At 37.6% G+C, this 144,179-nt stretch overlaps 1 gene segment (V, D, J or C); it reads right to left on the reverse strand.

Annotated features, from left to right (window-relative positions):
* Positions 1-32,049: 32,049 nt before the first annotated feature.
* On the reverse strand, positions 32,050-32,590 carry LOC103158635. The segment is given in 3 exon segments: positions 32,050-32,179; positions 32,225-32,417; positions 32,542-32,590. Coding segments are annotated over 3 exon segments (372 nt in total).
* Between the last annotated feature and the right edge of the window lie 111,589 nt (positions 32,591-144,179).

The raw sequence follows: 144,179 nt of genomic DNA on the forward strand, positions 1-144,179 counted from the left end.
TAACAAGAAAAGGAAAGATTAGTAAGAGCCTAATTAAGCATAGCTGCAAAACTTTGCAAAGTGTATGAATTCCTAAGGATACAATGTGTCCCCATTCATAATATTACATTTTCCAGTGAGTATGCACAAAGTAGAATCATGTAGCTCAGAAATATGAGGCAGACCAATGTAATTATTATGGCTTCATTCTTGCCATGAATATGTTACTCCTAAAAGAAAGCATTTACCACAACACCCAGAAATACCATTCTTGGGCATATACCTAAAGGATCCACACTCATACCACAAGGACATTTGCTCAGCTATGTTCATAACAGGATTATTTGTAAAAACCAGAACCTGAAAACAACCTGGATGCCCCTCCACTGAATAGTGGATGAAGAAAATGTGGTACGTTTACACAATAGAGTACACTCAGAGGTAGAATAATTACATCTTTAAATTCTCAGGCAAATGGATAGAACTAGAAGGAAAAAACCATCCTGAGTAAGGCAACCCAGAAACAGAAAGACAAACACATGGTATATACTCAGTAATAAGTGGAAATTAGAAATAAAACATGGAATAACCAGCCTAGAGTCTACAAACCCCAGAGAAGCCAGGAAACAAGGAGGATCCTAAGAAAAACATACATGGATCCCCCTAGGAAGGTGAAATAGACAACATCTCCCGAGTAAATTGGGAGCATGGGGTAGGGTAGTAAGGGAGTAGGGAAATGAGAAGGGAGGGGAAAGGAAAATATGTGTATTGCAGTAGGTCGAGTTGGCAAAATGACAGAGAGGGTGAGAGCAATCAGAGAGATACCTTTATAGAGGGAACCATTATGAGTTTAGTGAGAAACCTGATATTAGGGAAATTCCCTGGAATCTGCAAGGATGTCCCCAGATAAAAATCTGAGCAATAGTGGAGAGAGTACCACTACTGTCCTTACCCTGTAATCAGATTGATGACTACCTTCATTGGCATTATAGAACTTTCATTCAGTAAGTGATGGAAACAGATGAAAAGATCCATAGATAAGCACTGGGTGGAACTCCTGGAGTCCAGTTGAGGAGAGGGAGGAGTGGTAATATGAGCACAGGTGTCAAGACTATGTTGGGGAAACCCACAGATACAGCTGACCCAAGCAAATGGGAGCTCACTGATTCCGTACTAAAAGCTGGGGAACCTGCATAAGACTGAACTAGGCCCTCTGAACGTGGGTGAGAGTTATGTGGCATGGGCTGCTGATAGACCAACTAACAGTAGAACAAGTATTTATACCTAGTGTATGAACTGGCTTTTTGGAATCCATCCCCTAGACAGGGCTACTTTTCTCAGTTTAGATACATAGGTGGAGGGTGTAATCCCACATACAGTATGCATAATAAGAATATGATTGGTATTTAATTGTAGGAGATTACTTACACTGAAAACCCAGTTTAGTTTCGGCAATTTTTCAAGTCCCTACCGGAACCCTGAAAAGAGGGGGAGAGCCTCTTTCCCAGTTCTTTTACCCCATCACTTCTGTGTACCTGTAACCATGTCCAAACAGGCCTGATTGGCACTACATGTAATTGTCTTGCGTCCAGTGAAGTGACAAACTATGTTGTTTCCCAATGGGAAGACTTACCCTCTCTGAGGAATGGATGGGTATGGGGTGGGGAGATCATGGGGGAAGCAGGAGAATGGAGGGAGAAGGAACTAGGATTTCTCTGTAAAATAAGTGATGGGGAATATACGGTGTATGTTTATCTTATTGAATTGTTAAAGTTCTGTTTGGCTGATGGCAGCAAGTTAAACAGGACTAGGAGTCAAAGAGGATTCTGGGAAATGTAGTAGATAAGTGGTGATCCAGGTAGGAAGTGATGTAGCAAGGAAACTCATATCTAAGCGAGGAAACAGGAAGTGTCCCTTTCCACCTCGCCTGCTCCAGTGGCTGGATATGAGCCACTGGCAAGGAGGGACACCAATAAGGTGGCCGATAAGATAAGTCTTATAAAATATATAGATTTATGATAATTAAGACTGACCTAACAGATGAGAATCCTAGTCACTGGCCAAGCAGTATTGTACCTAATACAAGTTTCTGTGTATTCATTTGGGCCCTAACTCAGGTGGGCTGCTGGCATAAAGCACACATGTGGCAGTGATGCTCTGCGGCTTTTGGTGGAAAGATTTATCATAAGAAAAAAGATTCCTTTAAATTTTTTTTAAAAGAATCACATGCTTGGCAGTGTGACACACATCATTAATCCCAGAACTCTGGAGGCAGAAACACATTGATCTCAGTGAGTTTGAGGCCAGCCTGGTCTACAGTGCCAGTTCCATGGCAGCTAGGGCTGTTACACAGAGAAATATTGTTTTGAAAAACAAAACAAACAAACAAAAAAGAAAGCATTTCACAGCCTATCCTCTCATTGTGTAGCTCTTAAATTTTTATGAATCATTTTCTTTCCCATATCTTAGAGTGGGTGACATGGTCTTTTGCTTATGGTTGAATACTCTATTTTCACTTGTTCTAAGTACCATGAGCAAGTCTCTGTATTAATCATATTTCATTATAAAGAAACTTTTGCTAGCTATTGAATTTGTGTGAAGGTGCTTATTGAATATAACAAGAAATATACAGCCAAAATAATAGTCATCTTTACAGTTTGTCAGTTTAATTTCATTTTTTAACCCTCACCATATGGCATGGTACCATCATGCTTCTCTACATCTCTCAAAGATAGAGTCACCATCACTTCTAGGGAAAATCAGAGTATTAATAAGAGATTAAGTTTGCAGAAAATTCCTAAACTTCTGTTGACCTGGCATAATTATATAATAACAATTTGGAATTCAAAAAAGGATCCATTGTAGTCACCTTGGGATAGATTTCACTCACCATCAGCATCTAGAAGTTTAAAGGTGTTGCAAATTACTATAACTCTTAATATAAATCACTCAGGTGAACAGATATTGGGACTGAATTGCCTCATATGATTCTCCAAGATCTCTACCATCTAATAGTATTTTATGGTACAGACAGAATTTGAAGGTCACATGGAAGCTTTGATGGGAAACTTTAGTTGGGGTCCTTTATCTGGAATTGTCTTTATTTTCTCTTAGTCCTAGCAGCACAGATATGACAAGAATGCTCATGCGTTTCTTCATCTTAGTGTTTGTCATAGCTGATTTATCTGAGTTTCAGTACCAGGTGGGGTTAGAATGTATACTGTCACTTTAAGCCTCAAGTGAGTCTTAAGAAGCCTGATGCTCATCTTGAAGTAATCCTGAACTATATCACATTCTATTGAATATAGTTAACAGTCCATGTTGTACTTTGGTTTTATAATTACAAGTGAATTTATAATGAAACCTGAACTGTCAGTGGTCTTCACCACAAATTCCATCTTAGACTAGATCATAGACCTCTAACATCCTGTCAATGACTCAGAGAGCATAAAACTCTGATTTCACCTTTGGACCCTTTATATGAAGTCTCCTCTTTTTAGACATGATCTCATATTCCACCCTTCTTATAAAGTTTTTCTTTATTATTCTTACTCTTCTTTTAAGCTACCCCATCACAATTTTTCCTCTCTAGATCATTTCATTTGTTTTTAACAAATCAACTTTTTAAACTATGTAATTTATTACTTTTGAAATTGCAGCCCAGATGCAGCAAGGGGAACCTAGGCCCTCCCCCAAATGATATGACAGACTTTGAAGGTCCCCATGGAGGGACTCACTAGCCCTGGGGAGGAGTTGGGGGATGGTGGGGAACATGGGAGGATGGGACAGTGAGGGAATTGGAGGATGAATATGTAAATATGAGTAGTAATTAAAGAATTTAAATTAAAAGATTATTTCTAAATTAAATGAGTAAACTTTGTTTTAGCAATTGAAAATTTCACCTTTCCCTAATACACAGATATCTTCCCATTCACAATTTTCACTAGTGCAGATGGCATTCTCTGAAGCTTCTTGGTACACAGCTGCTACTGGTGACTTCTGGACTAGTGTTAAACAAAAGGCCTTAATCTTGCATTATTTCCTGATAACATTACTCAATTGGGGACACAGCCATGAAATTTAGGGTTTAGAATAGGAAAATGTAAAAAGAATGTAATATTGGGAAATTACAGAGAGACAAATGAAAATTAGTAAAGACTGAAGATTATTCATTACTCTGTTGCAGGCACATATGAATATTGGAATCTTGCAATTCATAGGCAAATGAATGGAACTAGAAGAAACCATTCTGAGTGCGGTAACCCAGTAACAAAAAGACAAACATCGTATATACTCACACATATATGAATTTTAGACATAGACAAGGATTACCAGCCTACAATCCTCATCATCAAAGGAACTAGGAAACAAGAAGGACTCTAAGAGAAGAATGCATGGTCCCTGGAAAAGGGAAAGGGGCAGGATTTCCTGAGCTAATTGGGAGCATGTGGAGCCCTCATAGAGTACCTAATGGAAACAGAGGCAGACAGGCACAGCTAAACCCTGCGCTGAATTCAGGAACCCAGTTGCAGAGAGGGAGGAGTGAAGAGCAAAGAGTTCGGGACCAGGTTGGTGAAACCCACAGAAATAGTTGAACTGAACAAGAGGTGAGTCCATGGGCCCCAGACTGAAGTCTGGGAGGCCAGCATTGGTCTGATCCAAACACCTGAACATGGATGTCAATGAGGGCCCTTGGCACTCTTTGGGGCCCCTGGTAGTAGATCAGTATTTATCCCTGGCATAAGAAGGGACTTTGGGAGCCCATCCTACTTGGAGGGATGCTCTCTCACCCTGGACACATTCAGGAGTGACTAGGCCCTGTCCATGATGATATGACAGACTTTGGGGAACCTCCATGGAGGGCCTTACCCTTCCTGGGGAGCAGATGTTGGGTGAGGTTGAGGGCTGGTGGGAGGTTTGGGGGAGGGGTGGGAAACTGAGAAGGGATTGACATGTGAGGCAACCTTGTTTCTAATTTAAACTAATTAGTGTAGATTCTAAATTGTTACACCCTTTTTAACTTTCATTTTCTCCTATAATAACCCAAATGATGATGCAAATCAGAGGGCTCGGGTGTTAAAACCTCTGACCTTAATTAAACAATATTGGAATGATTTAAAATTTTTTTACTACTTATAGAAAAAAAATTCACAAGCAATGAAATCTCATGGTTGCTTCTGTTAAAATCTGAAAATATCCTTGAATTTGAAAAAAAATTGCTATCAACAGTTATGCGGATACAGAGCAATGAATGGATACCTCAAGTAGAAACTTTTGCTTCCTTTGTGAGGTTTTCTTTTGGTTGTATCATTGTGGGCAGAAGCTGATAGTACTCATGACTGTTACAGGTTCCAAAATCTCCAGGCTCCAGACTGCTGATCATAAGAGAGAAATCTTTCTCACACCTACTACCACTGAACTTCTATATGACTCCATTTGACAAGTGGGTTGCACAATAGATCAGGTACAAAGGAGAATTTCCTGGTTCCTATTGGTACTACCTTATATTGTTACTAATCCCCATGTTGGCCAGACAGTTGATGGGGACTCTGTTGCCAAGAGATGGACATGGAGGTGATAGGGACTGATTCAGCTAGATTGTTCCTTCTACACCAGAGGTGGGAAAATAAAATCAATATAATCTATAAATTATACTACAGGAGAAATTATATGAAGAATCTGCAGGCAGGGTTAGGACATGGTGGGCTACATGAAACAATAATTTCTTACCTGGGACATTCTTCCTTACCTGGGACAACAGGAGCCTCAAAATGAGCCCTGGGATATAAGCAGTACCATTCATGCCCTAATTTTGTCCCTAGTTACACTAAAGTATGCACTGATTTTGAACAGCATATTAAGAAATATTCAGAACAACAGTTTATGCTCCAGAACATGCAAATCATCAGGCATTGGTTAAACTGAACACAACTTCTAGGATCATTATTCTCAGTAATCAACAAGGACTTGTATCACCAAATGTCCTATGGCAGATACAAAATGTTGTGATTGTTTACAGAGAATATCCTGTGCCAAATGTACAATATCAATGTTATCCTTTAAAAACAAGCTATTATAATGTGATTCATATCAGGTGCAATGCATGCTTTCTATGCTACTGTTTCAAGTAGGACAAGGATTTTAATTCCAGAAGTTAAATAACACAAAGCAAAACAAAACAACACAACATTCTCAAAGATTCCTTTTGTGTATGTATGTACTTCTTATGAGAAAAGTATCTTTTGTTACATTTGAATGATGTACTTGGTGAGAAGAAGCACTATGATAACCAGAACCATCACAAACAGAGCTTCCATTCAAAATAACTATCAGAAATTCCATCACTAATCCATACTCAGCTTCCAAGTCAACTTCCTTTCTCTGTTTAGCATTTCTCTACTCAAAACCTTTCATCATAAACAGCAAGAGATATGATTTCCTCTCTTTCATTTTGAGAAAATTGGGTTTCCTTTTAGCACCTGCTTAAAACACCATGCATCTCTGTCTACTATTCCTAGGTGATACAGTGTCCCGCGCAATCGCCTCGCCAGCAAGAATGACACAGGACATTCGGATCCTTCTGCAGTAAAGCTTTTAATGCGTCTTGAGAGGAGAGCATAAGCTTACCAGAACGGAGACCCCGAGCCAAGAATCCCGTCCCCTAATAAAGGCTGGCAGCTGCCGCCTGGGACGTGTCACCCTATGATGGGCTGTAGCTCATCAAGCCATATGACACCACGGAATAGGCAGAGATCAAGGAATGGAAAATTACCCAGCGCCTGCGCAATAATTTACATTCAGTGCCTGCAGGTGCCATCATTGTAATGGAGAATGCAGGGACGGCTCCCTACAATACAGATTATTTTTCCTGTTTTCCATGCAGAGTTAAAGAAAGCAATTGTTTTCCGATGTGGAAGCCCTATCTTTAACATGTGTTCTTTTGTAACTTTGAATCTACTATGCTATTTAAACATACATATTGGCTCCTTTTTAGAGAGGCTTCCTGAGTCATTATTAGTTGTAAAAACCACCAGACGGCTCTTTTAAGAGATGCTGCTAATAAACAATTAAGTGGTGGTTGCAAGCAGCCAACAGCATGTTTCTTGGTGTGGCATGAAACTGGAAACTCTGCAGAGATGTAGCAATAACCATGGCTTCCATCAGTACACTCCCATGAAGCTACTATTAGCAATCCATGAAATAGGGCAGAGCCAGATGTTACCTTAATCTTAGCCATGCTGCTTAGCAGTTAAAAGACTCATTTTAAGAAAAAATAGATATACAGCAAAGACAGATTGGGGGCTCTAACTGGTTTAAGGTGTGTTTAAGAATAAAATTAGGCTTGGGGAGTAAAGAAAAAGGATTAAAAGAAACAGATTGGCTAGACAAGGTGGTACAGAGGCAAGCAGACCTCTGTGATTTCAAGGCCAGCCTGCTGTGCAGAGTGAATTTTACAACAGCCAAATATGCACAGAGCAACCATATCTAAAAAAAAGGTAAAGAATCACATTAAAAAAATCCACATAAGGATGGAAAATATACAGAGAGACTGGATACTCTGTGTTATTGTATTGTCTTTGAATTGTTTGATTGCTAATCAAGGAGCAACAGCTACTAAGAGACATTTGATTGCAAGTGTTGTTGGATTAATGCAACCCATATATTTGGAAAAAGCCTTGACTTCAAATTTAAGTCTAAGGACATGTTACTTTGGAAAAGAAGTTCTGATTTTGTTTTCACAGAATAGAGAAAAAGTTGTGGATTCCTTTCAGACTAATACAGTTTGATCAAGCAAGACTCACTAAAACAGTGGCCCAGGTGATCTATCATCCAAAACAACTGGGAAGATGCAGCCTTGAAGACCACTATAGCCAAGATTTTTGCTGGGTATCTGGGTTGTCTCAGGATGTCCATGATATTGATAGTGCCCTAAAACAGCAGGAAGCTGTTTGTAGGTAATGAAACGCTAATTGTGAATTATTTTTTCAGTTACACATGGTTGGATATAAATGGTTCATGATCACATTCATTCTCCTTCTAAAGAAAAAAATGAGAATACAATATAGAAATGAATAAATTGTGTTAGTATGGATTTTTATTTATTGATACAAATTTAAGGTCAATTTTCTTAAACATATATTTCTTTTTTGTAGAACTTTTTAAAAATAAAATTAGAAACAAGCTTATTTTACATGTTAAACCCAGTTTCCTCACCCATACCTCCCCCCACTGAGCCACTATCCCATCCCCTTTCTGCTACACAAAGAGGGTGAGGCCTTCCATGGGGACCTTAAAATTTGCCATATCATTTGGAGTAGGATCTAGACACTCCCCCCATGTTTCTAGGAAGAGAATATCCCCCTATGTGGAGTGAGCTCCCAAAGTCCATTCATGTACTAGGCAGAAATACTGATCCACTACCAGAGGCACCATAGATTGCCCAGATATCCAAACTAACATCCACATTCTGGGTGTATGGATCAGTCCTATGCTGGTTTCCCAGCTATAAATCTTGGGTCCCTGACTGAAATTACTGACAAACTGCTACTACAGGCAAACAGTTTCAAATTCCCTGCTTCACTGAGAAGTCTACACTATGGCCTATGGTCTGAAGATGAAATCTCCAAATTTCGTAAAGAGGAAATTTAGGTGGCTGTCAAGATAGCAAGATATTCCTGTCAATTCTGAAGTTTATATATTATCTTCCTGTTGCCTTTGGTGGAACTGAAGACAGATAATTATGGTTTTCCCTAGTTATCATAAAAGGTACATTACATAAAAAACTTTAGACTCACAAAGATATCATAGATGATAGAGTAGTTCATTTAAATTTTGTTAAATGTTAATGAACTGAATATTGTAAATATAACTCTTGCTTGATAATTTTAGTTACATATAGTATTTCTATGCTAAAGTAAAACCCTACTTTTTATTTAGAGAGAAAATGGGAGATGATGTGGGATGTTCTTCTATATAAATGTTTCTCTTATTAGTTGATGAATAAAATACTGAATGGGCAGTAGCCATGCAGGAGGAAAAGGCAGAGCTACCAAATGAGGAGAACAATGGGTAGAGGCAAGAGAGAGAAGTCATGGAGAAGTCATGTAGCTGGTGAAGAATTATCATTCCAGATTACAGATAAGCCACACCCTCATGGCAAATGGGTTAATAATTAAGAGATAGCTAGACAGTAAGTAGTCTAAGACATTGGCCAATAATTCCTAATTAATACAAGTCTCAGTGTGTTTAATTGGTGCTAAAGTTCCTGTGGACCAAGATGCAAATTAATATTGTTTTAGTAGTCTAGAAAACATAATTCTCAATGGTTCTGGAAAGGCCAGTGGAACTTAATGGGAATGAAAAGACAAACATGATAAAATGAGGGTGGATTCTTTTCACAGGGTGTTGCTGTCACAGGGGAGTTCAGCATTATTACTTCCATAGAAAGTAGTGCTATCATTATTTGTAATATCCAGAACCTGGAAGCAACCTGGATGCCTGTCAAATGAGGAAGAATGGATATAGAAAATGTGGCACATTTACACAATGGAGTACTACTCAGAAGAAGAAAACAACGGAATATTGAAATTTCCAGGCAAATTGATGGAACTAGAAGAAACCATCCTGAGTGAGGTAATCCAGTCACAGAAAGACAAGCTTGGTATGAATTCACTTATATATGGATATTAAACATATAATAAAGGATTACCAGCCTAGAATCCACACCACCAGAGAAGCTAGGCATCTAAGCAATAGTGGAGAGACTACCTTAAATTCCCTCCTTTCCCTATAATGAGAAGATTGACTACCTTTAATGCAATCCAAGAGAGTTCACCCAGTAACTGATGGAAGTAGAAGCAGATATCCCCATATAAGCACTGAACCAAACTCCTAGAATCCAGTTTCATAGAGGGAGGAGTGATGAACAAAGTGGTCAAGACCATGCTGGGGAAAACCACAGTAACAATTGACTTGAGGAAGTCATAACTCATGGACACCAGTCTGACACCTGGGGAACCAACATAGGTCCTCTGAACATGGTGTCAGCTAGAAGCACTAGGCAGTCTATAGGGACTCTGGCAGGAGGAACCAGGATGTATCTCTGTGTACAAATGGACGTCGGGAGCCCATTTCCCATGAATGGATACTCTTTCAGCCTAGATATACAGGGGAAGGGTTAGGTCCTGCCCCAAATGACTTGACACATTTTCATGATCCTTCATTGAAGGCCCCACACTTTGTGGGGAGTGGATGTGGGATCACATGCGGGTCTTTTTGGGTACAGGAGGATCGGACAGAGATGGAACTGTGATTGATATGTTTATAAGATTGTTGTTAATTTAAATAATATTTATAAATAAAATAATGTAGTGCTATTAGTATGGGTTCAGAATATCAAACCAAGTGATGTGAGACAAGGAGACTATTAATATAGTCAGTTTCCTTCTGTATTTTATTCACTCTAAAAGTGATTTAGGAATGTCACAAAAGGAGCAGCAGAGTTTAAGGGTTGTATGTGTAGATGTGAAGATGTTTCCAAAGAGGTGTACAAGATGAAAAAAAAATAGGAAAGGATTTAAACGTAAGATTAATCAAACGAATAAATAAATTAAAGAGAATAAGAGCTATAGTATTTAATGCAAATAAAGGTAGTTTAAAGAAGGTAACCTTAAAAACTATGAATTTTTGAAACAACAGAAATATTTAAATATAAAATCACATTGTTTGAGCTAAGAATATGAATACATGTCATTGTACGGATTTCTGTTCATAGTGTTGCCTAAATAATTTCCCTGAATGTGAATGATTGACTTGTTAGTCACCCAAAGCATACAAAACTTCAAAATTCCACATATTAAAAAAAAATCACTCTTCTTTGGGGGAAATTATCAATTTCTGAATCTAGAATTTCCAACTAAGAAATTTTGTAATCATGGCAGCATCAGATTACCAAATTTAAATGCAATTTCAAGAGAAATCAATCAGTCAGCTTGAAAGACTTTCAGCAACAAATAATTAATATGGTAAACTTATTGGAGGAAATAGAAATCTTTGAATTAGTCTAATATTTTAAATAGAAATGTGATAATGTATAAGAAACTTTATATTAATTCAAATTTGTACAAACACAAATAGTAACTTTGCAGCAGAGAAATTTGTCAGACAATATCTTAACAAGGGGCTAAAGTAAAAAACCTCCAATGAAGTTGATCACCTGAAATCTCTACCGTCTTTTAAGAGTAAATAAATCAGTAACTCAGAATGTGAATGTGTTTGGATAGAGGGTATTTAAAGAGATTATTCTGTTCAGTTACATTTTGTGATTCCTAACCAATATTACAGGTATCTTAACAGAAAAATGGAAAGAAGAGGTATAATAGTAATGAACATTAAAAATATAGGAAGATGTTGTATAAGCCAAGTTGAGAGGTTCCAGAAGAGAACAATGTGACTAATAGCTTGATTGCTCTGTTGTCCTTCACCAATACTGAGACCCTTTTGACACTGTCTTTAAATAATTGTCTCATCATTATTCACACTCTTTAAGTAATATCTTTAAACCCTGTGTCCAAACACACTCACATTCTTAGGTACTGATGTGTTTACCCTCAACACTTAAAATAATAATCCATGACAGTTCTTTAAAGACACTTCCTGCAGAGTTTTGCTGAAAGGATGCACAGAAATATCTATTTTCTAAGATAGGAATAAACAGAACAAGGAAGCAACAGTATCCATATCTGGGTAGGTGTGTTAATGGATTTAAGTGAATTGCTTACCCTTGCAGTGGTTCTCCACCTTCCTAACTCTGTGACACTTTAACAGAATTCATCATGTTTTCATGACCTTAAAACAAAAAAAATTATGCTTACTGACACCTCAAAAGTATAATTTTGCTACTTTTATGAATTGTAATGTAAAAATCTGATATGCAGTACCATCTTATGTGAACCCTATGACTCAAGACCACTGAGAATGAAGGCAAAATCACTCAAAGACCTAACACCAGTTACTAAGGTTGATGTATCATAGCTCAGAATAAGAGCCTTCCTGGTTTTTGACAGATGTCATATTAAACAATAGGTAATGACCATGTTTGTGCAATAATTGATGTTGATATTGTCCTATAATTGCTGACATTAATAATTATGACCTAATCTTTTGAATATCACCTTGGGCATCTGAGATTGTTAATGTACCAAAATTAATTTATGGTAATCATGTTGGCAGATAAATTATCTGAAGAATATGACTGTTACCTTTGGCTAAGCAATTTTACGTTGCTGTGCTCCCTTACTTGGTACAAGAGAAGCATGTACACTAATAGCTAGGGACCATCAGCCTTATGCACTCTCCTTCTTGGAATTGAATCCTGCAAAAATATGCCAAGCCTATTGTGAAGTCTTCACGTTGCTGAACTGTGCTGTGGAGACTAGGGACTGGGCACAACAGCAATACTGATTTATCTCAATAACCCATAGTCACAGTCTTATTAAGTAAGATGAAATACTTGAATGTATATAACAATAGAGTCTTAACCTGCAAATTCCTCTACATTGAAGAACATGTACAGATTTAAAAAAAATATGAACTGTGAAAACTATAGCAAAAAACAGGTATATGTTTATTTACTGCATTCATATGGATTTTAAAATATTACATCAAAACAAACCTTTTTTCTTCAGACAATAAGGAGCCAAATTGTGTCACAAAATCTTCAAAATGGTCCAAATTAAGAAGGTGTATTTAGCCATAAATGGATGCTACATTGATCAAAGTGCATTACATGAAACTCCCAAATAATCAGAAAAAATGTTGCTAGAAAAGAAAGGATATATCTTCAAATTGAGCATCCCACAGCAGAAAGCTAAGTGAAACACATAGCTCTCTCATTTACCTTTTTAAATGTGCTATACATTTTTCCATTGTGAATAAAAACAGGTTGTTAAATTTGAGTTGTTGACTTCATTATTCAAAGGAAAGAATAAAGAAGTACGGATATAGGGGAGAAGAAAATAAACTAGATTAAAACTTCTATATTTGTGAAGCAATCTGTACAAATTCTTAAAAGTACATCTACACCATGTGGATACTGAATAGATATTTCAGAAAAATTAATTTAGGAGTAAAAAATATATCTTGGAAAGAATTAAGAATATTTAACAGGTTGATACTAAAGAAACAAATAGATCTTTTCTCACAAATTCATATTTTATATATTAACAAAAAATTTAATAAAAACAATTATTGAAATAGGATATGGATTAGTGAAGTGGGAAGTAAACAAAGACCTACAGTTTTCATTTTAACTTAAATATTTCACATATACCACAAGCAAAAGAGAAAAGCCAGCAATTTCTATCCACTCAAAACAGTAACAGAACTAAAACACTCAGATTGCTATAAAGCATCCTGAATGAAAAATTATGCATTACTCCAAATTATATATGATAAAATAGTGGACTGTCAGATACACATATAATATATTTTTGTAAAACCGTAATTATATTCTCAATTAAAATATACCCTCAATTTAAAACAACCTAGAATAAGAAATTCTGTTGCTCTTTATTGCAGGTGAAAAGATAAGATGAAACAAAATAAAACAAAAACTTTCAGTTACTTTAAGAATAATCAGAGGAATTTTTTTTTTGTAATTTGAAGGAAAGAAAATAGGGTGGTTGGGCTCACATAGAGTAGTTTTTTCTAAACATAGGCTCCAATAAATAGACAACAACAAACTTTATCACTCATCCCATTCATATCATGAATAGGCTCCTTGATGGTCACATCCATCCAGAGGTCATGAGGCAAGATAGACCATTTATGTATTTTATATCAAATATCCTCTCTGAATGTTTTAGGGGAGACAAATTCAATCCAATATGGGACATTGAAGATTCAGTGCTGGTGACTATTTCCAGAGAGTGTTCAAGTTAATTTTCAAGATTAAAAGATCAGTGCAGTTGAATAGAAGTTCCATCTGCAATTGTGTCACTCTTGTAAGTCACCAGTGGCATTCATGTGTGATGTCCAAAAGGTATTAACTCAAAGGATCTTCATATAAAATGGGCTTGGAGGATAGAATACATAATGCTAAGTTATTAAGGCAAATATTTTATAGAAATGTACTGAATGAAGAATTAATTGTAGTTGTGGATAGGGAGGAGGGATGAGCAAAGGAGCCAAGACAGGGCTGGAGAATCCTGCAGAAACAGTGGACCTGACCTACTGATAGCATGGAGACACTATTCATAAAGCTGTGGAAACAGCATTGGACCAAATCAAGCCCTCTGAATGTGGGTGCCAGCTAGGAGGCCAAGACAGTCTATGAGACATCTAACAGTGGAGCTGTTTTTTATACATAGAGTACAAATGGACTTTGGGAGCCCATTCCCTATGGAGAGATACTATAGCAATCCAGATACCCCAAGTAGTACATAGGCCTTCTCCCAAATGATATGACAAACTTTGAAGTTCCCCCATGGAGGGACTCACTATCCCTGGGGAGGAGTTGGTGGATGGCTTGTTGGGGTTGGTGAGGAACATGGGAGGATGGGAGGAGGAGGAAATTGGGGGATGGATATGTAAATATGAGTAGTAATTGAAGAATAAAAACAAACAGACAAACAAACAAAAAGATTGCTCAAGGTAAAATGAAGATGGAATTGAAAGAGATGATATTCAAGAGAGAAAACTAAATGGAAAATTTTACAAGTAGAGTTAATGAAGCAGAAAACAGAGTACTAGTTCTTAAATTAACAGAGAAGAGTTGAATCAAAGAAACAAAGAACATGATAAAAATTTAAAAGCATAGAAAACAAGGCATATTGGAAATGTGAGACACAATGAAAGCAGTAAGTCTTTGAAATATGAATAGGTACATGAGAAGCATCTATAGTCAATGGCAACAAACACATCTCCAAGAAGATTATAGAAGAAACCAGGCCAAAACTTGGGGAAAGCACACCCATACGAGCACCAGAAGACAGATTACCAAATAAACAAGAGGTGAAAAGAAAATTATCCATGGCATATAATAGTTAAAATATTATGTATACAAATCGATGACAGAAAATTGAAAGACAAAAGAGGAAAAGAACAAATTATATATTACAGAAAACACAACCGAATAATGATTTCTCAATGCAAACATAAAGACTAAAGAGTTTGGAGAAATGTATGTACACCACTAAAAGACTATGTTAGCAAACATATAATAATGTGCCAGCTAAACTACCTACCATGATTGAAAGAGAAAGAAAAAAATCTGCATCATAAACAGCTTAATTTTTTTTTGTATTCAAAAACCCCAACCTAAGGAAAAAAAGAGGAGCATGATTTGAAGCCAAGGAGAAGAATGAGCATTTCAGGGAGTTTGTAGAAAGAAATACAAAGCCATGATTATTAAAACAAAAATACCACTGAAAACACAAATAATAAACCAAAACACAAGAATGAAAACCAATATATACATTATATATTAACTTTAAATATTAATGGCTTCAGGTTTCAACCAAAATCACAGACTGACTAAAAAGAGCAACAATTAATACACATCTAACTTCTGCCTATAGTAAACCTAACTCAGCTTTAAAGGTGGACAGTGCTTTAAAATACGCAAATGGAGAAAACTAGGGTCACTGGAAGCAACAGGCATGACTAACCTAATATTTGATGAAATATTATAATATTAAACTAGTCAGAAGAGATAAAGGGGGATTTTTTTTTCTAATAAAGTGAAAGGTTAACCAAGAAGACAGTACTATCCTAAAGGTATGTACAACAAACACCGGGCCTCCAAATATCATGTCACACCTATTACTGAAAATAAAGACATAGAGTAACATCAATCAATAAATATTGGTACCATGTGTTAGATTCTTCTTTGTTTGAAGATTCTTAATAGAAAGTTTTCATTTCCCTGAGACAGGATTTCTCTATGGCTTTGGAGGCTATCCCAGAACTAACTCTTATAGACCAGACTCACAGAGATCTGTCTGCCTCTGCCTCTGCCTCCAAAGTGCTGGTATTAAAGTTGTGCACCACCTCCACCTGGGAACATCTGATTTCTTTTGGCCTCTTAGAGATAGGTGTTTTCTGTTTTCCTGTAAAGACAAGATCAGAAAACTCCCCTGACCTTTGAGAGGTCTCCATACAAATTGTGGGAAGAAACACATGTCATATTCATCACAGGAGAAATACATCAGGATGAAGTCTCAATTCTGAAAATTTATTGCCAAAATCAAAGGGCACCCATATTTGTAAAAGAAACATAAATAAAGCTTATATCAAAAATCAAAATCCACTCGTTCCAGGGAGACTGCTGTTAAGTAATCATTATGTGCACTTTGTGAATACATGGCACTATGATTGGTTTAATAGAATAGCTGACATGCCAATAGCTGAACTGAATACACTGAGGCAGGACAGCCAATCTGACACTGCTTAGAGAAAGAAGGGCAGAGTAGGAGTTGCCATCCAACTACTGAGGAAGCAGGTCATGTAAAAACTTGTACAGCCACTTTGGTAATCAGTATGGTGACTCCTCAAATAAAATGGGAATCAGTCTACCACAAGACCCAGCAATTTCACTCTTAGGAATATACCCCAAAGAAGCACATTCATACAACAAGGACATATGTTCAACAATGTTCATACCAGCACTGTTTGTAATAGCCAGAAGCTGGAAGCAGCCTAGATACCCCCAACTGAAGAATGGATAGAGAAAATGTGGTACATTTACACAATGCACAACAACTACTCAGTGGAAAAAAACAATGGAATCTTGAAATTTGCAGGAAAATGGATGGATCTAGAAGAAACCATTCTGAGAGAGGTAACCCAATCACAAAAAGACAAACATGGTATGTACTCACTCATATGCAGATTTTAGACATACAGTAAGGATTACCAGCCTACAATCCACACTGCCAAAGAAGCTAATAAACATGGAGGTCCCTAAGAGAGACATACATGGTCCCCTAGAGAAGGGGAGAGGTTCAAGTTCTGCTGAGCAAATTGGGAGCACGGGAAGGGGGGAGGGATCTAGGAGAATGAGAAGGGGAGAGGAAGAGGGATGCCAAGGACATGAGGGAGAAGAAAATATGAGTCAGGGGAAGAATACACGATCTCAAGATTGGAGATACTATAATAGGGGGAGACATTTTTGATTTACAGAGAAATCAGGCACTAGGGAAATGTCTGGAGATCTACAAAGATGACACCAGCTAACTATCTCAGCAATGGAGGAGAGGCTACCTTAAAAGCTCTCCCCTAATTATGAGATTGATGACTGATTTATATGCCTTCATCCAGCAGCTGGTGGAAGTAGAAGTAGACAACCATAACTAGTCACTGATCTGAACTGGAACCCAGATGAAGAGAAGGACCAGTGAAGAGCACAGAGGTCCAGACCACACTGTGAAACACACAAAAACAGCTGACCTGAACATCTGGGAACTCTTGCTCCCCACTCTGATAGCTGGAAAACCAGCATGGGATTGATCCAGACCCCAGGAACAAGGGTTTCTCTGAGCAAACCTCAGAAATCTATTGGACCTCCTTTAGAAGCCCAGTATTTATCCCTAGCATAGGTGTGTACTTTGGGAGCCCAGTCCATATAGAGGAATATTCCCTGAGACAAGACATACAGGGGTGGGCCTAAGCCCTACCCCAAAGGAAAGGAAAGACTCTGATCACCCCCCATGGAAGGCCTCACCATCCTGGGGGAGCAGAAAAGATATGGGACAGATAAAGTTTTAGTTTGGGGGGTGGGTAAGAGAGGACGGGTGGGAGAAGGGAAATGGGATTGTCATGTAAAATAATCCTGTTTCTAATTCAAATAAAAAAGTTGGAAAAAAATTAGTCAGCCAAGAGTCATATAGCAGCGCATAGATAAGAAATATCGGTTAATTTAAAGGTAGGACATAGGTAGTAACAAGCATGAACTATCAGCTGAGAATTCATAGTTCATATTAAGTTTCCAAGTCAGTTATTTGAGAAGTGACTGCAAAGCACTTTATTTGAAAGCAGGGAGTTGGTGCAGGGATACTTCTGCCAACAGGACACTTCAATACACTCTTTCACTAATGGAAAGGTCCACCATACAACAAATTATCACAGAAGTGTGGGACCCAAAGGAGGTTGTATTTCACACAAACACAAAATAATATACCTCTTCTCAGCACCTCATGGAACTTCTCTAAAATTTGCAACATACTCAGTCACAAAGAAAATCTCAACAGATAAAAATGATATATTAAGACCTTGTACATTATCAGATCACCATTGGTTAAAGTTGGAATTCAACAATACCACAGTCTACAGAAAGTCTTCAAACTCATAGAAACTGAATAAATCTCTCAACTGAATTACCAGTGTGTCGAGGAAGAAATGAAGGAAAAATAAAAAATTTCCTAGAATTCAAGGAAATTGAATGCACAACATACCCAAACTCATGGGACACTATGAAAGCAGTGTTATGAGGAAAGTTCATATCATTAAATGTTTAAATAAATGATATGGAGAAATCTCACAATAGTGAATCAATAGCATAACTGAAAGCTCTAGAATAAAAAGAAACTAACTCATCCAAGTGGAGAGTGAAGGGAATATACAAAATCAGGGCTGAAATCAGTAACACAGAATCAAAGAGAACCATACAAAGAATAAATTAAAAAGAGAATTTGATCTTTTTAAAGATCAACCATCGATGGTCATTAATATCCCTCGACATCAATGGTCTTAACTCAATGCCTAAAAAATTTGGTAAAAAGACAGAATCCATTTTTTCTGCTGCATACAAGAAACACACCTCAACTTCAAAGACAGACATTACCTCAGCTTAAAGGGTTGAGAAAATATTTTCCAATTAAATGGACCTAAGGAACAAATGGAGTAGCTACTTAATATATAACAAATTATATTTCAAACTAAAATTAATCAAATGTGATTGTGAAAGTCATTTTATGTTTGTCACAGGAAAAAATTATCAAGGTGAAGTCTCATTTCTGAACATCTATGACACAAGTAAAAAGGCACCCAAAATTCATAAAAGAAACATTATTAAAACTCAAATCACACATAAACCTCCACACACTTCTTTCTATTGGGAGACTTCCATACCCCATACTCACCACTGGACAGGACTACCAGGCAGAACCTTAACAATGACATACAGGAACTAACAGAAGTTAACACCCAATTGAGTTTATCAAACATTTATAAAACATTTCATCCAAACACAAAAGAATATACCTTCTTCTCAGTGCCACATGGAACCTTCTCTAAAATGACCACATACTCAGCAACAAAGCAAACTGAAACAGTTACAAAAAAATGAATTAAAACCTATATTTTATGGGATCTCCATGGATTAAATATAAAATTCAACAACACAAATTGGAGAAAGCCTACAAACCATGGAAATTGAACAATGCTCAATTGCATCACTCCTCGATAAAGGAAGATATAAGGAAATTAAAGACTTCCTAGAATTCAATGAAAATGAAGGCAAAACATTCCCAAACTTATGAGACACGATCAAATCAGTGTAATAGGAAAGTTTACAGCACTAAGTGCTCACATGAAGTAACTGGAGAACTGGAGAATAGATACACAAGGGAATTAACAGCATACCTGAAATTTCTAAAGAAAAAAAGCAAACTCACCCAGGAAGAGTAGAAGCCAGAAAATAATCAAATTGAGGACTGAATTCAATAATGTAGAAAGAAAATAATGAAAAATAATAAATGAAACAGAGAGTTCGTTGAGAAAATCAACAAGGTAGACAAATTATTATTCAAACTAACTAAAAGGCTGATAGAGAACATGCAAAGTAACAAAACCAGAAATGAAAGGGGTGTATAAAAATATATAATGAGGAAATCCAGAAAAATCATACTTGAATACCTGTACTGCAAAAAGTTGGATAATTGAAAAAGAATTGGACAATTTGCTCGTTTGGTATCACTTACGAAAAATAAATCAACAAAGGATAACAATATAAATACACATATAACCCCCAATGAAACAGAAGCAGTCATCAAATGTCTCCCCCCCCCAAAAAAAAAAACAGCACAGACACAGATGGTTTCAGTGCAGGATTCTAACAGAAATTCAAAAAAGAGCTAATGCCAATCCTCCTAAAATTGTTCCACAAAATAGAAACAGAAAGGTCATTGCCAAACTCTTTGTATGAGGCTACAATTACCTTGGTAACCAAGCCACACAAATACACGACTAAAAAGAGAATTACAGACCAATCTCCATGGTGAATATTAATATAACAATATTCAATAAATTATTGGCAAATTGGGAGTATGAGTGTAGAGGGAGCTAGAATAATGAGAAGGGGAGATGGGGAGGAGTGTGGGGTACATAAAATAGCAGGAAGGTTGTGTAGGGTAAAGAATAGAGGAGAGCAAACTAGGGATACCATCAGAGAGGGAGCCAGTATAGGTTAAAAGAGAAATCAGGCACTAGGGAAATGTCCAGAGATCTACAAGGACGACACCATTTAACCAACTAAGCAACAGTGGAGAAGCTACCTTAAATGCCCACACCTGACACCTGGGGGAGGGCCTAGGCCCTATCCCAAAGGATATGACAGACTCTGAAGACCCACCATGGAAGACCTCACTCTCCCTGGGGAGCAAAAATGGTATGGGATATGTAGGGTGTTAGTGGATGGAAGAGGAGGGAACTGGGATTGACATGTAAAATAATCTTGTTTCTAATTTAAATAAAAATGGAGGAAAAAAAGAAAAAAATCGTTGGCAAATCTAATCCAAGAACACATTAGAAAAGTAATCCGCCATGATCAAATAGCCTTAATCCAACAGAGGCAGGGATGGTTCAATATAAAAAAAATCTCTCAATTTAATCCACTGTTTAAACAAACTGAAATAAGGGCAAGATCATCTAATGGGATGCCAACAAAATCATTTGACAAACATAACACCACTTCATGATAAAGGTATTGGAGATACAAAGGATAACAGGAACATACCTAAACATAGTAAAGACAATATACAGCAGGCCAACACCCAACATCAAACTAAATGGAGAGAAATTCAATGCAATCCCTCTGAAATCAGGAAAATGATAATGTTGTCATATCTCTTCAATATATTACGTGGAGTTCTAGGTGAAGATATATACAACAAAAATACATCAAGAGAAGCAATACCCTGCACAATAGCTACAAGCAACATAATATCTTGGAGTAACTCTAACCAAACAAGTGAATGACCTGTATGTCAAGAACTTTGAGTCTTGAAAGGATGAAATTGAAAATATTAGAAAATGGAAATATATCCCCAGCTCTTCTATAGGTAGGATCAATATACTAAAAATGGCAATCTTACCAATAGCAATTTGCAGATTGAGTACAATTCCCTTCAAAAGCTCAGCACAATTCTGCACATAACATGAAAGAGCAATACTCAACTTTATATGGAAAAAATGAAAAGCTGAATAGCCAAAATACCTTGCACAATAAAGAAAATTCTGGAAGCATCAACATCTCTAATGTCATGGTGTACTGTAAAGTTATATTAATGAAAAAACTTGGTTTGCCACAAAAATACACATAGAGATCAATGGAATTGAATTGAAAATCCTGATATTAATCCACACCCCTATGAATACTTGATTTTTGAAATGAAAGCTAAAATTATACAATGAAAAAAAAGACATCTTCAAAAATGGTGCTGACATGTAGGAGATTGCTGATAGTAGCATATTTATTATCATGCAGAAAAGTTAAGACCAAATGGATCAAAAACCTCAACATAAATTCAACCACACTGAACCTCTTTGAAGAGAAAGTGGGAAGTACCCTTGCACATTGTCACAGGAGACTACTTCCTGAACATAGCACAATTAGCAAAGACACTGAAATTGACAATAAATAAATGGGACCTCCAGAAACTGAGAAGCTTCTGTAAGGCAAAGGACACCTTCAATAAGACAACATGTCAGCCAAAAAAGTGGGAAAAAACATCACCAACCTCCCATCTGATAGAGGGCTGATCTCCAAAATATATAAAGAACCCAAGAAGCTATTAACCAAAATACCATATAATCCAATTAAAATTGGGGTAAAGAACTAAACAGAGTATTCTCAATAGAGAAATCTGAAATGGCTGAAATTGCTTAACCATCACTGACATGCAAAACAAAATGTTTATGAAATACAATTTTAAACCTGTCAGTGTGGCTAAAATCAAAACTCCAATGGTAGTTTTTGCTGGAGAGTATGTGGATAAATGGGAACACTCCTCCATTGTTGATGTTGATGCAAACTTGTAGAGACACATTGTAAATCAATATGGTTCTTTTCAGAAAAATGGAAACCAGTCTACTTCATGATCCAGCAATTCCACTTTTAAGTATATACCCAGACACACAAAGAAAATCATGATGTGCAGTCATTCATAAATGGATATAAGTTATAGAGAAAAGTATAACCATTCTTAACAACCCCCAAGAAGCTAGGAAACAAAGAAGACCCCAAGAGAGACATGCATGGACCCCCAGAGATGTGGAAAGGGACAAGATCTGGTGAGCAAATTAGTAGCACAGGGTGGGGACAGTGGGGAGGGATTTATGAGAAAGAGGAGGGGAGGAGAGGAGGGGGAGAATGACATGAGGGAACAGGATGGTCAAGTTGGGGGAAGAACAGAGAAGGAGAGCAAGAAAACAGATACTTTAATAGAGAGAGCCTTTATGCATTTAAAAAGAAATCAGGCCCTATGGAAATATCCAGGGATACACAAGGATGACTCCACCTAAGAATTTAGCCAATAGTGGTGAGGCTACCTTAAATTCCCTTCCCCTATAATGAGATTGATGACAACCTTAAATGCTATGCTAGAGCCTTCTCCCCATATCTGATGGAAGCAGAAACAGAGATCCACAACTAAACACTGAACCAAACTCCTGGAATACAGTTGTGGACAGGGAGGAGTGATGAGTAAAAGGATCAAGACCATGCTGAGGAAACCCACAGAAACAGCTGATCTGAGCAGTGGGAACTCACAGAGCACAGTCTTACATCTAGGGAACCAGCATAAGAGAGACCAGGCCCACTGAACATGTGTGTCAGTTTCAGGGCCTGGGAAGTCTATGGGGACTCTGTCAGGGGAACCAGTATTTATATCTAGTTCACAAATGGGCCTTGAGAGCCCATTCCCTATGGAGTGATCCTCTCTCAAACACAGGGGAGTCTGGAGAGCTTACTTCCTGTCGCAAATGAAGTGAGAGACTTTGATGACCTCCCATGGGAGGCTTCAAACACCTTGGGGAGTGTATGAGGGGTTGGTAGCAAAAATGGGAGGTTAGGAGGAAGGGAGACCTTGGATTTGTGTGTAAATTCAATAAATAAAAATTAATTTAAAAAGAACAAATCTGTAAAAACTGAATTATTCAAAGAGAACTTATTATTCACTCAGATTATCAGATGCCTTAGAGGATAATATATGCAAGATATTACTTGGCATATTTATTCTCATTTTGTGTTGGCTAAATTGATTTTGTTTCAGGTAGATGCAGAGCTCTGCTCATATGCATCTTACTCCATCAAGGAATTTTACTTAAAACATCATAATTCACAGGGATTCAACTTACAATTCCCTCACTTGCCTTTTCCATTTGATGGCTGATGAGAGAACATAAACAGTGTATAAGACTGTACACAGTTATGTTACTCTGAGAGTCTTTGGCTGTTACTCTAATTTTAGGGACCATAAGCCATGCAAGAAGTTCACCTCACAGTGAGGAAGTGCCTGTGCCTTCATGGGAACTGAAGCCAAACCTATAACCAAGCATCTCCTTGGAACCAAAATGCAAGTGATGAGAAGAATACTTTGAACAGAGTCTCTTGGTGAACAGGAACTAAGATAACCAGAAGCCACACTTGCATAAAAATTTTCAATTGTACACATATCTCAATTCTTTGTCAGTTTAACCACAAAATTCATGTGCATTCAAAGAGCTTTTTCTTCATCTCTGCTGTACTTATCAACCATCCAGAATATCAGTAGTCCCAAGAAGAAGGCAGAATGCCCCAATTTTGGTATTTGAACTCAAGAAACATTAGTAGACTACAATTGAACTTGATGAAACTTGCATCAATGAATCTCCTTAGAGAAAAATGTTACAATGTACCAACATGTGCAGCTGTTTTAAGAAATGTCAAGTATTTGCTCTTCCCAGAGATATACAAGCATCCCTCTTAGGGTCCTCCTTGTTACCTAACTTCTTTGAGGCTGAGGATTATAGACTGGTTATCTTTTGCTAATGTCCACTTATGAGTGCTTAAATACCTTGTTCACCTACAGGGATCTGGGTTGTCTCACTCAGGATGTTTTTATTCTAGTTCCATCCATTTCCCTGGCGATTTCATGATATCCTTGTTTTTTCCCCTGAGTAATACTCTGTTGTGTAGGGGTACTACATTTTCTTTATCTGTTCTTCAGCTGAGGGGCATCTAGGTTCTTTCCAAAATCTGGTTATCAAAATAATAATGATGTGAATAGAGTTGAGCAAGTGGCCTTGTTGTATGATTGAGCATCCTTGGGGTATATACCCAAGAGTGATATTACTAGATATTGTGGTATATTGAATCCCAGTTTTCTGAGAAAATATCCTGATTTTCACAGCAACTGTATGAGTTAACACTTCAACCTGGAGTGGAGCAACGTTCCCCTTACTCCACATCTTCTTCAACATTGACTGTCCTTAGTATTTTTGATCTTAACAATTTTGAAAGAAGTAAGATGGAATCTCAGAGTTGCTTTGATTTTCATTTCCCCGATAGCTAAGGATGTAGAACAATTCTTTAACTGTATCTCTGCCATGAAGATTCTTCTGTTGATAATTATCTATTAAATTATCAATACAATTTTTTAAATGGATCATTTTGTATTTTGATGTCTAGTTTCTTGACTATTAAACATATTTTGGATATCAGTACTGTGCCAAATGTGTGATTGTTGAAGATGTTTTCTCATTAATAAATAGATGAGATGTCCTGGGTAAATTGGGTGCAGTGGGTAGAAAAAAGGTCAGCTGTTTCTGTTTCTGTGGGTTTCACCAGCCTTGTCTTGACCCCTTGACCCCTTTGCTCATCACTCTTCCCACTCTGTCGCTGGGTTCCAGTTTAACTGAACTAGTAAACACTTCTTTATCATGATACAAGAAAGAAAAAACTTCTTCCTTAATTCTCCAATTATTTAATAAGCTCACCTTAGACTAAATCTCTCATTTTCTTTCCTTGAAGGCTAAGAGTAACCACAGCACACACCAAGTCTCTTGTTATAGATAAGACAACCATGACTGGGATGAAAGATCCTGAAGTAGACCTTTATTTCTTATGACTTTATTCTTGAAAGAGTAAGGATAGTTTTAAATTCTGTGACCTTAAGTCAAAAAGAACTGAAGCAATTTTTATGGATCCAACAGAAACCTACAGTCAAACTTTAGGTGAAGTCCATGATCATCCCACTAGATGCTGAAAAAACCTTTGACAAAATGGAACACCCATTCATGGTAAAGGTCTTGGAGAGATCAGGGATAACAGGAACATACCTCAACATAAGAAAAACAGGATACAGTAAGCCAACAGCCAACATCAAAATTAATGGAGAGAAACTTAATGTTATTCCTCTAAAATCAGGAACAAGACAAGGCTGTCTACTCTCTCCACATATCTACAATATTGTCCTTGAAGTTCTAGTTAGAGCAATAAGACAACAACATAGATCAAGGGGATACAAACTGGAAAGGAAGAAGTCAAGCTTTCACCATTTGCAGATGATATGATAGTCTACATAAATGATCTGAAAAATTCTGCCAGGGAACTCCTACAATGGATAAACACCTTAAGCAAGTGGCAGAATACAAGATTAACTCAAAAAAATAAGTAGCACTACTATATATGGATGATAAATATGCTGAGAAATAAATCAGAGAAAAATCACCCTTTAAATTGCCACAAACATCATAAAATACCATGGGATAACACTAAACAAAAAAAGTGAGAGACCTGTAACATAAGAATTTTGAGTATTTAAAGAAAGAAATTACAGAAGATATCAGAATATGGAAGCATCTCCCTTGTCCTTGGATACATAAGTAAAACATATTATAAATGGAAATCTTGCCAAGTCAATCTACAGATTCAATGCAATCCCCATCCAACTCCCAGCACAATTCTTCACAGAATTTGAAAAAACAATTCTCAACTTTATATGGAAAAACAAAAGACTCAGAATAGCCAAAACAACCCTGTAAAATAAAAGAATTTCCGGCGGCATTACCATCCCTGATTTCAAGCTCTATTATAGAGCTCTAGTCCTAAAAACAGCATGGAATTGGCACAAAACTAGACAGGTAGACCAATGGAATCTAGTTGAAAACTCTGATATTTACCCACACACCTATGAACACCTGATTTTTCACAAACCAGATAAATGGAATAAAGAAAGCATATTCAACAAATGGTGCTGTCATAACTGGATGCTGGCATGTAGAAGACTACAGATAGATCAATGTCTATTGCCATGCACAAAACTTAAGTCCAGATGGAAAAAAGTCCTCAACATGATCCAGCCACACTGAAATTATTAGAAGATTGGAAAAACCTTTGAAGTGATTGGTACAGGAGACTGCTTCCTGAACATTGCACCAGTATCACAGACACTGGGATCAACATTAATAAATGGGACCTCCTGAAACTGAGAAGCTTCTGTAAGGCAAAGGACACAATCAACAAGACAAAATGACACTCCACAGATTGGGAAAATGTATTCATCAATCCCACATCTGATAGAAAGCTGATCACTAAAAATTACAATAAACTCAAGAAGCTAGTCTTCACACCACCAAATATTCCAATTAAAATGTGGGGTACAGTACTAAATAGACAATTCTCAATGGAGTAATCTAAAATGGCAGAAAGACACATAAGAACATGTTCAGCCTCCTTAGCCATCAGGGAAATGCAAATCAAAAGAACTCTGAGATACTATCTTACGCCTGTCAGAATGGCTAAAATCAAAAACATCAATGACATTTTATGCTGGAGAGGATTGAAAAATGTGAAATACTCATCCACTTTTGGTGGGAGTGCCAACTCATACAGCCATCCTCAGGAAATGGGAATCAGTTTACCATAAGATCCAGCAATTTCACTCTTAGGCATGTATCCAAAGGAGCACATTCATACAACAAGGACATCTGTTCAACGATGTTCATCACAGCATTATTTATAATAGCCAGAACATGTAAACAATCTAGATGTCCCTCAATGGAAGAGTGGATAGACAAAATGTGGTAGATTTACACAATGTTGTACTAATCTGAGGAAAAATAAAACAATGGAATCTTGAAATTCCCAGGCAAATGGATGGAACTAGAAGAAAGCATTCTGAGGGAGGTAATCCAGTTACAAAATCAAACATGTTATGTAGTCACTCGTAGTTGGATTTTAGATATAGATCATTGTATTGCCAGCCTGAAATCCACACTGCCAGAAAGGTTGGGAAACAGGGAGTACCCTAAGAGTATTCATGATACTCAAGAGAAGGGGAAGGGAACATGATCTCCTGAGTGGATTGGTATCATGGTAGGAGGGGAGAGGGGGTTAGCAGAAAGAGAATGGGAGAAGAGGACAGGAGAGGAGAACATGAGAGAGCAGGGAGATCAAGTCATGCAAAGGATAGAGTGGATCAAGAAAAGAGATACCACAATAGAGGGAGCCATTATATGTTCAAGACAAAATCTCATACTAGGGAAATGTCCAGAGGTCTACAACATTGACCCCAACTATCTGAGCAATTGATAGTCAAGAGGCTATCTGAATTTTCCTTCTTCTGTAATGAGATTACTACCTTATATGCCATCCTAGAGCCTTCATCCAGTACTTGATAAAAGCAGAAGCAGACACCCACAGCTAAACACTGTGTTGACCTCTGGAATCTAGTTGCAGAGAGTGTTGAGTGATGAGCAAATGGCTCAAGACAAGGCTGAAGAATTCCAAAGAAACAACTGACCTGAAAATGGGGGAGCTTCTGTACTCCAGACTAATAGCTGTGAAACCAGGATAGGACTGTTCCAGAACCCCTCAATGAGGATGTCAGTTTGGAAGACTGGTTAGTCTATTAGGCCTCGGGTAGTTGATCAGTATTTATCCATAGTACATGAATGTACTTTGGTAGCCGACTACACATAGAGGGATACTCTCTCAGCCAAGACACATGGTAGAGGGTCTATGTCCTGCTTCAAATGCTATCATAGACTTTGAGGATCCCCCATGGAAGGCCTCAACCTCCCTGGGGCGCAGAATGGGTTGTGATAGGGTAATGATATTTAATGATCATGGGAGGAAGCGAAGGAGGGAGAGGGAACTGGGATTAACATGAAAAACAAGCCTGTTTCTAATGTAAATTTAAAAAGGAAAAATAAAAAAACAATAATTAAAACAGAATATATAACTTAACATATACATTGTTATGTAAATTGTTAAAACTACTTGTTTTTTAAGGGAAGGTGGAATTCTAGCCCCAAAACAAAACAAGACACAAAAAAAATACACCTCATGAGAATGCAAATGTTTCAAAAAGTTAATGGTCATTCAGTTATAAAACCACAGTTAAAGATATACTTAACATTTTAAAGTAGCTGAGACCTTCATTTTTATGACCTACTGTCAGTTGACGGTAAGTGATTATATACTGGAAACAAGCTCTGTACTGTGGTTGTATTAAAAGTTCAGTGAAATTTTCAATAGTGGCTTACTCTGGATTATGGATCCAATATTTGATGTCATTGTAAGACAATGAAACTGTGACTCTTCTATGATCCCAACAATAGAAAGCACAGATTGAACTCAGTGTACCTCAGTATACTATTCCCTCTGTCTACTGCTATTTCCTTTCTGTGCCCATGACTTGCAGAAAGAGGTTTAAGCTTTTAGCCATTGCTCCAACACTATGAATACCTGCCTGATACCATGCTTCCTACCTCAATATTGGTCCTCAATAATCCTTTGGAAGTACAACCACCAAATTATGCCGTTTCTTTTAAAAATTACATTGGTAGTGGTGTCTAAGAACAGGAATAGAAAAGTAAGCCATTAGATAAATTATAATCATTCTATAACCTGTATCCTCATATAGGTCAGACATAGAGGGAATTACTGGGGAACACTTGGGAGGGGGAAATGAAAAAGATTTTATGGATGGGCAAGACCTGTGTGGTAAAGAATGAGAGGATCAGATCGGAAGGGGAATTCTCTTGCAGTGGAAATGTTGTATTATATACAATGGTGACCCTAATGAATTCTCCAAATATTGAGGGACACATAGCTCCTACTGGCTATCACTTGTCATAAAATGAAGCTCATTTCTGGGATTGGGGTGGTCATATAACTGACTGATTGGCTAAATGTCTTTCATGAGTATCCCCAAACAATCCAGGCTGCTGACAAGTCTATTTTGTTCTTCCCACACTAACACTAAGACCCCATTGATGAAGACAATGGCTACCAAGTGAAAACCAACCCAAGCATAAAACATTTGATCTGTAATCTGTACTGCTTGACAAATATGGTAGGAAAATGGTGGCACCAACTTTGTGAGAGCAGCCACCTGATTTCTGATTTGAATTAAAAGCCAAATCCAGGCATGGAATGACACCAGACACTCTTTAGTAACCAAGAACTAGAGTCTACAGAGCCCTAAGATAAAACCAAATTCTACTGCTCTGGTCATGGATTGGTGCCTTATTCAGCCATCATCAGAGAGGCCTCCTCCTGCATCAGGTGAGACCAACAACAAGACTTTATTCAGAGAGGGATAGAGCCCTTAGAACACAGATCGTTAAGGGATGTCTTTATCAAATTGCTCCCTCCTCCATGGGAGCTTATGGAAGAAGAGGCAGAATTGTGTAGGGGAAACTGAAGAGAGACAGACAGTAGAACTCTATAGCAAATGAGAAAAGTTAATTTGAACTGACAGAGACTGAAGCAGCATGCATAGGACCTACAATTGTCTGTACCAGATTCTCTGTAATATACTGCAGTTTTCAGTTTAATTCTTCTCTGTGAATACTGAATGTGCAAAGAAGTGGGGATCTGATTCTTGTTGGTTCTCTTGAAGGTCTTTTGTTTACCTGTTGGATTTTCTTGTCCATCTTCAATATGCCAGTTTTCATTTTATTTTATTATTTTTTGTTATCTCCTAAATCAATATTCTTTTCTAAGGAGAGATTGTAAGGAAGTAGATCTTTTGGGAACAGGAAGTAGAGTGGAACTGAAAGGAATAGAAGGAAGGGGAACTTTACTCAAATAAAGAAATACAAAAAAGAAAGCTAACTGAGCAAGCCATGATAAATAAGCCTGTGAACATTACCTTTCCATGGTCACTACATCAGTTCTTGCCTTCAGCTTCTAGCCCTGCTTGAATTTCTGATCTGACTTCCTTCAAGTGATGCACTATGATGTAGAAGTATAAGCCAAGAAAACTCCCTGCCAAAGAAAGAACAAAAGTAAGAAAGAGATAAAACAGAAAAGACAGATAAGAAAGAAAGAAAAAACAGATTAACTAAGACACTTGTCATTCTAGCAAAGAGAGAAATGAACAGTTAATGGAGGAAACTTCTTCCTCTCTATGCATATGATACAGGAAATGACACCTTATCTGATGATCATCTGGTCACGATGTGTTAGTAAGATTGTGAGAATAATCTCTTTCTTGTATCAGTTTGTCTAGGTACTAATCCCTTAGGATTTTTCAAATATTTAATTCTAGTTTAATTTTATTTTATGTGTACTGGTGTCTTGACTGCATATTTATAGGTACACCATATGAGAGCAATGGATCAGAGACTAGAAAAAAGGAAGGTCTAAAATATCCTTGGACTGGAGTTATGAAACATTGCTGTGTGTGTTGGGAATCAAAGCTACATCCTGAAGAATTGCTAGTTTTCTTTTTTCCAATTTGTGTTTATTTTTTAATTTTGTTTTAAATTCCAATGGTAGCTCTCCCTCCCACCCCTCCTCCTTCCCCCATTTCTCCTCCCCCCTCCTCATGTACCCCAGTCCACTCCTCTTCATGGGAAAGTGTCCCTAGGAGGAGTCAGCATAATCTCAAACAATAGGTTGGGGCAGGGCCAGGACCCTCTCCTATGCTTTGAGGCTGAGCATGGCATCCCACCATGGGGAGTGGGCTCTAAAAAGCTAGCTTATATAGTAGGTTTGTATCATGGTGCTTCTCCCAGGGGTCCTTCATCTGGTCCAAGATTCATAACTGACTCCCACATAAGGTGGGCTTATTTTGGTTTCTCCCATGCTCTTTGATAGGTAGGATCAACATAATAAAAATGTCAATTCTACCAAAGGCAATCTACACATTCAATTCATCCCCATCAAAATCCCAGGATAATTCTTCACAGACCCTGAAAGAACAATACTCACCTTCGTATGAAAAAAAAAAAAAGAACAGCTAAAGCAATACATTACAATAAAGAAACTTCTGGAGGCATAACCATCCCTGATGTCAAACTCTACTATAGAGCTGTAGTAATAAAAACAGTTTGGTATTGGCATAAAAACAGATAGGTGGATCATTGGACTCAAATCAAAGACCCTGATATCAATCCATAGAGACTTTTTTTTTTTTGCAAAGAACTGTTCTTAATCACTGAGCTATCTTGCCAATCTGCTTCCTCAGGATTTTAATGCTATAATCAGATAAAAAGTTACTTTCCAAGGTAACTCCAACTTGGTGTGTATATGTGGGCAGGTGCTGACAACCTTGTTGTATGAATGTTGCCACAACTCTATTACTCTTGAATAGTTATTTTTACGTAAATCATCACAGGTATTTCCTTGTTTGTAATGGGGAAGAGGACAGCGATTTAGGACAGAATAGTTTCTCTGATCCCTCTCTAAAACATCACATTGGCCTTTACCTCCAGGCAGAGAGAAACAATCAGCAGCTGGAGAAAGGAGAACAAGCAATCAGGACAGTCTGTGCTCTTGCTTCTGCTTCCCTGGATGGTTTATGTTGTGGCTTGAATTACTGTGGGTGGGGTACTAACAGCCTGTTGACAGTAATAAGTTGCAATGTCTTCAGGCTGCAGGCCACTGATCTTGAGAGAATACTGTGTGCCAGATCCACTGCTACTGAACCTCGAATCGATCCCATCTACCAAGCTGGATCCACTGCCACTGAACCTCGATGGGATCCCATCTACCAAGCTGTATGCATAACAGATCAGGAGCTTAGGAGGGTTCTGTGTTTTTTGCTGGCACCAGGCTAAAATATTGTCAATGTTCTGACTTGACTGGCATGTAATGGTGACACTTTCTCCCACAGATGCAGATAGCAAGGCTGGAGACTGGGTCATCTGGATATCTCCTCTGGCACCTAAGATTGGAAAAATAAGAAAAAAATTTCCACACAATTAATTCTGTTAAATGAAGACTTTCCGAGAAACCAGGCAGATTTCATCACAGTAAGATGAATACATTTCCAGTGCTATCATCCTTACCTATAAGGCAGAGCAACAGCAGGCCCAGGATCTGAGTGGGGGTCCGCATGGCTGTGCTGGGACCTCTGTGAGGCTGACTCTAGCACAGGGTATGATCTGACTATGAACAAGTCCTCAGGGCAGTGGGTTGGGCTCTAGGCACATGCAAATCAGCAATGACTCATTGGTTTATCACTGATTTAAAGATTCACTGATTCAGTAAGGCCTATGTTTCACTTATGTGTCAGGTCACAAGCAGTACAGCATTATTTGGAGAGAATATGCTCCTCTATGGAAAACTAAGGATATAATCGGCCTGTAAATGATACTTTATTTTGATTTCTGTCATACTCAATGTATAAGTTCCTTTACATGGAATGTCATATATGGTACATTCTAGAGAGTACATAAATGTTTGTAGGTCTTTTCATAGGCAGCTGTTGATGTTATGGATTTCATGAAGCTTATTCTTTTATTATCTGTGTATTTGTGACTGAATTTCAATTAAAACATTTTACACTTCCATTTCCAATCTCCAAATCCTCCCATATATCCCTCACACTCTCTTCCCAGTTCATAGTCCCTTCTTTTACTATTATTTTGTTCATACATATATTTGTATATACATATATATTCTTAAATATACAATTCTGAGAACATATAATGTTACCTGTATGTATGTTTTCAGTAGTGACAATTTGGACATGGACAACCAATTGTGTGCCCTTCCATGGGAGGGACATATCTCCTACACCCAATTTTATTCAGTTTTCTGAAGTATTGAAGCCTAGTGGGCTTTCCCTCATATAATTTGACATGTTTGTTGGTGTCTTGCTTCTTTAACTCACATATTGTCTGTAAAGTTGCAGAGACTTTACAGGCATAGCTTCTGATATCAGGAGGAGACACAATCTAACAGCAAATGCCTTAATCCTATGGAGCTTATGATCTTTCCGCCCAACTTTTTCAAAATGTTCCCTGAGTGTGGGGGTATGGGAGTGTTTTGTATTTGATTTCCATGTGATTGAGCTCCACAACTTACAATGGATCTCAGAAGGAATCATTCTTCCTAACAATGATTCTTAAAATAGTAACAGAAAAACACTGGAAAATATGTTTGTAAAGAACTCCAGGATCTCATGTAAGTAACCAAACTTTTCATGTGAAAAATCTTGTTTTTCTGTGTTTGTGATAGCTCATCTACCTACGAATTACTTCCATCAAGACCAAACAATGTTATGATATTTTTTCTTCTTCCATCTGTGCATATAATCTTTCTTCCTAGATTTGCCTGTGATTAACTCTATAACCAATGTTCCTGTGAGGTTTCAAATTACTGCTTCTGACTTTCATTTCCTCTTAATAAAGTTACTTTCTTTAAGAAATATGATTTTTCTTTCAGAAATAGTATCCATGTCTTGAATGTACAATGTTTCTAAACTTTTCATATACTATAAGAACTATAACTCTTCCGGATTCTAAGAAGACCTGTCTATTAATATTTAGTTTAGATTTAGGACAGAGTGACATAAGCTTTTTGGTGAGAGAAGCATGTAAGAATGTGGAGGTAGAAGCTACACATTGAGAATTATAGTAAGAGTGGAATCCAACTTGTTTCTTCATTGGGAGTAAGGGTATGATGGAGTTAGTGTGAGCTTCCATGAAGGTTTGAAAGGGAAGAGTTTTTCATGTGCAGGAAACTTTTGCAGTAGATAGAAATGAGGCAGGACGAGAATGACACCCACTTTAGGAATGAAAATGGTGATACATAGGAGAGACATCAGAAAGATGTTCTTGAGAGATGGTTGTATCTGAAGGCCTCACTCTCCGTGGGGAGCAGAAAGGGTATGGGAGAGTGTTAGTTGGGGGGGGAAGCAAAAGAGGAGAGGAGGCAGACTGACCAGGGATTGACATGTAAAATAATCTTCTTTCTAATTAAAATGAAAATATAGTAAAATAAAATAATAGAAAAAAGAAATATGTTCTTGGGTTAATATTTTACACAGCCACTTCAATGAAACTGTTTGCCAGCTACAGGGGTTCCATGTTAGAATTTTATGGTCACTTACAAATACTCTCTTATCATCATATAATCTGTAAATTATGATGCTTTGACTTCTGTTCCAATTTGTATACCCTTGATATCCTTCAGCTGTTGTTCTCGGTAAAATTTCAAGTCCTAGTTGAATAGACTTAGAGAGAGTAGACAACCTTGTCTTTTTCCTCATTATACTGGGATTATTCTGAGTTTATCTCCATTTCATATGATGTTGGCTATAGTTTGCTGAAAACTGGCTTTATTACTTTTAGGTATGTTTTTTATACCACTAATCTCTCCAGGACTTTTATTATAAAGAGCTGTTGAACGTTAACCTTACTCTCTGCATAATTTGGTTGTCAATGTCCAAATTGTCACTACTGAAAACATACATGCCGGTAACAATATATGTTCTCACAATTTTATGTTTAAGGATATATATGTGTATACAAATACATATAAGCACAAAATCACAGTAAAAGAAGTGACTATGTACTCGAAAGAGAGTGTGAGAGATATATGGGAAGATTTGGAGATTGGAAATGCAAGTGTAAAATATTCAGCTACCTCTTAGATACTCTTGTGGCTTATGTCATTGCAGTTAGTAGAGTTAAGGAAATTAACTGTTTCTTTATATTCTACTAGATTTTCCAAGGCAAACAGTATTTCCTAAACTTTAATCCCTGTTTAAAAAAATCAAATCTCAAACATGATGCATTCTCTGTTTAGAGAATTTGGGCATCCTGGCCATCCTTGTAACTCAACTTAACAAAGAACATACACCAATATCAAAAATAAGTGTTACTCTTTTCTTACGAGAAAATTAGAATTCCCCATTCCTCAGCTGCATAACCAAGACATACCATTACCTTTTCTTATGAAACTAAGACAAGTGTTTATTATACCTAAATAAATGGATTTATGATAACACTTATTTTTATACATATAATGATATCCAATTATTTTTGGGAGGAATTTTATAAATTGTTAATACTAGAATCTTAACTCTTGATGTCCAAAGGATTGGGCAACTTATGCAGATAAATTCATCAAGGTTTGGTGTATTCTCTGGTATTTTTCTAGGTGCCAGAACTTATCTGATACTGATGTTGGGCTGTCTAAATCATTGTCACCACATATCCTCAGGAGTCCCAGGTAGGGTGTTTATGTTCTTAGGTGTATGCAGTATCTCCATGAGTGCTTTTCTAGTCTTTCTCTATGTTCATGTCTGCCTACAGGTGTCAGTGAACATCTATTCCTCCTTTTCTAACTTCATATCTCATTGGAGGGTTGTCCATTCACAATGTCTATAGGAAACCATAGAAAGAAAAGAGACTCTGACAAGGGAAATTCTAGAAGACCTGACAATGAATGGAGAACTAGGGAATTGACTTACTGCATCACTCTTGACCCAAGCCTCAGAGTTTCCCCAGTTAGCCCACAGCATCAGCAAACACTTACACAGGTTTCCAAAATAGATGTATAGGTTTTTTGGTTCTATACTATTTCTGTGAAGAGACAACATGATTATGGCAATTCTTATAAATAAAATGAACTAGATGGGTTTTGCTTACACTTTAGTTCATTGTCCTCATTTTGGTTAGCATGGATGCACACAGGCAGACATGATAGTTGAAAGTTCTATATATGGATGAGCAAGATGCAAGAAGATAAATACACTGGGTCTGACCTGGGCTTTGGAAAACTCAAGGCACACCCACCAATGCACACTTCCTCCAACAAGGTCACACTTCCTAATTCGTTCAAGTCGTGCCAATCCATAAGAATTCAAATATATGAGCCTATAAGTAACATTCTTTTCAAGTCACCACACTAACCAGAAAAAAAACCCAAAACACTAATTACTATGTATTTTTGCAGTAACACATAAATGTAAAAATCATTTTCTTTATTTCACGTGTGTGAAGATTTTGTTTGAGGTGGTGTATTCCCTGTGCAGTAAGTGTTGTGTTTAATGCTACAATCCTTCTTACACAGCCTCTCATTTGCTGAAGCTTAGTATCACGTCACTAATCTAGTTTCTAAATAAATCTTTCTTAACATAGAAAAATATGAATAAATAAAAATTAAATGAAATATAAATTTAAGAATTATTACCAGAATAAGTAAATATTTTTCAATTCAAAATTATTCAGTTACTAGGGCAATCTGTGTATCAATGAGAACATGCTGTTGCAAATGGAAAGATTTAGACATACTGAATGAATACCTCCATTTGCAAAAGATACCTTGGACTCAAGGATCTTGTTATCGTGTATTCTTCCCCTGACTCATATTTTCTGCTCCCTAATGTCCTCGGCATCCCTCTTCATCTCCCCTTCTCATTCACCTAGCTCCCTCCCCCATCTAACACTGTCTGTTGTTTGTGGCAATTGTAAAGGGTAATATTTCTCTGATTTCTTTCTCCACCAATGTGTCATCGGTATATAGTAGGGCTATGGATTTTTTTGAGTTAATCTTGTATCCTGCCACTTTGCTGCAGGTGTTTATCAGCTGTAGGAGTTACCTGGTAGAGTTTTTTGGGTCACTAATATAGACTATCATATCGGCTGCATATAGTGAGATTTTGATGTCTTTTCCGATTTGTACTCCCTTGATCTCCTTTTGATGTCTTATTGATCTAGCTAGGACTTCAAGGATAATATTGAAGAGGTATGGAGACAGTGGACAGTCTTATCTTGTCCCTGATTTTAGAGGAATTAGATTGAGCTTCTCTCAATTTAATTTGATGCTGGCTGTTGCCTTGTTGTATATTGCTTTTATTATGATGAGGTCCGTTCCTGTTATCCCTAATTTCTCCAACACCTTTATCATGAAGGGGTGTTGGATTTTGTCAAAGGCTTTTTCAGCATCTAGTGAGGAGATCATGTGGTTTTTTCTTCTCTCTGTCTGTTTATATGGTGGATTACATTGATGGATTTTCGTATGCTGAACCATCCTTGCAACGCTGGGATGAAACCTACTGGATCATGATGGAGGATTTCTCCAAATATGCTCTTGTACTCGATTTGCCAGGATATTTTTTAAAATTTATTTGTTAGTTCCAGTTAGGGAACAAGCTTGTTTCACATGTAGGTCCCTTCTACCTCTCCCTCCCTTCACCCCATCCCTCCTCCCCCATCACCAGGCTACCCCCCACCCCATCCACCCACCACTCCCCAGGCAGTGAAGGGCCCTCAACGGGGGCTCTGCAATGTCCACCAAATCTTCCTGTGCTGGTCCTGGGCCCTTTCCCATGTGTTCAGGGACAGAGTGTAACCCTTCACCAGGGATTGGCTCTCAGAGTCCCTTCTTGCACCAGGGAAAATACTAATCCACCACCAGAGGCTCCCTGGAGTGCAGAGCACTCCTTATTTACATCCATGTTCAGGGATCTGGATCAGCCTTGTACTGGCCTCCCCGACAGCATCTGGGGTCAATGTGCTCTCCCGTGTTCAGGCCAATTGTTCCTGTGGGTTTCTCCAAGCTGGTACAGACCCCTTTGCTCTTCATTCCTCCCTCTCTTCAACTAAATTCCCAATTTCAGCTCAGTGTATATCTGTGGATGTCTGTCTCTGCTTCCATCAGCCACTGGATGAGGACTCTCTGATGGTATAAAGAGAAGTAATCAATCTCATTTTAGGGGAAGGGCTTTTAGGTTATCCTCTCCATCATTTCCTGGATTGTCAGATTGTGTCATCCTTGTAGATCTCTGGAGACATCTCTGGTTCCAGATCTCTTCTCGGACCTATAGTGTCTTCCTCTCATATGGTATCTCTTATTCTGCTCTCTCTCCTCTATTCTTCCCCCAACTCAGTATTACTGCCCCTACATTTCCTCTCCTCTACTCTTCTTCTCTTGCTCTTATTGTAGCAGCTACTTCCCCCTATCCTCATGCTCCCAATTACTTCAGGAGTTCATGCCACTCTCATTCCTGGGGACCATTTATCCCTTAGTGTCTTTCATGTTTCCTAATTTCTTTGGTGAAGAGGATTATAGGTTGGTAGTCTTTTGCTCTATGTCTAAAATTCATATATGAGTGAGTACATACCATGTTTGTCTTTTTGTGACTGGATTACCTCACTCAGGATGGTTTCTTCTAGTTCCATCCATTTGACTGTGATTTTCAAGATTCCATTGCATTTTTCTGATGAGTAGTACTCCATTGTATAAATGTACAACATTTTCTCAATCCATTCTTCAGTTGAGGTGCATCTAGGTTGCTTCAAGGTTCTGGCTATTACAAACAATGCTGCTATGAACATGGTTGAACATATGCATTATTTGGGCATATACCCAAGAGAGGAATGGCTGGATCTTGAGGTAGAATGAGTCCCATTTTTCTGAGCAACCACCATACTGATTTCTAGAGTGGTCTTACAAGTTTGCACACCCACCAGCAATGGAGGAGTGTTCCTTTTTCTCCAAATCCTCTCTAGCATAGATTGTATTTGGTAATTTGATTTTAGCCATTCTGACAGGTGTGAGGTGGTGTCTCAGAGTTGTTTTGAGTTGCATTTCTCTGATGCAATGATTTTGAGCACTTTCTTAAGTGTCTTTCAGCCATTTCAGATTCCTGTGTTGAGAATTCTCTATTTAGTTCTGCACCCCACTTTTTAATTTCATTGTTTGGTGTTTTGGTGCCTAGCTTCTTCAGCTCCTTATACATTTTGGAAATCAGCCCTTTGTCATATGTGGGATCTGTGAAGATCTTTTCCCATTATGTGCGTGGTCGTTTTGTCCTACTAACTGTTTCCTTTGCCTTGCAGAAGCTTCTCAGTTTCAGGAGGTCCCATTTATTAATTGCAGACCTCAATGTGTGTGCTACTGGCATAATGTTCAGGAAGCGGTCTCCTGTGACAATTTGTTAAAGGATAATTCCCACTTTCTCTTCTAGAAGATTCAGTGTGGCTGGATTTATGCTGAGGTCTTTGATCCATTTGCACTTAAGTTTTGTGCATGGTGACAGGTATGGATCTATCTGCAATTTTCTGCATATCCGAATCCAATTGTACCAGCACCATTTGTTGAAGATGCTATCTCTTTTCCATTGTATAGATTTAGCACCTTTATCAAAAATAAGGTATTTTTAGGTGCGTGGGTCAATACCGGGGTTTTCAATTCGATTCCATTGGTCTATCTGTCTATTTTTTTGCCAATACCAACCTGTTTTTAGAACTATGGCTCTATAGTAGCGCTTGAAGTCAGGGATGGTGATGCCTCCAGAAAATCCTTTATTGTAAAGAGTTGTTTTGGCTGTCCTGGGTTTTTTATTTTCCCACAAAAAGATGAGTATTGTTCTTTCAATGTCTGTGAAAAACTGTTTTAGGATTTTGACCGGGATTGCATTGAATCTGTAGATTGCTTTTAGCAGGATTGCAATTTTTATTATGTTAATTCTACCTATCCAAGAGCATGGGAGATCTCTCCATTTTCTGGTATCTTCTTTAAAGACTCAAATTTCTTATTGCACAAGTCTTTCACTTTTTTGGTTAGTGTTACCCCAAGATATTTTATGTTGCTTGTGGATATTGTGAAAGATGATGTTTCCCTGATTTCTTTCTCATTGGATTTATCATCTGTATATAGTAGGGCTACTGAATTTTTTGATCTAATTTTGTATCCTGCTACCTTGCTGAAGGTGTTTATCAGCTGTAGGAGTTCCCTGGTAGAGTTTTTCAGGTGACTAATGTAGACTATCTTGTCGTCTGCAAATAGTGAAAGTTTGACTTCATCCTTTCCAATTTGAATCCCTTTGATCCCCTTTTCTTGTCTTATTGCTCTAGCCAGAACTTCAAGTACAATATTGAAGAGATATGGAGAGAGTGGAAAGCCTTGTCTTGTTCCTGATTTTAGAGATAATGTTTTGGGTTTCTCTCCTTTTAGTTTGATGTTGGCTATTGGTTTGGTGTATATTGCATTTATCATGTTTAGATATGTTCCTGTTATTCCTCTTCTCTCCAAGATCTTTATCATGAAGGTATGTTGGATTTTTGTCAAAGGCTTTTTCAGAGTCTAGTGACATGATCATGTGTTTTTTCTTTTTCACTTTGTTTATATGGTGGATTACATTGATGGATTTTTGTATGTTGAACCATCCTTGCATCCCTGGGATGAATCCTACTTGATCATGGTTGATGATTTTTCTGATATGTTCTTGAATTCGCTTTTCCAATATTTTATTGATTATCTTAGCATCGATGTTCATGAGGGATATCTGTCTGTAGTTCTCTTTCTTAGTCATATCTTTGTGTGGCTTGGGTATCAAAGTGATTGTAGCCTCGTAGAAAGAGTTTGGCAGTATCCCATCTGCTTCTATTGTGCGGAACAGATTGAGGAGTACTGGAATTAGCTCTTGTTTGAATTTCTGGTAGAATTTTGCAGTGAAGACATCTGGCCCTGGGCTTTTTTTGGTTGGGAAGCTTTTGATGACTGCTTCTATTTCTTTAGGGGTTATAGGTCGATTTAAACTGTTTATCTGATCTTGATATAATTTTGGTAAAAATGCTATCCGTTTCCTTTATATTTTCCAATTTTGTCGAGTACAGGTTTCAAAGTATGACCTGAAGATTCTCTGGATTTCCTCAGTGTCTGTTGTTATATCCCCCTTTTCATTTCTGATTTTGTTAATTAGCAAGCACTCTCTCTCCTTTTGGTTACTTTGGCTAGAGGTTTGTCTATCTTATTGATCTTCTCAAAGAACCAACTCTTTGTTTAATTGATTCTTTGTACTGTTTTCCTAGTTTCTACTTTGTTGATTTAGGCTCTCAGGTTGATTATTTCCTGGCGTCTACTCCTGCTTGGTGTGTTTGCTTCTTTATGCTCTAAAGCTTTCAGTTGTTCTGTCAATTCTCTAATGTGACTTTCCTCCAGTTTCTTCATGTGGGCACTTAGTGCTATGAACTTCCCTCTTAGCACTGCTTTCAGAGTGTCCCATAAGTTTGGGTATGTTGTGTCTACATTCTCATTAAATTCTAGGAAGTCTTTAATTTCTTTTTTTATTTCTTCCTCAACCCAGGAATGATGCAATTGGGTGTTATTCATTTTCCACACGAATGTAGGTTTTCTGCAATTTGTATTGCTGTTGAATTCTAGCTCTAATGCATGGTGGTCTGATAAGATACAGGGGGTTATTTCAATTCTTTTGTAACTGTGGAGGTTTGCTTTGCTGCTAACTATGTGGTCAATTTTTGAGAAGGTTCATGTGGCGCAGAGAAGAAGGTATATTCTTTTGTGCTTGGATGGAATGTTCTATAGATATCTGTTAAACCCAATTGGGTCATAACTTCTGTCAGATCCTTTGAGTCTTTGTTTAGTTTCTGTCTGGTTGTCCTTTCTAGTGGTATAAGGGGGATGTTGAAGTCTCCTCCTATAAGTGTGTGTGGTTTGAACTTTAGTAATGTTTCTTTTACAAATGTGGAAGCTTTTGAATTTTGGGCATAGATGTTCAGGATTGAGATTTTTATCTTGATTGACTTTTGCTGTGATGAGTATGAAATGCCCTTCTTCATCTCCTTTGATTGCTTTTAGTTTAAAGTCTCATTTGTTAGATATTAGGATTGCTGCACCAGCTTGTTTCTTGAGCCCATTTGATTGGAAAAATTTTTCCCATCTTTTTACTCTGAGGTATCACCTGTCTTTGAAATTGAGGTGTGTTTCTTGTAAGCAGCAGAAGGATGGATTCTGTCTTCATATCCATTCTGTTAGCCCCTATATCTTTTTATGAGTAAGTCAAGACCATTGACATTTAGGGATATTAATGTCCATTGTTCATTGGTTCTTCTTTGTTTAGGATTTATTGTTCGTGGTGTCATTGTGTGTCTATTTCACCCTCCTGTTTCTTTTTGTGTTTGGTAAAATTAGATTATCTATTGCCAGTGTTTTGTGAGTATAGTTATGTTCGTTGGGTTGTAGTGCCCTATTTGTGGATATGCATTATATAAATCTGTTGTCATGGAATATCTTGTTTTCTCCATCTATAGTGATTGAAAGTTTTGCTGGGTACAGTAGTGTGGGTTGACATCCATGCTCCCATAGTGCTTGTATCCAAGACCTTCTAGGTTTCAGATTTTCCATTGAGAAGTCAGGTGTGATTCTGTTTTGTTTGCCTTTATATGTTACTTGGCCTTTTTCCTTTGCTGCTCTTAATATTTTCTCCTTATTCTGTATATTTGATGTTTTGATTATTATGTGTCAGGGGACTTCTTTTTGTGGTCCAGTCTGTTTGGTGTCCTGTAAGCTTCTTGTACTTTCATAGGCATATCCTTCTCTAGGTTGGGGAAGTTTTCTTCTATGATTTTGTTGAATATGTTTTCTGTACCTTTGAGCAGTGTTTCTTCACCTTCTTCTACACCTATTATTCTTAGATTTGGTCTTTTTACGGTGTCCCATATTTCCTGGATATTTTGTGTTAGGGATTTGTTGGACTTGAGGTTTTCTTTAGTTGATGAATGTATATCCTCTAATGAGTCTTCACTTGCTGAGATTCTCTCTTCCATCTCTTGAATTCTACTGTTTTGCTCACATCTTTAGTTCCTGATCGTTTATCCAGCCTTTCTGTTTCCAGCATCGCCTCATTCTGTGTTTTCTTTATTATGTCTATTTCAGCTTTCATGCTTTGAACTGTTTCAAGAACTTCCTTCACTTGTTTGGATGTTTTTTCTTGCATTTCTTATATTCTTTAAAAGATTTGTTTATTTCTTGAATTTTTTGGTTTGTCTTTTCCTCCATTTCGTGTAATTTTTTGTTTGCTTATTCTTATATTTCTTTAAAGGATTTTCTTGTTTCCTCTTTAAAGGTCTCTATCATCTTGCTGAGATAATTTTTGAGGTCCATCTCATCTTCATGCTCTGTGTTGGGCTTTTCAGATCTTGCTGGAGTGGAGTCCCTAGATTCTGGTGGTGTCACATTGGTCTTTCTGTTGTTGAGTGAAATCTTATTTTGTCTTTTTCCCATATCTTCTTTTAGTGGGTGCAGGTGGGGTCTCTCTATCTCCTCTTGTGACCCAGTGGTATGTGGGGGCCAGGAATTCAATATCCACAATTCTTGATGGTTTTGCCTCTCCTGGTAGTCTCCTCACTCTTTGTGGATTGGTTCACGGAAAGAGATGGAAGACTGGGTTGATTCCAGATTCAGGGAGCTCCTCTTTGTCTGTGCGTGTCTACCCCAAGCAGGCGGGTGCAGGCCCGGGGTGGTCGGGGTGAGTGATGTTTTGGGTGGGAGTTGGGTAAGGGCAGAGGCTCACTCACCTCGTTCCTGGGTCGGTTGGCAGAAAGGGCTGGAAGAGGGGGTGCTACCAGATTCAGGGAGCAGGGAGCTCCTCCCTGCCTGGGCATGTCTACCCCAAGAAGGCATGTGCAGGTGGGGCAGTGGGGGCAGTTGGGGAAAGTGATGTTTTGGGTGGGAGTTGAGTAAGGGCAGAGACTCACTCACCTAGTTCCTGGGTCGGTAGGTGGAAAGGGCGATTTGCCAGGATTTTATTGAGAATTTTTGCATCAATGTTCTTGAGGGATGTCGGTCTGTAGTTCTCTTTCTTAGTTGTATCTTTCTGTGGCTTGGGTATCAAAGTTATTGTAGCCTTGTAAAAAGAGTTTGGCAATGTCCCTTCTGCTTCTATTTTGTGGAACAATTTGAGGAGTACTGGTATTAGCACTTCTTTGAATTTCTGGTAGAATTCTGCAGTGAATCCATGTGGCCCTGGGGTCTTTTTGGTTGGGAGATTTTGATGACTGTTTCTATTTCCTTAGAGGTTATAGGTCTGTTTAACTTGCTTATCTGTTCTTGATTCAATTTTGCTAAGTGATGACTGTCCAGAAAATTGTCCATTTCCTTTAAATTTTCAAATTTTGTGGAGTACAGGTTTTGAAAGTATGACCTGAATTTTCTCTGGATTTCCTCAATGTCCATTGTTATGTTCCCCCTTTTCATTTCTGATTTTGTTAATTTGTATGATCTCTCTCTGCCTTTTGGTTAGTTTGGATAGTGTTTTGTCTATCTTGTTCATTTTCTCGAAGAACCAACTCTTTGTTATATTGATTCTTTGAATTGTTTTATTTGTTTCGACTTTATTGATTTCTGCCCTCAGTTTGATTATTTCCTGGCTTCTGCTCCTCCTAGGTGAATTTGCTTCTATTTTTTTCTGGAGCTTTCAGCTGTGATGTCAAATCTCTGATATGGCTCTTCTCCAGTTTCTTCATGTGAGCTCTTAGAGCTATGAACTTTCCTCTTAGTAATGCTTTCAAATTGTCCCATAAGTTTGGGTATGTCATGTCAACATTTCATTGAATTCTAGGAACTCTTTAATTTTTTCTTTATTTCTTCCTTGACCCAGGAATGTTGCAATTGTGTGTTGTTCAATTCCCACTAGTTAGTAGGTTTTTTGCACTTTGATTTGTTTTTGATTTCTAACTTTAAAGCATGGTGGTCTGATAAGACACAGGGGATTATTCCAATATTTTTATACCTGTTGAGGTTTACTATGTTGCTGAGAATGTGGTCACTTTTTGAGAAGGTTCCATGTGATGCTGAAAAGAAGGTATATTCTTTTGTGTTTGGATAGAACGTTCTATAATTGTCTGTTAATCCCAATTGTGTCATAACTTCTGTTAATGCCTTTGTATTTTGTTAAGTTTCTGTCTGGTGGTCCTGTCCAGTGGGGAGAGTGTGGTATTGAAATCTCCCACTATTAACTATGTGAGGCCTTATTTGTTATTTGAATTTTAATAATGTTTCTTTTACGAATGTTTGTGCCTTTGTATTTGGGGCATAGATGTTTAGAATTGAGACTTCTTACTGATGGATTATTCCTGTGATGAATATGAAATGACTTTCTTCATGTATTTTGGTTGATTTTAGTTTGAGTCTATCTTGTTAGATACTAGGATATCTACCCCAGCTCCTTTGTTGGGTCCATTTGATTGGAGTATCTTATCCCAACCCTTTACTCTGAGGTAATGTCTGTCTTTGAATTTGAGTGTGTTTCTTGTATGCAGCAGAAGGATGGATTCAGTTTTCCTATCCAATCTGTTAGCCTGTGTCTTTTTATAGGTGAGTTAAGACCATTAATATTGAGGGAAATTAAGATCCATTGAGTGTCTATTCTTGTTTGGTTTTGGTTTGTTGTTGGTACTGTTATTGTATGTGGATTTACCCTGCCTTTTATTTTGTGTTTTTGTAGAGTGGGGTTATCAATTGCCTATGTTTATATTAGTGTAGATAATTTTCTTACATTGGAGTTTTCCTTCTAGTACTTTATGTAGGGCTGGTTTAGTGGTTACATATTGTTTAAATCTGGTTTTGTCATGGAATAACTTGTTTTCTCCATTTATAGTGATTGAAAACTTTGCTTGGTATAGTAGTCTGGGCTGGCATCCATGTTCTCTCAGAGTTGGTAGAATATCTATCCAGGACCTTCTAGCTTTCAGAGTTTCCATGGAGAATTCTGATAGGTTTGCCTTTATATGTTACTTGGTCTTTTTCCCTTGCTGCTCTTAATACTTTTTCTTTATTCTCTACATTTGGTGTTTTAATTATTATGTGATCAGAGGACTTTCTTTTGTGGTCCACTCTATTTGGCGTTCTTGTACTTTCATTGGCATGTCTTTCTTTAGGTTGGGAAAGTTTTCTTCTATGATTTTGTTGAATATGCTTTCTGGACCTTTGAGTTGGGTTTCTTCACCTTCTTCGACACCTATTATCCTTAGGTTTGGTCTTTTCACTTTGTCCCATATTTTGTGTCATGGATTTGTTAGACTATAGATTTTCTTTGCTAGACGAGTTTATTTCCTCTAGTTTGTCTTCAGAGTCTGAGATTCTGTCTTCCATTGCTTGTATTCTATTGGTTATGCTTGCATCTGTGGTTCCTGATTTTTACTCAGCTTTTCCACTTCCAGCATTCCCTCAGTTTGTGTTTTCTTTATTGTCTCTAATTCAGTTTTCAGGTCCTCAACTGTTTCCTTAAGCTGTTTAATTGTATTTTCTGGCTTTCCTTGATTTCTTGGATCTTTTGGTTTGTCTTTTCTTCCATTTCTCGGAAGGATTTTCTGATTTCCTCTCTTACATTCTCTATCATTTCCATGAAGTTGTTTTGAAGGTTCCTCTCTTCTGCTTCTTCTGTGTTGGGATGTTCATATCATGCTGGTGTTGCGTCCCTAGACTCTGGTGGTATCATATTGGTTTTTGTGTTGTTGGATGTGTTCTTATATTGAAGTCTTCCCGTCTCTTGTTCCAGTGGGTACAGTTGGTGTCACTGCCTTTTCCGGTGTGTAAGGGTCCGGTGGTGTTCTCTTCAGGTGTGTGCAATTGACTTTGATAATCTGATGGGTTTCAATTTGGGTACAGGCAGGTCTGAGGCAACCACTCTCCAGGTGGTTGAGAGCAGCACTGGTGCAGAGATGTCAGCAGACTCTGGGTTGCTTGGTCCTCAGGGGTGGAGTCATCCTGTTGAAGATCCTTGGGCAGCATTTGTCAGGGTGGGCAGATGGAAGGTGGGCCCAAGGAAGGGCCTGAAGCAGCTCCCTTCTGCACTCTCTGTGCTCTTTGTGGGCCTGAATAGCCTAGCAATCTCAGCAGAGTCAGGATCCCAGGACACTCAGGGACTGATTCAGTCTGCCTGCTTATCCTGGGGTGGGATTTGCTAAGTTGGGCAGGTGGAAGTTGGGCCCAAGCAGGGGCTGAAGCAGCTCACCTCTGCACTCTCTGCACTCTGTGGAGGCTGGAATGGCCCAGTGATCTTAGCAGAGTCAGGATCCCAGTGTCCTCAGGGACTGATTCAGTCTGCCTGCAGATCCCAGGGCAGCAGCATTTACTTCTTTAGAAGGTGGACTCCAGATGGCAAGGAGCTTATGAAGACATGTTCAATGTAATACTTTAATCAGACCTCAGGTATTCAGGACTTTAGAAGCTATAGCTACATAATAAATTTAATACAATAGTTATGTGTGGGTGAGAGAGAGTTGTCAATCCTGTTTTTTAAATCTTAGTTCTTATTGAGTTCTTTTTAAATTTTGGAGATAAGCCCTCTGCCAGATATGGGGTTGGTGAATATCTTTTCCTAATCTGTGGGCTGCTGTTTTGTATTGATGACTATGTCCTTTGCCTTGCAGATGCTTCTCAGTGTCAGGAAGTCACATTCATTAATCTCAGTGGATCTCAGTGTCTGTGCTACAGGTGTAATGTGCAGGAAGCTGTCTCCTGTACCAATTAGTTCAAGGGTACTTCCCAATTTCTCCTCAAAGAGGTTCAGTACGGGTGGATTTATGTTGAGGTCTTTCATCCATTTGGACTTAAGTTTTGTGCATGGTGATAGACGTGGATCTATCTGCAGTCTTCTACATGCCAACATCCAGTTATGCCAGCACCATTTTTTGAAGATGCTTTCTTTACTCCACTGTATAGCTTTAGCTTCTTTGCCAAAATTCAGGTGTTAGTAGGTAGGTGGTTTAGTTTCAGGGTTTTCAATTTGACTCCATTGGTCTACCTGTCTATTTTTGTTCCAAAACCAAGCTGTTTTCCAGACATTAGCTTTATAACAGAGCTTAAAGTCAGGGATGGTGATGCCTCCAGATGTTTCTTTATGGTACAGGGTTGTTTTGACTATCCTGGGTCTTTTGTTTCTCCATGTAAAGTTGAGTATTGTTTTTTCAAGGTCTGTGAAGAACTGTACCAGTATTTTGATGGGAATTGCATTGAAAGTTGTGTAGGGAGAAGAATAGAGGAGAGAAAAAAAACAGAGAGAGATATCATTAAAGAGGGATATGTTTAAGGGCAAATCAGGCACTAGGGAATTGGCCAGAGATCTACAAGGATGACACCAACTAACTATCTAAGCAAGAGTGGAGAGGCTACCTTAATGCTCTCCCCTGATAACAAGTGTGATGACTAACTGATACACCATCCTAGAGCCTTGATCCAGCAGCTGATGGAAGTAGAAGCAGATACACATTGCTAAAAACTGAACTGAACTGGAATCCAATTGCAGAGAAGGGGGCATAATGAACAAATGGGTCAAGGCTATGCTTGTGAAACCCATTGAAAAAGCTGACCCGAACAAGAGGGTGCTCATGGCCCCCAGACTGATCAGTGGGAAACCTGCATAGAACTTATTGAGATCCCATAATTGTGGGTGTCAGTGAGGAGGCCTTGGAAATCTATGGGGCCTCTTGTTGTAGATCAATACTTATCACTAGCATAGGAATGGATTTTGGAATCTCATTTAACATAGAGGGATACTCCCTCAGCCTGGACACACTGGTAGGGCCTAGGCACAATCCCAAAGGATATGACAGACTATGAAGACCCCCCCCATGGAAGGCTTCACTCCCCCTGGGGAGCAGAAATGGTATTGGATAGGCAATGGGAGCATGGGAGGAAGGGAGTTAGAGGGAATGGGATTGACATGTAAAACAATCTTTTTTCTAATTTAAATAAAAAAGACAAAAAATAAACAAATCTTAGTTCTTATCTTATCTCTTATGTTACTATGGAAAAGTTATCTTTTATGTAATTCATAAGAAGTATTCCCTTGTTTTAAATGCTAGGCCTGGGGAAAGGGCAGAGGTTTAAGACATACAACATTTTCTCTGATGTCTATATAGAAAACATCACATTGTCTTTTAACTACTGGCAAAGAGAAACACACTAAATAGATGGAAACACCAGAATGAGCAACCAGGGAGCCTGGATTATCAATTCTGCTTCTCTGAAGGGTTTTGTCAATATGTGAATCACTGTGGGAGGAAAACTCCGACCCTGCAGACAGAAATAATTTCCAACATCTTCAGGTTGCAGGCTGCTGATCTTGAGAGAATACTGGGTGCCACAGAACCTCGGTGGAAACCCATCTTTTAAGATTGTTGCACCATAGATTATGAGTTTTGGAGGATTGCCTGTTTTCTGCTGATACAATGCAAAGCACTGTAAATGTCTTCACTTTCCTAGCATGTGATGGTGATACTTTCTTCCAGAGATGCAGAGAGAGTGTCTGGAGACTGGGTCATCTGGATGTCACATCTGGCACCTTATTGGCTAATTAAAAAATAATTCCCACACAATCACATTAGGTGAGGACTTTCCCAGACACCAGGCAGATCTGACCACACTTACATGAATAAATTTCCAATGCTGTCATCCTTACCTGTATTCCAGAGCAGCAGCAAAATCAGGAGCTGAGTGGGTATACTCATATCTATGCTGTAAACTTTGTGAGGCTGACTCCAGCACAGGGTGTGTCCTGACTACAAAAAGGTCTTTAGGGCAGTGGACTGTGCACTGAGCACATCTAAATCAACAATGACTCATTGATTTCATGAGTCAGTGACTTGTTAAAGGCCTGTGTTTCACTTTTATGTCAGTTCGTGGTCACTTTTTCATTGTTATTTCATGCATATATGTATTTCTATACACATATATATTTCTAATATAATCTGTTGAGAATATATAATGTTACTTATGTTTATGTTAACAGGACTAAAAATTTCACAATAGACAATCAGTTGTGTGCTCTTCCCACATCCTTCACACACCAATGGCAGTAGGCTTTAAAAATATGAAGTCCAACCTCCTATTATCTCACCATCAGTTTTTCCATGACATCAAACACAGTTTTGATGTGATCTAGTGCCTCACTAGTAAGAAGCTGTGGACAGTCTCTCAAAGAGGAAACACACACACACACACACACACACACACACACACACACACACATACACACAGAGAGAGAGAGAGAGAGAGAGAGAGAGAGAGAGAGAGAGAGAGAGAGAAAGATATTAAGGGCTCATTTTCTTTCATTCATAACATTATCAATATTCATCATCAAAAAGTACAGAAAAGAGAATTCATAACAGCCAAGGAAATGTGAAAACTTACCAGTCTTTTCACATTCTATAACTAACCAAACTGTAGATTTTGATATAAACTTCATTAGGTAAAAGATTTCTCTCAGACTTACTGACATAATTTTTCCTTTGGCATTTATTTTCTCAATAATGGAAATACTTTAGGATGCTAAGCTGCAATTTCCATTCAGGTTATGAGTTTATTCATTCCAGCAGTTTCATCAACTAAATACTGTAGTACTGTTAGTGACAATGGAAAAGGAAACAGATGTGTCAGTGATCACCCTATCCAAGAAGATCATTGTTTAGTCACACAGCCCTAACAAAGGCTTTTCTCTGTCTGTAGCACAAGAAATTGTCAGGATGTTGTATTCTGCACTGAATAACTATGGTCAAGAAATGTGCCCAAACCACATTCATGACATTGGATGGGAATATTAAAAAATGCTGGAAAACAACTTTATGAGAAAATAGAAACAGTTCCCAGTTTGGAAAGATTGGTTTAAATCTTGATTAGGTAGACATGTGTTTTTGTCTCCTCCTTCTGTAGTTATTTTTCAAATGAGGATAAAGTTATTTGTTTGTCCAAGTGGAGCCAAACATAGCATGGTAAATTGTAACTTGTTCATCAAAATTAATTATACAAATTTGGGATTATTTCTTCTTTTTAATTATTATCAGCATCAGGAAGAATTCTACATAGGATATTATACATACATATGTACAGAACACATAAAAGTGAAATACAAGTCTGACTCCTAGTCAGTACGAAATAAAAGAAGCACATTCATACAACAAGGACATATGTTCAACCATGTTCATAGCAGCATTATTTATAATAGCCAGAAACTGGAAGCAGCCTAGATGCCCCTAAACCAAAGAATGGATAGAGAAAATGTGGTACATTTACACAATGGAGTACTACTCAGCAGAAAAAACAATGGAATTTTGAAATTTGCAGGAAAATGGATGGAACTCGAAGAAACCATTATGAGCGAGGTAACCCAATCACAAAAAGACAAACATGATATGTACTCACTCATATGTGGTCCTGATTTATGATACATAGTAGTGACCGTGCTTTATCAGAGCAGTTTTTAATGATGTTGCTCAGAATGGTTTCCTCCCAGATGATGACTGAGAAGGTAATTAAAAAAAATGGTGCCAAGTACCACAAGAGTAACAGAACTGCACTGATTTCTGGGATTTTGATTTTACTTTTTTTGTTTTTTGTTTGTTTTTTGTTTTTGTTCTTTTTTGTTTTTTGCTTTTTAAATGGAGTGTGCTGGATGTCTCTACAATTTTGTTCAAATGACTGCAAAACCTGGAAAAGCTGTTGCTGCTATTGATGCATAACATATTGCCATTATTTCTCTCTCTCTCTCTCTCTCTCTCTCTCTCTCTCTCTCTCTATATATATATATATATATATATATATATATATATATATATGCTAATTGAAACTCAAATATGTGATGAATCCAAGGTGTTTCAGAGAGTGCTCACCTGTTCATGCAAATTTGATTTCATCTTTAGTAAGTAATAAAGTTATATGCTTGCCAAAAAAAATAAGTGACACACTGGAAGACAAATGTCACACAATTTCAATTGTATGTGTAACCTAAAAATGATGAACTTATGGGAACAGAGAGCAGAATTGTCACTATTAGGCTTCAATGTGGGTTTTTAACAACGGGGAAATGATTGGTTTAAGGATATAAAACTGTAGTTGGACAAAAGGCATCGACTCTGTGAAGTCTTGAGGTCTACTGAAAGCATGAAAAATATGGTTGATAACAATATGCTATATTTTAAAAGTTGTGAGATAGTATATGTTAAGTGTTCTCAAAACAAAAATGATGAATATGTGTGATATAACATGTTAATTGGTTTAATTTAGCCATGCCATTGTGAACATACTGTAATGTGTATCATAATTGTGCATGACTTTATTTATGAGCTAAATAAATGAATGAAAAAAATATAGTTCAGAATGAAAAAAAAATTCATCTGGGAAACTACTCAATCATTGACTTGTTGCCACTCTGAAAAGCAATACATGGGGTAGAGCCACAGCATTGAATGTGCAGTGTGGGACCCCTTTTGTCCCAGTAGGAACAAAAGTTCCTGGGAGTAGGAAGCCAGGATTCCACCAAGATTGACATGAGATGCAGATTTTATCATGAAAAAAATCTAATTTTGAAACACTTAGGAAGTATTGATGCATAAAACAATTCTGTGTTTGATTGGAGACCCTGTTTTTTTCTCATGCGGGACTAAGTAAGTAGCAAGAAGTTGACTGTTTGCACCAGCAAACCTGTCTTGTTTTCTGATCTTAGTCTCTTGTTACAAATTTTCCTTTTTAAGTTAATTCTCTTAAAAGCAAGTCTGTCACCTGTCAATAGTAAATATACACATTTTGGGGTAAAGGCTAGGATGTTCTTGGCTCATAAGCATGAATCATTTCACTTAATTGCAGTATTTAATTTAGTAAAGTCCCAAATCTCTTCTTTTCCTTCCTCTACATTTTTGCATGCTCTTGGCCAAGAGTATCCCTAGCATGTTTCTCATAGGTAGGCTTAGTTTAACCTACTTGAATGACAGACTCTACTGTGTAGTGTATATTATTTATTTATTTATTTATTTATTTATTTATTTATGATGATGAACCTCAGCTAAGGATGACTGCAATGCACTTTGGAAAACCTGAAGCTCCAGTTATTCCTCATCCAGATCAACCAGATTATCTAAGGCTTTGATCATCCTTCCCAGTTGAACTCAATGGCCCTGAGTTGAAAAGTGTGTGGGAAAACCAGTGAAGACATCAGTTTGTGATCTGGAACCCAGGTATTTTCAGAGACAATTTCATAGAAGCCACAAATCTGATAAATACTCTATGAACCAGAAAGAAACAAATAATAATTTTGTAGCATCTATCATGAATCTAATATTCTGCCCAATGCTGATTTTGAAAGGAAATTTGTGTTTTATTCTCCATAGCCAAGGCTGTTGTTACAAACAGGAATGAGCTTCTTGGAGAAGCTTTATGGAGACCTCAACTTGCAGTAGCTGTGTCAGTAAAAAGTGCTGAGTCCAGTCTCAAAGAAGTGGTCAGAGGGCTGAAGAAATTTCTAGTTGCTAAGTGGGTAAGAGCCTGGGAAGTTCTTTCTCTAATTTGTATTTTTGCAGTGCCTTTCAGCACCAAGGCTGGTGTCCTTGTCTAGGTAAACATGTTAGTATTGACGTCTGCTGGAGACATGGGTACTATTATCATGGGTACAATGAAAAGGTGGAGACTATAAGAAAGGCTGAGGCTGATAATCATGCAAATCTTGGTGTTCTAGGGGAAAAAACATCCAAAGACAAAGGCTGGAGTGTTCCCCACTCTTCTTGGTCAGAGAAAAACACTGTGCAAATACAGTCAGATACTTATGTGTCACCACAAACATGCACCCCATATCTTGCAATCAAGGAATAAGGAAATTTTGACAAGAAGGCATTAAACATAGACTCAAAAATCCGGAAAATGTGTTAATTCCTATGAATACGTTCTGTTCATACCCACAAATATTATGAGTTAGAATCGGGATACCCAAATAAGATATATCAAAATTATGGGTCAAAAGTTCACTTGACACACACATATTACCAAAAAGCCTAGGCTGTGTTATGCTCAGGAACTTATATTGCAATATGGTGGAAAGGGTCATCCACCATAAAGCCTCTTAGTAATACTCTGTTGAATATCCCATGCATTTGACTATATACAGTACACTGTAATGTATACCAGATTTGAGTTATGGATTGCTGCTACTGCTCAACAACAAGGATGGTCATTTACAGTTTGAAGTAAGGTTTCATGCAGGCTTTATGGAAACTATAATTAAAAGTTCAGTTTAAGTAACCTCTTCACTATTGCTCAGATTCCTAGTTGGGATCATCCTTGTGGAATCCAGAGAGTTTCCCTACTGCCAGATTTCTCTTTAAACCCATAGCAGATCTCTATGTCAAGGCAACTCTACCCTTGCTCTCTTTCTCTGTCCTTCCTCCAACTAGATCTTCCTGACCACTCTTGTTCTCCTCCCCACTACCCTTCTCCCCTCCTTTTTTCTCCTCAGCATCCCCCAATACTCACAATTTACTCACATCTTGTCCATTTCCCCTACTGCCCTTCCCTTATAATGATATTGATGACTACCTTAAATGTCATCATAAAGCCTTCATCAAGTAGCTGATGGAAGCAGAAGAAATTCACAGGTAAGAACTGACGTGAAATCCTGGAATCCATTTGTAGAGAGGGGAGAGTGATGAGAAAGGGGGTCAAAATCATGTTGGGGAAATCTAGAGGAGCAGCTGACCTGAGCAAGTGCAAGTTCACAGACTACAGACTGACATCTGAGTAACCTGCATAATAATGAACAAGGCCCCCATATGCGGTTATCAATTGGGGGACTTTGACAGTGTGTGTGGCCCCTGGTGGTGGAGCCAGTATTAATTCCTAGGGCATAAGCTGACTTTTCAGGATCCATTCCCTATGGAAGGATACTCTCTCAGCCTAGATACAGGTAGTAGGGCCTATGTACTGCCTCAAATGATGTGACAGACTTTGATGATCCTCCATGGGAGGCCTCATCCTCTCTGAGGAGTGGATGGGGTTGGGATGGGGAGATAATAGAAGGAATGGAAGGATGGGTAGTGAGAGGGAACTGGGATTGGTATGTAAAATAAGATTGTTTTATATTTAACTAACAAAATAAGTGTTCAGTTAAACCATCTTAAGAAGTAGGACAAGTTATGAATAAATAAGAAACTCTTAGAAAATCAATATAAATGATGAATAATGTTAATTCTAAAACTGTGCAGGCAATGTGAGATTTAGGTTTACATATTCAATTACATTCAAATAAAAATTTAAGATGTAAGACAATTAATAGAATACAAATAAAATTTTAATTATAGCTACTGCTAAGAATGTCAAAGAATATCAGGCTCTTTTCTTAGCTTTGGGTTTTCTCTCTTTCTCTATTACTGATCTTTCTGAAGAAACTATTCAAAAATAACTATTTGCAGTTTGACCAATAGAAGTATTGCCAAGGTTTTGTTACAGGGCTCCTAAAAGGATAGATATTTTTAAAATTGATTTTAATTAATTAGTTATTTTTTCCATCCCAGTTGCCATTTCTCCTCCCTCCTTTCCTCCTAACCTCCCTTTCCCCATCTCCATTCACTCCTCCTCCTTTCTCTTCAGAAACAGTCAGACATCCCATGTATATTCATCCAGCCATGATATACAAGATACAGTAATACCAGGCACCTGCTCTCTTTTTGAAGCTGGACAAGGCCAGGAGGAGGTAAGGGTTCCAAAAGCAAGTAACTAAGTCATCATCAGCTTGTGGATGTGGAAACCTATTCTTCTGTCTTTCAATGTCAAATAGCAAGTACTTGAAATTGAAGAAAGTATAAAAGAATTAATGTATCTTGGAAGTACACTTCTGCAGGCACTGGTGATGAGGGAACTTGACAGTACAGTAGGTAGCAGTAAAACATTTAATGATCTTCATAAAGTCACATAGTGAACACAACTTGTTAAATGACATTAGTAAGCAGAAATCCTTAAAGCCTTTTTATGTTAATATGGAAATATGTACCTCACTGATCAAATTTTTAAGAAGCTGTACTCCTAGTGTAAATTTCAAATAAGGTTTCTTTTCTGAACTAATGTTGAGCAATAATCTATTATTTTCTTTTTTGGTTTCATAAAGAAATTATCACTGAGACCTAGTTTGTGAGATTATGATAATGCACTACTGATCACTAACTGCACACACAGTGCTCTGTAAAAGGTAAGTGAAAGCATCAATGCCCAGCTCTAGATTTTTATGACAGGTCTCAGAAACATGTATTTAGCCAGAGAACACATTCATAAACAAGAATGTTTTCAATTTGTATGTTTTTTTTTAATTTTTTGTCTCATTTCTTTTTGTTGTTTTTTTGTTTTGTTTTGTTTTTGTTTTTGTTTTGTTTTTTTTTTCTTTTTGAGACAGGGTTTCTCTGTGGCTTTTGGAGTCTGTCCTGGAACTAGCTCTTTTAGACCAAGCTGGTCTTGGAACTCACAGAGGTCCGCCTGCCTCTGCCTCCCGAGTGCTGGGATTAAAGGCATGTGCCACCAACGCTCGGCTCTCATGCGGATTTCTTTAGGCACTTTAGTCTTACTCATCTTTTGCTTATACACATTCTTGTGTTTTTATGAGTGTGTGTGTGTGTGTGTGTGTGTGTGTGTGTGTGTGTGTGTGTGGTGTTATTTACTCTGTTTATTTTTTATTCTCTTGTCTGCTTGTTTTCAAAAGAGAAAAAAATAAAGAAAAAAATAAAGGTGTGGTGTTGGACTGGAGAGCATGTGGAAAGGAGTCTTGGAAATAATGGGAGAGAAAAAACTATGACCAGAATGTATTTTCTGAAAATCAATTTTCAATTAAAAAATAAGAGCAATCAATCATTTTTTCCTATGACATCAGGTTAGATTGCTTGAGTTTAAAGTCAGTACATGTGCTGAAGGCAAACATTCAATCCAATATACAGCTTCTTCAGGATGTTCACCACCAAAATGTCAAGGAATTTCACAAACTCCTTTCATTAGTACATGCCAAAATTATCAATCACTAATCGCCTTACCCTCTGATATTCTTTTGTGAAATATAATAGCCTAAGCACAGTGGAACAGAAATTCATGATTTATAATGGAACTCAGGATCTGGATCATTGGCATATGATCTTCTTGTAAGAAGTATATCTTCACTTCTTCACTTATGAGAGTTCTGTTTTATTACTTCCATCATGAAATGGCAATGTTCATGACGCCCTCCTTTCATGTGTAAAGAGAATGGACTTCCAATCTTTGCCTGATTCTTATCAAAAATTTGCAAATGTTTCTCTGCCAAATATTGCATAGGTGATAAGGTTATCGTTCTTTCTGTACAATCCTATTTGTCCATGAAAGATTTTCAACTACTGTGATCATCATTTCCATGTACACTTGCCTGGGTGACTTTCTCACATATTGTAAGTGTGACTTCTGCACAGAATAACTGTGCCTTTTCTTGAAATCTATCCTTTGCATTATATGTCCTCTATTCCAATAATCTGTCTTTGAGGCTCAGCACTATCAGGCAAATGTACCTTCACATCACTCTGAAATTCTCATGTGGTTGCAACTCCTTACAGTTTCCATTACCTTTCCTTTATAGTTATCTATTTGCCTACTTTATACTCCCAAAAAACAATCATTTTCCGGAAATATGAAGTTTGAACAGGGGACTAATTTAATATTGAATTAATTAACACATATAATAGCCATACTAATTACTGAGTGTGGGTACAAAGTACATTATTAATACCTAATTTAGGCTGTCAAGGCATTAAAATATCAGTTTTATCTGGAAATAGCTGGCTCAATGCAACTAGGATAAAACTAGGATAAGTTGAGTTCTGGTTTCATAAAAGTGTCTTAGAATTGTACTAATTATGTATACAATCTTCTCAATGGAAGTTTAATATCAAATATCTAGAATTGACATTTTTCAGTTAAAATACATCACTTCAAGCCAGGAAGAGGGCTCAATGGTCTAAAGCCCTTGAACGTCAAGTCTTTCAAGTGACCTAAGATTAATAGCTTTGATATATGGAACCTACTTAAGAAGTGTTTGGAGCAGTGCTTATCTAGGTATTGATATGGCAAAAAGGGAACCAAGACATGAAAATCACTAGAAGGTTGCAGGACAGGTAACAGAGTAAGAGTGTCCAATAGAGCAGGAGGAATAATGGGATCCTTGTCTATATACAAGATGGAAAAATAACTTCTAATTTCTAAACATGCTTGTGGCATGCACATGCCCATCTTCATACATAGACACCAAACACAGACACAGACACACACACACACACACACACACACACACACACACAAACTTTGATGATATTCTCCCCCATTATCTTCCCTTATTCTCTTCTCCCTCCTTACAAGCACATTCCCTTTCTTCTTGCCGACAATTGTTCCTATGTCCATGTCTTTTTCGTTTCTTTATTTAGAGTCAAATACTGTTAATTATGGTTGCCTATACAGGCATTCCAGTGACATATTTCCTTAAGCAAGAGTACTTTACTAGAAATGCCATGGAGGATTATAACTTCCCTTATCCCTAATGATCACTAATTGCCCATGGACTCTCAGGCAGGGCTAGGGCTTTATGATTTCCCTCTCCCTAATTATTTAATTGTGTGTGAGTATTTTCCTTAAGCAGGATTTCCTGGGCTGTTCAAAATAGTGATGGTAAACTGAGAGTTAGCATCTCTCCTTTCTTTTCTCTTTGTGTCCTGAGTGTAGACTTATTGTGAACACTTTATTATGCTCCTCCAAATGTGGTTTGCTTGCCATGATGAAATTTGTTATTTTTAAAAATGTATTTATTTTATGTGTACAGGTGCTTTTGCTCACATATATGTCTGTGTGCCTCATGTGGGTCTAGTCCATTAGAAGTTGAGAAGAAGGCATCAAGTCTATTAGTGCTGCTTTGGAGAGCATCAAGATCTTCCATGTTAGTGCAGGGAATTGAATATATGTCCTTTAGAACAGCAGCCAACACTGTTATACTGTGAGCTATATTTCCAGGGCTTGAGATATATTGGTAAACTGAGAGCCAGAATATACCTTTCCTTGTTTTAAGAGATTATTTTTTTTCACAGCAACTGGATAACTAGACTAAGGAGAGAATATCACAAATACATAGAAAGAGATGTGCTTTGGCTGCCTATCAGACTGAACATGCTCCTTTCATGGGACTTCTATGCATGAGAATCCTATCCTCATTTCAAATCTAGGTCACTCATCTTGAACATTCAAAATCATAATGCTAGTGATTCTACTCTGGAAGTATCTACCAAATGTACACCTATCACAACCATTCCTCTGCAATATTTCCTTCTCCACTGAGAATATTTGTTCTCCACTGAGCTAAATACAGCCATAGAAAAGTGTATTCTTCTTGGAGTTGTGGACATTTTCTGAAGGTAGTATATGGCACAAAACATAGAATTTTCATGAATAATATGAGTATTTCTTAGGATGTTGTTCTCCAGGTTTGAAAGGATAGATTATATGGTGAAAATACGGATAGATAAGGCTATTGTCCTAAAGCATACAAAGAATATCATGAAATAAGTACAATGTACTCTGAGCTAAGAAATGAGCTCTGGGAACTGAGATGATTCTTGAAATTGGAAGGCTTTAATTAAGTAACTTAGCAAAGAACTAATGATTGGAGGAACACAAGTTTACTTATGTGGGGGTTTTAAATGTTTTTTCTATGTTCAATTCAATAGCAGTTCCAGATCAAAAATTATACAAGTTAAATATACACAACTCATGAAAGAGGATATAAAGCTAATTGTTTTTCTAATTCTATAATGGACATTTTGATTTGGGAGATGGATATATAAAATATATTTGGAAGATGGATATATAAAATCCCATGCAAACTTCCACTCACTTCCATTCTAGCTCTGTAGAAGTTTATTGAAAAGTATATATTTGTGCATGGCTAATTTTGATGTTCATTGTTATTTTCAGCAAAACTACTATGTTAAAATATACAATTTCCTTTTTTAAGTGGACATGAGTGAAAAAGGGTATTTTAAATTTCTGGGATAATATGACAAAGTTAGTCACCTCCCTTAATATGAATGTACCAAACAACAAGTATGAAGAGGAACAAGTACTGATAAAAACAACACATATCTTGTATATTCCTACACTGAATCTTTTCTTTGACCCATATAAACAAACACATTATTTATGCCAAATCTGTTGTGCTACTCACTGTCTTGAATTCCTGAGCATTCTCATACTTCTGCTGAGTCCATAAGATGAGCCCAGGCAACCCTGAAGATGACTCCACCCCCACTCATCCTTGATAATTTGTATGTGGTTAGATCACAGCCCACCACTATGAGTATTTCTTCAGAGGGTGTGGACTCCATGTGCAGAAACTATTCTCAGTGAAGATACAGCATCAATATGATGGTCATTCCTGAGTTCCTGGGGCTGTTGCTGCTCTAGTTTGCAGGTAAGAAAGAGAGAAGTAGAGAACAGTATGGTGAGTGCTGCTTTTCTCTTCATGAAAGTTATCTTATAATATGGTTAACACCATATGTTTATTGTATATTTCCAAATTTAGGTGGGAAATGTGATATCCAGATGACCCTGTCTCCTTCCACTCTCTCTGCATCTCTGGAAGAAAGTGTTACCATCTCTTGTCAGGCAAGCCAGAACATTAATAGTTGGTTATCCTGGCACCAACAGAAACCAGGGGATGTTCCTAAACTCTTAATCTGTAAGACATCCAACTTGCATATGGGGATCCCATCAAGGTTCAGAGGCAGTGGATCTGGAACAGACTACTCCCTCACCATCATCAACGTGTAACCTGAAGACATTGCCACTTATTATTGTCAACAGGATCAAAGTATTCCTCTCCCAGTGATACAAGTCATAACACAAACATCTAAGAAAGTACAATGAAGTAAGACTGAGCTGCAACAGCTGTTTCTTGTGATGTTTGCACCTGCTATTATTTTTTTGTAAGATTTGCAAGGTCATTGCAGAGAGCTGTCAGTGTGGCTCTTTTACTTTTAACTCTCCTCCTCTCAGGTCCAAGGCCACAGACATGACTAAATTTCTTATAATTTATTTTAAAAAGCAGTTTCTTTTGTGTTTGAGTGATCCAAATTCTCCTATCCTTGTCATACATACAGCAACAAGACACCTCTAATGATAACTCCAGAAAGACTCTTGTAATTCAGGGAATTACTATCTAAATAACAGCACCTCATGGTCTGTGACATGTTGTGATGTGTTGCTGCAATATCCCTTAAAGCTTGCATTTTAAATACTTGGCACCTGTTTTGGATATTATTATGGTCGCTTCTAGACTACTTAGTTAGGTGTGCTTAAGCTAGATGAGGTAGTTCAATGGACAGACACTTGATTGTATATTATCTCATATCAGCCATGCTGCTAATGAAATGACTCCAAATGTCTTCCCTCTATCTATTTTTGGATCTTCGAGATAGGGTTTCGCTGTGGCTTTTGTTGTTGTTGTTGTTGGTTTTTTCGAGACCGGGTTTCTCTGTGAAGCTTTGGAGCCTATCCTGGCACCCTCTCTGGAGATCAGGATGGCCTCAAACTCAGAGAGATCCGTCTGCCTCTGCTTCCCGAGTGCTGGGATTAAAGGCATGCGCCACCAACGCCCGGCATTCTCTGTGGCTTTGGAGGATGTCCTGGAACTAGCTCTTTTAGACCAGGCTGGTCTCAAACTCACAGAGATACGCCTGCCTCTGCCTCCTGAGTGCTGGCATTAAAGGCGTGTGCCACAATCGCCCAGCAAAGCTGTGTTTTTAATTGACTCTAACAGGTATTTCCATCATGACAATGCAAAACTTACTAGCATTAGGAGTCTACTATTTCAAGAAATAGATATTAATTAATCAACTAGTGGGATTTAATGAACATTGTGAATCAAAGTATAAGAATGTAGTGTCAATCAGCAACTACATGATATACAAGTATAAATGTAAGGATGATAGAATCACCATTACCACTCCATTGCATGGGAATAAGTTTCAGAAGCACATGTTCAGCTAATTTAATGAAAGTTGAGACATAATTTTCAATGATGGCATAACAATATTCAATATTCTAGTCACAAATGCATTAAAATTTTAAATTAACAAATGTTGTTATTTATCCTACTATTAAGCATCAACCTCTTGATCAAACATTTACGTTATATTCATGCTTATAAATTTAAATTTGCTTGCCATTCTTATACAAAAGGTACCTACAAAATATTACAAACCCCCTTTTTATCTATCCAAAAGAGTAAAATGACAGCTATTATGGTCTTCTCAAATTTTTCCAAATCTAACATCATTGTTGGAGATTCAATGTATGTGTGAATGCTGGAATTCTGGAATATATTTGGAATGCTGTCCAAAATATTTGCACTGATTTTTTATCCTGATATCAATTATTTCTTTTATTATTGCAATTTCAACATCTTTTAATTCATTATATTAATTCACAAGTCATTATGTATATCAGAGTACACACTAATCTGCCCAGCACTATGATCAGTGCTAATCAGTTCACAGATTTTAATCAGTACATATCAGTTATAAATGTTTACCTTTTTAAATGAAGGTACACATGAATACTGGAGATACATTTTTTTATTTAACTCAAAGTCTTGAAAAATTAATAATTTCACATTATAAAACATGTAAAACTTCTCATAGGGCTTGGTTGCCTTCTGGTAATAATTCCAGGGCTAATAAATCAAATGAGATATCACAAATGGATGTAATACACATTATTTTATGTTACAGTATTATGTAATTTACATAATTTTCCTTATACATTTCAACATTAAACATACCACTGCATTGACTAATAAAAGGCTTCATAAGTTACATTATGTTTTTAAATATGCTATAATATCATGAGTACTCCTCAAAAATTAAATGGATATATATTACAAAAATGTGAAATGTTTTTACAGTGTTAAAATATTAAACAATTTTAATATCCCTTCTAATCTCCAATGGCACATAATCATTGAAAGATCTAACAAAACATTAAGAGAAATGCCAATTAAACAAAAGTGGGACAATCAGCCCTTAATTCTAGGAACTTCATATTAGTCTCAATATTATGAAACATTTTTTGAAATGTAAAGTCAGTGATATTATTCTAGCTGAAATATTATTCTAATATGTATTGAGGGTGATATAATACAACCTATCTGTTGTAAAGAGGAAATTACTTGGGTACAAAATGAAAATGTTATAAATGAAGAAAAGGTTATGCTTATGTTATTACAAATACTGAAGATCATTGGTTTCTAGAAATGAACTTGAGAGTTAAGCAAACTGCCATGACTTAACCCTGACTTTATTATTTAACAAATAACACATCTGAATTTTGGGTCAGGCATCTAAAACAATAGCACAACTTCTGTTTTCCGTAACAAATTTTCCATTTCCTAACTGAAGATAATTGACATAAGTTGCCAATGAAAGGAGAAAAACGATTGTTCGTTATCTGAGGCAAAATAAAAACACCTGAAGCAATTTTCTTGGACATCTTTCAACACCTAGTTTTCAAGTAAGGAAAAGACTTTTTTATTGGGCCTATATTCCCAACCATCCTTTAAACTGAGTTGTACTTTGTGGGGTTCCTGTATTCCAATTTATAGTAATAACTCCAGTAGGATTCTACAACTATATAACAATAGAGGTTCTTTGATTCCCTGTAAAAAGGGTGCAAGTTTGAATTCATCTTATGATATAAGAACGGATAGGACATCGTATTTATATTTGGCATGAAGATCATTGTTTGAACAATTATAACTAAGGGATCCTTATCTACTATTCAGAATGAAACAAAAAACGAAGGTGGGAAAAACTTCATTTTAGTACATTAACACTTTGTAGAAACTATTTACTAATGATCCTTTCTTTCCACTTCATTTTGCCCATAACACACTTCTGTTTTTAGAAACCTAAATAAACTGACATGCTGGGAACAATGTAGAGGACCAGAGGCTGATATTTTCTTAGTAAACTACTAGGACAAAATAGAAATACATGGGGAAAAAGAAGACTTTTTTCCTGCTGATTCAAAGGCAAGAAAAAAATGCTAAATATTGGCAAATAAAACATATAACAGAACTGCCAAATAAGCCTCATTGTCAAACTTTAGTAGGAAAAGATGACTATTATTTAAAAACAAAAGATGGGGAGAAGGATAGTATGGTTATACCTCACAATATTTTATGTTGTATTTTATATACTTTAGTCTTTTTTAATAGGGAAAGGATAGCATTACTTCTCCAAAATGTCTTTGAGTCTCTATGAAACAAATCTGTCTCATAAGATTCAGTAACTCACTGCTGCTGAGGCTATGCAGGGTACAGTCAAGCCAGTGTGGATACATAAAAGACACACTCTATCAGTGAAAAAATGGCTGAAGAGCATCAACAAATTCTGAATAAGCTACAGCTGAAGCAATGAAAGAGACCATGATGATAGAGTTGCTGATCCATGAAGAACAGAGTCTCCACCACCACCAACAACTCAGATGGAGATACTAGGGACTGAGACAAAAGAATTGATGAAATGTCAGGATTAGGGTGTGACAGAATGTTTTTTTTTTCTTGCTATGTTGTCTTTGTTGAATGTACCTTTTTTTCTTGAGAAATATTGTGCTTATGTGTCTGATGTTCTTTTGCTTCATTTTGTTATCCAGGAAGAGAATAACCTTCCTGCTTATGTATATGCCTCTCAGATTTTGGATATCCCCACTGATAATCAAATTGTTCTGGAGGCTAAGAGAGATAGCTTTATGGGTTTGGTAGTGAGAATGCTCTTTGTTTTACATCAATTAAAGAATTCCAGCTGTGTTTTAGCCAGGATCCCAAATATACAGGACAGTTACTTATCATCCTCAATTTGTAGAAATGACTTTTTTGTTTCATATGGAAGAGATTCTCTTAGCACATAACATGTTCACAAAACATAGCATTCTAATAAAATACTCAATAATAAAATCATATTTCACAATTTTTCTAAATAATCACTAGATGTTGTAACACAAACATGAGCTGAGGATACAGAAAGTGCTTTCCAAATTATGGACACTCATACCTGGTAACAAAATATTGCCTACAATTTAATATCTGCTTTTCTCCTCTTTTTATATCTACACCTAGGATGCTGTTGATGGGTGTAAACAAAGTGAAAATATTGAAGTAGGCTGTAGAATGACTGCCCTGTGAACTTAAGGTGGCCATGAGAAAACTAACTAGAATTATTTAAAATTTTATGACATAAATGTAAACATGGAACTCAAACTAATTTCAGGTTCCCTTTTTGCAAAAATGTTTCCTTAAGAATTGGTTTATTTTCAGTAATGTTCACACACACACACACACACACACACACACACACACACACACACACACACACACAGAGCTAATAGAAGTAAGTACTACTAGGTTTTACCTGTTTCCCTCATACCTTCAGGTCCCTAGACCCCACTCACCACAGCTTGTTTCCTCTTCTGGTAACACTGCTTTTCTTTCAGATTTTTGTCTCTGCAGCCTGGGAGCACCCTGACAAGAGACTCCAAATAATAAGGTGTGCCCAGTTAAAAAAAATAGTGCTAAATTCCCAATCATCAACTCATTCCCATTGTGTTATTTTCCACCCTACATAAACAGCTTCCTACATCACTCTTTTCAACATACTTACTTCCAAGTACTATTTTACAAATATAAATATTTTCTTATTGATATTTTATTGCTTGCATCATGTATGTAAAGATATAATAACACTTTTCCAACATTTTATACTATACTTATGACTTTGAATCTGTCTTGGTAGTAGGAATACAAATGCAACTCTGATGTTTATGGTCTATTCTGATTTACTATTACTTTTCACAGAGTTAAAAAGTTAGTATCTCAGAGTAGGAATGGAGTTAAAGTTAAAGAGAAGAATAATAATTTCAACAGATGAGAGCTAGATAATGACATGATAATGGAAATGGAAAAGAGTAAAATGTACTATATGTATTATAAAACTACAAAAGTGAGACAGCATATAAATTTACACACACACACACACACACACACACACACACACACACACAATTAAAATAACTAAATGCACTTGAACTGGTAAAAAATGGAATTGAGTTAGTCAATAGTAGTTTACATGGTGTTTATAAGATACCTAGTCTTATACCAAAGTACTTCTCAGAAAGTTAACTAACAAATAACAACAAGAAGAATCTTTTCTTATATATGTTTATGGAAAAGCAATGAAAAATAGCCACTTTTGTTAACAGAAATAAATTTCTAATCACATAAGAAATACATTAAGCCAAAAATATTGATACTGTGGAAAACAATAATTAATTAACTGTCACAGGCCTTTTTGGAAGTAGTTAATAATGTAAATTCTTATTTATAGGGTTAACACAACATAAAATTACACACTTTTAAAAAGAAAAATCAATACAACCCATCACAATAAGGAGTTGAATTTAATTATAATAATGATTGGATTAAATTACTTAAAATGTATTAGTGGTAAATTTTTAATATGAAACTTAAGAATGAAATTGAAAAAGTAGAAAACAGACCAAAATGTTAATGAATGCTATAAAATAACATGAACAATACAAAACATTAGTAAGAGACAAATAAGTGAATACTATACTTTGCTAAAAATGTTAATATTTGTAACTAACATACAGAAGAAAACTGCAGAAAATTGTGAAATATACAGAAGAATTGCTAAGTCCAACCAGCAAATCAATTACAGGAGGAAAAAAATGACATAATGTGAAGTTAAATTTACTCAAGCAGAGCTGTAGATAGTTTTCTAAAAGGAAAGATCTTTGAATCATCTCTTACACCAAATAAATCATATATGTTTGGGCATACAATCACCACAAAACAAACATGCAAATAAGAAAATTGCAGTGAGTATCAGATATTCCACAATGCCTGGGGGTGATAGTATTGTTTTTATAAATGAAATAAAATCAATGAAAACCACTTTCATGAGAATTGTACATTATCAAAATGTGCCCAAAATCCCTTGAATATGGAAGTGTGCTTTCAGAGGATAGTGGTGCTATCCATGTGAGCTGTTGACAGATATCACTTAAAATCCTCTGGAAGGTAAAGACTACAGGGTTAGTTTTCAATTTGGGTCAAGTACTCAGTGAGAAAAACATATTTGGGGATATTGCTCTATTTTCTCTAAAAGGGTACATGAAAACCTGTGTAAGTTTCACTCACATACCTACTAAGCCTATATATTATTTAACTAGTAAGTAATCATTCTTGGCTTTTGACCCTAAATGACTAATGTATTGAATACTTCTTTTTTCCAGATTTTTTCATTTGAATTAGAAACAGGATTGTTTTACATGACCATCCCAGTTGACCCCCTCCCCCATCCTCCAACTAAAACCCTACCTATCACATATCCTTTCTGCGCTCCCTGTGTGGTGAGGCCTTCCATAGGGGGTCATCAGAGTCTATTGTATGCTTTGGGAAAGGGCCTAGGGCCACCCCCATGTGTCTTGGGTCAGGGAGTATTCCTCTATGTGGAGTGGACTCCCAAAGTGCACACCTATGCTAGGGATAAGTACTGAACTACTACAGGAAGTCCCATAGATTTCTGAGGTTTCCTCACTGAAGCCCAAGTTCCTGGGGTCTGGATCAGTCCCATGCTGATATCCCAGCTATCATTATGGGGAGCAAAAATTCCCTGACGTTCAAGTCAGCTGTTTATGTAAGTTTCACCAGCCTGGTCTGCACTGGATCCCTTTGCTCTTCATTCATCTGCATCTGAATTCCAGTTCAGTTTGGTGATTAGTTGTAAGTGTCTGCTTCTACTTCCAACAGCTGCTGGATGAGGGTCATCAGGTGGCATATAAATCAGTCATCAATCTCTTTATCAGGGGAGGGCATTTAAGGTAGCCTCTTCTCTGTTGCTTAGATTGTTAGCTGGTGTCATCTTTGTAGAACTCTAGACATTTCCCTAGTGCCTGATTTCTCTGTAAACCTAAAATGTCTCCCTATACTATGGTATCTCCATTCTTGTTATCTTCTATTTTTCTCCTGACTCAACCTTTCTTCTCCCTTGTGGCCTCTGCATCCCTCTTCTTCTCCGCTTCTCATTCTCCTATCTCCCCCCTTCCCATGCACCCAATTTGCTCAGGGGATCTTGACCCTTTCCCCTTCTCCAGGGGACCATTTATGTCTCTCTTAGGGTCCTCCTTGTTTACTAGTATGGAATAATTCTTAGCCAGATGTTTATATGTCTTTTTCTCTGGAAAATAGGTAAATTTGGATAAGAGGAGCCTAAAATATTTACAGTAACCATAGACTAAATTTAGATAAGGGCCAAGTTTACTCAAAGTTTGGTCATCAATGAAATAGGACTGTGTCTAAAATGAATGAATTAGTAAGGTCACATTTTTTTCGTTTAGCTATTTATTTGAGACAAGATTTCACTCTGTTGCACTGGATGCCTTGGAACATAGTGCACAGAAAAGTTTGCACTGGACTCAAACTTACAGGGATTTGCCTACCTCTGCCTCTCAAGTACTGGAATTAAAGGCACTCTACCTTAAAGTTGATTTTTAAGTGGTATAAAAATAATGGATTTCATTGTAGCATTTTTGTACTTTCTCTGTTTCTTATGTACTTTTATCCTAACACCCTCCCAAGGATAAGGTGAAAAAGAGGAGTGACACATGTGATAAGAAAATGGAATGGAGTCACTAGGGACAGGAAGACAGACAGAACAAAATGGCTTTGCTTAGACTTCAATAACATTCATGAACATGGATCAGAGACAAGGAGGTGTTAACTGGTTTTCTGACCACTCCCCCTTCATCTTCTAAATCTTGTAATTAAATTTAGAACAACTCAGAAATTTCCATTTGTCATAACCCACAAATCATGGCATGAAATGAACAAAAGAAGAGTAGTGAGGGGAGACTAGCAGTATGCTATGGACATTGAATACAAAATCCCTATAGTCTTTCCACTGAGAAATAAAAAATGATAATAAAAATACATGCAATGTGGCATTTGACTCCAGGTATGGTAGTGTACTCCAAGTCATAGAAAGCACTTGAAAATGTATTTGAAAATGTATACAAATAATCAATTTAAAACTATTTGCCATTTGGCATATACATAATTAAACAAGTAATCATTAATGATCTATGGTTTAAAATGAAATGACTCATATGACTGTAAAAATGAGAGTGTGTGGTAAGAGAAGAAACCCCAATGAGTCTATGTATGGCTGCAGAAAGGAACCATACATAGCAGTGTCAGCAGAGAAAGCTCTGCTCTGTCTCCTGGCACATACACCGAACCCATGTGTTTATATAACTATTAATTGGCAATGCAATATTAGAAATCATCTTTTAATCCAGTAATTATTTCACATTTCATACTGTGCTTTTGTCCAACAGTGGGTAACTAGCTAGAGACCAGTTTGTCTATCACACACAAAACGAAGAGAGTATGTTTATGTCTGAGTACTTGCTGAACTTACATGATGTTCAAATCTAGGGAAAATATCAGGAAATCATAGTAGGTCTCAAGATTGTACCCTTTCTGGCTTGCAGTGGGTGGAGTTGGATGGAGGTACATAAGAGAAACAGCTGGACAGCTTGGGATACGAAATGTATTTGCATTGTGAATGTACACTAAGCTATATTCTGTACACATTTAATATCTCAGACTTTCAAATTATATGTTATACTTAACAAAATAAAGATACAAAATCTAAACTTTGAACTAAGTTACTAAAAGTAAATCAGACCCACACAATAAACAAATGTAGAAATAATACATCGTTTTAAAAAAGTTTAAAGCTTGAATAGGACATTGTGATGATCTATAAAATGGGCAGACATAAAGAAAGAACAACAAAGCAAATTCCTTCTTCTGAGGGCACAGATCTAATCTCTCCTAACTAGGGTTCTTTGAGATTCAGAAGAAACTATGTCAAGTTGGGAGAGGCACCAGGACTCTGCTGTCTTATTCCCACTGGGCCTGGCAGTTGGTCTCACTCCATTGCACCCACCAGGGGAATTGCATATTGTTCCTTTACAGGGTCCTCCCTGGCAATTTGGGCAAAATGTCAAGCTGAAATTGCCTGGGCTGTCATAGCTTTCTCAGTTTAACTCAGAATGAGATGCCAAGCTCTGTTCCCGGGACTGCTCAATCTTGGAACTTGAGTGAGAGCAGAGGAGAGAACAGAGAATGTGAATACAGAGGGATGCTTGGGCCCACTGCTGCCCATAATGGGGATTGCCTTGTGTTTGCAGGGGATATAAAAATCTCTTTTTCAATATGGCATGTGATATTTAGATCTGGAAAAGTGGGGAACATTGTGAAAGGAGTTTGACTCTGATACAGAGATAAAAGAGAGAGGTGGAGATTGCACTTAGAGGGCCCTTATCTTCTTAAATTGCTTGTTCTGTATTAAAATTTATATTGTGAGGCGTGAGCTAAAATTGCCCCAACAAAATTGATCATGCCATTTGAGATAAACAACAAAAGACACTTGTAAATGACCTTATTATTCTTTATTTCAGGTATCAGTTGAGATGTCATAACATCCCAGACTCCACTTTCTATTCCTGTCACAATTTGAGTTCCAGTTTCTGTCTCCTGAAGGTCTTGTAAGAGTCTTGTATATAGTGATGGGATCAACTATTTAAATTGGTTCCTGTAGAATCCAAGCCAAAGCATGCTGGGCCTGATGCATAGAATTTTCAATACAATTTCCGAAGTCTCAAATACATTCAGTTTCAGGGGGTCAGTGACAGATTTCACACTGTAAATCTGCAGGATAGAGCCTAGGTATTTGGGAGTTTATTACTGCATGTATATTATAGATCTTGGCACCCACAGTGATAATGATCTGAACAGCAAAGCTTTAGGTGGCCCAGCTGTCATATGCACTGCTTATCTAAGGAACAAATCTATATAGCATATATAACAGAAAATTCCAAAATACATTAGAGATAAATTAATATGTTGTCTGTTTACTCTAGGTTATTTCCTAATTAAGGCAGGAACATTGATGCTCATTGATCTCATAGCTTAGCAAAATTCATATTTTATTTTCCTAAAATAGCTTCCAATGCTCAGAGGTTATTGCTACTACGTATCTTGGAGAGTCCCTTGTTCATTTGAAGGATTTGTTCACTCAGTAAAACATTAACTAAACTCAGAATCAATTTTAGTGATTATTCTATGCTGCAGAAAAGGATAAAAAAGTAAGTATAGGACACAATTTGAATGTTACACAACCTGTAAAGTTCCAATTGTAAAGCCCTTGCCTTTTTGGTAACTAATTTTGGAAAGTGTTGAGAATTTTAGATCTGTATGCTATTGGGGCTCATCTCCCAAAGGGATAGTTTAACACCTGTGCACAGCCTGTTTTGTCCTTCATTACCAAGAAATGTGCCATTTAGTTCTGCCTCATTTAAATGTGGTTGTTCTTCAGTCTGTGATTTCAGGGACAGGTCTCACTATAGAATTTCTAAAACATATTTGACTGTGTCATATACCAGCATTTAAGCAAAGTTCTCTTGTTCTCTTTATTTTTTTCCAGAAGAAAGCTGATTTCTCACAGGATCTAAAAATCCCAATCAGTCCTCTTCTGCTTATCAACCAAATATGTGTTTCATCTCAGCCTCTCCCTTCTCCTGACCTTCTTCTGTGACTTCTACACTCTGGAGTACTATTTCTCTTTATATTACCTACATTTTTCCTTGTTTTAAAAAATTCTCAGCACTGCAGAGATGGCTTCAAGGTCAAAAGCAAACGTTGCTCCTACATAGAGGACCAAGGCCCAGATTCTAGTAACCACAAGGTAATTCCAGTTCCAGCGATTCGACACTCTCTGGTTGTATGTTTAGATAACAGGCACACAGATGGTGTACATGAATACATACAGCTGAAACACCTTGGTCATAAAACAAAAATAAATTGATCTTTAAGAGGTAGTTCTCTGCATCTGTCACATCAACACATGCTTTTTGAAACACCCACCTTTCTTCTGGCTCAGTCTCTTCAGTTTAACCCTGCAAAATCCTCATATTTTGTGCAAAGAAGTACCAGTTTTCCTACAATCCATCTTCTAAACTCTTGAATATTTTTTTTCTAATTCCTTACTGAAATATTAGGACATTATTTGCATTACCCACCTTGAAAAGAAGCTGATTTCTCTTGTCTTCAGAGGCCATTTAATGGTGAATGGTGCTAAACTACTATCTTCTTTTTTTTTTCATTTACTTTAACTAAGCAATGTTGAATCATTATCATGTTCTTATGGTTCCTGGTCTCCTGGTATACACTGATGGTAAGGGTAAAATCTGTTCCAGAACCACTGCCACTGAACTTTGATGGGACCCTCAGATACAAACTGGATGCACCATAGATCAACTGCTTAGGAGATCTCCCTGGTTTTTGCTGATACCAGTTTAATTCATTGACAATGCTCTGACTGGCTTGACACTTGATGGTGACTGTGTCTCCTAGTGATGCAGTCTGAGATGGAGATTGGGTCATCTGGATGTCACATATGGAACCTAGCATTGAGAAAGAAAAAACAACAAAAATATGTAATGATGCTTTTAAAGTTAAATTCATAGAGTTGCTGACAAGTCAATAAGCACTGCTGTCCTCCATACCTGGGATCCAGAGCAGCAGCAACCCCAGGAGATGAGCAGGAACCCTCATGACTGTGCTGTGTCCTGAATAGGACTGATTCCTGCCCAAGGTATGACCAGCCTGTTAAGAAGTCCTCAGGACAGTGGGATGTTCTCTGGTTACATGCAAATCAGCAGAGTCTAGATTATGTGGGCAGAGCTAAAGTGCAGACTCACCGCAGAAGCTAACCCTCACCAGCCTATGGATTCAATGTTCTCTTCCTGGAGAGGGCACTGTTCGGTTTTCTGCAGAAAATTTCTTCCTGTCAAGGACTCAAAGGAGAGACTAGCACTGCTTTCCTGAGAGTGAAATTTATTTCCTGTATAGGTTGACACAGATTTCTTGTTAGCCTTAGAAATTTGTCCATCTTTCAAAAATATATTTCCAAAAACTGGAGGATGTATTAAAAGTCACCTTCATTTGGTCATGTAGATATTCTTGAAGCCAGGCAATGTTCTTTGGTCTGTTTCTCTGAATTCTCTCATATAGTTACCCCTCTATATCACTGATCAATGCTGGGAAATGTTCAAGAATAATAATAATAGATGAGTTTAGTTATTGATAGGGTAAAATAGACATTTAGATTTTGAAAATGATAAAAAATATGTGAATAATTATTATGTGGAATACTGTATTATAATCTTCTCAGTAGGGACCATCCATCAGAGAATTATGCAGTATCAAATTACTGTCCTCAAATAACTACTAGTCATTGTCCTCCTTTTTAAAATATTCTTTCCCACCTCTTTCTTATATGAGAATAAGCATCTGGAGTTTTCTATTTTTAGGCCTGAAAATGTATAAGCTACTTTCTAGATCTCTAGTATCCATGATGAATGTCCTTTCCTAATGACTCATGAAATCTTGTGGGGCTATTCATGATTCTGTTTGCAAACCACAACACCTTCCCCACAAATGCTGATTTGCTATCAGCAAGTATTAAGTGATGCTAGATTGTATGTTGTTCAACAAAGCTTCAATCCCTCTGTGACCCATGACTTATTTTCATGATAAAAAAGTTATTAATTGTCACGACCACCATTGGCCAGCAAGAACGACACAACACCGAGGAATCTTCGTCACACAGTTTTACTCGGGAAACTTGATTTACGGGGAGTGGCCCTGGACAAAGGAAGACTGCGCTATATATATCCTTCAACTACCAATCAACTACACCCAGGTGGCACGCTAGGATAGGTTGTTACCAAGCAGAATTTAGAAGGATGCGTGGCCTTTTCCTAATTGGGAGTTGTTTACCAAAGAGAGCACTCACCATTGGGCTGGTGGAAGGCGGAAACAAGCATTGTCTCATAGGCGCCGTACTCTGCAGCTCCCAACAATTAATGTCTGATTACAGTATGTGATTACCACCAACAGTTCAAAAAGATATAATATAATGCTATAAAGCAGATGAAGGCCTGAATGAATTAAGTCTTAAGTGACTGCATATTGTTAACATGGATATGGCCATGTGGAGAACTGCAAGGCTTTGGTATCAGGTAACATTGGAAAAGCCATTTCCAAATTTGGAGCAGGTTCAAAGGGGTGACAAACATCACCTTAGGAGTCCAAGATCAGTGTGTGGAAGGATTTCCTTCTCCTGGGTGTTTATATCCTGAGGCTGCTTGTCTACAGAGATGTATTGTGGAGGCCAGCTAACTCCTTCCTCCTGCTATATCTAATAAACATGCTGAAGTTCTGGGTTATGGATGTAGGAGGTTTAATGTATCTTTTATGTATGATACTGTCCTTTCTTCATTTGCTTCCTGCCCCTAGTCTGAGTTCCACATCCCAAGCTACTATTGTCCAGCAAATGAAGACTTAGTATTGCAACAAAGGCTATATGGAAGACATCCTCTTTGTGGGGTGATGAGAAAAACAGATTGTGGAATGTTAAACAGCAATGTCCTGAAGAGAGTGTTCCTACATGGCACTTTAGCATATGGGACAAATTCCATACAGTAGTAGAGGATTGAATCTTGGAGGAAAAACAGAGCTCTGAGAAAGCACTGAATACCCTTCATCAACATATAAGAACAAGAAACCTACTGTCAGTGAGCACAGATAAGACTAATAACCCAATAGACCAGGGTCTGAGGTTATGAGATTCATTAACAAAACTATCAATGGATAGAACCAATTCTTTATTTATAGACCTCCAAACTTCCATACCACTACTACCATGTATATTAACCTCATACACACTACCAGTGTAATATGGTGGGTTATCTATGTTTCCATGAAAATAAAATATTTACTAGCAGTAAAGCAATAATGCATTCATTGAAAGACTATCCTTGGTTAGTCACTTATTACAAATGGATGTGTATATGAACATGGTGAGACTCTGGATTTAAATTTAAAGGTTTGGATTCTAGAATAACAATACTGTGCTACAAAATGCTATTTAAATATCTTTAAGAAGATAATGTCCCCATTTTTAATTGTTCATCTCTCCAATAGCTGGAATTAGAGGAAAACAAGAGTCTCTATATTTTCAGGCATGTTGACTGTACCATGATGCACCCAAAACAAGGAACTGATGAGGCAGCTTTAACATATCAAGCAAGGGAAATTGTGCATGGGACTCTGTTACTGTGAGAGGATATCCTATATTTTGAAGACAGTAATAAACACCAATATCTAACAATATGTCTTTGTCAAAGCTACCTGAGTCCTGTTGCCACATGGGCACTTTCTGCCAGGCCACCCAAGTTCTGCCCACCACCACGTTAATGTCCCAAGTAACACACAGATACTTATATTAGGTATAAATGCTGCTTAGCCAATGACTAGGATATCTCATCTGCTAGATCATTCTTAATTATCATAAATCTATGTATTTTATAAGACTTACCTTGTAGAGAACACCTTCCACTGGTGCCCTCTGTTGATGGTGGATCACATTGCAACTCCAGAGCAGAGACCAGGAGTAATAGAGAATCGCAAACCTCCTTCTTGCCCTTGTTTATATGAATCTCCCTGCTATGTCACTTCCTGCCTGGATCACCACTTTTTTACTACATTTCCAAGAATCATCCTTGGCTCCTAGTCCTGCCTAACTTGCTGCCTCATTGGCCAAACAGTACTTTATTTATCATAAAATAAGACAAACACATACACAGAATCACTTCTCCCATCACCCACATCCTCAGCCTCCACTTTATTGATTTTCAGTGTAATATCAGTTTCTGACCCACAGCCACTCAACCTCCCTGGGACGCCTGAGGCATGTTTGTACACCAAATGGATCAGTAGCTGAGGAGACTATCCTGTTATCTATAGTAACCACTGTAAGTAATTTTTGCCATCACTATATAGGACCCTCTTACTAGACCTATAGGAGATTGAAACCAACTCTCCAACCATAACAGGATCAGAGAGTGAAGCCTGGGTCATAGCAATATCCCCATATCTCCTAAAATAAAACAAAAGGTAAGGTTATGTAAAAAATAGATACTATAAAATAATTCTCCTTTCTGCATTTTCTATAAACGGTGTTCTTGACTTTTATTTTTATCCTATAATTGTTCAACATAAGATTTCTATGTAGAGAGGGCATAGATACTCTCTAGAAATTACCTAGACTATTTGCATTGGTTCTTACAAGACTTGGCACAAGAGCACAAGTTCTCCTTCCTTCACTCTCTGAATCTCACAAGGCCACTCCTAGAAAATAAGACTGAAATCTCATGCATCAACAGAACATGTATTCATGTGAGCAGGGTCCCAGAAATCTCCATCCCTCCACATTATCCTTCTTCGTCTTTGTTTCTCTTCTTACCAGAGACCCAGAATATAAGCAATGGTAGGAGCTGAGCAGGCTACCTCATTCTTAGAGCTTAATATGAAGAGTCCTGAGTAGTCAAGGCAGAAACAAGGGCTACTTTTGTCCTTGACCTGCAATAAGAACACTTCTCTAGGGATCAACATGCACATTATATGGTTAGTATAAAAACAGCTGTTCAAAAAGAACCAGGCACAGAAAAGTTTACTCTTAATTTAAAAACAAAGGTGTGGAAAAATGGATACAGTCTCTGATGCTTACAGCAGGAGTCAGATAGACTATATTGCGAAAGCTTGGATCTTCATGAATGGAGACATACATAATCTAAAGGTCAAAGCAGGCCAAGAAACAAGCAACCTTTTTAACATTCTTGGTATTTGTTAGTGTATTTGGCATAGCCTTTTTGGCTAAGCTGATCTGATTTTGTTTGTTTTATTTTTTGTCAGATTTTGGCATCCAATTAAAGAAAATTCAAGTGACAAGTATTCCTAATTTCTATATGACACATGACTTTTTAATGGCAAATTACTCCAAGAATGTTGAAACATTAAATATCTAAAAACCAAATGAACTTATAAAAATGCATACGTGATTCCCAATAGAAATGATTACATAGTCATATCTTGGTTAGATGTACAGAATGTCAACCATTACATGATAAAACTTAGAAACGCTAACATAAAAATCTGTGACATAATTCTCAATGGGAAGATTTAAATATTTCTTGTTACATACTAGAACTATATAAATTGGTACAAATTTTTTGAGACTCAAGTCCTGAGGTCTTAGTTGACAAATATGTGTTCAAATCTATATCGTGTTACAATCTAGAATTTGTACAATTGTAAATTTTGTGTTTATATAAAAAAGCAATAGTGTGGGGCTCTTTCCATCACATGTTGAACTTTGGGGCATGGAGAGAAGACATGTCACAGATGAATCAGTAATATTTCACTTTATATTTTCAGTCTGGTCTAAAAAATATTATTTTTTCTTTGATAATTTCATAAATGTGTACAATAAAACATGATCATATGTATTCCCAATACCCCCTTCATGTACTTTTCTAATACACAGCACTCCTAATATGTATTATCTTTTTGTTTTGTGCTGTTTCTTGATAATTCATTAAGTTCAATTAGTATATTCCACATGTTCATGGGTATAGGTCCCTACATTGGATTATGGAAAACCAACCAGTTGCCACACCCTGAAAAGTAATGAAATTTCTTCCCACAGTATTACTCAACTTCAGAGAAATCTCAGAAAGGGATAGGATCTGGAAATCACTGCATAAATATATGCTTAATTGAAATGGAAAAACTATCAGGAGACCTACTGGCCGAGAATAAAACCTACTAGGTTCATAGGCCTTTGCCTCTAGTCAGAACAGGCATATGAGAAAGAGGCCAAAAGTTTGCTATCTTTATAACATGCAAGTTCTTTATCTTCTTTCTCTGTTTGTGGTCCCTATTATATCTTTCTGCCTTAGAGAACTAACTGCTAGTCCCTCACATAAATATGTAGAAAGTCTGTATATGCCAATAAAAATCATTTTAGGATCCTGCTGTAGACTCATTTCTCTTTTCCCCTTCTAATCCTCCCATCTCTCAAAGTCTACTATGATTTTTTTTCTTTATTGTTTGAATCCAAATAGACACCATAATCAAGATTACTCCTGAACACATAACTGTATCTTTACTGAATCAGGATTCACAGTGCTGTGCCTTTTGCTATTAAGGCTGAAGAAGAGGAAGAACCTTCCTAGCCACTGATTCCAAACACACTATGTGTGCCTCAAAGCTAACATTTATTTGAATAATGATATCAGCAGGAGCAGCAGCTAAGGCAACCCATGCTCATACTTCAGATTCACTGAATTGTTAATGTTATAACTTGTTTCACTGTAGGTGGAAAACTGTTGTACTTTTGACAGTAGTAGTTTACAATGTCTTCTGGATCCACAGTGTTGACAATGAGGGTCAAATCTCTCCCAGACCTACTGCCACTGAAGCTCAATGGGACCCCAGAATCCAAAGAGGTTGTACCATGGATCAGAAGCTTAGGAGAGTTCCTAGAATTTTGGTGATACCAGGCTAATGTCCTGCCAATATCCTGACTGGCTTGGCACTTTATGGTAACTGTGACTTTTGGTGATTTAGCCTGACATGAAGATGGGTCATCTGGATGTCGCCTCTAGAACCTGTCATTGGGTGCTGGGCACACTATGAAAACTACATAATGCTGCCTTCAAAAGTCAATCTATAGTAGTTTGCCCACAAGCCAGTCAACTCTGACCACACTAAGACAAGCACTGCTGTCCTCCATAACCTGGATCCACAGTAGCAGCACAACCAGGGGATGAGCAGGAGCCCTCATATCTGTGCTGTGTCCTGATTGAGACCAAATACTATACAGGGTGTGACTGGCTTATTAAAAAGTCCTTCCAAAAGGAGGCTCTTCTAGGGCTGCATGCAAACAAAAGTAACTGGATAATGGGGGCATAGCAGGACGACAGTCTCAACTTAAGAATTGACCCTGTCCCAGCCTCTGAACCCCATGCTGTGGGTCATATCAGGGCAGTGTGGGGTTTTCTGCAGAAAATTTGATTCTCTCTAGGACCTAGAGGGTGGACTGGCTCTGCTGTCCTGGGGGAACATTTTCTTTCTATACACATTCTGACATGGATTTCTTGTTAGCCTTGCATATGTCCATCTTTCATAAAGGCAATTCAAAAGGCAGAACATTATTCTACTACTATTAATAAAAACTCAGGAGTCAAATATCAGGATGAAAACCTGATTAATCCAAGATTGAGCAGAAAAGTATTCAGTGACCACCTCCCTCACCCCTTCCCTTATCCATAGGGCCCTTGAGTCTTTCTAAGCATTTCCATACTACTTCCTGTTTCTCTCTATATATCCTTGGTCCTCAGAAATCTCTATGTCAAATTCCTGGCAGCCAATTGCTGATTCTGCATTCAGATTTACGGTAAACATTATTGATAGTCTCAGAGTGTCAATGCAAACAAATATCTCACAACATTTCCCCATTTTGTCTAAATAAAAAGCAAATGTTTTAAATCTAACATAGTAAAACTATATAAAATAAGAACTAGGAATTAAATTTACAATTCTAGTCAATTTGAAGTTAGTAAATGTGAAGAAAATACACTATTATCTATACTATATTGCTGCATCCAAATTTTTATGCCTAATTTATTTTCTATCATACCTAGAAATATCTTTTAAAATTTTAAAACATTTTTTCATTATTTTAATTTATTGATTTCAGTTTACATTCCAACCACAGTTTTGTTTCCTCCAACCCACCTTGCCTCTCAAAACCCCCACCTCTCCCCTAGCTCACCCCTAATCTGCAATACAAACCAGTTATATAATATAGCTTGTTGGAGCCCATTACTTAGGGCAAGTTGACATGCTCAGTTTCAGTAGGAACATGATGTAATCCAAGGACATGAGCTAGCATTTTGGAGCCCACTCCAGATGGTGGGATGCCATGCTCATTCTTAATGCATGGGAGAGGAATTGGACCCTGATCCAACCTAATGGGCCAGACTATGTTAAAATATTTTCTTGGATAAAAAACTTAACCTTTTATATCTCTTTACCTTATACACTTTACATCTCTCAGTGTTTCTTTTTTGAATTTGGTGACAAAGAAAATTATAGCTATAATACTCTACTCTTCCACTCCATCAGAGTCTTTCAATGGATAAAATAGTACCTACTCAACAGTACTTGCAGAGCAAAAAACTTTCAAAGCTCTAGAAATGGTAGAGGCATCTAACTGTGTAGACTTACACCCAAGGTTATTCTGCAATGTTGGGGCATGCAACTTTGGCCTATAGGCCCAGAATATCATACAGACTTTTCTGTGAAGCAGAAATTTTTGAAGGACTGTCTTACCTTGTCTTGGCACAGTTTGCCAGCCTTCCTTTTTAGTGTCCTACTTATCCAAATTGGACAGCACATTGTCAGCAGTTGAGGCCATGGTAGTTTTTGCCAATTGGCTAATTTTGACATGATGAAATCAAACTGCCTATGGAGGTTTTTCAATGTCCATTATCCTTTTTGAAGCAAATTGATGCTGCCAGAAACAGACATGACTCACTCTAATGAAAGGCCTTATGTTATTTTGTTAAATCCCAAATATTGTATTCTATAGATATCTGAAGTGTTTGAAGACCATCTGTCTATGTAAAATATATATGTTTGACCTTAAAAACATTCTTAATGTGACTATAAGTTTCATTGTTATAGATGGGTAACCACTAACCTGCATATCTTTATTAGCCTAAAGAAATTTCAAGGACTAGAACTTTACATTGCATTTTAAGTGAGATGAATAGGCACAATACCTTAAACAAGAGTAGAAATATATATGCAATATATTCTCACAAAAATAACTTTAAATCTGTATCAATGTACCAAAATCCAAACCAAAGTAAAATTTATTGCTTCTTTTTGTTTAAAAGTAGATTTGATAATCTCTCCTTTTTTCCTATCATTCCTATATATCCCCCTTTTCATCTCAGAACAAGATCACTGAATCCTTTGTTTAGTTTCCTCCCTGACCATGACCACTATCAACTGGCAACCAAAAACCATAAATGATGATAAACATCCATTAACAACCAACTGACCTAAAACCATCCACTTCAACTTTTGGAAATATGGCATCATGTTCTTAAAATCACTGTTTCTTATCTGAAGATAATGGGTTTCTTTAGGAGACACCAATAAATTTGATATCATGGTCAAGTAATGGGAGACCTAGCTGTTGTCCAGTGTTGATGTAATGGGAAAGTTCAGAACTTAGTTGAGTCCTTGCTGAAGTAGTCATGTTAGCTACCCACATTAAAGATGTCCTGAGCCCGTTGTAGTCCAAAGTTTATTTTTTGGGTGAAGTTTGTCAACTTAATGGTGTTATCAAATTCTTGTGATTTTGTCATTGCAGGGCTCTAATAACTTCTTGAAGACCCCGAAGGTCATTGACAGAAATAGTCAAGGTTCACAATAGAAAAATTAATCATTTTACATGGCATATGAAGCAGATATTGGAGAGGTTAAGGAACTACAAGTTATGAAATATATCTATGGTACACAAACTTAGTTACCTGCTACAGACTCAAGGCTAAAAATCATGTAGAGGAAGCTAGATGAGCCTATTTTTAGAATAAGTTAGTACTCTATATGACTATTAGTATGACATAATAAACATTAGATAGTTTATATATATATATATATATATATATATATATAATAATCTTATAAATTTTGAGATAATATTCACCTTAAGAAAATTATAAAATAGTCAAAATAAAACCAAAGGATTATGAGATTATTTGCAACAGAATAGTCCCTTAATTTTGTTTTTTCTTCTGTCCCATACCACGTGTCTCTTCTGACATGAGACGAAGATCTTGGACCTTTCTTCAACAAGCATTCTTGGTTTAAAGAAGAGAACTACACTCCAACTCCAAAGCCAGGTATAATGTTCAGTTGAGTTGGGACTACAAAAAGGCTATTTGTCTTGGATGTGTGTAGAGAACAGCAAAAACAAACTTTTGTGAATTTGTATGTAACTTTTTCCTGTTGGAAGTTTCCTATACCAGTAGGCCAACTTATTCTTTTTCTTGGAACATTTACCTTATTCCAGGATCCTTTGTCCAGATGTCTTCACATTACTTAGTTGAATGCTTTATTTCTCCTGCAACAAAAAATCCATCCCCAACCCTAACATTTTGGAGTTTCTTCTCTTTTTTTGCAGAATATATGCGATCAAATGAAAAATATTTTTAGCCTTATAAGTTAGTTTAGCTAGAATGACCACATTATTTGATTAATTACCAACTCTTCTAATCAAGAGGTCTCTTTTGTTTGAATCTAAACTTTATCAGTCTTAATGATGTTTATAACTCTCCTTCTTCCATGGAAATGATAACAAAACCTCTTCTCTAAAAATCTTTATCTCATTCTGAGGCCAAAGTGTCTTTAAAGTATAGAGGCAAATTTATTCCTTTCTTTTTTTATTTCAATTAGAAACAAGATCCCAGTTCAATCCCAGTTCCCACTCGCTCCCCTCCTCTGCTACCAACCTGACCCAACTAAAAGCCTACCTATCACATATCCTTTCTCCTCCCAAGGGAGAGTGAGGCCTTCCATTGGGGGGGGTCATCAGAGTCTATCATATCCTTTGGAATAGGGCCTAGGCCCACTCCCTTGTGTCTTGGCCCAGGGAGGATCCCTGTATGTGGATTGGGGTCCAAAAGTCCATACCTATGCTCAGGACAAGTACTGAACTACTACAGGAGGTCCCGTAGATTTCTCTCACCTTCATGGAGTCTGGATCAGTCCCATTCTGTTATCCCAGCTATCAGTCTGGGGACAAAGAGCTTCCCATTGTTTAGGTCAACTGTTTCTGTGGGTTTCACCAACCTGGTCTGGACACCTTTGCCCATCAATAGTTCTCTGCAACTGGATTCCAGTTTAGTCCAGTGATTAGTTGAGGGTGTCTGCTTTTACTTCCACCAGGTGATGGATAAAGACTATAGGATGGCATATAAGACAGTCATCAATCTCATTATCAGGGGAGGACATTTAAGGTAGCCCTCCTCTGTTGCTTCGATTGTTAGTTGGTGTCATCTTTGTAGATCTCCAGACGTTTCCCAAGTGCCTGATTTCTCTGTAAACCTAAAATGTCTCCGTCTATTATGCTATCTCCTTTGTTGTTTTCTTCTAGTCTTCCCCCGACTCAACCTTTCTGCTCCCTCATATCCTCCTCACCCCTGCTCTTCTCCTCTTCTCATTCTTCTAGCTTCCTTCCCCTCCTCCCTTGTTCCTAATTTTCTCAGGAAACCTTACCCCTTCTCCAATGGATCATGTATGTCTCTCTTAGAGTCCTCCTTGTTTACTAGCTTCTCTGTCAGTGTGGATTGTAGGCTGGTATTCCTTTATTCTATGTCTAAAATCCACAAATGGGTGAGTACATACTACATTTGTCTTTTTGTGATTGGGTTACCTTGCTCACAATGGTTTCTTTCAGTTCCATCCATTTTTCTGTAAATTTCATGATTCCATTGTCTTTATTTTTCTGCTGAGTAGTACTCCATTCTGTAAATGCATCACATTTTCTCTATCCATTCTTCAGTTGAGGGTCATCAATGTTGCTTCCAGGTTCTGGCTATTATAAATAATGCTAATATGACCATCATTGAACAAATGACCTTGCTGTATGAATGTGCTTCTTTGGGGTATATGCCTAAGAGTGGAAATGCTGGATCTTGTGCTGGACTGATTTTCATTTTCCTGTGAAGTTGCCAGACTGATTTACAAAGTGGCTGTACAAGTTGGCACTCCCACTAGAACTGAGGAGTGTTCCCCTTTCTCCACATTCTCTCTAGCATACATTATCATTGGTGTTTTTTTTTTTATTTTAACCATTCTAACAGGAGTAAGATGGTATCTCAGAGTTGTTTTGATTTGCATTTCCCTGATGGCTAAGGATGTTGAACACTCTCTTATGTGCCTTTTACCCATTTTAGATTCCTCTATTGAGAATTGTCTGTTTAGTTCTGTTACTCACTTTTTAATTTGGAATATTTGGTGTTTTGGAGACCTGCTTCTTGAGTTCTTTGTGTATTTTGGAGATCAGCCCTCTGTAACATGTGGGGTTGGTGAATATCTTTTCCCTGTCTGTGGGCTGCCACATTGTCTTGCTGACTGTGTCCTTTGCCTTACAGAGGCTTCTAAGTTTCATGAGGTCCCATTTATCAATTGTTGATCTCAGTGTCTGTACTACTGTTCTAATGTTCAGGGAGCAGTCTCCTGTGCCAATTAATGCAATGGTATTTCCCACTTTGTCTTCTAATAGATTCAGTGTGGCTGGATTTTTGTTGAGATATTTGATCCATTTCGACTTAAGTTTTGTGCTTGGTGATAGACATGGATCTATGTTTAGTCTTCTACATTCCAGCATCCAGTTATTCCAGAACCATTTATTGAAGATGCTTTCTTTTATCGATCATATAAGTTTATCTTCTTTGTCAAAAATCAAGTGTTCATAGGTGTGCGGATTAATATCTTGGTTTTCAACTCTATTCCATTTGTCTACCTGTCTATATTTGTGCCAATACCAAACTGTTTTAAGGACTATAGATCTGTAATACAGCTTGAAGTCAGGGATGGTGATGCCTCCAGAAGTTCCTTTATTGTACAGGGTTGTTTTGACTATTCTGTGTCTTTTGTTTTTCCATATGAAGTTGAGAATTGTTCTTTCAAGGTCGGTGAAGAATTGTGTTGGGATTTTGATGGGGATTACATTGAATCTGTAGATTGCTTTTGGCAAGATTGTACAGGCTAATTTAATTCAGCACTTTATTCTACTATCCAGTGTAACTCCATATCTGTCATTCATTTCTCATTAGCATTAAAAATTAAAGTCAAGTGTGGAAGAGCTGGTCCTGATGGCATTCGCCTAGGAGAATGTCCTGAATTTGATGAAGCCACCCAATGTCCCAGACTGACTAGCTAAGCTACACCCCAGTCCACATCTTGGGCCTTGAATTGGTCCACCCTAATAATGGCCCTATCTGTAAGCTGCTGGGGTGCTCAAACAGACTCATCCGTCCTGCATCATGGTAATTTCAGGATCTCCATGACTTGGTGGCAAAAACAGGATATCCTAGAGGAGTTTCAATGAAGGCCCAGTGATGATGGTATACTGTGATAATATATTGTTTATGATTTAAAGAAGATTTCCTAAAGGATAAGAATGCAAAACCAGTCACAATATACTAGTTAGCTACAGAAGCTGGACAGTGGTGGCACACAACGTTAACCCTAGGTCTCAGGAGACAGAGGGAGATGGATTTTGTGAATTCAAGTATACCCAGGGATACATTAGAATGGATCAGTCTGAAAAAGAAACAGAGATCATGCCTTTAATCACAACACTAGACAGTATATAAGGATCTCAGTGCAATCTCAGAGGGCAGTCTAGAATTCTGAAGCTTGGTGGAGAGCAGTGCAGTCTGTAGATGCAATCAGAGGTTTGGTGGATCTCCCCTTCAGTCTGAGAATTGATAGAGGTGAAAACTCTCTAGAGGTTGGTTTCTTTGTTTTTCTGATCATTGGCTTGAACCCCAATATCTCTCTGGATTTTTATTTACCATAATACAAATTGCTGCATAACAAATTCAAGAAAAAGCTACTTACCTGTGGCTGTGAAGTTACTCACCTAAGCCCAGCCATGAGATGCATGTGGGACTCCTATTGTTTTGTTTTCTCCAAAAATCTTTGAGCAGGTCTGGGATTTTACTTTTTCAGTCTCTCTTCATCAAAGTTTCCAGGCCCTTGGGTTCCAAATACTGCAGGTGTTAGTCACATTTTCATGTTCCTTCATTTAGGCAGCTGGCTCTTTGGATACTTTCCTCTTGGGGCATTGTGGGATTTTACTGGACAAACTGGATCACCTTCTCCAGATGCTGCCAAGATAAGTATCCTTGAAACCTGCTTTGGCATCTACTGCTCTACACAGCAGCAGTCAGCTTCACACTTCACCATCATGTGACTCATCACCTGCAGCAGATTTGGAGAGACAATTGGGAATTTTTAAAGAGAGGAAATTAGTTAAAATAGTTTTTCCCATATTAAAAATTGGAAACACTATTACAATGGAAAGAGTTAGGTCTCTGTATGACTACACAGTGAATTCATTAAACAGGGAACATTTAAATGAAGTTATATTAGGCTTTACTAGGATTGACATAATTATCATTTTGATAATCTTTGATATTGGTTTGATAATTCTTTGTGTTTTAAAATGTTGCCTGATATGACTGACAACATGCAGGCCATAGAAAAACTTACTAAATCAGATCACAGAAATATTTAAATACAGATGGAGGAATTTATGGACAAACAAGTTCATTATTGCATTACAAGGTTAAAGAACAGTATAAATCTCAAGAAAACAAATCTTAACCTACAGGAAGTGCCAGATGATAGAGGTTCATTAATAGCTAATTGAATGACTCTTACAGTGTTAGATTTAGGGGAATTCAAGGAAGTGGTAGTCTCATGTGGCTTGCATCCATCATTTGTAAAGCAGATGTTAAACACACGGTGATTTTGTAATTCAGTTACCACTATAGACTAGACAGATTTGGTTAAAGCTGTAATATAGCCTGGCACACAATTACAATGAAGTATCTGGTTCAGAGAAGAGGCTAATAATAGTGAACAATGGGCTAAAGTTAGAGGAATGGATATCTGCCAAGATCCACTTCTTGGAGAAGATTATGCTGCAACAAAGGCAGTGTGTATTGATGGCCACCTCTTGGATTTATGCCAAACAACAGCATTGAATGCATGGGACAAAACTGGAAAATTAGGAAACAAAATTCAATAATTTACTAAAGTTATACAAGGCCCCAAAGAAGCCTTCACAGATTGGAATCAGCAATAAATAGGCATACAGCATTAATGATGGGAGTGCAAACTTGAATAACCATTTTGGATATCAGTATGGCCGTTGCTCAGAAAAAAGGGAACCAGTCTATCTTAAGACCCAACAATTCCTCTCTTGGGCATTTACTCAAATAATGCACATCCATACAACCAGGACATATCTTCAACCAAGTTAATCGCAGCATTGTTTGTAATAGCCAGAACCTGGAAGCAACCTAGATTTCCTTCAACTGAAGAACGGATAGAGAAATTGTGAGACATTTATACAATGGATTACTACTCAGTGGGACAAAAACAATGGAATCTTGAAATTGGTAGGTAAACGGATAGAATTAGAAGAAACCATCCTGAGTGGGGTAACCCAGTCACAAAAAGACGACCATGGTTTGTACTCACTCATATATGAATTTTAGACATAGAGCAAAGGATTACCAACCTATAATCCTCTTCACCAAAGGAGCTAGGAAACAAGAAGGACTCTAAGAGAAAATTCATGGATCCTGAGGAATGGGAAGGGCCAGGATTTCCTAACCTAACTGGGAGCATGAGGGTAGGGGGAAGGCAGCTGCCAGAATGAGATGAGGAGAAGAGGATGGATGGGGGAGGAGGAAATGGAGGAGCAGACGTGTTGACTTGGGGGAAGAACAGAGGACAGCAGGATGAGAGGTACCATAACAATGGGAGCCATTATAGTTGTGAGGAGAGATTTGCCACTAGGGAGATTTCCAGAGAGCTACCTGGATGACACGAACTGACAATCTAGGCAATAGTGGAGAAGATACCATAAATGCCCTTTTCCTATAATGAGACTGATGACTACTTTATATGCTGTACTAGAGCCCTCACCCAGTGGCTGATGGAAACTGAGTCAGAAACCCACAGATATACACTGAACTGAACTCCTGAACCCAGTTGCAGAAAGGGAGGAATGAAGATCACAGGGTTCAGTACCAGGCTGGTGAAATCCACAGAAACCCACAGCTGGTCTGAAGAAGGGGGAGCACATGGACCCTAGACTGCTGTCTGCAGTCCAGGATGGGACTAATCCCAACCCCTAAACATGATTGTCAATGAGGAGGCCTCTGTACTCTATGGGGCCCCTGGTAGTGGATCACTATTTTTCCCTGATTTAAGAAGGGACTTTGAGAGTCCATCCCATGTGAAGGGACGCTCTCTCAGCCTGGACACATTGGGGAGGGCCTAGGCCAAGCCCAGGATACTCTCATATTTTCCTTGTTTCCAAAATCAGTATCACATGAATGATGCTACCAAATTTCTTGATAGCTGGGGATGGAGGGTATTCCTCCTGGACCACAGTAGATTTTCCTAATAACTTTTGTAACCCATTGCTGTCTAATCCTAATTAGAGATGCCTTAAGATTCAAATTGCTGGATACAAATGTAAGACCTTTCTTCTCCATTGGTGGAATCTAAATCACAAAAATTTCAACTTATTCAGCCAAAAATGTCAAATGGGCTGCATGAAAAAGGCAAGGTCTTATGGGTTCACATTCCTTACAAATGTGTTTAAAGTGTTTCTCTTGTTGCAAAGAAGACATAAACTGGGAGAATTTTTGACTTTTGTAAATAACATATGCCAGGAGGAACAAATGAAAGTTAGACGAATTATGACAGTACATACTAATCTTCCAATATCAAGAATGTTCCAAATTGCACAACTTCAAGGAAGTAATTGTGGGAAGATTATTACTACCAGATGAATTAATATACCTATGCTTCCTAATATATATTGACCTTCCAGATGATGAATATGAATGAAAATGACATCTTCTTTAGAAACTAATAGCAATAAATTTTCAAGTTTCCATAGAAGTAATTTCATACAATTTAAATTCAACTGGTAGTATATAGATATACTGATATCTATAGCTTCACATAGTTCATACTTGTAGAAAGAAAAATAAACAGATAAAGAAAATCGTGTTGTAAGGAGACAACCTGATTACAGGTACTGCAAGCCATGCCCATTTGGGCGTGGTCACAGGTACATAGCAGGGTGTATAAGAGCAAGGGGCCTAGCACAGGGTCTCTCTATAGGCTTAGCTGGAACTTAGAAGCATTATGGGTCCAACCTGCTCAGGGTCCCAACCTGGTCACTGGTTCCCTTGTGTGAGTATATCCCCTAATAAATTACTGTTTATTAACGTATCTCGAATTCAATTTGTATTAGTCAATAATCTGTTGTGAATAACAGAATTAACACTTCCCAAACAGGAAAATCCATTGTGGAATATGAAATTAAAAAAAATACTACCATCAATTGCATTTCGATGAAACACTGAAATACAGAGAGAGAAAAGGAAGGATATTGGAAAGGTGACTGTAACAAGTCAAATATCTACAGATAATCTGAATGGTATTTTCCTTAATTATTTGTGAATGGACAATTAAAACTAAATATTAGAGAAATGAAGAGTAACAGTGCCACATTTAGACCCTTCTAAGAAAGTTCCTACTACAAAGGAAAGGTAGCAACAGGAAAAGCAAGATCATTTAAAAATACCCAGAACTCAGCCAGCATGTGACCCAATACCCTCAGAGCTGCTTCCAGATAAGATTGCAGTCATTTCTTGAAATGTTTGGGGGGGCAAGGGCTTTTGTGGTATGCTGGAAAGGGAGCTGTATGCCCTGCCGAAGCCATCTTCATACAAGAGATGCTATAGGTGGCCATTACTATGTCCTCCCTAACCCCTTTCCTAAGCCTCTGCAGCATTGGGAACTAAGACAACTGGGTTTCTCCTCCACTATTGCCACCTTAGCTGTTCTTAACACATTGAGAGACTGAGTCAATAGCATGCACTATCATCACCTTTGTCACTCACAGACTCACCATCATCCAAAATGCAGGGATCTTTCACACTCAAGTTAAGAGGACTTGGTTTAGATATCCATCCATTTTGTGGATTATTGATCAAACTTTGAACCCTGAATTTGTGTTATTTAAATAAAACCTTGGGCCAAAAACTAGTTGACAAGAAGTAGCCATAGATTGTTAGAGTGACTCCAGAAAATGGAGAGAAAATGCACAGGAAGTATTAATGGTAGACTTGTGAATTTTGTCATCTTTTTGGTTTAGTGTCACAGAAGAGATTCTCTCTGGCTTAAGGTTGCCAGATAAGGATGAAGATGTATAGTTCCTTCTCTGCCTTTCTTAGCAGGTTTTCATCCCCAGAATCCGACTACCAGTTCTTTATTGGTAAAAATAGAACAATAGAGACTTAGATAAGAAGTAAATTTGGCTGCAGAGGCAGAGGCAGTTCTGACAGGATATAGAAGTCCCATCAAGCCTTCACCTGAGCAGTGGGATGTTTATTGTAGAGCCCCAGTAATTAGCAGCAATAACAGTAGATTCCAGTGCAGCCACTGTGATGACAATAAAAAATATTCCATTCTACCCTATTCTTATGGAAAATATTTGATCTGAACCATCACTCCTCCTTTAGCATATGCATAATATCTCACTAAAACAATGTGCATTTAACAATCACTCATTTAAAATAATATTTTAATAATTTAAAATATCTTCAGAGTCTCAGTGTTTCACTGTCTCTGTCAATGTCTGTCTTGTGTCTTTGTCACTGTGTTTGTTTTTGAGAGAGATTATCTGGGGGTTTTTGTTTGGCTGTCTGTGAGATTGTGTGTGTGTGTGTGTGTGTGTGTGTGTGTGTGTGTGTGTGTGTGTGTGTGTGTGTGATGAAGAGATCATATCCCAGCACTCTTAGAAGCTATCTTAGTTATCTGTATCTTACAATTTATTCTCTCATCTTCCCTGGGGTTTCAGCTGGATAGGATTCTTGATCATTTTTTTTTCTCAATTGAAAGAGTTTTCAGTGAATTTGAAAAGAAATTTATTTTAACACTCTCTAAAAATTTTGGAAGCATCTAGCAAGAAGTAGCCATCTGTTCAGAATCATAAGACTGAATAGAAATATAGGTGTCTTTCCTTCCTTGGCAGCTTTCATAGCACCTTCTGGAACCATGAAAGTTAATACTTTGGAGGAGCTTTCCTATAATTATACTTTCATTTAATGTTAAAACAAGTGTTTAGGTTAAAAAAATTATAAAATTTACAAAATCTCAATCAAAAATATACCTATAATGAGGTATGGATACTAGAAATGCTGCATTCAGTTAGAAAAATTAATAAAGTAAAAAGTAATTTGGTATATGACATAAAGTGGTTGTATATTTTGAATACATAGGTAACATCAGTATAATTATAAGGTCCTCATAGTGATGGTGGGTAATTATCACCATAAAGGACACATGAAAGTGAAAAGGCATATTTTTTAATGAGGAGAAGGGAACTTAAAAAGTTTTTCAGGCATCTTGGAGTTGAAAAGGCAGAAATTGATTCTTTTATTAGGGTACTAGATCAAGGACAGACATTGTGAGTCTAATTTTAACTCATACAGAGTCTTGCACTCTACTACTATGAGATCATATCTTTGGGATTCTCAAATGTATGAGGTAATAGTCACTTATCACAGGAGATACATAAAACAGATACAAAAAATATCCTCTTGGAGCAGAAGGATTACATATGATTTTGGAAATCATTCCACATTATTAACATTTGGTAGCCATTGTTCCAAGAACCATAAAACATCTGTGTTAATAAGAGAAGGCTTCATGCCAGGAATTGGTTGTGCATGCCTTTAATCCCAGTACTCCGGAGGCAGAGGCAGGCAGATCTCTATGAGTTTGAGACTAGCCTGGTCTACAAAAGCTAGTTCCAGGACAGCCACAAAAGCCACAGGGAAACCCTATCTCGTAAAAGAAAAAAAAAAAAAAAGAGGAGGCTTCATGGGAGAGAGAGATGACTCAGTGGCTCAGAAGACTGCCTTCCCTTCCAGATGACCTATTAGATACATAGCACACACATTACAGGAGCACACAACTGTCCTTAACTCTGGTGTAAACTGATACACCCTTTATTGGCCTCTGCAGACAGCAAGCATTCATGTAATACATTGACATACATCCATACAAACCATGCATATAAAACAACAATATAATTTATTTAAAAAAAAGTTAAGAGCAGTCTTTAGTACTGAGGGAGGTGATTGGACAAACATGCTGAGAGTCCCAAATTTCTCAGCCATGAAACATATTTATGTAACCTCATTAAGTTGATGAAACAGCTCTTCATCAACATGCAACTCGGTTTCCTTATGTAGAAAATGAAGCTAAATTCAGGAGAATATATCTGGAAATAGCTGAAGATTGCTACTCAACCCCATAGTATGAAGAAGTCTATAATATAAACTAATCCTTAAGATGAAACAATACATAATATGAAAAATTCATTATGAGCACTTTATTGTATTGCACCTTTCTTTTTAACCAATAATAAAGGTTTCTCTGACATCCCATTGAGCCTGTGACACAAGATTCAAGAAGGAATAAAGGGACTAGATTTTAATTAGACCAAGAGGCAATGACTAATGTTTATATTGATAAGTCTCTCTGTGTATTATCTGCTAAATCTGCCTTACCATCAATTCAACAGTTTTGAATGTATAACCTATCGGTGTCACTCATTTACTGTTACTTGAATCAATCTTAAGGAAAAATCTTCAATTTGAGGTGTATACCAAGAAAAAGTATAAGAATATTGAAGAATGATTGGTAGTATTTTAGTTACATCAAATAATTTAATGTAAACTTGTGTAAGATAAAAAAGATTCTACCCAAATTTTAAAAAAAAACATAAATGATGCATCTACCTCTATATCTATATGTTAAAACTTGACTACCATGAGTAATCTCATCTCTCAGCCATGAAGTGATGGTCATGAACAAATTTCCTCATTGTACATAGGTAGAGAGCATTTGAACAGACCCAAATCAGCTTTTCTCTCTTCCTGGTCAGCTGATCTGAAAGCCCTTGGATGATCCTTATCTTAATACTTCGTATTTAATGGAAGAACATAGATATTGGCAAGATAAGAAATAGCCAAGGAAATTATTGTCTACCAGTCTCAAGTTTAACCTACATGGGAATGTTTCAGTCTGATCTTCCTATATACACTTGGGAATCCTTATCTATTTATCCTGATAATTAAAACACATGCGATAGCTGAGCCATCTAAAGGAGTTTGTATCACAGTGGTAGAAATAGATATAGCAAGCATGTAATAATACACTTCAAAGCAATTCAGGTTCACCTCATCTGAAATTAGTCATTTACTCACTGTCACTGAATTGGTCTGTGATGCCAAGAAACTTGTTCAAAAGATTATTTCTAAAGAGCTGAGGACACTGGTCTGGATTAACATGTATCAATCTAAATTTTGTTTTCATTAGTGTGTATGAGGTCCTGACTTGATCTGCAGATATAGAAGCAGCTTCTCCAGGGCCAGCTAGCACAGGACCATTATGTAGCACTAGCTGCCATCTCACACATTGACAGATCATGGAGGCCCATTGGTGGGATCTCAGAGTCCATTTTATGCTACCATTAGAACCTTAGCCCGAATATACCTGGAGAGGCCCAAGACACCATGGTCACAACCTATATACCAATCCCATCCATGTGAGCCCCAAAGACCTTGGAGCAGCCTGTCCAAAGCCACAGCCTTCCCACAATACATCTGCAACCACCAGATTCTTGGCCCTAAATGTATTATCCTGATACACAGGATAATACTCATTATGCCCTATCCCCAAGAGGCAATACTACACCATACTCTTACCCAGCAAAGCCCCAGAGTCCTGGCAGCAGCCTCTATACACAACAATCCACTCCCCAAGGCATCTGAGACCACTGCAACTTTGTGTCCACCTATACCTGGAGAAGCCAAAGGTCCATATCAGCATCCACCGTAGGTATAGAAGCCAACAGTGCTCTCCACACCAATTGGAGAAAGAGGGACCCCCTGAAGGACAGGCCCCTCTGACACCCATTGAGAAAAAAGATGGGTAGACAATAGTTTGAGTATATATTTAACAACATAAAACATAATAAGGCACTACCAGTTCTACTTATGTAGAACTACTGGTTCTACATAAATAATTCCTGACAATCCCAATGCAGGAGAAAGCAACATCTAAGATAGTTTTATAATAATGATAGAAGCCCTTAAAGAGGAAATAAAAATTCCACTAAGGGAGTGGAGGAAAAGACAAACAAAAAATTGGAAGAAATCAACAAATCCCTTAAAGATAGCCAAGAAAATGTAGGAAAAGCAATCTTTTTTTTTTTTTTTTTGGTTTTTCGAGACAGGATTTCCCTGTGTCGCTTTGGAGCCTATCCTGGCACTCACTCTGGAGACCATTCTCGCCTCAAACTCACAGAGATCTGCCAGCCTCTGCCTCCCAAATGCTGGGATTAAAGGCATGTGCCTCCAACTCCCGGCCCAAAATGCAATCTTAAAAAGTCCAAGAAATGCTCAGCCAGATGCAGTCCCATCAAAGAAATGTTAAATCCAACACCCAGGAAATCTATGACATCATGAAAAGACCAAACTTAAGAATAATAGCGATAGAATAAAAAGTCCAACTCAAGGCACAGAAAATGTATTTAGAAAAATCATAGAAGAAAACTTTCCCCTCCTAAAAAAGAAAATGCAAATGAAAGAACAAGAAGCATACAGATAGTCACCAAATAGTCTAGACCAAAAACAAACAAACAAAAACTCTCACCATTTAAAATCAAAACACTAAACATGCATTATAATGATTATTAAGAGTTGCAAAGGAAAAAGACCAAGTAATTTATAAAGGCAGATCTATCAGAATTACAACTGACTTCTCAATGGAAATCCTGAAAACCAGAAGGTTTTGGACAGATGATCTGAAGATAGTAAGAGACCATAGATGCCAGTCCAGACTACTACAGCTAGCAATGCTTTCAATAATCACACATGGAGAAAACAGGATATTCCATGACAAAAACAGATTTAAAAAATACATATCCACAAAACAAGCCCTACAGAATGTACTAGAATGAAAATTACCACTAAAGGAAGTTAGCAACACAGACAATAGATAATCCCACACTAGCAAAAACAAAAGAAGGGAAACACACAGACACATTACAACCTACAACAACAAAACCAAAAATAACAGGCACTATCATTCACTGAACATTACTATCTCTAAATATCAATGGTCTCATTTTGGCTACAAAAAGACTCAGGCTAACAAAATACATACAAAGACACAACCCTTCCTTCTGCTACATATATGAAACACACCCCAATTTCAAAGGCAGGTACTACCTCAGAATAAAGGGTTTGGAAAAGATATTTTCAATCAAATGAACTAAAGACACAAGCTGGTGTAGCTATCTCAACACCTAACAAAGTAGATTTCAAGCTAAAATTAATCAAATGAAATGAAGAAAGACATTTCATATTCACCACAGGAAAAGTCCATCAAGATGAAGTTTCAATATTAACATCTATGCCTCAAATATAAGGCCACACATATTTGTAAAAGAAACTGATGGGGGAGTTCTTTGTGTGTAAATATTGGTCTTATTGGCTGATAAAAAAAAAAAAAACACTGTTGGCCAATAGGGAAGCAAGATAGGTGGGGTTAAGATTTAAGCAGGATTCTGGGAAATGTAGTAAAGACAGAAGTCACCATGTGATCACAGGAAGAGAGGATGCATGCTGCTGGTGGCCTTGATAAGATAAGTCTTTATAAAATATATAGATTAATGGTTATGGTTGATACTTAAGCCAGAGCTAGCAAATGAGAATCCTAGTCATTGGTCAGCACCATTGTAAATAATATAAGACTCTGTGTGATTTTTGGGTCCCTAAAATGGAAGTGGGATTCAGGAGTCTGGAGGAGAGAGTTACCATTACAAATGGCACCCAGGTAGTTTTACAAACTTCCATATAAAAACTCCACAAAAGCTTAAAAAGGGATTTTAGGAGCAAAAGAACAGAAACAAGCGAGACTTCTTGGTAGCAGCATTTTCTCAGATGGTCTTTGTTTTGCTAGAGACAAGCAGAGACTTGAGTTGCTCCCTTAAGGGACGTTTCCTGATTCAGCATAAGTGGAAAAAGCTGCAGGGCTCTCTTTTAAGAGGCCCTGCTAACAATTGAATGGTGTGTACAAGCAGCTGGCAGTGGCAGTGACCACATCTCCAAGCCGGCAATATGCTCCTTGATGCTGCATTGACCAAGTCGATAAGCACAGCTCTCAGTCTTCGGAGTAAACATACCTGTTATGATAAATCTTTCTGCCAAAAGCCGCCTGAGCCCCACTGCCAGGTGTATGCTTTTTGTAAGCCGCCTGCCTGAGTTAGGGCCCAAAGGAATATACAGAAACTTGTATTAGGTTCAAAGCTGCTTGGCCAATGACTAGGATCCCTTGTCTGTTAGCTCAGTCTCAATTTTCATAAATCTATATATTTTTTAAGACTTATCTTATCGGACACCTTATTGGCGTCCCTCCTTCCCGGTGGCTCACATCCTGCCACTGGAGGAGGCGAACGGGAATAAAGGAATACTTCCTGATTCTCCTTCGCTTAAATATGAGTCTCCTCACTATGCCACTTCCTGCCTGGATCAGCACTTCTCTACTACATTTCCCAGAATCCTCTTTGACTCCTGGTTTCATCTAACTTGCTGTCTCATTTGCCAAACAGTATTTTATTTAACAATCAATAAGATAAACATACACAGTAGTACATTCCCCATCATCTCTTCTTTTCTGTCTAATTAAAAAGAAGGGTAACTTATCTTTTATAATAACTGAAAAAAACTATAACCATAACTATCTGTCTTTAAATCTATTAAAGACCACAGAAGGAAAATATATAAACTCTAGAATTGACAGAGACATCTCGCTACCTGGACAATCACCCAAAGTTTCTCTGTAACATTGGGGCATCCATCTTTTTCATTTTAGCAGGAACCCTTTAGTACTGTCTTGTTTTGTAAGTTTAGCAGTTACTTTCCTGTGGGTCTTGTATGTCCAGCTTATACTGTAACAAACAGTCTAGGCAAGAGCAGTTTCTTGCCCAAATGGCTAATCTTGTCATGTTGAAAGAAAATTCAGGCTTGGACACCTCTTTCAGATGACTTTAATGTTTAGTTAAAATACATAGTTAGGATGTGACATAAGCAGATTGTTGTATCTTCTTATATTTTCATTATGATTGTTAATTTTGGATACTTTACACTGTTAAGTTTTAATCCTCTTTTAGACTAAAAGGGGAATTGTAGGGGAAGCTGTAGCCATGCCTACTCAGGGGCTGGCTATAGGTGTACCTGACCATGCTTTCGAAGCCATGGTCAGGGTGACATAGAGTGAGACTTGAAGGGGACTGGGTCTCTCTTTTGGTTTCATTTTTGGGCTTGTGTAGAGACCATTGCCATGCTGGCTGCCTAGGTTGCTCTGTAAGTAAGGCTTTTCCCTATTAAGTACCCTTATATTTCCACTTGGCTCCGTATTGGTCATTTCCCACTATACATACCCCCACCATCTTGGAAAGACAGCAGCTAAAACAGCCACTGCTTTAATTTTAGCAACATGGTTAAGCAGATAAAGGACCACGAGGCCAGAAAAAGGTAAAGATTTAGAGTAAAGAGAGATTCAAAAGCCACGTGGAGATGGAAAATACACAGGAAGCCTGGATACTGTACACACTTTTGATCCTAGGACTCAGGAGAAAGGAAGATGGATCTCTGAGTCCAAGACCAATGTGGTCTGCCAGAGCGTGAAGCAGAGCTCATGCCTCTAATGAAAGCAATTGAGAAGTATTTAAGTTAGAGGCATTCAGTCTTAAGAATTTGTCTCTAGTCATGGTGAGGAGACATTAGCAGTCTGATTGAATCTGATGACCACTGCAGTCAGGAGGAGTCTAAGGGTCCCCTCTTTGGTCTGAGATACAGTAAGAGCTAGTGGATTCGCTGCTTTGCCTCTCTGATCTTCAGCTTGAAGTTTGAACCCCAATATCAGTCTCTGGATCTTTTGATTTTTGTGTTACAATCAACATATTCTCATGAATGGAATAAAGCCTGATGAGATCCTACTCTTCACTAACAGGCTATTAGTAGCTATTGACTTCTGGGAAAGACTATGAATTGTCTTCAGTGTTGTAGCCATTATTGCCATTAGTCATTAATATGCTGCCATGTTCTAGTACATAAGATCAAACCCATGTACATTTAAGCCAATAAAATTAACTCACTGATTCAAAGTAAATCATTACGTTTGAAAAAGTTTGTTGAGAATAATAGTTTAAGTGTTAAATGAAGAAGATAGTTGGGAGTAAAAATAAAATATAAAATAATCATTGTTGAACATTTTAAAATTTCCAAAATATGCAATAAATTCTCAAACAATAAATAATAAACAACTAGGAAGTATATGGGACACCACTGAATGAATACAAACTTGTGATCTTGAGTATATGGAAAGAGCTGAGGAAGGTAAACGTACAGAAAACATAGCTAATGAAGTTCTGTCTGAACATCTAGTTCTGGAAGCTCAAAGACTACAAATAAATTCAATGGTAACCACCTGTCTAATATCACAGGGAAAAAAATAAAAGACACACAAAGAGAAGAGGGAAGGGATAAGTTACATCGAAAAGACACTAATTTCTTAATAAGAATGGAAGAGGTTGGAGATAATACCCAAAGTTCTAACAAGAAAAAATAAGTAAAATCTCCCTGCCCCTGGGAATAACAGAAAATTTCAGAAATGTAAGAAACACAAGCACTTTCTAGAAACAAAATAAAGGTAATTTAATCTTGAAATGGGTTCACATTAAATTGACCAAATATACACAAATATAGAAGAAAAATTAAAATGTTATCAATAAATAAAACACCAAACAAAAACAAATATTGGAACAATGGGAGGAAAATACTAAAAAACGAAAATTCGAGCATGGATATCTTCTTACACATAACTATCTGTGCATGTGTGTGAAATAAAATATGGAGACAAAATAGCTGGAAGGAGATAAAAAGAACTATTATTTAAACAGAAATGAAAGAATTCATGAGTAACAGAGTCTGAACTTAGAGATTCAGTCAACATTCTTTACACAAACAGGAAACGAAGAAGAGTAAAATATGCAATGTTTATATTTATAAAATGGAATTAAAAACAAAAACATAAAAAGACAAATAAAATAATTATATAGTAAATGTGACAGGTTAATGAAGAAATATGTCAGTTTTGTGTCTTTTTACAGGATAATTTTTAATGATGAAGAAAGAGGAGGGCTATAAGATCAGAATGAGTTTTTTGCTCAGCCTTAGCCACATCATTCATGGTTTCTGAGAATGCCACTTTTCACAATTCTCCTGAGGCAATTTCATTGTTATTACAGATGAAGAGAAGTGAGACTCATGACAGGTGAGGTGTAGCCAAGGCAGTTGCTCATACTACAACTCCCTCTGCTTCAAGAAATAATCTGGAGTACTACAGTGACTCACTCTCTAACAAACAGATATGTAATGTGTTTGGCAGCTGGGCCACCCCAAACAAGGATGTTTTTGTTATGGTCTGAATCAATGTGTGAGGAGCATGAGAACCTTGAAAGCAGAAATATACTCCAAAATCCTCAGGCTCCATTCTACTGATCTTGAGAGTGAAATCTGTGCCTGAACCACTGCCACTAAACCTGTCTGGCACCCCAGAAAATCGGTTGGAAACCTTGTAGACCAAGAGCTTTGGAGACTGCCCTGGCTTCTGCAGGTACCATTCCAAATAGGTGTTTCCATCACTATGTACAAGGCTCTGACTAGACTTGCAAGAGATGGAGACTTGCTCTCCAAGGCTGACAGACAAGGAGGGTGGAGATTGTGTCATCACTACATCACCTCTGGAAGCTGAAATAAAGACAGAGAAGCACAAAGTTAAGGACTTACTTTTTGAACAGCCTTTATGCATTTTTGCTATTTATTTCAGATGATATGTTTATTTTACATAACATTCTTAACACATTAAATTTCCCATATTGGTTAGCCAAATGAATCTAAAGACCTAAAGAGCTCCAAGGCATGAATTATACTATCCTATTCTATCTGTGTTATAATCTTCAAAATAGAACAATTTATCTCCTATCTGAAAACTCCCTCAAATAGATGTTAACCTATCAGTTCCCAACCTGGAGGATAAGAACACACTTTTATTCTCGTACATGGATAGAATACATGTGATTTGGGACCCAGATGTAATCCTCCCTACCTATCCCACTTTCTCACTTCCCTCTGTCCTCACCAGGAATTGTGAACAACAGCAGCACCAACAGAACAGGCAACTTCATTTTGAGGAAGCAGTCTGTGGAGACTGATCAGTCATCACAGGATGTCAACTGTACTTTTATCATAGACTAGGAAGGGTGGGTCCTCTCTAGGGAGCAATATGCAAAGATATGTGTTAGTGTCACAGTATAGATAGAGGAAAGTATCATGCTACCTTCTCCTGATTGCAAAAATCATGTAGTATATTTTTTACATCAGGAATGAAAATAATTATACAAAATGTGGTGTTTGATAGGAAAAGAACATTATAAAATCTGTCAATCTGTAAGACACTAGACAATCAGTACTGTATCTCAGAAGCCCTAGGAGGAGTGAAAATGAGGAAATGTATGCAATTATTCCTTATGAGCTGAATAACTATGCTTTTGCTCCTCTTTGACCCATTTTACAAACAATTACCTCTTTTATGAATGTTAAATGTAGAAATTAGGAGCTATCTTTTCTGAGGTTTTTTGATTTGTCCAAGTATGAGCACAAAACAAATACTCATACTAAGAAGGTATATCTTAAATGTTTATCATAAAAATATAGACGTGATTGATACTAAAAATAATTGTTATAGGAAATATAGTTTGAGAAACAATGGATTATAGGGATGGGTTTCTGGTGTTTGTACCTATTGATATTTCACAGGTGAATTTCAACCAATTTGTTGTGTGTTGATTAAGTTTATATAACTTTTCATTCAATAAGTATACCTCAGTAAAAATATGTTTCCTCATTTGCTTATTATGTTTTCATGTGTACGTTTAAGTATGTTCACTCCATGGTACACATGTGAATAACAGAAGACACTTGTAGGAATCAGTCCTCCCCTAACATGTTGGTTCAAGGAAAATAAAGTTATTTCCTTTGATGGAATAAACTTTTATCTGTTGAGAAATCTCACCAGTTCTCTCAGTGAACTGAATTTATTACAGTAGAAAACTTTCTACAGGTGTTGATAAAATAAAGGATAACTATGCTATAATCCACAGAACCAGAGTTACTCAATAACAAGGAGAGTGCCTGGGACCAGAACATCCAGATCTCCCTGGAAATGGTAAATGTAAGTTATTTCATGAGTGGTCTGAGGGCATCTTGGGAAGGGAAAATGAGCAATCAGGTTGGGGGGACATGAAAGTGTAAAGTGCTGAGAGGGACTGCTGGGGGTCATTTCATATTTACTTGGAAGGATGACACAGCGAATCTCCCAGGAGTCTATGGGTGGGAGTAACCCCAGCTTAAACTCTTAGCAATAGTGGATATGTAGCCTGAACTGGAAGTCTCCTGAGAGCAGATTGGTGACTGCCCCAATTGTCATCAGTGAGGCCTGATGACATCCAGCAAATGATGGAGACAGATACAGAGATCTACAGCCAAACATTTGCAGAGCTAGGGAATCTTGTAGAGGATGGGGAGAAAGGAGTGTAGGAAATAGAGGGGACATTGACATCATGGGAAATCCCACAACAATTGATTAATCTAGGCTCATAGGGGATCACAGAGACAAAACTGATAACCAGGGACCCTGCGTAAGACTGGCCTAGGATTCTACATACATTTTATAGTTGTATCACTTGGTCCTCTTATGGGATCCCTAGTAGAGAAAACAGGTACTATCTCTGACTGTTTTAGTGGCTTTTGAGATCCTTCTTCTCATAGTGAGTCACCTTGCAGAGCCTGAGTAGTTAGGGATGTGATTAGTCTTACTAAAATCAGGTATGCCATGCTTTATTGATACTAAAAGGAGACTTGTCCTTTCCTGAAGACAGCAGAGGAGAGGATTGGGGGGTTAAAGGCAGAGAATGTGGGAAGAGGGACTGGGAGGGGAGGATGGGAGTGAGGATGGGTTTGTGATATAATAATATAGATGAAAAATAAATGAATACATGAAATATCTTTTCTAAGAAAGTTGTTTGACTGATCTGTAAGTGACACAGGGATAAAGAGGAAATGAAATAAAAGTACATTATACTTTAGTAACTCTTCCTCAAGTTCCTGCTTCTCTTGTTCCCTTTCTGATATTACACCTCAACCATCTTGTTTCTGTGTGGCATATCATGACCTAGTAGAATGTATTTGACAAAACAAAGCCCATTTATTTTTTGGTTGTTTAAGACTGGAGGTTGTCCTCAAACTTGTTCTGTAGACCAGGCTGGCCTCAAACTCACAGAGATCCATGTGCCTCTGCCTCATGAGTGCTTGGATTAAAGGCGTGCACCACCACCAACCAGCCACAAAAGGCCATTTTAACAACATAAAATATTTTATCCATGTACTTCATCCTACAGACAATTAAGATAAATTGTATATCTATACTGTCTTAAATCATTCATATGGGATTCAATAGGTAATGATGGTAATTCTCTAAGGAGGCAAAGCATAGTGACAAAATTATCTTACTGTCATGTGCTATCTATAAAGTTCAGGCAAATATAATACCCAGTTTAAAAAAGTTGACCATTTTATACCTCAGATACAAAAAACAGCAAAAATATCCACTATCACCACTTGTGTCTAAAGCACAATGAACCCATTGTAGTAAGAAATAAGCAATGGCAGAAATAAAATAAATTATTTGCTAATGAATCTGTATACAAATTATATAAAGGAAAATGAACATAAATATTTCAGAGTAATTACAATAGAATCTCTACATACCCCAAGGATAGCAGGATAGCCCTTGTAAATTAAAAGCCTTACATGTGAGTAGAGAATATATCTGTGTTAACAATATGAACCACTTAAAATTAATTTCATATGTATGACTATTTTGCGTGCCTGTTTGTAAGAGCATTGTGTGTATAACTGGTGGACTCAGAGGGTAGAAGAGGGTGCTGGATCCCCAGGAACTGAATCAAATATAGCTGTGTGTCAGGATGTGGGTGTTGAGAATTAAAACAAGAGGTCTTCAAGAACAATAAATGCCTTTATCCACCGGGTATTCTCTCCAGTTCCATAAACCACTTTTAAATGTATATTTTCTTCAATTGGCACATAAACTCTATCAATTGTAAATAATATTCCTGAGGAGTTTTCTATGGTTGATTAACTCAGTAAAGAATTTATGTAGAAAATAAGACAGCATAACAAGAATATGTGAAGCCTTTAAAAGTAGTACTTTGTCTTCTGACTTGATTATTCTTTTTGTGTAAAACTATAGTAATTATGCCTGTAGTAAATTATAGTAAATATGTACTGTAGATGTACAGATAGGTGGGTAGATGACTGAAACATCACAAAAAGAAGGAAAACAGATCTTATGCACAATCCCTTAAAAAATAAAAATAAAATAAAATGAAAACAATGAGAACACATCACTATTCTCTTATGTTGTTCATTTTGATGTTTTCTTTTTTGAAACCGGGTTTCTCTGTGTAGCCTTGACTGTCCTGGAACTCACAGAGACCTTCCTGCCTCTGCCTCGCAAGTGATAGGATAATTTTTTTAGGTTTTTGGAGACAGGGTTTCTCTCTGTAGCCTTGGAGCCTATCCTGGCACTTGATCTGGAGACATTGTTGGCCTCTAACTCACAGAGATCCACCTGCCTCTGCTTCCTGAGTGGTGGGATTAAAGGCGTGTACCACCAACACCCAGCCTCCAAGTGCTATGATTAAAAACATGTGCCACCACCTCCTGGCTGTTTGTTGTTTCTAAAACTATGCTCTGGAATATCATTTCTTCATTAATATAACCTATGGGAACATGGTAAATACAAGCTTTAAAACCTATATGATGTCATACAGACAATTCTCCATTCCATTTCATACAATGGGATTAAAAATGATAAGCATGTGGTTCAATATAGTTTGATAATTGTAAGCAGGACTGTGGATACAGGGGACTTTAGAATTATATGAAAAATGCTGCACAGAACAGAGAACAACAATATCCACTGCTGGAATTTGAAGACACAGCAGAAGGCCATGGTTAGAAATTCTCCCCTTTCTCTGACACTTGTTCTCTAGCTCTTGTGAGAAATCCAGAAATATGGTCTTCTGTCAGGCTCTCTCAGTAATATTTCTCTTCACTTTAAATACTGGCACTTAGAAAATAGTTTCTATTTTAAATAATGTGTGCTGGAATGTTCACAGTAGTTTCCAACATTCTATATGAGTCCAAGCTGAGGTTACAGGTCAGACTGCTTACAGGGAATGATTGTGTCCTCTGATACAACAGAAAAGGCAATAGTACTCTGTATGGCTGGAGGTAACAAAGAAAGATTCATAGGGTGCAGAGAGGACTCTTTTGCCTCTTCTGCCAAAAAACAATATTCACTGTCTATGAACTCTGCTAAAAATCCTGTGACATCTGAGAAACACTATCAGTGAGTGACACATGAGGAGGAAAACCTGGGACAGCCGAGCCTCTCACTTCTGCTTCCATGGGTGTTTATATTATCACTGTGGAAGGATACTTATTCTCTTGACAATGATAAATTGCAGCATCTTCAGACTCCAGGCTGAAGATGAGAGAGAATAATCTATCCCAGACCAAATGCCACTGAACCTCACAGGGACCACATGTTGGATATATGATAGATCATGCACTTAGGGATGTTCCCTGGGTTCTGCTGCAACCAGGTTAAGCAGCCTGAATATCCTGACTCACCATGCAAGTGAAAAATGGTTCATAAAGGTTTTTCCACAAAATGCTAGATAACCCTCAACTGAATAATGAAAAAGAAAATGTCATACATTTATACAATGGATAATTGCTAACCTGTTAAAAACAATGACATCATGAAATTTGCAGGCAAATGTATGATAAAAAAATCATACTTAGTGAGGTAACCTAGACCCATCTACAGTGGGAACACAGGCTATATCCAACTCTCACATTGCTCTTGGGACCCTACTCCTCAAACTGGGTCACTTTATGGAGCCTTAATATGTGGGGTTGTTGACAAGTAAACCTGTCCTTTTCAAAACAAAAACAGAGTAGAAGTGGAATGGGTGGTGGGAACAGAGTAAAGTGCGGAGGGACTGGAAGGAGAGGAGGAAGCAGAAACTTCAGCTGTGATGTAACTGAGTAACTGTTGAAGAAAATAAAAGAAATCAAGCCCAACTTGAAAGTTGACAATGCCATAAGCACAACTGCACCATGGAATTGTGACATCTTCTCTGAGTACACCAAAGCCATTCCTCTGACAGCTTAGGGAGGGAAATCTGAGTGGTAAGATATCCAGAGAGGCAAGTGATAGTCACAGAGTGTCAGAGTCATAACAAAATGACTTTTCTCTCTGCCTAATGGTCAATTGTATACATCACACACCACTTTTTGCCCATGATGTATTCTCACTTGCATAATAAAAGTTAAAAACACTTAAAAATAAATAAATAATAAATTTAAAAACAGACAGACATGGTATACACTCACTCATAAGTGGACATTGCCTGTAAAATAAAGAATAACTCTGCTAAAATCCACAGGACCAGCAAGACAAGGTAATAATGATTGTTCCATGGGGGCCTGCCTAGATCTCCCTGGGGAAGGCAAACAGAAGTGATTTCATGAGTAGACTTCAGGTGGGTGGATTTGAGAACATTAACTAATATTTGGGGGTTAGGAAAGAAGGAGAAAAGTATTGAAAGGGACTACTGGAAAGGGGGCAGCATTTCATGGTCCAGTAACCCAGCACAAGGGAAGATCCCAGGAATCTAAAAGCATGACCACAGCTAAGATATCTAGCAATAGCCCATACATGGTCTGAACTGACTGACACTGTCACCATCCAAGACTTCAAGTGCCGGGAGTGGGACCCCAAGCCAGCCACACAACCTTCAACCTATAGTCTGTCCAATCTAGATGTGTTTAAATAAAGCTGGGCTAGAAATTGAGGGAGTGACCAACCAATGACTGCTCTCACATGAAAGTTATGCCAGTAGAATAAGTTAAACACTGAAACTGCCTAGAAAACTAACACCCACAGGCTTGATGACACAGAAAATGAGGGTAGATTCAAACACAACTGGAGAAAAGTGTCAATGTAATGATGCCTAATGATATTCTGCGATACTCATGGATTGGTGCTAGCCTAGTTGTCATCTGAGAGGCTTCATCTAGCAACTGATGAAAATAGATGAAAACTAACAGTTAAACATCAAACTGAAATTGGGTAATCCTATAGAAGAGGGAGAGAAAGAATTGTAGAACATAGAGGGGTCAAGGACTCAACAAGAAATCCCACAAAGTCAACTAAACAGAGCTCACAGGGGACCACAGAGACTGGACTGACAACGAGAGAACATGCTTTGGACTGGCCTAGGCAGATTGCAATATGTCACAATTGTATAGTGTGGTCCCCTTGTGATACTCCTAACAGTGGTGTAGGGGTTGTCTTTGACTCTCTTCCTGGCATTTGGGACCACAGTCTTTTTACTGGCTCACCTTGCCTGATGGGGAAGTGCTTAGTCCTACTGCAATTTGGTATATTCTGGTATGTTGATATCCATCGGAGACCTACACTTTCCTGAACAGATATGGAGGTAGAATGGATTGGGAGTAGGAAAGGGGGAGAGGCACTGGGACAAGAGGAGGGAGGGGAGGCTGTGATGTAAAAAAATGTTAATTAATACATAAAGTTCTTCTATAAATAATTGAAACTAAGTGCTAAATATTCCTCACTGAGTAAGCAAGTGAGCAGGAATTCTTCAGTATCATGGGCTTCTGCCCTTTTGCAAACAGGAGCTAATTATTCATGCACACAGCTTTGAATAAGCTCTAGGCAATACTATGAAGTAAAATAAGCAAATGATAAACTATTTGTATTGTGTAAAGCCTTTTCTGTTATGCTTGCTATGAGTACAGGACAGAGTAAGGGATGGTATGGCCTTAAATGGTGCCACCAGTAAGTTTTGTAGTAGCAATTCAGATAAATACTTGACTACATTTCTGAAAGTACAGACTGTGTGACCATTATGACTAGAGACACCACACATGCACAAACAGTATTAACATAAACAAGTGCAAATGAGCTAATTAATAACATGAAATTCTTTCTATTTCCTTATTTACTTCATTATAGAAGATATCAAGAAAAGGCTGTGTTCAAGGTACATAGGACCAACCTTTTTGTAAATTTTTGACAGTTTCTTATGAGAGTATAATTATTTTAAAATAAAAACAAAAATTTTAAAAGCTTGATCACTTGCTATCCTCACAAAATGAGAAGCTGAGTTGCAGTCTTTCTACTTGAAAAGAAAAAGAATTATGTCTCCCTCTAGTGGTGGAAATGCAGGCAGAAAATTCTACCACATTTTGCAACAACAAGGAATGGACTGATTGTAAATCACTTTGTGGTTACAAGGAGAGCCACACTGAAAATGTATAAACATAACACCAAAATTCAGGTAACCTGAAGAAATAAAATCATCAAGACATTATGGAGATGACATAATATAGCACATATATTTTACATTTCAATAAATTATTTCTCATATTCTTTTATTCATCCCCAAAACAGCGTTCCTTCCATCCACTCCTAGCCATACCACCTACATTCCAGGGATGTTAACAAAGGACGGTATTACAAGATACAATATGACTAGACACAAGCCCTCATATCAAGGCTGGATGAGTCAACTCAGTAGAAGAGAAAAGCTTCCTAGAGTAGTAAAAAGAGTCAGAGACACCTCCAATCTCACTGGTAAGAATCCCACTGTAGTGACCAAGATTCTTTAGATTTAACCCCAAACTTTTCAGTGTTTACCTGAGTGCCCATTGTATATACATCTTATCCAAGGTTCTAGAGATTACACTGAATATTTGGAATTTAAATAGCCTTAAATATTGCTTTTTCTTGAATGACAATTAGCTCTCAAGTCATGCCAAATATTTTAAGGTAATCTAATCAACCTCAGGTGCTCATGTATATTCTCATGACTATATTGAGAATGTGTGATTTATCATTGGTATATAGGAAGGATACCGATTTTTAGGTAATTTTGTATCTAGCCATTTTGTTTAAAGTCTTTGTCAGTTGTAGGAGTTTTGAGGAACACTTAATTATATAATTTTATCATTGGCAAACATTGATACCTTGACTTCTTGCAATCCATTTTGTATCCTCTGGATCTACTTAAGCTGACTTATTTATCTGGAGAAAACTTCAAGTACTATATTGAATAGATATGAAAACAACCTAGATGTCCTTCAACTGAAGGAAAATAAAGAAAACTGGTAAATTTAAACAATGGAGAATTACTCAGCTGTTAAAAATATGAAATTTGCTGTCACATGGATGTAATTAGAAAAGATCATCCTGAGTGAGGAAACTCAGACCAAGAAAGACAAATATTGTATTACTTATCTATAAGTGACTACTAGCCATGTAGAAAAGGATAGTTGTGGAAGAATCCATAGAACAGAGAAGCTAAGTAATATGGAGGGAGGAAAACCTGTGGTTGGTATATGTGATAAAAATTAATTTAAAAAGGAATCCAGAAAAACACAAAGAATCAGATGAAGGAAATGAACAAAACAAATCAAAATGATGAAGTGGAAACAGAAGCATTGAAGAAAACATAAAACAGTAGTAATTATGGAAATGGAAAACCCAGGTAAGAAAACATAATAAAATACAAGCTATGGGATAGAGAATCCCAAGGTTGGATGATACAGTAGAAGGAATTGATGCATCATTAAAAGCAAATGTTAAATATAAATTGTTCCTGACAAAACATCCTGAAAACTTGGGACACTATGAAAAGACAAAACCTAAGAATAATAGTAATAGTAGATGAAGATACCCAGCTCAATGGACAACAAAATATCAACAAAATCAGGGAAGAAAACATTCCAAACCAAAATAAGGAGATACCTACACAAGTTCTAGAAGCTCACAGAACACCAAATAGATTGTACTAGAAAAGAATGCCCCCCTTTACCTAATAATCAAATACCAGAAAAGAAAGTCCACCTTCATATAATAGTCAAAAAATAAACATATAGAACAAAGAATAGATCTTTAAAGTTGCAATGGGAAAAGACCAAATAACTTATAAAGGCAGACATAATTAGAGTTACACGTGACTTCTTAAGGAGACTCTCAAAACCAGAAGAGACAGACAGAATCTAAAGAGAAATAATGGAACAAACAGTTGGTATGACTCAAATGGGACTAACAGATATCTATAGTGTATTTCACCCAAAAATAAAAATATGCCTTTTTAATTAGCAGTTCTCATGAATTGGCCATATACTTAGTCACAAACCAAGCTCATAGATACAATAAAATCCCCCATATTCTATCAGATCACCATGCTTTAAACTGTGTCAATAACAACAGAATAAACATTATCCCTATAAACACATGGAAACTGATCAATTCCCTCCTGATTGACTCCTGGATCAAGGCAGAAATAAGTAAATTAAAGACGTCCTATAATCCAATGAAAATGAAGGCACAACATATCCAAACTTAGGAGGCACAGTGAACCCAGTGCTAAAAAAGGCAAGTCCTTAGCCACAAGTACCTTCATAAGGAAGTCAAATACATCTCATACTAGCTACTTAGCACACCTGAAAGCTCTAGAATGAAAGAATCAAACAGAACAATGGGCATTAGATGGCAGGAAATAAACACACTGAGGGTTGAAATCAGTAAATACAAACACAAGAACAATGCAAAAAAATCATGAAACAAAGAGTTGGTTGTTTGACAAAGTCAACAACATAGACAAACCCTTAACCAAACTAACTAAAAGACAAAGAGTAAATGTCCAAATTAACAAAACGAGTTAAGAAAGAAGTTTGAGAATAAATAGTGTTTTCTCAAGATGGGAATGAAAGGAATCCCAAGAATCTGTCTCTACTTTTGACCATGGGGAAAAAAGAACATGGGGTCAGGCAGGTTAACTGCTCTCTCTTCCAAGTGCTGTAAGATTATGGAATATCAAAGGGGCATTCTGCTGTAATTCACATGATTTGGAAACCAGGAAAATGTGTGTGTACAGATTGTATGTATGTATGTATGTATGTATGTATGTATGTATGTATGTATGTATTTATGCCACAGAAAGCTTAGTGACAGTGAGGTTGGGAGCATGACAAAATTACATATTCTCTAAACTTTCCTGTATATCTGTCGACTCAAACATTCTAAACATGAACTTCAAAGGGCAAGATTCATGTCACTTTGAGGAATATTAATGACCAAGTTGCTCTTGAGCATCTTGAGCAGATTCAATATTCATGAGCAGATGCTCTTGCTGAAGAGAGTGTGTTTCTTTGGATGAGAATTGAATTCAAATTACCCTTTATCTAGATATTCTCCATCTTTCAGGCTGGTAGAAGATGATTTCTAAACTAAAGGGACACGTAGAACACAAGCTGACAGCTTTATCTAAATAAATAAATAAATAAATAAATAAAATAAATAATATAATAAAAAATCTTCTTGGAGTTGTGGATGCTTATTCCCATAGTTATGGATGCCTCACAGCTACAATATCTATATCTAAACTATGGTTACTTTTCCTTTTATTGTTAAGAAATGTCAAATATGCTTTATGAATATGGAAAATAGTTTTCATTGCCATCTTCTATATTAAATTTTTCTCCTTCTTGCTGAAAGAAGGATAGGGTAAGGCATTTCTGAATTCTGAATGCTTCACATACAAGTGCAAGAGATCATATTAAAATTATTAATATTAAGGATTAATATTAAGACTATTATAATACTGAATAGCATCTTCCACTCAAAAAATATCAATGAGCCCAAATTACATGATGACAATAAATGAAGGGCAGAGGCTTTATTTTGTAAATTTTGAACATGTGTTTATTTGTCAATAAAAAGAACCTGGATGACACAACTGAGCACTAACAGTTTTCCTATGTTCTCCCTTTCAAAAATGGGCAAATATGGCACACATATGTTCCAGTACTCCAAGCATTGTCTTTAAATTGTTAAATTACAAAACATAATTGAGACAAAATATATGGAGTAGAAACTGTGTGAGTCTGAATTGAAGAATTAATACTTTTGATATAAATGTGGAATGATAATAAATATTAAATAGACAACAGGAAGTTATAGGGAAGTTTTAGGTGGCTACAAATGTCAATGTACTGACTATCGGCAGGAAATTGACTTGTGGTTATGAGTTTGAAATGCCTAAAAGATTCAAGGGTAACCTCCAATAAAGCATTCCAAAAATAGCATAAGTTGAGTGGGCTTTAATGAACCTTGTTTCAAGTGGCTCAGAGGCCTGACTGGTTCAAACAGTGAGGGGAGCTATCTATCTCTAACACTTCTGTTCTATGAAAGACAGAAAAATGACTCAGTTAGTAGACAACAATCCTCCATGCCAACAACCCTCCCTTATGTTATCATTCTCTCTCTCTCTCTCTCTCTCACTCTCTCTCTCTCTCTCTCTCTCTCTCTCTCTCTCACACACACACACACACACACACACACACACACACACACACACAACTCCATTCTCTTTAGGATGTGTCTGCTTGGTGGATGCATTTACTTTGGAACATGTAAGCATAAGGTAAGCATAAGGACTTGCCCTGCAAGCAGGGACACAAATTTGTGATATTCCACTCACATAATGCTCTTGGCCTCCTGAAACCCTTTCCTGAATGTGCTATAGGCATGAACCAAACACTGAAAAAATGCAAATAACCATTCATGGAGCTGACTGCATGCCCAGTACTAAAACTGTGATATATTTCCCTTCCCCTTCAAGACCTCCAAAGTTGGATATATTCTATGAAGGCTAATTGTGAATAATATCAGATGAGACTTGGTCACCCTAGGCTGATATGGAAGTAAAAGGCTAATAAAGGAATTTCTATCCAGGTATCAATAATCTTAAATTTTCTCACTGAAAATTTGAACACTGAAGTACAAAAGCAAACAATACACTTGTGTTGTGAGAAATTTCCTGTGTTTTAATCAGCAAAAGGCAGAGATGTGTTCAGAAACTAAAGAATGGCACATTTTGCCTAAAGGGTTTACAGAATTCTCATATTTCAAATATTATTGTGCTTGTACTTTAGCTTCAATGGGTAGAGAAGAGCTGCAGAAAATGTTTTTCAGATGAGATTCAAATAAAAAAGTATTTAAATTTAATAATGAAAATCCTTTTATATTAATTTCTCTATTTTTAAAAAATTAGATAGAGGTCCTGCAGCGGGTGCCCGAGCCTCAGGTGAGTCTGGGTGCTGCTCAGTTTCCCAACCTTTCCCATCAATGCCTGTTCACTTCTGCCTGAAACACCCCCACCCTGGACAAAAGTGAACCAGCCCAAACCTGAAGCCCCACACTGAGTCCCAACACACCTCACCACTGTGTACACCCTGCCCTCTATCCTTTGGTGGTTAAAGTAGCCACAGGTGAGACTGGGCACTACTCTGCCCACCCCCAACCTCCTCCATCAACACCTGCTTGCTTCTGCCTGAGCCATTTGAACAAAAGTGAACCTGCCCAAAACGGAAGGCCCATCCAAGGTCTGGAAAAACCACACCTTTGTCCAACAACCACCCTCTGTCATCCTGTTGCCAAAAGAGGCTGAGCCCTCTGCCAGCCTCCTAAGAGAGGGAGAGACCCCACCTGCACTCAAGGGAAGAAGGCATGGGAAAAAGAAAGAGTAATAACATACTCAACAACAGAAAAACCAATATGACACCACCAGAATCTAGGGACTCCACAACAGCAAGATCTGAAAAACCCAACATAGAGGATGAAGAAAAGAAGGACCTCAAAAATTACCTTAGGAAGATGATAGAGTCCTTTAAAGAGGAAAAAAGAAAATCCCTTAAAGAAATAGTAGAAAAAAACAAGCAAAAAATTACATGAGATGGAGGAAAGAAAAACCAAAGAATTCAAGAAGCAAACAAATCTCTTAAAGAATTTAAAGAAAGAAAAGAAAAGAAAAAAACAACCAAAAAAGTGACATAAGCACTCAAAGCATGAAAGATGAAATGGAAACAATAAAGAAAACAGAGAATGAGGCAATGCTGGAAATAGAAAGGCTGGATAAATGATCAGGAACTAACGATGCAAGTATAATCAATAGAATTCAAGAGATTGAAGAGAGAATCTCAGTTATGGAAGACTCTCTAGAGGATATACAGTCATCGACCAATGAAAATCTCAAGTCCAACAAATCCTTAACACAAAATATCCAGGTAATATGGAACACTGTGAAAAGGCTGAACCTAAGAATAGTAGGAATAGAAGAAGGTGAAGAAATACAGCCCAAAATTACAGAAAACATATTCAATAAAATCATAGAAGAAAACTTCCCTAACCTACAGAAGGATATGCCTATGAAAGTACAAGAAGCTTACAGAACACCAAACAGACTAGACCACAAAAAGAATTCCCCTCAACACATAATAATCAAAACCCAAAACCTTCAGAATACAGAGAAAATACTAAGAGCAGCAAAGGAAAACGTCAAAGTAACATAAAGGCATACCTATCAGAATCACACCGGACTTTTCAATGGAAAATTTGAAAGCCAGAAGGTCCCGGATAGACATCCTACAAACATTAAGGGAACATGGATGCCAACCAAGACTACTATACCCAGCAAAACTTTCAATCACTATAGATGGAGAAAATCAAGATATTCTATGACAAAACCAGACTTAAACTATACGTATCCACAAATCCTGCACTACAGAAAGTTCTAGAAGGAAATCACTTACCCAACAAACGTAACTACATTCACAAAAATATAGGCAATAGATAATCCAAAATTACGAAACATGAAAAGAAACCGGAGGTTTGAAATCCACACACATTGACACCACCAACAATAAATCCAAAGCAAACAAGAACAAACAATGGGATTAAGATCGCTCAATGTCAATCGTCTTAAAATGCCCAAAAAAAGATACAGGCCAAGAGGATGGATATGGAGATATTACCCAATCTTCTTCTGTATACAAGAAAAACACCTCAACTTCAAAGACAGTCGTTACCTCAGAGTAGAGGTTTGGGAAAGGATTTTCCCATCAAATGGGACCAAGAAGCAAGCTGGTGTAGCAATCCTGATATCTAACAAATTAGACTTCAAACTAAAATCAATCAAAATAGATGAAGAAAGGCATTTCCTACTCATTACAGGACAAGTCTATCAAGATGAAGACTCAATCCTGAACATCTATGCCCCAAATACCAAGGCAGCCACGTTTCTAAAAGAAACATTGCTAAAGCACAAACCACATATAAAACTACACACATTTATAGTAGGAGACTTCAACACATGCTTTCACCACTAGATATGACCAGCAGACAGAAACTTAAGAAAAAAACAAAGGATATAACAGAAGTTAGGACCCTACTGGATTTAACAGATATCTATAGAACATTATATCCAAATACAAAAGAATATATCTTTTTCTCAGCTCTGCATGGCACCTTCTCTAAAATTGACCTCATAGTTGGCAACAAAGCAAAACTCCACAGATACAAAAGAATTGAAATCACCCCTTTTATCTAATCAGATCACCATACTTTAAAGCTAGAATTCAACAGCAACACAAATTGCAGGAATCCTACAAACTCATGGAAATTGAATAATACCCAATTACACCATTTCTGGGTTAAAAAAAAATAAAAAAAGAAATTAAAGACTTCCTAGAATTTAATGAGAATAAGACACAACATAGTCAAACTGATGGGACACTTTGAGAGCAGTGGTAAGTGGAAAGTTCATACAACTAAGTACCCAAATGAAGAAACTTGGAGAAAAGTCACACTGTAGAATTGAAAGAAAAACTGAAAGCTTTAGAACAAAAAGAAGAAAACTTACCACAGAGGAGTAGACACCAGGAAATAATCAAACTGAGGGCTGAAATCAATAAAGTAAAAACTAGGAAAACATTACAAAGAATCATTGAAACAAAGAATTGGTTCTTTGAGAAGCTCAACAAGAGAGACAAACCTCTATCCAAACTAACCAAAAGGCAGAGACAGAGCATACTAATTAACAAAATCAGAAACAAAAAGGGGGATATAACAAGGGACACTGAGGAAATCCAGAGAATGATCAGGTCATACTTTGAAAACCTGTACTCCAATAAATTTGAAGATCTAAAGGAAATGGACAGTTTCCTGGATAGATATCACTTACCAAAATTAAACCAAGAAAAGATAAGCAGTTTAAACCGACCTATACCTCATAATGAAATAGAAGAATTCATCAAAAGCCTTCCAATGAAAAAAGCCCAGGGCCAGATGGCTTCACTGCAGAATCTACCAGAAATTAAAACAAGACCTAATGCCAGTACTGCACAAGTTGTTCTACAAATTAGAAGCAGAAGGGATATTACCAAACTCTTTTTACGAGGCTTTAATCACTTTGATACCCAAGCCACACAAAGATACAACTAAAAAACAGAACTACAGACCAATAGCCCTCAAGAACATCGATGCAAAAATACTCAACAAAATATTGGCAAATCGAATTCAAGAACACATCAGAAAAATCATCCACCAGGCTTCATTTCATGGATGCAAGGATGGCTCAACATATGACAATCCATCAATGTTGTCCACCATACGAACAAACTGAAAAAGAAAAACCACATGATCATCTCACTAGATGCTGAAAAAGCCTTTGACAAAATCCAACATCCCTTAATGACAAATATCTTAGAGAGAACAGAAATAACAGGAACATATCTAAACATGATAAAAGCAATATACACCAAACCAACAGCCAACATCAAACTAAATGGGGAGAAATTCAAATTGATTCCTCTAAAATCTGGAACAAGACAAGGCTGTACACGCTCTCCATGTCTCTTCAATGTTGCACTTAAAGTTCTAGCTAGAGCAGGAAGAGAAGAAAAGGAGATCAAATGTATTCAAATTGGAAAGGAAGAAGTCAAACACTCACTATTTGCAGATGATATGATAGTCTATATATGTTACCCAAAAAACTCTATCAGGGAACTCCTACAGCTGATAAACACCTTCAGCAAAGTAGCAGGATACAAAATTAACTAAAAATAATCAGTAGTCCTACATAAACAGTTGATAAATGAAATGAGAAAGAAATCAGAGAAACATCACACTTCACAATATCCACAAGCAACATAAAATACCTTGTGGAAATAGTAACCAAAAAAGAGAAATACCTGTATAGTAAGAACATTGACTCTTTAAAGAAAGAAATTAAAGAAAATAAGAGAAAATGGAAAGATCTCCCATGCTCTGGGAGGTAGAATCAACATAGTAAAAATGACAATCTTGCCAAAAGTAATATAAAGTGTCAACACAATCCCCATCAAAATCCCAATACATTTCTTCAAAGCCCTTGAAAGATCAATATTCAACTTTACATTTAAAAACAAAAAATCCAGGACAGCTAAAACAACACTGAACAATAAAGGATCTTCTGGTGGCATCACCATCCCTAACTTCAAGCTATATTATAGAGACATAGTTCTGAAAACAGCATAGTATTAGCACAAAAATAGGTAGATAGACCAATGGAATCGAATTGAAAACCTTGATAATAAGGCACACACCTACGAACACCATAATTTTGAGAAAGAGGCTACATTTATACAATGGAAGAATGATAGCATCTTCAACAAATGGATTCGTACATGCAGAAGATTGCAGATAGATCCATATCTGTCACCATGCACAAAACTTAAGTGCAAATGGATCAAAGACCTCACCATTAATCCAGTCACACTGAATTTTCTAGAAGAGAAAGTGTGAGATACCCTTGAATGTATTGGCACAGAAGACTGTTTCCTGAACATTACACCAGTAGCAGAGACATTGAGATCTTCAATTAATAAATGGGACCTCCTGACACTGAGAAGTTTCTGCAAGGCAAAGGATACAGTCAGTAAGACAAAACAACAGCCCACACAATAGGAAAGGATCTTCACCAATCCCACATCTGACAGAGGGCTGATCTCCAAAATATACAATGAACTCAAGAAGCTAGCCACAAAAACACCAAACAATGAAATTAAAAAGTGGGGTGCAGAACTAGAGAATTCTCAACAGATGAATCTGAAATGGCTGAAGGGCACTTAAGAAAGTGCTCAAAATCCTTGGCCATCAGAGAAATGCAAATCAAAAACAATTCTGAGATATCATCTCACACCTATCAGAATGGCTAAAATCAAAAATACAAATGACCGTCTATGCTGGAGAGGATGTGGAGAAAAAGGAACACTCCTCCATTGCTGGTAGGAGTGTGAAATTGTAAGACCACTCTGTAAATCAGTATGGCATTTGCTCAGAAAAATGGGAATCAGTCTACCTCAAGATCCAGCAATTCCTCTCTTGGTCATATTCTCAAATAATTCACATTCATACAACAAGGACATATGTTCAACCATGTTCATAGCAGCATTGTGTTAATAGCCAGAATCTGGAAGCAACCTAGATGCCCCTCAACTAGAGAAAATATGGTACATTTATACAGTGGAGTACTATTCAGCAGAAAAAAGCAATGAAATCTTGAAATTTGCAGACAAATGGATTGAAATAAAATAAACCATCCTGAGTGAGGTAACCCAGTCACAAAAAAACAAACATGGTATGTGTTTACTCATATATGCATTTTATACATAGATCAAAGGATTACTAGCCTATAATCCTCTTCACCAAAGAAACTAGGAAACATGAAGGACTCTAAGGGATAAATGCAAATGATCACCAGGAATGGGAATGGGCAGGAACTCCTTAGCTAATTGGGAGCATGAGCGTAGGGGAGCCGGAGCTCCCAGAATGAGAGCAGTAGAAGAGTAGAGGATAGGAGGAAATGGAGGAATGTAAATATTGAGTTGGTGGAAGAATAAAGGAGAGCAGGATGAGAGATTCCATATTAGAGGGAGCCATTATGGTCCAAGGAGAGATCTGGCACCAGGGAGATTTCCAGAGACCTACAAGGATGACCTACTGACAATCCAGACAAAGATGGAGAGGATAACCTAAATGCCCTTCCCCTAAAATGAGATTGATGACTCCTTTTATGCCATGCTAGATCCCTCATCCAGTGTCTAATGAAAGCTGAGGCAGACATTCACATATATACACTGAACTTAACTCTGGAACTTAGTTGCAGAGAGGGAGGAATGAAGATCAAAAGGGTAGGTAGCAGGCTAGTGAACCCCACAGTAAAAGCTGGCCTGAACAAGGGGGAAAACACCAACCCCAGATGCTGTCTGGGAGGTCAGTACAGAACTAATCCAGACCCCAGAACATGGATATCAATGAGGAGGCCTCTGCACTCCAGGGTATCCCTGGTAGTGCATTTGTATTTTTCACAGGTGTAAGAAGGCCCTTTGAAAGTCCATCCCACATGAAGGGATGCACTCTTGCCCTGGACACATGCTGAAGGACCTAGGCCCAGCCCAGAATGATGTGGTGGACTTTTCGGAGCCCTGTTGAGGGCCCTACCCTGTGTAGGGACTGTAGGGTAGATGGGGTGGGTTTTTGGTGAGGGGATGGGTGAGGAGAGGGACAAGGGGTTGACATCTGACACTACCTTGTTCCTAATTTGACCTAATAAAAAAGAAAATAATTAGATACAAGATTGTTTTACATGTTAATCCCATTTCCCAATCCCTCCCCTCCTCCCCTGGCCCCCAAATAACACACTACCTATGCAATACCCTTTCTGGTCCCCAGGGAGGATGAGGTCTTCCATCGTTGGTTTTCAGACTCTGTCATATCCTTCTGGATAGGGCCTATGCCCTCCCAATGTGTCTAGGCACACAGGGTATCCCTCTACATAGAATGGACTATCAAAGTCCATTCCTATGCTAGGAATAAATACTGATCTACTACAGAGGCCCATAGATTTCTGAGGCCTCCTCAATGGCAACCATGTTCATGGGATCTGGATCAGTCCCATGAATTTTTCCTAACTATCAGTCTGGTGACCAAGAGCTCCCCCTTGTTAAGGTCAGCTGTTTCTATGGGTTTCACCAGCCTGGTCTTGACCCCTTTGCTCATCATTTCTCCCTCTCTACAACTGGATTCCAGAATTTAGTGCAGTGTTTAGCTGTTGGTGTCTGTCTGATTCTACTTCCATCATCTGCTGGATGAAGGCTATAGGATGGCATATAAGTTAGCCGTCAATCTCCTTATCAGAGGAGGGCATTTAATGTAGCATCTTCTCTGTTGCTTAGATTGTTAGTTTGTGTCATCTTTGTAGCTCTCCAGACATTTCCATAGTGCCTGATTTCTCTTTGAACTTATAATGTCTTCCTCTATTATATTATCTTATCTTGCTCTCTTCTGTTCTTCCCCCAACTCAACCTCCCTGTCCCATCATGTCTTCCTCACCCCTCATCTTCTCCACTTCTCATTCTCCTAGTTCCATCTCCCCTTCCCCCATGCTGCCAATTTGCTCAGGAGATCTTGTACCTTTCCCCTTCTCCAGGGGACCATGTATGTCCCTCTTAGGGTCCTCCTTGATTCCTAGATTCTCTGGAGGTGTGGATTTTAGGCTAGTAATCTTTGCTCTATGTTTAAAATCCATATATGATTGAGTACATACCATGTCTTTTGTGCCTGGATTACCTCTCTCAGAACGTTTTTTCTAGTTCCATCCATTTGTCTGTGAATTTCAAGATTCCATTGTTTTCTTCTGCTGAGTAAATCTACCACTGTGTAAATGTACCATATATTCTCTATCGATTCTTCAGTTGAAGGACATCTAGGTTGTGTCCAGATTCTATCTATTACAAATGATGCTGATATGTACATGGTTTAACAGATGTCTTTGTTGTATAAATGTGCATCTTTTGGGTATATGCCTAAGAGTGGAATTGCTGAATCTTCTGGTAGACTGATTCCACATTTCCTGAGGAATTGCCATACTGATTTCCAAAGTGTATGTACCAGTTGGCACTCCCACCAGAAGTGGAGGATTGTTTCCCTTTCTCAACATCCTCTCCAGGATAATCTATCATAGGTGTTTTTAATTTTATTCATTCTGACAGGAGTAATATGGTATCTCAGATTTGCTTTGATTTGCATTTCCCTGATGGCTAAGGATGTTGAACACTTTCTTATGTGTCTTTCAGCCATTTTAGATTTCTCTATTAATAACTGTCTATATAGTTCTGTACCATACTTTTTAATTGGATTATTTGGTGTTTTGGAGACTAGCTTCTTGAGTTCATTGTATATTTTGGAGATCAGCCCTCTGTCATATGTGGGGTTGGTGAATATCTTTTCCCATTTGTGGGCTGCCATTTTGTTTTGTTGAAGTGTGCTTTGCCTTACAAATTCTTCTCAGTTTCAGGTGGTCCCATTTATTATTTTTTATCTCAGTGTCTGTGGTACTAATTTTATGTTCAGGAAGCAGTCTCCTGTACCAATTCATTTGAGGGGACTAACTACTTTCTCTTCTAAGAGGTTCAGTATGGCTGGATTTATGTTGAGGTCTTTTATCCATTTGGACTTAAGTTTTGTGCATGGTGATATATATATATATATATATATATATATATATATATATATATATATATATATGCTGTCTTCTACCGGGAATCATCAAGTTATTCCAGCATGAGGGTATCCATTGTTTTAAATACTATGCCATAGAATACCAATTCTTCATTAATACCAGTTATGGAGGCATGTTTAAGACAACCTTTTTCAATTTATATGATGTCTTACATATTTTTGTTTGTTTGCTTGTTTTTCAAGACAGGGTTTCTCCACATAGCTTTGTAGACCAGTCTGGCCTTGAACTCACAGAGATTTATCTGCTTTCCTCTGCCTCCCAGAGTGCTTGGATTAAAGGTGTGTGCCAATATAGACAAATCTATATTCGACTTCTTGAAGTGGGTTTAAATGTCATGTGAGTGTGGTTCGATATTTTTTGATTTTGGTAGCAGACCAGAGGACATTGAGCCAATAGGATTCTATGTGAAGTGCTGCAGAAAGCAGTGAGTATCAACATTCACCACTGGAATTTCAAGATGCACCAGAGTATTACGGTTAGACAGCCTTCCCTTTCTCTGACATTTGTGCTTTAGCATTTGTGAGAAACCCAGGAAACTTTTCTGTTGACCCATTCTTTCAGTAATATTTCTCTACCCTTTAAACACTGGCCTTTAGAAACTAATTTTCTGTATTTAAATAATGTGTTCTGAAATATTCACAAAAGTTTTCACTGTTCTATGTGTCCAAGATGGGGATACAACACAGACGACTCATAGGAAATGGATGTGTCCTCTGTTAAAGCAGAGAAGGCATTGGTGAAGAAGGAAGATATTTTGGGGACAGAGAGGACTTTTAAGGCTTTTGAACAAAACGAGTAACTCGTTGGACTTTGATAAAAAAATAATACTGTAACAGCTGAGAAACAGTTTCGGTAGATGCTGCATGAGGAGGAGCACCTGGGGGATCCCAGCCTGATTCCAAGGAGATTTATGTAATAACTTGTATTACAGTGGGAGGAGCATTATCAGACTGTACAGAGTAATAAATCTACAGGCTCCCAGCTACAGATGGTGAGAGAATAATCTGTCCCAGGCCCCCTGCCACTGAACCTCGATGGGACTCCACCTGCCTATCTATTTGTATGATCGATCAGACTCTTAGGAGCTTTCCCTGGTTTCTGTTCGAACCATGCTTATCAACTTATAATGTCTTGACTTGCCCTGCAAGTGGTTGTGGCTCTGTCTCCTAGAGATGCCAAGAGGGAGGATGGAGACTGGGATACCTGGATATCACATCTGGCACCTAGGAGTAAAGACATAATAAATATCCACAGAGTTATGCATTATAATAAATGACCTCCCCCAAATGCCAGTCAACAACAACCACCATATGACAGTGAAAATGCCATTTTATTCCATTTTTACCTGGAAGCCAGAGCAACAGGAGTCCAAGGAGCTGAGCAGGGGCCCTATAGTGGGAAATTACCAATATGGAGTCAGGTAGAAATATAAGGGTATTTAATAGGGAAAAGCCTTACTTACAGAGTGACCTAGCCAGCTGGCATGGCAGCAGTCTGTACTGCAAGTACAAAAGTGAAACCAAAAGAAAAAACACAGTTCCCTCAAAGTCTCACTCTACATCACCCTGAACACACCCTCACAAGCGTGGTCAGGCACACCTGTAGCCAGTCCCCTAAGTAGGCATGGCTACAGCTTCCCCTACAGGGGCCTCACATCCAGTCTGAGTCCTGACTGCAATGAAATCTGCACAGGGTGTGGCTGGTATGTGAAGAAGTCCTCAAGGCTCAGCAGTGAGTGCATGCAAATCATTGGGATCCAGTTAGTGTTGGGTACAGCTGAAAGACTTAGTTATCGCAGTCTGTAACTAAACACAAATTCAGTGTCCACAGATGCCCAAGGTCAAACCACATACAGACATCTCTAAAGAAGACAATTTTTTCAAGGTTTAAAATTATACATGGTATATCTAATAAGATCTATTTTGAATAATAAATTTCAAAGATATATAAATATCCTGCTGTGAGGATATATAGAGACAATATACAACAGAGAAGGGAATACTTAATCTTGAACTTACTCATGAAATTCTGTTTAGTTTTATTCTCGAGCTGTATTTGTGAGTTTGGGGTAGTCATTTCCATGAATTTAAAGGAGAATTTATCAGGGCCACTTTAATATATTGAAAATAGGATTTTAAAGATTTAAATATGGTTACTATGATGCAAACAAAGGAATTACATAGTAGGTGCACATATAACACCTTGATCACAATAAAAGTATGTCACTAGCATTCTTTACTCCATATGAAGATGGGGAGATACTTTCACATTAACAGACTAGGTTAGATATTTTCCTCTATTTGGGATATTCTGTAATTTTTCTTTTCTACCATTTGTTACTTTTTTCCAAAATTTCCAACAGAAATGGTTGACTAGAAATGGCAGATTTGAATATTATAACAGAAACTCAGGCTGGTGAAACCCACAGAAATAGCTGACTTGAACAAAGGGGAGCTCTTGGTCTCCAGACTGATAGCTGAGAAGCCAGCATGGGACTGTTCCAGACCCCATGAACGTGGGTGTCAGTGAAGAGACCTCAAAAATCTATGGGGTCTTGTAGTAGATCAGTAGTTATCCCTATCATAGGAATGGACTTTATGAGCCCATTCCACCTAAAGGGATACTCCCTGAGACTAGAGACATGGGGGTGAGCCCAGGCCCTGTCCCAAATTATATGACAAACTCTGAAGACCCACTATGGAAGACCTCACTCTCCCTTGGGAGCAGAAAGGATATGGGGTAAGTAGGGTGTTATTTTGGGGCACAGGGGAGATGGGGAGGTGGAGGGAACTGGGATTGACATGTAAAACAATCTTGTTTATAATATTTAAAAAATGGAGAAAAAAGAAATACTACAATTCAACATATGGCTCTGTTGTGTTTTACAAATAATAATTCCCCCTTTCACTCAAACAGTAACTAGTGTCAATATACTGATTTAGTATCACCCTCACTCTCCTCATGTGTGTTTCAGTCTCCATCAAAGATGCAGATTATTTGGGGTATTCATTTAACACATATTTGAATACCACATATCACACTCTGTCTTTGCCTTAGCCAGCCAGACTCAATTGTCATCAGAAGAAGTAAAGTCTATATATTCCTCAGTACCCATGTCCTGGAGCTTGAGAATCCAAGGGTTCTATTAAAAAAACATTCTGTGAACTCTTGGAACCAGTTGCAAAAAGAGAGGAGTGAAGAGTAAAGGGGTCATAACTGAGCTGCTGATACCTACAGAAACATCAGACCTGAATAAAGGGGAGCTCATGGAACCCAGACTGACAGCTGGGAATCCAGAATAGGGCAGATCCAGACCCCTTGAATGTGGGTGTCAGTGAAGAGGCCTTGACAAACTATGGTGCCTCTGGTACTAGATCAGTATTTAACCCTGGCATACAAATGGAATTTGGGGGACATTCTGAAAGGAGGGATGCTCTCTCAACCAGGGCCCATGGGGGAGGGCCTAGGACCAGTCTTGGATGATAGGACAGATTTTGGGTATCCCCATAGAGAGCCTCAACCTCCCTGTGAAGCAGAGAAGGGATAGGGTGGTGGGTTGGTTAAGGGCAGAGGAGGAGAGGAGGGAGAGATATTTAGGTTTATATATGTGAAGCAGGATTGTTTCTAAATTAAATTAAAATTGGGGGGAGTTAAGAAAACTATCTGTGAAAGGAATGGAACTGTTGGAGCCTGGCCATGACTCTGCTGCTTTTCCCAGACTCTGGTTGCAACTTGAGTGGTAGGTGTAAACAATGACCTAGTGATAAAACAGCTTCTTCAGGATACAGGACACCCTCACCATCAGGACAAGCACACAGAAGCTTTTGGTGGATGTATAGGAATGTCATTTTCTATGACTCTTCACTCTCTTTCTGCTGATATATATCAGTTGCATCTTTGTCTCTCTTTAATCTTGGAAGACAGTTCTGCCTTCTCACATGATAGCCAAGGATGTGGGGGAAGTCTCATTCAGGACACTTTGGTAGATGATAAGATGAGGATGACAGTTCCTCAACCTAAAACAACAAGCAGGCAAATCATTAAAATTCAGGATATTTGAGGTCTCAATTCTTACCACAACTCCTTTAATGATATATGTTCTGAAGCTATTAACACATAGCTATTGAAAACTAAGGGAAAACAATGCCATTGTGTTCTCTGTATATGTGGATTTCCTTAATTCTCCAAGATGTCTAGAATTTTTATCAAGGGGTGACATTGTGAACACAAAATTAATGGCTTTACCTTAAAATGAGTTCACCAGAATTAACATTGGCTATAAAGTCTTCTTTTTCAGCTGTGAATAACTGAGAAAAACTTGAAGAATTAGGTTAAAGGAGGACATGTTGATTTTTTCTCACAGTATCTCAAGTACCGATACATCATGACACCAGTATATTGTTTCTGGGCCGCTGATGACATACAGCAAAGTGGTACAGGTTATGTGAAGTAGATCAGCTACTTCAAGACATGATTTCAGAAGTAAGGTTATATAAAAGAATTGCAAAGAGAATCTGGGAATGATTGTATTCATGGAATTGCTGTCACTTATTGAGGGTGGTGATCTTTGAGAATCTAGCCAGTGTTACACGTAAACGTCATGTCTCAAAAAGGAAAGAAAGAAAAGAAAGCAGAAACCAAGCTCTCCACTTTCAACAGACAATGGGAAGTGGTAAAAGAATATTTAAGAAATCACAAACATTAATTGAATGAAAGCAAGATCATAAACACAAGCAATAAGTAGTTAATCTTGAGGTACTGTGTGCTATAATGCAGCATGTGGTGGGACCATGACAGATTCCATGGCAGGTGAAGAAGAAACACCCCAGGCAGAAAGGGCTTAAGTGTGAAGTTTTATTGGGGAAAGGGAAGGGAGAATGTGAGGGAAGAGGAGGAGGGGGAGAAATAAAGAGGGAGTTAGGGAGGAAGGGAGGGAGGAAGGAAAGCAGGAAAAGAGAAGCAGGAAAATTCCTGTCTGTCCCTTCATAGGAAGAGGAAAGAGAGCAGAAGTGGGTAGAGTTTTCCACTTAAGAAGACATTTGCACCTGCATGCAGACCATGTAGTGACATAGCAGCCACGGGATCCTTTAGCCATCAGAGAAATACAAATCAAAAAAACTGTGAGATACCATCGTGCATGTATTAGGTTGGCTAAAATCAAAAACACCAATGGCAGTTTATGCTGGACAGGATGTGGAGAAAGGGAAAAACTCCTCCACTGATGGTGGGAGTGCAAACTAGTAAGGCAACTTTGGAAATTGGTATGGCAGTTCCTAAGGAAAATGGTAATCAGCCTACCTCAAGTCCAGCAATTCCAGTCTAAGGCATATACCCAAAGATGCACATTCATACAACAAGGACATCTGTTCAGTGATGTTCATAGCAGCATTATTTGTAATAGCCAGAACCAGGAAGTAACATAGGTGCCCCTCAGGTTAAGAATGGATAAAGATAATGTGGTACATTTATACAAAGGAGCATTACTCAGCAGAATTAAAAATTATGGGATCTTGAAATTCACAGGCAAATGGATGGAACTAGAAGAACCCATCCTGAGTGAGGTAACCCAATCACAAAAAGACAAATATGGTATGTACTAACACATATAAGGATATTAGACATAGAGCAAATGATTACCAGCTAGGAAAAGAGGAGGACCCTAATGGGGACATACATGGTCCCCTGGAGAAGAGGAAAGGGACAAGATCTCCTGAGCAAATTGGGAAGACAGGGGAGGAGAAGAGGGAGTTAAAAGAAATATAAGGAGAAAATAAGAGGGGAGAGGAGGATATGAGGGAGCAAGAAGCCTGAGTTGGGGGAAGAATAGAGGAGAGTAAGCAAATAGATACCTTAATAGAGGAGACACTATAGGCTTAAAGAGAAATCTGGCAATAGGCAAAAGTACATATACAAGGATGACCCAAACTAACAATATAAGCAATAGTGGAGAGGCTATCTTAAATACCCTTCTGCTATAGTGAGATTGATGACTACCTTAAATGCTGTTCTAGAGATTTCATCCAGTAGCTGATGTAAGCAGAAGCAGAGACCCACAGCTAACCACTGGGAAGAACTACTAGAATCCAGTTGTAGAGATGGAGGAGTGAAGAACAAAAGGGTCAAAACCAGGTTGGGGAAACCTACAGAAACAGATGACCTGAACAAGGGGAGCTTACATTACCCAGCATATGATTGATCCAGGCCCCTTGAAAGTGTTACTTGGGAGGCCTGGGCATCTTTGGGGCCTATGGTAGTAGAACAGTATTTATTGCTATTGTACAGAGATATTGGAAGCCACTTTCCATTAGAGAAATACTCTAATAGCCTAGACACATGGCAGAGGACGTAGGCCCTGCCCCAAATGATGTGACAGACCTTGATGATTCCCATGGAAGGCCTCACCCTTTATATTATGCAAAAGTGGGATGGGAAGGGAGTCACTGCTGAGCATAGGAGGATGGGGGGAGAGGGAACTTGGATTGATATATGAAATAAGATTGTTTCTAATTTAAATTATATGAGCAAGTAAATTAAAAAAATAAAGAGTTGTTCATGAGTTGAGACACCAGTACAAAATCTAGTCTCCAAAGCTAGGACACAGAATATATAAGATCATTCCTGATGGACTATCTATTTACTTAATCTCTTTATAAATTGGTGTTATATTACAGAGAGTTTAATATAGAAGAAACAATTAAATGGTCTAAGTTAGTCACATAATGTATGCCTAAAATGTCTTCTATTAAATGAGGAGATATTTTGCATTGTGGGGCTATTCTACTATATACAATCGTTTCTATGAAGTTTCAACAAGTGTAAATGATCATGAGCTTTTCTGTTTTCAACACAGAGTCAGGAGGAGATCACATTCTTGGTGACCTGCCAAAACTAAAACAGAAGTGTAAACCTTTAAGCCCATACAGTTTTTTGAAAGTCTCTTAATGTACTAAACTTGCTTTTTACCATCTGAAGTTCCACTTCTGACTTACTGTTCTTGTTAACTGAAATATACCAACCCAAAACATAATTGCTGTGTTTTAAAGCTCACCCTGAGAAAGACTCATCACTACCCTGGGATCACAAAAACACAGGTTACACACTTGCAAGCCAATAAAGACTTCTATTAGCTTAAATGTATATACCAATAATTTTCTCTATTGAATATCCCACATGGCAGATGGCTCAAAACCATGTGCAACTCCAGCTTCAGAAGATCCAGTGCTATCTACTGATATGTATGGATTGTTGCACACATGTGTTCAAAAACAGACACAGACATATGTGTGCATAAATTAAAAGATAATGTATATTGGAAACTAATTCACTTTAAAAATGGCCCACTCTCCAATTGGATGTTCTTAAATTCTTCATTAAAAAATCAATTGGCTGTCTACTTCTAGGCTACCTAATCTACTCCATTGGTCTATATGTTTCTTTTATGTCAGAATAATACTCTTTTTCTATTTAGAGCATTGCAGTATGTTTAAAGATAAGGTACACCATGTCTCATGGCTAGGTATTTATGCCCAAAATTACTTTGGACAAGCATAGTATTTTGTGATTGCATATGATTTTAGATTGTCTTAACAATTCCCAAGATTATTGTCTTTGTTATTTTGATAAAAATTTCATTGAATTTGTAAATCCAAAAGAATAGTACATACATTTTTGCCAGGATTGATTCCTCTAATCTGTGAACACAAGATGTCTTTTTCTATCTTTATGCTCTAGGATTTTTCTATGAGGGATTTATACTTCTAAAGGTATAGGCACATGTTGGCTGATAAGACAACTTAACACAAGCTGGTCTCATCCAGGAAAGAGTAGCCTAAGCTAACTATGTGCTTCCATTAGATTGGCCTAAGGGCAAGTCGCTTGGATGTTTTCTTGAGTGATGATTGATGTGGGAGGGCCCAGTCTAGGGGAAGAGGTGTGATCTCTGGGCAGAAGGCCTTGGAACACTTAAGAAAATAAACCTGAGCAAGCTAGTAACAGTGAGCATTAAGAAGCAGCATTCCTCCATAGACTCTACATAAGTTCCTTGCTCCAGTTTCTTTCTTGATTTATTTCCTTCCTAACTTTCATCAATAATGAACTATAAGTGAGACAGGTAAACCAACTAAATCTTTCCTCTCCAAAATGGTTTATTTCAGCATTTTATTACATGAACAGAAACCAACTAGAACAAGGCATCTTAAACCTTGGTTAGAATTGTTTCTAAGTCTCATCCCTTTAACCTTCCCCTTGCCCCTTTTTTAAGAAATACGATAATTTTTATTTTTATTTCCTTTTCAGTTTATCACTTTTGCACATGGCAATGCTCTGAATGTTTTTGCATATTGATTTTGAATTCTAAAATATGTCTAATTCTCTGACACATGTACCAAATGGTCAGATGAGAGGTTTCTGGGTTCTTTTGTCTTGAAAGTCAACATTTATTGTCTCCAGGTCAGAGAAGTATACATTTTCCTTGGCCTGATATGTCAAATAAGCTCTTACGGAAAAAATGAAGTTTCTGTTTTTGTTCCTTGTGTAACATCAGTTATTTTTAGATGTCCTCTTAGTTATTTTAACGTGTTAGTAGACATATTTTGTTTCATGAAAATGTGACACAAAACCACAATTTTAATATTTCAATGAACACTCGTGCTGTTAATTTAGACTCTGTGAGGTAGAACATTATGATATTGTAAAAAGATGGCAGATGCTATTAAAGACATGACATACAAGTACCAGGGAGCAAAGGACCGAATCAGATGACATACATCTTCCAATAAGAAACAGCCAATGCAAAAAAATGATCTTCCAACTATGCCTACAGTTGTACATATCACCAGCTCTCCATGAGGCCATCATGTAATAAAATAATTAAGGGATTACTCTAATAGTTATGTCATATTTCTCATGATCTGATAATCACCGGAAATGCCCTTAGAGTCATTCTGTAAATGTATTGTCTGATAATATTTATCTTTCTCTTATTATCTGTAGAGTTGCTTAATAGACATCTTCCTGAAAATTTGAAGTCAAAGAGGATTTTCACCATTCATCATCCCATGAGGTAAACCATAGGCAACAAGAACTGAGCTTCTCCTGCTGTATGTCACATGAAGATTGAAGCATCAACGGTGTGTCCTTGAACTTCTCAGAGAACATGGTTAGGCAATTTATTCTCTCTGTTGTGATAGATGTACACTGAATGCTGGCAGAGGACCACAGAGAGAAGGATTAATAAGCAGATACCTGGGTGCTTTCAAGCAAAGCTATTTCTTTATATAGAAGCAGTCTGAGCACATAAACATAGGAGAAGCAGCTGAGATAGCATAGCCTCCAATTTCTGCTTCCCTCGGTGGTTTATGTCATGGCTTGTATCACTGTTGGAGGAGCACTGTAATGCTGTGGACAATAATAAGTTCCAGCATCTTCAGGTTCCAAGCTGCTGAGGCTTAGAGTGAAACTTCTCCCAGAATATTGGCCACACCCACTGAACCTTGATGGGACACAAGAATGTAAACTATTTCCATAATAGACCAACAGTGTAGGAAGTTGTTCTGATTTCTGCTGGTACCAAAATAGGTAATAGCTAATGTCCTGAGTTGCCAGGCAATTGATAATCACTTTGTCTCCTAGAGATGCTGAAAGTAGTGATAGAGATTGTGTCACTTGAATGTCACATCTGGCACCTGACAGTAGAAAAACAAGCAAACAAACAATCACACAATTAACCGTGTTTATTAGGAATTTCCTGATTATAGAAGAAGCATAAGATAAATCAGATGAATAAATTTTCTGTTCTGTACAATTTACCTGACAGCCACAGTAGCAAAATTACCAGGGCTTGAGCAGTAATCTTCATGGCCATGCTGTGTCCTGACTATGACTGACTCATGCAGAGACTGTGAGCATTCATCTATGAATCTGTCAGTTCAGGGGGATTTGTTTGGTCTCATGCAAATCATCAAAGTCTGTTAGGCCAAAGAACAACTGCAGGATGTGCTCAGCCCAGTAGCACAGGAAGTCTCAGTCTACAAGAACTTCTACCAGTCCTGAGAGAAACATACTTCCTGCTGAGAAAGCATTCCCCCCAGGGACTGCAGGATACATTTAGTATAGTGTCCTTTAAATAGAGTGTAGTGGTTTTATCTTGTTTAGTTTAGTTTTCTTTTCTTAATCAATGGATAAAAATCATACATTTCATTCTAACGTAAGATGAACAAAGAGAGATTTAACTCTTTGGAAATTGCAAGAAAAATAAGTTGAGGTCAAAGGGCTGTCTTTTTTCTTCTTGTGAATATTCTGTGATAGATCATCAGGCCGAATAATGGACTGAAATATGAATTTGACTGAATGGTAGATGCATAGAAGAGAACAAATGAAGTCAAACTATATGTATACACTTTAACCTGCATTTTAAAGTAAGGAAATGTAAAAAATACACATTGATAATATATTTTAATGATCTATAGGGAAAAGAGTAGATAATGAGTGTCATAACTAAATTGTTATCCTCAGGTGAGGGTTGTCCTCTATTTTTCAAAGCACTTTTCACTCAGCCAATTTAAGGAACTTATTTGTTCTCTGCCATTTGAGTCTCTGGCATGATTCTTTCTCTAAGAACACTAAATAATTCCCGGAGCAGTTTCTCCTACACTCAGAAATGATCATTCATGATCTTTCTTACTCAAGCTCTCCCCTGTCAAAACAGTATTTCTGCAGGCTGAGTCAATCCTTGAAATTGCTCTCATCCACAACCTGAAAACTCCACATCTAATATCACTTCTATGGCCAGATATTGGTGACACACCCCTTTAATCACAGAACTAGGGATGCAGAGGCAGGCAGATCTCTTTGAGTTTGAGTCCAGCCTGGTCTACAAAGTGAGTACCAGAATAGGCTACACACACACACACACACACACACACACACACACACACACACACACACTGCTTCTAGGTTCACACCAGGGAGTTAGTTTTATATCAACTTCACACTAGATAGTCCTCTGAGAGGAAGAAACTTCAATTTGAAATATTTCTCCATAAGATAATGCTGTGTATAATTATATAGAAAATTTTCTTACTAATTGACCCAGAAAGATTCAGATTATTGTTGGTAAGGCCACACCTGGACTTGTAGTACTGGGATCTATAAGAAAGCAGGCTGAGTAATACATAAAGAATAAAGTCTTTAGATGTTTTCTGTATTAGCTTCACCTTCAAGATTTTGCCCTGTTAGATTGCTGTCTTGTCTTCCTTCGATGATGTACATGCTGATTATACCTTTTCCTTCCCAACATGGTTTTGGCCATCTCGTTCGTCTCATTAATAGTAACCCTAAATAAGATACATACTGAGAGGAATTGTTTTTTTTTTTTTTTTTGCTTGAAATTTAATTTTCTTGTGTTATCTAACAATGAGCTCTGGTGTGTCACCAAAATGTAATATAATTAACTTTTCCTATATTTTATCAATAAGAATTTATCTATCCAATTATCTTTTTATTTAACTTCTCATAGTTTTGCTAAATTGTTTAAACCTTTTTAACAAGAAATTTATTTTTTTTTTACTTAATGGGGTTTTTGGTACATTTATAATCAATGGGTTTAGGATTAGCCCATGCATCAGCAGGACACTGCAAAATTTCTGCAGCATGATGTTGAGACCCTGGTTACTTTAGCATCATGTCAGAAGATGCATAGAGGAAGATCCACAGAGTGCAGGGCTCCAGGTGGCTGCAGCACAACAGATTCCATAGGGAAAAGGATTTTAAGCAACTCACAATGTTTTATTTGTCCAGGAGTGTTGTATGTCTGTGGCATTTAACTTGATATAATTTTCATTGTGGCAGTTCTGTGTTCTTGGGAGAAATCTACATCAACTCCAGTTTTTCCAACCAGGTTCATTGTGATCTGATAATGCTATGGGCTTCCTGCTGTTGACAGTATAAACATGGCAAACAAACGGACATATAAGGGCCTTCATGCTGTAATCTTTGTTCTGGTCATCTGGAACAGAGTCTGTACATGAATGTGACATCTGCCATCAGTAAATAAAATACACCCTCACATGGAACACCTGTGTTCCTACCATCAGCAGTAACAAGTCTTGAAATTCACAGCCAGTGGTGGTATGAAACACCCTATTATGAAATATACATGTGGCCCTGGGATGGAGTGGTGCTACTTGGGTGTGCAAGGGAGGGAGGAGTGATCTTTGTTTTTCCACAATCCTGGTAGTCATGACCACAATTTCACATAAGCAGATGCAGTTTGTTCTGAGGAATTATTAATGATCACCCTTGGGTACTGAGCTGGGGTTGAAGCCAGGAGATAGGTATTGACTGTAAACTATCAAAAACAGTTGGATTCCATGGCAGAGTTGAAATCTGCACATTAAAGAGAATTTACCCAAACATCCTGGGGGGAGTCTATAACCACAATAAGAAAATATACACAGTCTTCTACAGCTGACTTGTGGGACCAGCCTCCAGTGTACATGAGGAAAAATAAAATATACATTAGTAAACAATAAAAAATACTAAAAAACAAACAAACAACTAAAAAGAAAATCCAACAGTGCAGCAATAGCTTACAAAATGTCTTATCTTTCCAAGAAAAGACATGGTCTATCTGAGAAGAAATAAAAGAAGCACAGATGCTTCCTGGTAGTAAATTTCTATTTACTTCATCTTGAAAAGATCCTGTCTGAAAAGTATCCCTAGGTCTCTCCTATCTCTAGCCCTCCACTGCTGCCCCCTTCATCACTGCTCCTTCACTTTCTGCCTCATCACTCTGCTCTGCATCCTCTTCTCACACAGACTAACTAAGGACCTTCATATGTTACATTTTTAGGACAAGTCAACTAGTCTCTTTTTGGCTGGATATCACAATGACCAGTCAGTGAGCAGCAATGGCCTTGCACATAACTCTCAGTTTTTGAGGGTTTCCAGACTGTAAACAATTGGCTGAAACTAGAGGTTGGGGTGTACATGCAGACTGAAGTTGCTGCAATCTTTAGGCTTGAATCACCAATAAATAGCACCTGGGAGAATGATCTTGTGTATTTGTCCCTTGGGGCAACCACATATTGTTCCCAAAGACAAGCAGCCTGCTTTGAATCTACTCTGAAGTCTGAAGCTAATTGTCTTTGTGAAAGCCTGTGACTGAAAATCCTATGTCAGTCTGAGTAATGTACAACAACTTAGTATTATTTCCACTCATCAAATAGAATGTCTCACACTCCATGCGAGCAGAAAGTGGTTGAAATAGGGAGTGGTGGAGCAGAGAAGGAGGGGAGAGACAGGGTACTGTGATTGACATATAAAAGAAGCTTGTTTCTAATAATATTGCTCTAATTACAAATACAAAAATTAAAAATAGTGATTTTTGATAATATTTTAATAATTCAAAAAGTTTTTCAGAGACTATTTCTCTGTGTTTCAACATCAGTATTTCTGTCTCTGTCTCTGTGTCTCTGTGTCTCTGTCTTGGTCTCAGTCTCTCTCTCTCTCTCTCTCTCTCTCTCTCTCTCTCTCTCTCTCTCTCTCTGTGTGTGTGTGTGTGTGTGTGTGTGTGTGTATGTTGAAGAGACAATTTCCCTGCACCCTTAGAGCAGTCTTGGTCTTATGTATCTTAAAAACTATTCTCTTTCCTTCCTTGGTCTTACAGCTGCACAGCACTATTGATTGCTTTGCTCCAATAAGAGATTTTCAATGAATTTAAAGAGGAATATATTTTACTTGCTGCAATATTGGCCAATATTTAGCAAGAAGCAACCACCTGTTCAGGAACCTAAAGAATTTTCCACCCCCTGTAACAAACAGGGGGTGGAAACAAACAAACAAACAAATCACATCACATTTGACCATCTTTTATAAATTTTAAAATCTCTTGGGATGTTTGAAAATTATTTCATGAATTAGAGAACACATACCATGTTAAAACTTGTAGGATCCAAAAAAACAAAACAAAACAAAAACCCATAAAACAAAAAAAGCTGGGTGTTGGTGGTGCATGCATTTAATCCCAACACTCAGGAGGCAGAGACAGGCAGAACTCTGTGAGTTCAAGGCCAGCCTAGTCTCCAGAGCGAGTGCCACGATAGGCTCCAAAGCTACACAGAGAAACCCTGTCTCAACTCCCCCAAAAAAGTTGTAGGAAATATTCCTTTGATGAGGGACGATGTGGGTATAAAGATAAATATTAAAAATATGTTTAGGGATTATGCTGGTTTAGTTAAGTGCAAGTATTTATAGTCCCCAAGATTCATGACCTCACTAGCTCCAGGTCTTTAGCTAGGTTTCAATTATCAAACATGATTTCCCACTTGTAGATTGGGCCTTATATCCAATTTAAAAGCTGTTGATTACCTCCAAGTTATGTGCACCAGTACTGTAGTGCAACATTCAAGACTATGTCTTGGTCACTGTTTTAGTTCATATTCATCACAAGTGAGTAGTACTAATTGTAGCTTCCCTTTCTTGACAGCTTCCATAGCACATTCTGGAACCATGAAAGCTAATATCTTAGATGATCTTTGCTATATTTATATTTTAATTTCAAAACAAGTGTTTGAGCTGAAAAAATAGAAAATTTATGCTGTTTCTGTCATAAAATGTATCTACGATGATGTATGGAAAGTAGGAATACTGCCTTTCAATTACTATAAAATTATAATATAAAAAGGAATTGATAAATGACATAAAGTGATTGCATGTTTTGAATAATTAACATCACTATGCTTATGAGATCCTCATACCATTGGTGGAGAGTCACCAGCTTAAAGAAGGAGAATGACAGTGAAAAGGCATATTGTCATCAGGAGAAGAGACCTTCCAAGACAGTTTGAAGCATCTTGGATAAGAAAGACAGTGATGGATTCTTTTATTAGGGCACTAAATTAAGCACACCCATCTTGAGTCTGATTTAAGATCAGAAAGTATCCTGTGCACTAGTACTATGAGATCCTCACTTTGTGATTTTGGAAGATATAAGGTTGTAGTTATTTATCACAGGAGACACATAAAACAAATACATGATGTGTTCTTTTCCTCTTTTCAAGGAAGGTTTTCTTATGATTTTGGAAATTTTTCCACATTGCTATAATTTAATGTCCATTGTTAAAAGAGTCACAAATCATCTTGTACTGATAACAGTAAGCTTCACAGACTGAAGATATGTTTCAGTGGTTAAGAAGACTGATGTTTTTTTTTCTTCCAGATGACACATTAGATACCCAGCACACAAATGATATTACCTTACATATTTCCTTAACTCTGGGACAAGGTGATCTAACCCCCTTCTGGAATCTACAAGCACAAATCAGTCTGGTAGTAAATTGACATATATGCAGAATAATTTTCCTACACATAAAATAATAAGATAATATAAAAAATAAGAGTAGTCTTTAGTACAATGTGAAATATTTAACGAATGGGCTTAGATTCCCATATTTTTCAGTTAGAAAACATATTTATATAAGTTCATATAGTTGATGAACCAGCTTTTTGTCTCCATGCAAGTTGGTTTACTTATGTAGAAAATTAAACTAAATTCAAGGGAATATGTTTGGGAACAGCCTTCAAACCTATATAGTGAAGAAACACATCGTATAAAAATAACCATGATATAAAACAATCCACAATTTAAACTAATCCATAGTATGAAGTAACCAATAACATGATTCAATCCATTGTATGAACATCCTTTTTAACCATCTCTAAATGCTTCTCTCATATCCCATTGAGCCAGTGTCACAAGGCTCAAAACAGAATAAAATGTCAGTTAGACCAAGAGACTGCTACTAGTGTTTATATAGACTAGTCTCTTTGGACATGACCTGCTTCCTAAATCTTAGACTCGTAATGTATAATCTACCTGTGTCTCCTACAATCCTTTACATGATCCCAACTTGAAGGCAAACATTCAATTTGAGGAGATTACAAAGGAAAAGAAGAAGCAAGAAGTTTTAAGAGAAAAGATTAGTAACATTTTAGGTACATCAAATAATTTCATGTAAAATTGAGTAATATAAAAATGCTTGACCAAAAACAAAACACCAGAAATTATTCATTTACATTTGTCTATATTTTTAAAATTTGCTAGCATGAGTCATCTTATATCTCAGAAATGAGGCTATGCTCATGAGTAAATTTTTTTCAGTGTATTTACACATGGTAGGGAATACTTGAACAGACATAAAGTTAGTTTTTCTGTGTTCATGCTTAGCTGATCCTCTTCATGTTGAAGATTCTTATATAATGAAAGAATGTAGGCATGGGCTGGTCATTCCAGAGAAATAGGTAAGGCTCTGCTTGTCTAGCATTCTCAAGTTTAACCTACTCTCTTGATGTTTCTGGCTGATCCTCCTATATACACTTGGGAATTGACACACATAAGGCAGTTGAAACATCTAATGCAAGATTGTTGCTGGAGTTTGTATCACAGTGATAGAAATGGACATAGTAGGCATGTAAAAAAAAACTTCCAAGCAACTCCAGTTCTACTCATCTGAATTAGTCATTGTTTCACTGTCACTTAATTGATCCATGATGCCAAGAAACAGGTTGGAAAGCCTATTGTTGAAGAGCTGGGGAGGCTGCTCTGGTTTCAACATCTACACATTTAAATTGTGTTATCATTGCTCTTATGAGGTCCTGATTGATCTGCAGAAATAGAAATAGCTTCTCCAGGGCCAACTGGCTGAGTTAGTACAGTTTGGGTTATGATGATATTAGCACTAAATCCTAAGATGAGGGGAAATGTTATTTAATATATTTACATAGCAAAATTTTTAAAATTATGTCTTCTTATTACTTATTTCTTACCAATCATGTTCACAGCCTTGGTTCATATCATCACATACTAGAATATACATACAAAAAGTCAAGACCATGTCAAATTTTTCTTTTTAAAAAGCAAGAATTTATAGGATCAATCATATTTAAATATATTATAAATGTTTTATGATATTTTGTATTTGATGAATGTCCTTTTATTAATTGTTTGATTTAAATTAGAAACAATCCTATTGTACATATCAATCCCATATCCTTATCCTTTACATCCTCCATTGTCCCCTACATACCCCCATCCCAACCCCTTTATGTTCCACAGAGTGGGTGAGGCATTCCATGGGGCATCTTGAAAGACTATCAAATCATGTGGAACAGGTCCTAGGCCCTCTCCTGTGTGACTAGGCTGAGAGAGTATCCCTATATGGGGAATGGTCTCCTGAAGTCCATCTGTATACTAGGGATAAATAGTGATCCACTATCAGAGGCCCCATAGACTACACAGACTTCCTAACTGATACTCACATTCAAGGGGACTGGTTCGGTCCTGTGCTGGTTTCCCTTTTTCAATCAGGTGTTCATGAGCTCCTCAATGCATTTCTTGCTGAATGTATTTGATAGTAAAAATATGTAATAAAAGAAAAAATACAGAGTCTTAAATACATAAAGCATACTGCAAGTACTGTACTCTTCTATGACCAGAAAACAAATCCTTGTTCATTCTGGCCTCTCTCTCAGTCAAATATCTATACTCATAGACCCATACAGGAGCACAATAGCTGCCATCTCAAACAATAACAGTTCATGGCTGATCAGTGGTGGAGTACAAGAGCCCACTTTATGCTACACATATGTAGCATATGTCTTAGCTGGGGTTTCTATTACTGCAGAAAAAATGAACAAAAAGCATGTTTAGGGAGTGAAATATTTATTTGGCTCATACTTAAAATTTGATGTTCATAATCAAAGAAAGTCAGGATAGGAATTCATACTTGTCAGGATTCTGGAGTCAGTAGCTGATGGAGAAAACATGGAGGGGTGCTGCTTAACTTTCCTGACTTTCTGTGTACAAGGAGTTCTTGATTTGTCTAGATAATAAATGGCTTGAGTCAAATATAGAGGGAAATATGGAGGGATCTCAGAGAAGGAGCAAGCCACAGCATACCTTAATTCCTAAGCATCTCTGAAGAAAAGAGAGTGATTTCCTGTTTGTCCCTGATTATATTTTGATTCTGCCAAGCTACATCATTTCCTGCTTGTCTGTACAGATATCCAGACCTCTATGATTAGCAAGTGGCAGGTTTCAGCCCAGCTATGTCACTTTCTGGGATCAAATGACAACTCCTCTCTACCTGCACTTCCTAGAATCCTCCTTGTCCTACCTATCATCCTGCCTGGCCAGTCAGTGTTTTGTTCATCAACCAAAAAGACATTCATATATTCAGAAGAAAATTCCACCTCATTTTTCATATTGCTTTGTTATAGAACCTAGGAACACAAGCACCAAGGTGGTAGCACCACCCAAGGCCTTGGTCCTCCTGAATTGTCACTAATTTAGAAAATCCATAACAGCTAGATCTCAAGGAGGCATTTTCTCAACTGAGGCTCTTTCTTTCTAATGACTCTAACATGTGTCAAGTTGATGCACAAAAACAACCAGTGCAACATTCACCTTGGAACCCATTAGCTATCTGTCTCTGAGTCCACTCTATGATAGACAAGTTCCCAGTAAATCTGACTCAGTGACTTCCACCAAAAAATGTGCAGCCATGAACATTACACCTCAAGATATCACATGTTCAGGCTCTTTACTGGATCATAATTTTGAGCAGTTGCATTTCATTGATTAAACTGAAGTCCATAAGATTGGAATTAGAAAGGTCTGTTTAGAGAATGATTGAGAAGAGAACATCAAGGAAAATATAAGGGAAATTGTGTGATATGAAAGTAGATAGAAAGAATATTAGGGGCCAGTCCTGTAGCAGGCTCACGAGGCTCAGGTGAATCTGCTTACTGCTCTGCCCCCCAATCTCCCCCATCAACCCCTGCTTGCTTCTGCCTCAGCCACCCCGGACAAGAGAGGACTTACTCAGACTGAAAGGACCACTCTGAGTCTGGAGACACCTCACCTCCGTCCATACATCGCCCTCTGACATCTGTCTGCTGCCTGAGCCTGAGCCCTCTGCCTTCCATCAGAGAGAGGAAGATACTCCCCCTGCACTCACTGAAAGAATGGATGGGAAGAAGACAGAGTAAGAACACACTCAACAACAGAAAGACCAACATGGCACCACCAGAATCTAGGGAATCCACACCAGCAATATCTGAAAAGCCCAACACACAGGATGAAGAAGAGATGGACCTGTAAAGTTATCATAGGAAGTTGATAGAGTCCTTTAAAGAGAAAACAAGAAAATCACTTAAAGAAATAGAAGAAAAAACAAGGAAAAATATTACATGAGATCGAGGAAAAGACAAATAAAAAATTCAAGAAGTAAACAAATCTCTTAAAGAATCTGAAGAAAGCAAACAAAAAACAACCAAGCAAATGCAGGGAGCACTCAAAACAATTCAAGGCATGAAAGCAGAAATAAACAAAATAAAGAAAACACAGAATGAGGGGATTCTGGAAATAGAAAGACTGGATAAATGATCAGGAACTAAAGATGTGAGTATAACTATGGAATTCAAGAGACGGATGAGGTAATCTCAGTTGTTGAAAACTCGCTAGAGGATATACAGACATCGACCAAAAAAAAAAAAAAAATCTCAAGTCCAACATATTCCTAATACAAAATATCCAGGAAATATGGGACACTGTGAAAAGGCCAAACCTAAGAATAAGAGGTACAGAAGGAGGTGAAGAAATACAGTTCAAAAGTACAGAAAACATATTCAACAAAATCATAGAAGAAAACTTCACCAACCTACAGAAGGTTATGCCTATGGGATTACAAGAAGATTACAGAACACCAAACAGACTGAACAACAAAAAGAAGTCCCCTTGAGACAAAATAATCAATACAGAATAAAGAAAAAAGATTGAGAGCAGCAAAGGAAAAGGCCAAGTAACTTATGAAGGCAGACCTATCAGAATCACACCTGAAGTCTCAATGGAAACTTTGAAAGTCAGAAAGTCCTGGATAGATATTATAAAAACACTAATGGAGCATGGATGCCAACCCATACTGCTGTACACAGCGAAACTTTCAATCTATAGATGGAGAAAATCAAGATATTCTATGATGAAACCAGACTTAAACAATACATATCCACAAATCCAGCAATACGCAAAGATCTTGAAGGAAAACTGCAACCCAATGAAGATAAATACAGTCACAAAACATAGGCCATAGATAATCCAATTTTACCAAACATGAAAAGAAACAGGAGGGTGAAATCCACACACAATGACAACACCAACAATAAATCCAAAACAAATAAGAACAACCAATGGATACTAATATCCCTCAATGTCAATGGTCTTAAAATTTCCATAAAAAGATACAGGCTAACAGAATGGATATGAAAACATTATCCATGCTTCTGCCTTATACAAGAAACACACTTCAACTTCAAAGAAAGGTGTTAACTCAGAGTAAAGGATTGGGAAAAGGCTTTCCCATCAATTGGGCCCAAGAAACAAGCTGGTGTAGCAATCCTAATATCTAGCAAATTAGGCTTCAAACTAAAACCAGTCATAAGAGATGAAGAAGGGCATTTCATAACCATCACAGGAAAAGTCCATCAAGATGAAGTCTCAATCCTGATGATCTATTTCCTTAATATGAAGGCACCCATATTTGTAAAAGAAACATTGCTAAAGCACAAACCACACATAAAACGACAAACACACTTATAGTAGGAGACTTCAACACCCTGCTTCAAATACTAGACAGGACTACCAGACAAAACTTAACAAAGAAACAAAGGATCAAACAGAAGTTATGACCCAACTGGGTTTGACAGATATCTATTGGACATTCCAACCAAACACAAAAGAATATACCTTATTCTCAGCTCCACATGGAAACTTCTCTAAAATAGACAACATAGTTGGCAACAGAGTAAACTTCCACAGATACAAAAGAATTGAAATAACCCCTTGTATCTTATCGAATCACCATGCTTTAAAGCTGGAATTCAACAGCAATACAAATTGCAGAAAACATACAAACTCACAGAAATTGAATAACACACAATTGCACCCTTCCTGGGTTGAGGAAAAAAATAAAAAAAGAAATTAAAAACTTCCTAGAACTTAATAACAATGTAGACACAACATACCCAAACTTATGGGACACTCTGAAAGAAGTCCTAAGAAGAAAATTTATACCAGGAAGGGCACACATGAAGAAACTGGAGAATGTTCACACTAGAGAATTGACAGAATAACTGAAAGCTTTAGAGCAATAAGAAGCAAAATCTACAAGGAGAAGTAGATTCCAGGAAATAATCAAACTGAGGGTTGAAATCAATAAATTAGAAACTAGGAAAACATTACAAAGAATCAATGAAACAAAGAGTTGTTTCTTTGAGCAGATCAACAAGATAGACAACCCTCTATCCAATCTAACCAGATGGCAGAAAGAGAGAGAGAGAACATGCTAATTAACAAAATCAGAAACAAAATGGGGGATATAACAAGGGACACTGAGGAAATCCAGAAAATCATCAGGCCATATTTTGAACACCTGTACTCCACAGATTTCAAAAATCAAAAGGATATGGACAATTTTCTGGATAGATGTCACTTACCAAAATTAAACCAAGAACATTTAAGCAGTTTAATTAAGCCTATAACCACTAATTAAAGAGAAGCAGTGATCAAAAGCCTCCCAATAAAAAAAAAAATGCCAGGGCCAGATGGCTTCACTGCAGAATTCTACCAAAAATTCAAACAAGTGATAATGCCAGTACTCCTCAAATTGTTCCACACAATGGAAGCACAAGGGACATTGCCAAACTCTTTTTAAGAGGATACAATGACTTTAATACCCAAGCCACACAAACATACAACTCAAAAAGAGAACTACATACCAATAATCCTCATTCACATAGATGCACAAATACTCAACAAAATATTGGCAAATCAAATCCAAGAACACATCAGAAAAATCATCTACTGTGATCAAGTTTGCTTCATCCCAGGGATGCAAGAATGGTTTAATATATGAAAATCTGTCAATGTAATCCACCATATAAACAAACTGAAAGAGAAAAACCACATGATCATCTCATTAGATTCTGAAAATCCCTTGACAAAATCCAAAATCCCTTCATGATAAAGATCTTGGAGGCTATTCCTGAACTTTGAGTACATCTAACCTACAGCCGGAGGAAGAAAGGAGACACACCCAGTTCCATTTGCGAGACAAAAAAACAGCTTGATTTCTTGCCACAAACAGAAACTCAAAACTGTTTTGCCAGTTTTCCCATTGGGAAAAGGGACCCATTTAGGACAGTTGGATACTGGCATAAACCAGAGTGGCAGAAGCTCTTTCACAATGCTTAATTAAGACATTAAGTTAGTTAACTTTCAAAGACTGATATTACAAACCTGATGTTAGAACTTCGGACTTTGAGCAAGAAATAGAAAGGGTCAAGGGACATTGAGTCCCAGGCAGGGAATAAAGATAAAAGGTTTAGAATTGTGGAATTGTTCACACCCCACAGATTGTGAAAATATCTTATTGTCTTTTGATTGTATTGTAACTCACCCTAATGTATGTTCACGATGGAATTGTTAATGTCTGTAACCTTGCTATATGTGTTATGCAAATTTTATTAGAAACTAGAAGTCAGAGTACATTGTACCAAAAATGTAATATGTAATTTAGAAGCCTTAGGATAGAAATATATTTTAGGGAGCAAACTTTAATAAGGTCCCTATCAGAGGCACTAGAGGCATTGCCATGCAGATTGTAAAAAGACATTTTAACCTTTACATGTCTTCATCCATAGGAGAAGGTTTACATACACAAGAGCTGAGGTGCTATTTCCTGGACATTTCTTGTTGATTCAGAGTGCTTAGAGCTGGACCATGGCCCATCCCCCACTAACCATATTTGTACAGAGACTGTTTCCAGCCAGAGACGGGTACAATTTTCCTTGCCTTCAGTGAATCTTAAGACAGAACACATGTGACAGAATGCGTGATTCCATCACAGGCACCCTGGTAGGTTTAAGGGAACCCCCTAAGACAGGCGCAGTGATCTGTCCTCATGCAGAAGCACAGGTTTCTTGTTGGGAGCTACAAAGTACCGTGCCCAAAAGATGGCACCTGTTCCCGCCTTCCGCCAGCCAGACAGCAAGTACTCTCTGTGGTAAACAACTCCTAATTTGGTAAAGGCCATGTATCCTCTTAATTCTACTTGGAGACAACCTATCCTGGCGTGCCACGTAGGGTTAGGTGATTGGTAGATGTAGACTATATCAGGCCCTGTCTTCCTCTACCCTGGGCCGCCATTCACTGTAAATCAAGTTTTCCTGAATAAACTGTGAGAAGAAGGTTCCTCGGTGTTGCGTCATTCTTGCTGGTCAAGGGTGGACGCAACAAGTGGTGGCCCGTATGGGGAATGAGAACTTCTCACAGCTGGGGTGGCGCCTTAAGT

This window comes from Cricetulus griseus, chromosome 8 (genome assembly GCF_003668045.3).
Source record: "Cricetulus griseus strain 17A/GY chromosome 8, alternate assembly CriGri-PICRH-1.0, whole genome shotgun sequence".
In the NCBI taxonomy this organism is placed as follows: Eukaryota; Metazoa; Chordata; class Mammalia; order Rodentia; family Cricetidae; genus Cricetulus; species Cricetulus griseus.